The sequence below is a fragment of the Eucyclogobius newberryi genome, unplaced genomic scaffold (genome assembly GCF_026437365.1).
Source record: "Eucyclogobius newberryi isolate DKJ021-1_F unplaced genomic scaffold, fEucNew1.0.hap1 SCAF_1, whole genome shotgun sequence".
Taxonomy (NCBI): domain Eukaryota; kingdom Metazoa; phylum Chordata; class Actinopteri; order Gobiiformes; family Gobiidae; genus Eucyclogobius; species Eucyclogobius newberryi.
The window spans coordinates 15,691,177-15,832,866 of record NW_027315723.1 but is presented as its reverse complement, the minus strand read 5'-3'; the positions used below and the strand labels follow the sequence as shown (position 1 = coordinate 15,832,866).

General features: G+C 41.0%; 10 protein-coding genes across 26 annotated transcripts in view; 8 read left to right on the top strand and 2 right to left on the bottom strand.

Moving 5' to 3' along the window:
• Window positions 1-6,483, top strand: part of LOC140350107 (receptor-type tyrosine-protein phosphatase-like N) — a 32,376-nt gene extending 25,893 nt beyond the window's left edge. For all 5 annotated transcript variants that reach the window (XM_072436105.1, XM_072436096.1, XM_072436115.1 and 2 more), the window contains 4 exons: window positions 240-293; window positions 456-520; window positions 3,148-3,221; window positions 5,437-6,483. In XM_072436105.1, coding sequence (XP_072292206.1) covers window positions 240-293; window positions 456-520; window positions 3,148-3,221; window positions 5,437-5,508 — 265 coding nt within the window. In that variant the 3' untranslated portion in view covers window positions 5,509-6,483. The remainder of the gene's footprint in view (window positions 1-239; window positions 294-455; window positions 521-3,147; window positions 3,222-5,436) is intronic.
• Window positions 6,484-9,013: 2,530 nt separating this feature from the next.
• On the top strand, window positions 9,014-24,119 carry nhej1 (nonhomologous end-joining factor 1). 2 transcript variants are annotated; one of them, XM_072436076.1, is made up of 8 exons: window positions 9,014-9,032; window positions 10,810-11,013; window positions 12,328-12,555; window positions 12,908-13,046; window positions 14,745-14,803; window positions 22,750-22,933; window positions 23,026-23,111; window positions 23,582-24,119. In XM_072436076.1, the coding sequence occupies exons 2-8, from the start codon at window positions 10,831-10,833 to the stop codon at window positions 23,657-23,659; spliced, it is 957 nt and encodes a 318-aa protein (XP_072292177.1). In that variant the 5' UTR covers window positions 9,014-9,032; window positions 10,810-10,830; the 3' UTR covers window positions 23,660-24,119. The 2 variants fall into 2 exon arrangements, with proteins under 2 accessions (XP_072292177.1, XP_072292169.1); XM_072436068.1 differs by lacking the exon at window positions 9,014-9,032 and adding an exon at window positions 10,081-10,221 and having other exon boundaries at window positions 23,582-24,117.
• A 1,204-nt stretch (window positions 24,120-25,323) lies between these two features.
• Window positions 25,324-36,398, top strand: LOC140349689 (indian hedgehog B protein-like). The gene is made up of 4 exons (XM_072436056.1): window positions 25,324-25,714; window positions 25,967-26,343; window positions 33,487-33,748; window positions 35,378-36,398. The coding sequence occupies exons 2-4, from the start codon at window positions 26,035-26,037 to the stop codon at window positions 36,055-36,057; spliced, it is 1,251 nt and encodes a 416-aa protein (XP_072292157.1). The 5' UTR covers window positions 25,324-25,714; window positions 25,967-26,034; the 3' UTR covers window positions 36,058-36,398.
• Window positions 36,399-38,783: 2,385 nt separating this feature from the next.
• bin1b (bridging integrator 1b) lies at window positions 38,784-59,766 on the top strand. 10 transcript variants are annotated; one of them, XM_072436253.1, is made up of 20 exons: window positions 38,784-39,097; window positions 46,973-47,053; window positions 48,034-48,088; window positions 48,422-48,516; window positions 48,851-48,886; window positions 49,059-49,154; window positions 49,602-49,709; window positions 50,761-50,853; window positions 51,707-51,792; window positions 52,141-52,216; window positions 53,385-53,440; window positions 53,515-53,547; window positions 53,811-53,853; window positions 54,076-54,183; window positions 56,487-56,507; window positions 56,784-57,197; window positions 57,453-57,506; window positions 58,203-58,304; window positions 58,413-58,562; window positions 59,163-59,766. In XM_072436253.1, exons 1-19 carry the CDS (start codon window positions 39,017-39,019, stop codon window positions 58,512-58,514), a joined length of 1,740 nt encoding a protein of 579 aa, XP_072292354.1. In that variant the 5' UTR covers window positions 38,784-39,016; the 3' UTR covers window positions 58,515-58,562; window positions 59,163-59,766. The 10 variants fall into 10 exon arrangements, with proteins under 10 accessions (XP_072292354.1, XP_072292309.1, XP_072292436.1 ...); XM_072436208.1 differs by having other exon boundaries at window positions 58,413-59,766; XM_072436335.1 differs by lacking the exon at window positions 53,515-53,547 and having other exon boundaries at window positions 58,413-59,766.
• Window positions 59,767-63,660: 3,894 nt separating this feature from the next.
• On the top strand, window positions 63,661-69,042 carry LOC140349584 (tubulin alpha-1A chain-like). The gene is made up of 5 exons (XM_072436015.1): window positions 63,661-63,668; window positions 64,205-64,427; window positions 66,511-66,659; window positions 67,884-68,036; window positions 68,124-69,042. Exons 1-5 carry the CDS (start codon window positions 63,666-63,668, stop codon window positions 68,949-68,951), a joined length of 1,356 nt encoding a protein of 451 aa, XP_072292116.1. The 5' UTR covers window positions 63,661-63,665; the 3' UTR covers window positions 68,952-69,042.
• A 3,359-nt stretch (window positions 69,043-72,401) lies between these two features.
• On the top strand, window positions 72,402-76,790 carry LOC140349499 (tubulin alpha chain-like). Its single transcript, XM_072435899.1, has 5 exons — window positions 72,402-72,525; window positions 75,019-75,241; window positions 75,343-75,491; window positions 75,559-75,711; window positions 75,856-76,790. Exons 1-5 carry the CDS (start codon window positions 72,523-72,525, stop codon window positions 76,675-76,677), a joined length of 1,350 nt encoding a protein of 449 aa, XP_072292000.1. The 5' UTR covers window positions 72,402-72,522; the 3' UTR covers window positions 76,678-76,790.
• A 396-nt stretch (window positions 76,791-77,186) lies between these two features.
• On the top strand, window positions 77,187-91,502 carry rpgrb (retinitis pigmentosa GTPase regulator b). 2 transcript variants are annotated; one of them, XM_072435773.1, is made up of 19 exons: window positions 77,187-77,267; window positions 77,482-77,607; window positions 77,769-77,861; window positions 78,881-78,943; window positions 79,888-80,043; window positions 80,597-80,746; window positions 82,099-82,257; window positions 83,487-83,642; window positions 84,110-84,234; window positions 84,528-84,719; window positions 85,412-85,592; window positions 86,382-86,464; window positions 86,744-86,803; window positions 89,843-89,884; window positions 90,032-90,070; window positions 90,164-90,250; window positions 90,640-90,682; window positions 90,759-90,877; window positions 91,170-91,502. In XM_072435773.1, the coding sequence occupies exons 1-19, from the start codon at window positions 77,225-77,227 to the stop codon at window positions 91,401-91,403; spliced, it is 2,151 nt and encodes a 716-aa protein (XP_072291874.1). In that variant the 5' UTR covers window positions 77,187-77,224; the 3' UTR covers window positions 91,404-91,502. The 2 variants fall into 2 exon arrangements, with proteins under 2 accessions (XP_072291874.1, XP_072291801.1); XM_072435700.1 differs by lacking the exons at window positions 89,843-89,884; window positions 90,032-90,070; window positions 90,164-90,250; ... (1 more) ...; window positions 90,759-90,877; window positions 91,170-91,502 and adding an exon at window positions 87,439-89,063.
• A 1,677-nt stretch (window positions 91,503-93,179) lies between these two features.
• rgn (regucalcin) lies at window positions 93,180-98,510 on the top strand. 2 transcript variants are annotated; one of them, XM_072437439.1, is made up of 8 exons: window positions 93,180-93,253; window positions 93,841-94,012; window positions 94,210-94,389; window positions 94,562-94,662; window positions 95,673-95,787; window positions 95,857-95,988; window positions 97,655-97,809; window positions 98,357-98,509. In XM_072437439.1, exons 2-8 carry the CDS (start codon window positions 93,847-93,849, stop codon window positions 98,420-98,422), a joined length of 915 nt encoding a protein of 304 aa, XP_072293540.1. In that variant the 5' UTR covers window positions 93,180-93,253; window positions 93,841-93,846; the 3' UTR covers window positions 98,423-98,509. The 2 variants fall into 2 exon arrangements, with proteins under 2 accessions (XP_072293540.1, XP_072293622.1); XM_072437521.1 differs by lacking the exon at window positions 93,180-93,253 and having other exon boundaries at window positions 93,821-94,012; window positions 98,357-98,510.
• Window positions 98,511-100,401: 1,891 nt separating this feature from the next.
• Window positions 100,402-121,386, bottom strand: tmem198ab (transmembrane protein 198ab). Its single transcript, XM_072437330.1, has 6 exons — window positions 121,242-121,386; window positions 111,877-112,154; window positions 111,252-111,532; window positions 109,965-110,265; window positions 109,626-109,822; window positions 100,402-100,949 (listed from the first exon to the last, which is right to left on the bottom strand). The coding sequence occupies exons 2-6, from the start codon at window positions 112,034-112,036 to the stop codon at window positions 100,815-100,817; spliced, it is 1,074 nt and encodes a 357-aa protein (XP_072293431.1). The 5' UTR covers window positions 112,037-112,154; window positions 121,242-121,386; the 3' UTR covers window positions 100,402-100,814.
• A 3,477-nt stretch (window positions 121,387-124,863) lies between these two features.
• cyp27a2 (cytochrome P450 family 27 subfamily A member 2) overlaps window positions 124,864-141,690 on the bottom strand; it is a 16,991-nt gene continuing 164 nt past the window's right edge. The window contains exons 1-10 of the mRNA XM_072435583.1: window positions 141,597-141,690; window positions 135,166-135,258; window positions 134,984-135,081; window positions 134,201-134,400; window positions 133,510-133,707; window positions 129,976-130,133; window positions 126,567-126,733; window positions 126,128-126,209; window positions 125,551-125,790; window positions 124,864-125,030 (exon numbers count right to left, since the gene is read on the bottom strand). The exon at window positions 141,597-141,690 is cut by the window's right edge and continues 164 nt beyond it. Of these exons, the coding sequence (XP_072291684.1) occupies window positions 124,914-125,030; window positions 125,551-125,790; window positions 126,128-126,209; window positions 126,567-126,733; window positions 129,976-130,133; window positions 133,510-133,707; window positions 134,201-134,400; window positions 134,984-135,081; window positions 135,166-135,258; window positions 141,597-141,690 (1,447 nt within the window). The 3' untranslated portion in view covers window positions 124,864-124,913. The remainder of the gene's footprint in view (window positions 125,031-125,550; window positions 125,791-126,127; window positions 126,210-126,566; window positions 126,734-129,975; window positions 130,134-133,509; window positions 133,708-134,200; window positions 134,401-134,983; window positions 135,082-135,165; window positions 135,259-141,596) is intronic.

The following is a 141,690-nucleotide window of genomic DNA, read 5'->3' as shown; positions in this document are numbered from 1 at the left end:
TCACAAAAGTCACAGCAGCTCCCTGCGGTGAGGGAGAGAGGGAGAACGAAACCCCCCCAATGTTCAAAGAGAGATTTTCTGTTATCTGGCCGTGGAATGTCCATCTCCATTCCCCTACAAGAGTGACGTTTAGATGAGAGTCGAAACGTCTTGTGTTTCTAAAAGAGCGTCCAGAGGACTACAACTGAAACTTATTCTACACATTTTTATTATGTTTCTGTGTTAATTTTTTGTTTCAGAAAAGTAAATAAATGCTACAGAGGACGCTCCTGCCCCATCATTGTGCACTGCAGGTGAGGCCCAGTTAAAACGTATGATCATAATAATGTAATAAATTCTTGTTCTTCAGATGACCACTAGAGGCCAGATGCAGCAGGCATTACAAATGCCTCTCTGTGATTACTTCTTTCAATGTTTAGCAAAAAATCTAAATAATTTGTCAATGTATTCCTCAGTGATGGAACAGGCCGCACAGGGACTTACATCCTCATCGACATGGTTCTGAACCGCATGGCTAAAGGTGAGCACGAGAGATTTGTTAAGTTTATTTATGGTGTTTTAAGGGTCTAAAAATTCAAAAATTATTAACAATTTTCAGTTCATGTTGATGTGTATGAAAATCAGGTCAACGTTATTCATCCCTGTTGGAAGTACATACAGAGGGCACAGAGACTAGTATGAAACCATTCAAATTAGGTTATAATAATATCTGTTATCAAGCTATTGTCTCCGTATCTGTCTGGACTGAGCTCTCTGGCCCACATGGGAAGGACATCAACACCATCACAGAGTACATCAACTTCTGCTTTGAGAACATTGTTCCCTCCCGGACGGTGCAGTGTTTTCCAAACAACAAGCCATTGATTAACCGTGAACTGAAGGCTCTGCTGAAGGAGAAGAAGAGAGCCTTCAGGTCAGGGAACAAGGAGGAGCTGAGGACTGTGCAGAAGGAGCTGAGGAGGAAGATCAGGCAGGCCGAGGCCGGCTACAAGAGGAGGATGGAGGAGCAGCTGCAGCAGAAGAACATTCAGGGAGTGTGGAGGAGCCTGAAAACCATCTTGGGCTTCAAAATCCCCCCTGCCCAGACGGAGGGGGATCTACAGTGGGTGAATGATTTAAATGCTCACTTCTTGAGATTTGATCGGTCACCCGCCCCTCCCCCTGCACAGCTGCATGCTCCCTCTTCCACAGCTGGACAATGCCCTGCATCTGTTCCTCTTCACTTCTCTGTCCCGCACCATCAGCTCCCCACTTCGCCTGGACTCACCCATCCCCCCAGCACACGGTCCCCCTGCCAACCACTGACTGTCACAGCAGCACAGGTGAGGAGTGAGCTGAAGAGGATTAAAGTGAGGAAGGCAGCAGTACCTGACGGCATCAGCCCCAGGCTCCTTAAGTCCTGCGCAGATGAACTGTGTGGAGTTATGGAGCATGTCTTCAACATGAGCCTGAAGCTGAGGGTGGTACCACAGGTCTGGAAGACCTCCTGTCTGGTACCTGTGCCTAAGACACCGCGCCCCAAAGACCTCAACAGCTTCAGGCCAGTGGCTCTCACGTCCCACCTGATGAAGACACTGGAGCGGCTAGTCCTGGACCACCTCCGCTCCACCGTGAGCTCAGCCATGGATCCGCTGCAGTTTGCATATCGGCCTGGCATCAGAGTGGAGGACGCTGTCATCTCCCTGCTGCAACGCTCTCTCTCTCACCTGGAAAAACCTGGCAGCTCTGTGAGGATCCTGTTCTTCGATCTTTCCAGCGCCTTCAACGCCATCCAGCCGCTGCTCCTGAGGGACAAGCTGGAGACGGCTGGTGTGGAGTATGACCTGGCAGAGTGGATCCTGGACTACCTCACGGACCGACCCCAGTTTGTGAGAGCCCGGAACTGTGTGTCTGACACTCGGACCTGCAGTGTGGGGGCGCCCCAGGGCACTATCCTCGCGCCCTTTCTCTTCACCCTAGACTTCAGACACGACACGGACAGCTGTGTCCTGCAGAAGTTCTCTGATGACTCTGCCATTGTCGGACTCGTCACGGACGACGATGATGTGGAGTACAGAGGACTGGAGCAGGACTTTGTGGACTGGTGTCAGCGGAACCACCTCCTCATCAACGCGGGGAAGACCAAGGAGATGGTGGTGGACTTCCGCAGACGCCACCCCACTGCCCCCTCACCAGTGAACATCCAGGGGCGGGACATTGAGAGAGTGGACTCATACAAGTACCTGGGTGTTCATCTGAACCACAAACTGGACTGGACTCATAACACAGACGCACTGTACAGGAAGAGCCAGAGTCGGCTCTACCTCCTGAGGAGACTCAGATCTTTTGGAGTGACAGGGCCACTCCTGAAGACCTTCTACGACTCTGTGGTGGTATCAGCCCTCCTGTACGGTGTGGCCTGCTGGAGCAGCAGCATCACAGAGAGGGAGAGGAAGAAGCTGGACAAAGTCATTAAGAAGTCCAGCTCCGTCCTGGGCTGTGCTCTGGACTCGGTGCAGGAGGTGGGGGACAGAAGGGTCCTGACTAGATTCACATCTATGCTTGACCATGAGTCTCACCCCCTGCAGGACACTCTGTCCGCTCTGGAGAGCAGCTTCAGTGAGAGACTGATCCACCCTCGCTGTGTGAAGGAAAGGTTTCACAGGTCTTTCCTTCCTGCTGCTGTCAGACTTTATAACAAACACTGTTAGTCCTGAAAACTCCCAATACTGACCTAACCATGTGCAATTCAGTCATATGTGCAATTACTGTCGTGATTCATGTGCAATTACTGTGAAATTCATCTGCAATCCATGTGCCGTCGTGACACATATTCATGTGCAATTACTGTCGTGATCACATGCAATGGTATTTATGTATTTATTTATTTTTATCTTTATTTTTTCCCCTCCATCCCTTGTTGGGTTTTGTCTATGGGAGTTTTTGTTCATAAGAGATCTTCTACTGAAAGTGTTTTTCAAACTTCCTATAAGTGATCTGTTCTTTTCTTCTGTATCTACCTCTGTATCTACCTGCGTTGCACCAATGAAATTTCCCCATGTGGTCCAATAAAGGAATATCTTATCTTATTATTATTTTATTCTATTAGAAGAATACCGGTACAGGCCTTTTAAAGAAGAACCTTAATTCAATTATTCTATGTTCCAGGTGTAAAGGAGATTGACATTGCTGCGACACTGGAACATGTTCGAGACCAGAGACCCGGGATGGTCCGCACCAAGGTCAGAACCAGGAGCAAAACCAATGTTTTTTATATCAAACCTACATCTGTAAATTCCCTTGAAGTACAATATAAAAGAGCTGTCCTGTTGTCCCAGTTGTGGACAACATGTATAATTCTCAGTGTTACTTCTGGTGTACGTTTTGAAATGTTTTGGTGACAGGGAAGAAAGTATTCCAGGCACAAATGTACAAAAACATGTTATTTGAACGTCTATTGTTGGTGACTTTTATCTACTTCAAAGTTTATTCTGTGCCTGTCTCAATATAGTATAGATAAAAATTGTGTTTGCTTGCCATACTATTTCCATGTTATTGAGCAAGGGTTTATAAGACATATGAATGTAAGTCTAGACCTAGCAGAAAAAACTGGAACCTTGAGCCCCTTTATAGTTATAGACATGAGTGAAAACATATTGAGATCTGTTGAGGAGATAATAATTAACATTTTTTTTTTATCCAAGCCTATTGCATAAAGTTTGTCAAGAAGCAAATAATGGTCCGCGAGATAAAAAGCTTTGGATAAATCTGCCTGAAGAGTGGGTCCAGCTCGACTCCGACGGTCCCTCATCTGCCTGAAGAGTGGGCCCAGCTCGCCTCCGACTGTCCCTCATCTGCCTGAAGAGTGGGTCCAGTTCGCCTCAGTCGGTCCCTCATCTGAAGAGTGGGTCCAGCTCGACTCAGACGGTCCCTCTTCTGCCTGAAGAGTGGGTCCAGCTCGCCTCCGACGGTCCCTCATCTGCCTGAAGAGTGGGTCCAGTTCGCCTCAGTCGGTCCCTCATCTGAAGAGTGGGTCCAGCTCGACTCAGACGGTCCCTCTTCTGCCTGAAGAGTGGGTCCAGCTCGCCTCAGTCGGTCCCTCATCTGCCTGAAGAGTGGGTCCAGCTCCAGTCTCCTCGTGTCCGTCTGTCCGTCTGTGAGAGTCGGATCTCTCCTTCACTGGAACTCCTCCAGGTTTCTACGCTTTTTTCCCAAAGAGGTTTTTTTTGTAGTTTTCCCTGGCCGAGAAGGAGAGTCTAAGGACAGAGGACCCTGGGACATCGTCCCTCGCCACCACAGACATTGTCTGACTCCATCGCCACAACAGACATTGTTGATTCATTTCTCCCTGTGGCCCTCAGAGGCAACTGTTGTTGTGAATTTGGGCCTTACAAAAATAAATTGATTTGATTTGATTTGAAATCAAGAAATGGATCCAACATATTGATTTTGATCGACAGAAGTAAATAAAATATTGGTCAATTCAAGCAACGCTTAACTGACTTAAAAAGGAATAAAATATGAAAATAATGTATATAATTATATTTAAATTATTTTAGCTACAGTCCAAATAATAGAGATTGGCTAATAATCTTTGAAACCTATAGGATTTCCACCTTTTAAAATAGGAGTAATTCTGGCCATTTTCCAAACGGAAGGCACTACTGATGTTTATCAGCCAATGGAAACATGAGCTGTTTGACCTCTAGACCGTCTGGACCAGCACTGTAGGTTTTAAATCTGTTAATGCATAATAAATATCCATAGGTAGAATTTTTGGGAAGGAGAAAGAGGGACGGTTCATCTGATGGACAACCAGACACACACTATGTAATTAAAATCCACAGTGCTACTAATTGAGGAGAAATGTTGATGAGAACTATTGAAGGGATCTGAGATTGTTTAATTATTAACGACCACATGATCTGTTGCTTTACTTCTGGATCTGTTTCTTGATCAAGGTGATCCCAGAATCTTTTTGGGTTGTTTAAATTCTGAGTAAAGCCGTCTTTGAAACCAGAGTTGATCCAGGGCTGGAGCATGTTCATCAATTAATATTGAAAAGTAATACCATGCATCTGAAATCTGTCCCAATTGATATTAAGAATATCATTGATCATTTTCATATTCTTTGTTGTCGTACATATTTATGTATTTGGGAGGACCTCTTTGTAGTTTAATTTTCCAAACACAAAACACAATAGAAGAATCACTAAAACATCAGCCATAACTCCAGATGAAGATATTCTTTCTTTTAAATGTGTCCATTTATTGAAATAGACCTACCAGTTAATAAAAAATGGCATAAAAAGGCCTATTTGGTAAGTATGGTTAGTTATGTAGCCTAAATTGTGCTCTATAAATATATACCATAGAAACCTCTTTTTGAGCCGCACCTTGACAGCTACTTGCAAGATATGGGCCTAAGTTTTTATTTTGTATTTCTTGTTTTTCTAGGACCAGTTTGAATTCGCTCTGACCGCCGTTGCTGAGGAGGTGAACGCCATTTTGAAAGCTCTTCCTCAGTGACCTCTGACCCCTGTTTAAACCCAGTGTGTCCCCGCATCGGTGCTCCAGTGGAATGCTTAAAGATGGCCAACCCCAAAACAACAACAACAACAACAACAATGTAGCCTTCGATTAATGAAACCCAACAACTAATAACAACATTCATTACAATATATTTAGTGAAAGTCAAAGTTGGAGTCATAGGAATGCACTTAGGTGGACAGAACAAGGAATATATTTGAATACCAAATGGCATGCTACTACTACTACTACTTCTGATAGCCTTCTAATACTGCTAATACTAATGATACAATAGAACTATTGCTATTAAAACTACTACTGCTACTACCACAGATAAGTGCTACTGTGACTTAATAAATAGTCAATTCTACAACTGATTAGTGGCCTATTTTTATTACTGTTACCAAGGTATTACTAATGATGCTGCTACACAGCAACAGGGACTAAACTGGACAAAACCAGGTCTAACAAATACAATAAGAGAGAAAAACAAAAAAGCCCATAATTAAGACAAATCGAGATTTAAACTAGGATTAAATCAGAACTAACCTTGGGTTTAAAATTGAGCTATGGTTCAAGCTTTGACATGAGTCCTGTTTACAACTCTTATCTCTTTAACCCACTGCCTTTACACCCACAAAGTTTACTAAAATAAGCATGACTCTAAAATGCAATTCACTTTGACCAGAATAAGCTCCATTCCTCCTCCTTCCTCTGTGTCTATGTTACCTAACTTCTTTCCAACCTCTTGTCTCCTTCATTCCTTAAAAAGTGAATCTGAAGATGTTTTGTGCATTAAGATGGTTGTGTTCACTCCCTGATGTCTCTCTGTGTCCGTGTTGAATGTAATTGTTCTTGCAAATGAAAAAAGTAAGCTAAAAACAAATTTAAAGCTATTCTATTCCATAAAAGATGAGTCTATTTTGTAACTTGTGAAACTTAAAATAATAAACTGTTTGTGTTTAAGTGCTGCAATCATGCCCTGTCTTCTCTGGCTTCTATTATTTAGTGAGGTAAACAGCAACTATTGAAGGCATTCCCCCTTGCAAGAGGCCGCCTCTCATCCTTTTTTCCCACCTACAACACTCCTCTCCTCACAAACAATATCTACATATTATAACTCCATTCAATCCAATGGGACACTTTTTGACATTGTCATGTCCACACAATTGGAGATACAGTTATATCATCATTGGCTCTTTTGTTCAGTATGATGTGGGGAATGGGTTTGCCGAATGTTATTTGTTTCCTGCCTACATCACTGAGAAAACCATGTACATTATACTTCATTGTGTTCAGCAAATTGTCATGCGCAACTTAATGCATAGTTCTATGCAATATGACATTTCATGTGAAAGACACACCTGCTAGATATACATATACACAGATTACATAGATCCAGCACTAGAGTTCTGACCACATCCATACACTCATTCAGTTGTCATTATAAGGGTGAAACGGTTGCAGATAGGGGTTTGTCCTCAGGCTTTTATTTTCAGTATCTTTTTACCGTATAAAATATTTTTGGGGGGCGATATGGACTTCCTTTGTATCATAGTCCAATAGATTGTATACGCTCATCGTAAACAAATGTTCCATTGAGTCTGACACAATTCAACATATCATGTCCACTGGGCACGCTTTCATTTTTGGATGATTTGCTGTTTGGCTGTACTTGCACCTTCGATGTAGCTGTTGATGGTTGAGTTGTCATGTATATTTTGATTGGGAAATTTGGGAAATCCACCTGGCATTTTTTGTGTCTTTATCATTCCTGACAAATGCCAAATATAATTCGACCCTTTTACAAAATAGCTCCGTCAATAGAAAAGTCTGGTTTCTCTGAGTTCAAAGCCCCTGGGGTCTAGCTCCTTCAGAATTATTTTTTCACATGCAGTCCATTCTCTTTGCATTTAGTGAACATCCATCAATAGCTGTGGAGTTGTCCAGACCCTGCAATTGTTCCCAGATAAAATAAATCACCTGGTCCAAATGGATGTATCATTTGCGTTGATAGAGATGACAAGATTTCAAAATCTGTTTAAAATGTCTTTCATAGATGATATAACGGTGCCTTACAAATGCTTAATGTCCCTGTAATGAAGCCCAACGTTGAAATAAAACCCAATTTTCTCATCAATTGTCATGTTGTTGTAAATACAAGCTCACTCTTGAGGTACCACTGGACAGTAGCCTACGCAGCCACGCGTGTAGACCCCAAACTCATGAGCGCGACTTTAAAACTTCGGAGCGTGACTTTCTAACTCAGGAGCTTGAGAAATACCTCTTATTTTAAAATGTTGCTTTCACTTTGTGGGCTCCGTAGTATTTTATACAAAACATATTAATTCAATATCTAAGCTGTATTACTACAATCCTCGAATAAACTCTGGCCAATCCGAGCAGGTGATGCAGTCCGGTTATGTATTTGTTTGTGAATGATCCACCATCAAAGTAAGAGGCGTCTCTGTTCTGGTCATGGATGTATTAAATTATTATAATTCCATGGTTCTGGTTTATTACTTGGACTTGGACAGAAGGTGTTGGGACATTGAATGTGAAATTCGTTTTGCATAGTCAGATCTTATCAGTTTCAGAGAGGAGTAGTATAATTTGAATTCATTATTATTTAAAATGTCTAAAACAGGGGCTAGAGTCTCTTCATTTACAACAGTGAATATGGTGCTTGCCTAGAAGGAAAACAATATTCACAATATCAGTTGTTGCTACATCCACATCATACACAAAATAAAATATATGATTAACATTTACATTAGGAATGTTCAAACGTTTTAGAGACAACCATTCTCTAATATAACTCCACAGGGTTATTTAAAAAAAGATGCTCTAAAATTTCATCAGCGAAATCACAAAAGGCACATCCTGTCTTATCAAATTTATGTTTGTTTAAGTTTGTTAAGAAAATGGGACACTGGATAAATCCTATGACAAATTTTTAAATGTTTTTCTTTGGAATAAGCAATTTAAAATATTTGGAGAGGGCCTTTTCCAGCATATAAGGCTGAATTGACAACACAATAAGTTTATTATAATCATGGAGTATGGATTTGAATGTAGCCGTAATAAATGTGTTATTTCAGATTAACATGATACATTTTTAAACTTGGTAGGAAGGAGGATGTAACTTTGGAATGAACGAAGGGATTTTGGATAAAGTGAATCAAGGCTGTTGGAATAGCTTTGCAAATGCTATAATATTCTCTATGTGTACAAACCAAATTTAATTGGTCAACAAATCCCTTTGGGTTTTATTGTGTGATTTTGAGGGTAATTGAATGGATGTGGATGCTCGTTGATCCTAGAGGCAACATTTATTTTTAAAAAGGGGCATGGGTCTAATTTACTTTTATAATCCTTAATACACATATTAATACTGCAAAGGATATTTTTAAGTGTTATAACAAAGCGTGTCCTGTGTATTAAGCGGAACCCTTGTTACGAGTTTCTTGTTCCACCTCGGTCCCTGCTCTGAGCTGCACGGAAGGAACGCCTGACCTGTCCCCGTATGTAAACAAACCATTTTGTGCCGAAAACGTTCGTATATTTATTAAAAACAAGCGTGTGAATATTTAGAATTACACTCTAGACACGGTTTTATTCAATTGTCAGTTTGTTTCCATAAATCATTGCAAATGATTATGATTTTGATAGTTATACAAGCCAACCTATGGTAGAAAAAGCTTCAGTTGTAGTCATCTGGACTCAGTTTGAAAAAATAATTTATTCAAACTTTTTTTTCAAACTGAGTCCAGATGACTACAACTGAAGCTTTTTCTACTATGGAACACGCCTGGACGAATGAGGGATTACACCGACACAAGCCAACCTATGGTTTTAACGACGAAAAATGAACTTTATTCATCTGCTGTAGGTACAATATATTACAGTAGCGTAATGGTAGTAGTTTGGCTGTATTTGAATGTAATTAAATGTAAAGTAAACACTAAAATGGACTAAATTACAATTTCCTCACGTTTAGCAATGTATTTTTCTTATGAAATGTGTATACTTCCCTGTGATTTATGGCATTTAGAGACACATTTGTTTCAAAATATGGGATTGGTTTAATAATACTGTTCTGCCTAGTGCCTACAATGGACATATTTGTTGTTGTTCTATGTTGTTGTTGTTGTTGTGTTACTTTTAATGGCGGTTGGCAGCCAACTGAAAAGGTGCATTTACTGCCACCTACTGTAGTTGTGTCTTCAAAGTATGTGTTTTATGCTACGCCATGGAAAAAGAAGGAGAAAGAAAGGGAGAAAGAGATGTTGGTATGTTTTTCATACCAAAGAAAACATAGCTTCTGAGCCAAGCACTACACTTTACTTAACTTCTGTTTACCCAATTCAGGTATTTTTATTTTTTAAGTATGATTCAAGACAAAAGCAATCATTTGATGCATGCTTTTTAATATAGATATATTCTGATAATTCTTTCTAATGGAACTTTGACCATCTAGCTGTCTTGAGCAGTGCGTGCCAGACCTGAAACCCTCTGGCCACTGCAGTTGGTTCCTTTGAATTTAACTCCAAAAGTCTCATAAAGCTTCTGTATTTAGCTCGAGTTCTCCCTGAAACGCTGTTATCCTAAGTACCCTGATCCACTCCTCTGTTTACGTTTTATTAGACCCAAACACTGTCGTTATGTGGCTTTGACACTCGGAGACCAGGAGAGCTGCACATTCCTCTGAAGGTGATAGAGTTACAGCGCTGAAGAAGCAGAAAGTGAAATCAATTCACTAGAATTTATCTGGAAAAATATTGGACATTGGGGAAGAGAAGCTTGTAGATCAAGGCATGCACAGATGAATAATATAAATACAATTTGTGCTTAGTCAAATTTGCACATTAATTAAATACATCCAATAATTATTGTAGCCTATTTGTTCAACAAATAAATAATGCATGTATTTATTTGGCATTTTTAGGGTTTTAGCTTTTAGGCTTGGTTCATATAAATTTGATATTTAGAAAAGATTGAATTTACTGTATGCTCTACTGTACTGTATTAGTTTTTTTTTAAATAATCTGATCCAATGTAATAAAATTGCATCTACAGTAATATAAAAAAAATAAGAACAAAAGAAATGAATGTTTTTGTGTGTGTATGTAGTATATACAAGTCCCATTCACCAAAGTAGTGAATGTAACTTGCTTTGTCTAGTTTATCAATAGAATTATGGCATTCAATTTGTACAGATACAATACAGATTTAGACTCCATACTGTCATCCTTTGAGCTTACTGTCAATTAATTGTCTCTGTTTCATGTCCCTCCTCAGCTCCTGTAGCCCTGTCCTTAGATGGCGTCTATTGTGGTCCCTTCCTCCCTCCCCTCCTGTCCCTGGATTCCCGTAGACATTGGTGACTCAAGGTTCCTCTGTAAATGTTGGTTCGGTCAGACACAGTACCACGTCCTCCTGATGGACTCAGAGTGTCTGTGGGAGGAGCAGATGAAGGCGGAGGACATTCAGGCTCGAGCACAGGTGAGCGTTAGGTTCTTGGGTCCATTTCAGTGTTTATGGACCAAGTTTAGCTCTGGTTTTGTCCTAATTCAAGCCTGCTTTAGGGCAGGTTTAGACACAGCTAGATCATCAACTTGATTTTGTCCTAGTATAATGTTGCTAACAGTGTTTGATTCAATTATTTTAGTCTTAGGCCGCCGTGATTTTATTACTTGGTTTCCGAGATTTGAGATTATTGATTTACACAATATAAATAAAATAAATTATTATCATTTTTTTTTTTTATAAATTACCACTGACAACGCAAAATAGCATTAAATGAAATATAAAAAGCGGTATTTAGTCAAAAGATAAGAGCGCATGAAGCGTGACGGAGCAGTTCCGTCCCTGCGCGGTCCCGGCGAGAGTGCGCGCGCCCGTTTCCTTCGCCTTTATATCGCAAATACACATTTTAAACCCGTTTACCACATTTTCTCCAGCGCGTTTTGCCGTGACTAAGGCTGTACACCTAGAAGTGTGAGTTCTTAGTGTAAAACACGCTAAATCTACTGTTACATGCTCCAGCGCGCCGCGTCTCCCCCCCTCTCCTCCCGTCTTGGTCATACCCTGAAGAAAAAATCTTTTAAAATTGAAATTATATTTATATTTCGCCCGCCTGTTCAATATATTTCATTTAAAAATCCGTAAACCAAGTAATAGAATAACTACGGCCTTAATAAAAATAATCCAAAATGTCTAGTCTTGTCTAGTGATTAGACCTGGTTTTGAAAATTGTTCTTCCAAAGTGTGAATTCTACTCCAAACCAGATGCCTTTATTGACAAGAGGATTGGCTTCAGAAAAAGACCCAAACTGACAAAGGAGGTGTTTTTGCTTCACCAAGAATGTTTGCTGCCATACTTTGGAATAGACGGCTAGATAAGTTACAGAGTGCACCTTTAAAACAAATAATATATGTGCAGTTTAGTTTATCATACTCTAGATGAGGCATGTCCAGACTACGGCCCGGGGGCCAAATGCGGCCCTCAGACCAATTTTTGTTTAGTACTTTTTACTGTAAAATTGGAAATATTCAAGCATTTTGATATTTTGATGTTATCCCCACCTAATATTAATGTTCCAAGTCTTATTAACTGTGTGGAGGTTCATCGAAACAATGCCAAATGCAAAATTTTGAATGATTCACTGTGTCATATGACAAATTCAACATTGTCTGGTTGCTTGTTTTTGTTTGTGGCCCTCTGCTCCGTATAAGTTTCAAATTGCAGCCCTCAGTGAAAATGTTTGGACACCCCTGCTCTAGTTGGCCTTTATGACCCTGATCTTTTTCTTTCAGGAGTTGAACCGTCGTCTCCGCGCCTCCATCCAGTCCTTCTTCTCTCACCTGGTTGCTGTGGTGACACCGTGCCTGACAGGAATGGGGGGGGACCATGGTACAGCAAGAGGTCCGGATCTCGTGACCCTGCACCGGGCGGATTGTCACATGACACTGAAGCTGAAGAGTGAACTAGCTGGGTTGCCCTTTAACTGGGAGTTTCACTGCCGTCCTGCACCAGTCTCTACTGTAAATACTTAAGACCTGGTTTTCAACTGGTTTTGTCCTAGTTGTGAACTGCTGTACTTGAACAACAATACACAGGTTTAATCTGTGTATTGTAGTCCTAATTCAGTCCTGGATTAAACCTGGTTAAGATCTGATATGCATTTCTAGTCTAGACTTGACGGAAAGTATGGTACACCTGAATGAGTCCTCCTTTCACCCAGGATTAGTTCAAGTTTAGTCTGTGTAAAATGCCATTGTATCTAGTTCAGACCTAGTTTAGTTATAGACATACCTGATTTACTATTCATTTAGTCTGGGGTATAGTCTAAGTAGGAGTGCAGTACAACTATCTATTTTAGTCTGTGTTTTCCAGGCCTGTGTGCAGCTAGTGCGCCCCCTCTTGATGATGAGTGGAGCATTGCAGAGGCAGGTGGAGATCTTGTTCAAACAGCTCCAGAGGAAAGATGCAGAAATCCAGGACTACAGAGAGAATGGTGCCCAGCTTACCAGAGGTACAACACACCCACAAAGTACCGTGTCAGGGATCAAAATAATCTATATCCATAGTTTGCACCTTGTCATTGCAAAAGTTTGCTTTCTGAAAATATTAATCTTAACTTTCTCTGGCAGTCTTATTATTATTATTATTTGTCATTTTGCATCAATTTATTAACTTATAATTAGCGATGACGCTGTATACAATTTTAGAGTCACAATTATTGTGAGGAGAAATATCACGGTTTGCGATAAATCACGGTTATCAGCAAAAAGAAAGGAAACATTTATATTGTATTTTTTATGTTTAAAATGTAGTTTTTTTTAACAATTAAACTGACTACTATTTAATACAGCAGATCATTTTAAAAAGAAAATATAATGGCCACAAATAGATTAAATAATATAAATGTATGCTTATTGGCCCCTCATTGTAGCTCGTTCAAGCATTATATCAGTTATTAGTGAGATGATGAGCTCCATGGTAATGCTCAGGGGCGGGGCTTGGGACTTTGAGAAAGTCACTTTCCTTTTGCTCACATCAACAACAAACAGCTTTGTGAACAATAAAAACAGCATTTACAGGTAAGATTACATTCTGGCACTACCTGTCTCCTCTTCTCCTCCGCCCTTTCTCTCTTTCTCCTCCTTTTTCAAGCTTGTGCGTTCTGTGGCTCTACTTGTGGCTTGCGCTCCAGCGCCATCAGTGATGCGGTCCCTCGCTCTGCCCTGTGTAAACTCATGAAGCAGCAGCATAAAACAACTGTGCTGACTGTAGCCACCTTGACTTGCACTAGTGTGGACCTCTTTGTGTAACGCACATCGTTGCGCCTGGGGACATTTCTGTGGTATACACAGAAATAATCTACTGTAGCCATAAATAATTGCGGTGATTGAAAAGCTGGTTAATCTTGATATCTCTACTTGTAATCGATACAAATTGTCTTGATAGTGCTGCCCAGTGGTCGAGTGGTTATGGCACAGGACACATATGCCAGGCTCCAAGTGCAGCTGGCCACAGTGTTGAGTTTGAATCCTGACAATGTACTGCATTCCCATTTCACACTGTCCTTTCCTGTCTAAAGCTTTCAGGCCAAAGAAAAGTCTTAAAAAATAAAATAAAAAAAAGTATTGATTAGCATATACCATATACTGTAATTTTCGAGCTTTGAGATGCTACTTTCCCCCCACACTTTGAACCCTGCGGTCCATGCAATTGTGCATCTAATTTATAGATTTTCATTGGCTAACGGCCACCAAGGGGCACTCTAGCAGGAAGTGCAAGTGTTTGACACACTGTAAAAGAAAAATGTTAATGTATGTATGTTAAGCTTCAAAACGTGTGTTTTTTTACAATCAGACTCATATTCACTGAGAAATAGGTCTAAGGAGGAATTGAATATAGACGCGCGGACATATGATGCAGCGCCCCGCACTGAAATGAAAATTCACTACAATTGACCATCTTTATGTATAAATATCTCATGTTACAACATGGGCGGCTTATTTACAGGTATATGTACAATTTATTTTTTCTTTCTAAATTTTGTGCGTGGTGCGGCTTTTATTCAGGAGAGCTCTATAGTCCAAAAAAAACCTCTACAGTTACTGTAAATGTAACATGTTTATTATGTAAATTGATGTGTGTCTATATTTCATTCTAAAAAAAGGATTTGCATTTGCTAATGTTGATGTTGGTTTTGTGTTTTTCTCAGAAAGACTCCAGACCGAGCCGTTTGAAGAGGAGGCTTTCAGACAGGACTTCATGACAAAGGTACAATCTGTTGCTCTCTGATATATTGGTCTATTGTTACTACTACACCACATTTAAGATAAAACAACAAAATCTCGTTTTTTTTTTTTTTTTACTAATAAAAAAGATTAACTAAAGATTTAAGCTCACAATGAAATAATTTGGATCTGGTCACTGTTCTGTAGAAAGGACCATGAAGCGGTCACATATCATTACAATTGTAATACATTGTTTGCTTTACTGATTGTAACATTGCAACTTTCATCACGTTTTGATAAAAGACAAATATTGAATAAAATGCTCTTGTTTGTTTGGCATTTGATTGTAATCCAAATGCAGTTAGATGAAATAGACAGAAAGTTTTAGTCACCGCACAGAAATTCCTCACGTGGATCTGAAATGCCCCAGTCTCAGAAAACACTCCACACTCACTGGACTCACTCATGTTTTTACTCAAGCCTTCTGCTAAAATTGTATAAAGAAACACAAATCTCACAACATTTTCACATAATCTATGATATATCAATGATTTTCTTTCGGTTTCTTTTTTTATTGAGCATTTTTATAATTTTCTCAGGCTATGCCTGGTTGTGGTTTAGTCCTATTTTAGTTTTGCTATAGTCCCCGGTTTTGTCCCTGGTCCAATCCGTCTCTCTGAGCTGTAGATGATTCAGTTGAGGTGGCGTTTATCGTCTCGGTGCAGGTTTTTCTGACTGACAGTTATCAGTTTGTGTCCATTTCCATGACACTCGTCTCCATGACCCCCGCCTCACATGAGCAGTCCATATCTGGTCATCTTAAAGGCCCAACGTTATAGGCCTACTTTATCAACGCTTTTTCAATTTTTACTTTCGAACATCTTTTTTAATGCAGCAATTCTGGTGTATACTAAACACAATTATTGTCAGTACAAAGCAGTTAAATTGAGACTAAACTGTGACTAAAAGTGCTATGTGCTAACAGAATTCTGGTGGTGGACTGACCCCCTGCATGATTCATGGAGACCCATGGAGTTAAACCCAAACTCTGGAACATTCTCTTTATAAATGGATCAGTTTTATGCAATTCTGTGGAATTTTCCTCGCAAATTAAGAACATCTCTATGGTCTCTAAGTTACGAGCTTTGTGGAAAGACACTGTGGCCCTCAATGTAAGAATGCATGTTTTTCAAATTCTTTTGGTGCAATAAAAAACATCTATAAAGACATTAATGCTTTTACCTTAATTTAGTTTTAGGCCGAAATCTTACTTGGTGGGGCTTTACGTTGTAGTGAAGGCAATTGGAGACAGAAATTAGTCCAAAAACACTGTAGAGGACCTCCTGGACGCAGACCCCCACCTTGTGACATCACAAGTTGAAACAAAGTGTTCTGAGCTCTGCAGAGGGAGACATACAGAACTAACATGTGAATTAGACAAAACACATTTCCATTTCCATTTGAAGTTAATATCAATGTTACAAATTGGTTAAAAGTATGTGGGAAAAGTGAAGTTTAATATGGAAGTTTAATATTAATACAGAAGAAAATGAATGTCTCTAAGTTAATTTCAAGAGGGAAATCTTCAGTGTGTATTTAAGGACATAACCTTTACTCGTGAGGCTGCAGAGGTGGAAGCTGAGGACACACCAGCAGAAACCAAGATGGCCGTCAGTAAATATGAGGTTTATAGTTTAAAACAGGGATGAAGGGGAAGAGAAGTGAGGCATGAGACAGCACGGCTCCAGAACAACCACATGTAAAGACCCCTAAGGCTAAAACTGGACCTGGTTAAATACACATCACAACTCTATTCCAAGAGGAGGAGTCCAACCCACAACCTCCTCACTGAGAAGAGCAGACAGGACGATAACCAATCTGCACAGAAGCACAGGAGTACATGCACACTCCACTCAGAGAGATCAGGAGTCTAACCCACAACCTCCTCACTGAGAGGAGCAGACAAGATACTTCTCACTGCCCGCTCGCATTCCTCAGATCAGTGACAAAAAAACTCCTCTAATTGAAAGAGCTGTATTTTGTCTCTTTGAATTTCCCAAAACATTGGTGTTTAGAGCTCCTCTGCTCTTCTTGGATCTGACCATATAAATTCAAAATACTCAAAATAGAATTCTCTCACTGATGTACAAGCTTTTTCAGGTTTTAACTATGTTCTAAGTTTCCTTAACAAAATGCTGGGTTTCCCTTATGGTGATCTCTTTTTAAATGTCATATACAGTGAGTACGGAAAGTATTCTGACCCCTTTTAAATGATTCACTCTTTGTTTCATTGCAGCCCTTTGCTTTTATTTCCTATTAATGTACACTCAGCAAACCAACTTGACAGAAAAAAAAAAACTTCTGATCTCTGATATTTGGCGTTAATTCTAAGCAGCATGTGTGGAAAAAACCAGGCACTGCTCATCATCTGCTCAATACAATCCCAACAGTGAAACATGGTGGTGGCAGCATCATGCTATGGAGGTTTTTCAGCTGCAGGGACAAGACGACTTGCAATTGAAGGAAAGATGAACGCGGCCAAGTACAGAGATATCCTGAGAAGAAAACCTTCTTCTCCTCAGACTGGGCCAAAGGTTCACCTTCCAACAAGACAATGACCCTAAGCACACAGCTAAAATAACAAAGGAGTGGCTTCGGGAACAACTCTAACCATTCTTGACTGACCCAGTCAGAGCCCTGGCCTAAATCCAATTGAGACCCATAGGGTACATTGCATTAAACTGCTGAAGAAGACAATAATCATCAGATCAATCATCATCATCAGAATTATTTGGTGAGCAACTTTTTCTGAAAGTAAAATAAAAGTAAATATACAAACCAAAACAAAACATAAAATAACTTATTTATAAATTAAATCAGTTCTTGTTCTCATATAAATTAGTAGATTATAATTAGTTTGGTAGTATTCAGTTTGAGCGTACCCCATTTTGAGTAAAGTATTTGGTTCATCGTCCCACTGTGAGTAACAAATGCTTTTGAACATTCATTTTCTTATGCCCCTTTTTTATGTTTTATCTCCCAATTACATTAACTTCAAATTATAAATCAGATGTTTTGTCCTGAGAGTTGCTCCTACTTTAGCAGTAGTTTCCCAAAATACTTTTTCACTCTTGAATCATTTGTTCGAGCACTGAACTTCAACTACTTTTGAACAGTCTTCTCAACTTCCTCTGTATTAAAACGGTTTATATACTACTCTTGAGAGTAATTCTTCCTTGTTCCCGGTGTTTCTGGACTTTGCTCCGTGTTGAGCTGCTGAGGTTTCTCCTGTTAATACGACTGTGTTATTGTGATTGTTCTCAAGGTCATTCACCTGCTCCACACTGGTGTCTGCTCTCGGTCTGTTTGGAGATGATCCTGTAGAGTTACCTGTGCAATACATGACTCAACTAATATCATAAACTAAATCATCTGGGAATTGTCAGAAATGGTCTGTTTTTCATTGTTAGATTTAGTCCTGGTTTAGTTTTGAGTTTGTCCTGGTTCAGCCTTTACAATATACATTTTATTTTATTTATTTTATTTATTTTATTTATTTTATTTATTTTATTTATTTTATTTATTTTATTTATTTTATTTATTTTATTTATTTTATTTATTTTATTTATTTTATTTATTTTATTTATTTTATTTATACGAGTTCTTCTATTAAGAGTGTTTTTATAGTATCTGTCCTTTTCCTCTGTATCTACCTGCGTTGCAACTATGAAATTTCCCCATGTGTGGACAATAAAGGAATATCTTATTTATTTCTGACGATTTTTAAAAGTTTAAAACATAAAACGCATAACAAACAGAACAGGACCAGAAAGCAAAATGAGTAATAAGGAGTGGTTTGCCTCCTTGCTGCCACAGTTTCTCCAACATTCAGCATTTCCTTATGACATGGTGTGTTGAAAAAACAGGACACATTTTTCCAGCTAAATTCCCTCCAGACATGTGACTTTGAGGTTTTCCACTGGGATGTACAAACACTCTGTCAAATCAATATTACCTTCTCTTTCCTATTTGTTTTTAATATATTTAGTAGAGTAGTTATCTAGATTAGAAATGCATTGATATCATTTAGTCAGATATTATTCCCCTTAAACGTTCTGATTTATAAACCGTGGTAACAATTTCAATCAGAGTTGAAATTGTCATATTTTTGTTAAATTTCCTGATTATAATAACTCCTTTTTTGTAAGTACCTATAAAAGTGTTTCTCCAAGCCAAAGCTTTTCATGTGATTATCTTTTACAATCTGGTGAAAAAACGTTATACCTTGTATAGTCCAGCCCTTGAATCTCAGGTCAGTTCTATTTGATATAAAACCTTGGTCATACACCAATCAGTTTTTATCATCTGTGTTCAGTTTGTATGTTTTGATCAGCTCTTTCCCTGTTGTATTGAGATCAATATGGCCACTCCCCTCTTCTCTTATGTTTGCCCCTGTATGAGGGAATAGTTAAGTCTGTTATAACCAAATTGAATAAATTTTTTATGTTCTAAATCGTTTAAATGGTTTCTTGAAGGTATATAATATGATGTTTTTCTTTTTTCATCTTTGCCAATTTCTTTGACTGCCATGAAATTATTCCTGTAATTCTGCTTTTGTTACACAGCTCTCGGGTCGAACACAACACATAAACATAGGAACCACAACAACTGAACACAATAGAATAAACAAACTGCAAACAAAAAAGTGCAGAGAGCTCACAGACTGATCCAAAAAGAGATCAGAGGGAAAACCATTTTCTAGGTAAAAAAAAAAAAACATCTGTTCAGTTGAATAACTTTTTCACATTTGATTAACGTTTTCACATTTTCAAACCAAAGTTGTAACACACTGGCTCACATTAGGCAAATACTCACGTTACAGTACTGTCCAGATCCCTTTGAAATCTTACAATTTCTTTAATTCTCGTCTAACAAGTTACTGTTCCTCAAGCTCCAGTTTTACAGGATCAAACCTGAATGACAAAATAAAGTTGAAGGGACAAAACCGCCCAGATAAAAAAGAAAAAAAAAACTAGATGTATTTTTAGATTTAAAGGTGGAATGGACGATTTTTTTCAGCAAATTTTTTACCATATTTCCTCGTGGCGTGGATAAATCGTTTGTCCTGCCACGTATCAATCATAAAACGCACCTACCGCTCACCTGCAGCCGCGTCAGGCTCGTCCCCACGTTTCCGTGTGCCTAAGCGCATGGATCTATCATAATATAGTTCCCTCAGTGTACGGGGCAAAATGAAGACGGAGAAAGACAGTTCGAGCTGACGCAGAAGTGGATAGAAATCTAAGGGAGACGAGAGATGCAATGCGCTCCGTTGCGCTAATAAACAAACGCACGTGTGTGTTGTATCAGTCCGCACGGGGGAGTGCGCATGCGCACTTCCGCCTGAGTTCTCAAATCGCCGAAAAATCGTCCATACCGCCTTTAATTAAAAATTCTAAATTTTGCTTCCAAAATTTTAAAAATTATAATTTTTTTATATGTTTATTTGTTATATTTTAGTTTAGTTTTCTATTGTATCGTCAATATTCAGGATTATTGATTGACCGAATAATCTTGACATCTATAGTTCAGACTTTTGCGTCTGGTTTAGGCCGTTTAATCCTTGGTTCAGTCCTACATGACTCCAGCTTTAGTCCTGTTTCAGTCCGAGCCATGTTTTAACCCTAATTTAAACCTTAATTTAGTGCTGTTTTTTTTCCTATTTTAGTCTTAGTTTAGACCCTGGTTTAGTCCTGGTTCAGTCTTGGTTTAGTCCTGGTTTACTCCTATAATAGAGGTGTTCTTCTCCTATGGCATCTTGTATTCCTAAAGCAAACCCGTGGCTCAAACGTACATTTATTTTATGACATTTTAAACCAACAGAAAACAGAAATACAGCAAAGCCTCAGGAGACTTGACCGCAGCAGCAGGAAAATATTTGAGCTGCTAATTTAGACACGGGCCACGAAGATGAGAGGGGAGGAGGAGAGGGCAAGGGAAAGGAGGAAAGAGGAGGAGGAGGTGAAAAGAGAAAGAAAGATTGTGGAGAAAAGTAAAGGGAATAAATGGAGGAGTTGAAAAGAGAGAGAGGCAATGAAGAAGAGGAGGAGGAGGTGAGAAGAGATGAGGTTCCTATATCTGATAGAGCCATGTTCACATAACGCTTTAAGGGAAGACATCCTGATACTGATATAGAGGATGTATACTGGGCCTGTTCACTATAAACTATTCAAACGGAGAAGGGTTCTAAACCTGGTTAAATCAGGACTAAACTAAGATTGAACAGGGAGTAAATCCGGTCTAATTCTAGTCTAATCCAGGAATGGACCAGCATTATTTCAGATCTAAACCAGGTAGGACTAAACAAATAATTTGAACTGACCTGGGTTTAATCCAATACATTTTTTAAATTAAGAAAAAAAGCACACTCAGTTGGCTATTGTCCAAGGTGCTGAGGGTCTGAGCATCTTTGCTTGAAACCATTTTGTAAACTGTGGTCCAATGAAAGAAGCAACTTCCTTTTTGAAGTTGCTTTACCTTGCATTTGGACATACACAATTATATTGCTGTTTGTTACCGTTTTATCTGGTCAAAGGTTGAACGGACGATTTTTTTGGCCCAAATCTGAGTCTTATTTCCTCATGGCGTGGACTGCCGATTAGTCCTGCCACGTATCAATCATAAAACGCACCTACCGCTCACCTGCAGCCGCGTCTGGCTCGTCCCCATGAGCAGCACGTTTCCGCGTGTCTAAGCGCAATGATCTACCATAATATAGTTCCCTCAGTGTACGGGACAAAATGAAGACAGAGAAAGACAGTTCGAGCTGACTCAGAAGAAAACAGAAATCTACGGGAGACGAGAGATGTGATGCGATCCGTTGCGCTAATAAACAAACGCACGTGTGTGTTGTATCAGTCCGCACGGGGGAGTGCGGACTGATACAAAAATCGTCCATTGCGCCTTTAAATCAGTTATAAACCTTGACCAAACAAAGTCTAAACTAAGGATTAAACCTGGACAACCCCAGGATGAATCCATGGGTCTATATTGTTTTATACTCTTTTGTACAGTTGTTAACCTGTTCTTATCTCGCTCGTCATGCTGTAGTTGTGTGACTACAGCTATAAAACTATTTTACAACTATTTTGAACTTTAAGTATCACAACATGCATTGGGCAGACTAAACCTTTAGACATACAGGCCCAGCAGAGGATTTACTTCCTGGAGCAGCTGAGGAAAGCAAAGCTGCCAGCGTAGATGATGATGCAGGCAGTTCTACACGGCCATCATTGAGTCCATCCTCACCTCCTCCATCACCTTGTGGCACGCTGGAGCCACAGCCAGGGACAAACAGAGACTACAGTGCATTGTGCGCTCTGCTGGGAAAGTGATCGGCTGTGAACTTCCATCTCTGCAGTACGTTTCCAGGGCTCTGGGACGTGCAGGTCGGATCACAGCTGACCCTTCTCACCCTGGACACGGACTATTTGAGCCACTCACCTCAGGCAGGAGGCTACGGTCCATCAGGACCAGAACCTCAATAATTTTCTGACTCTAATTCTAAATAGTTTGGCTGTGGCTCAGTCAGTAAAGCTGAGCTGTATCACCTGAAGGTTTGAGGTTCAACTGTACTGTACTGACCAGTGCTGACTATGTCTTTGGAATAGTGTCACAGAACTAAAAATCGTTGTCGATACTAAGGAAAAAGCTTGATACTCTATACCAATTTCAGTACCGTAATATGTAAACCCCAAAAATAATAATTACTTTAATATTACCATGTGGTGTTATAGCTCTAGTCCAAAATGTTTACATCCTTCCACATTTCTCACAGACGCTGCAGGTGCTGAACTTTATTATTTCTTGCGGTTTTGAGCTCTGTACTTTGTCATGCTCTTAAAGGGCATTATAAATATAATTTGATTGGGTGTATAGACCTCAGACTCGAGTGTATTCCCACTACCTCTCTTCTTGTCTCCTTCTCAGACGCTACCGTTGCTCCTGGACCATCAGGAAGCTTCTCTGGACCTGGACTCAGATCTCCAGGGCCTCTTCTCCTGCATCATGTCCCGACTGAACTCATCCAAACGCAAACGGCAAAACTCAGTGGAGGAGGGGCCACTACCAGACGCAGAGGAAACGACTACACAGACACTGGAGCAGACGAGAGGTATGGACAATAAAAGATTACATGTGTTGGACTTTTAAACACATTATTTTCGTCAAACAAATATCAAATAAAATGGTGTATTGTTTCACGAGATGGAGCCGCAGATGTCGAGCTGAGTCAAAAGAAGGAGAAGAAACAAACTCCAGGGAAAAAGACTACTCAACCCATAATGCAACAGGTGTGTTCAAACCTTTAGTTTATTTAATTCATTTGTGAAATAAACGCTCAAATGGAGCTATTTGAAGGTCTTACTTCACATGTTATGGCTCAATATTGTAGTTATTGTATCTGAGTATAGGGCATGGCCTCTGCTGAGGGATAAAGACATTTAAAGCTGCTCTAGATGTAACTTTTCTGCTGGAGGGTCTGTCACGCGCTTGTCTCCAGGGAGATGTTGCTCCTTTTTTTGAAATGTTCAAAGCTTTTCTACCAGGATGGAAACAAGGGTAAGATATGATACCAAGTTATAGGTCGGATTAAGCTGTTAAATTACTACAGTTTACAGTGAATAACATGTTACATAATGATCTATGTATGTTATAGTTTAATACTAAATAAATATGAATTTGAGCCTTATAATATTGCTTGATGTCAGTTTGTAATTCTGACTTTTCTGTTCTAATACTTGTGTTTCTTCCTCCTGTCCAGTCGACGTCCTCTCCTCTTCTCACCACAGAACGACCTGCTCCCAAACCGAAGAAAAAGAAAGTGGGGCTCTTCAGGTGAAACGCTGCAGTGGGGCAAAGACTTGAACATTTTTAAAGTTTGGTTTTACTGCGGGGGAATGAGAGAGTGGGCCATAGCTAATTGTTTTAAATTTGAGTTGTTTTAGATGGCTTTTAGTCATAAAATGTTCCTTTTTATTGTGTTTTTAAATTATAAATCTGTTAAATACTGAAAACTCTCATAGATATGCCCCAGTGTAAAACTTGATCAAAGGATTTTCACTTTTTAGCTATTATTATTATTATTATTATTAGTGCTACTACTACTTATTAAAATGCTACTAGTACTTTTTATAATATTGTGTTACTACTAGAGCTGGGCAATTAGTCTGATTTTAATAGAGACATTAGACATTCAGTCATGTCTAATTATTTATAATATTCTCTGGTATAATGTCAGTAAAAGCATGGGGTCTGGGCCAGAGGTCAGGCCAGACTGTGGAGGAAGAAATTGAAAATGTTTTTGTATTAAATGACACTGATTAAAAGTCTTTCTTGATTATGATCATAAAAAACAACACTGAAAAGCATTTTCGTTTTTGAAAGGAAAAGTATGAAAAGAATCAAAAAATGTAGATTGCTCAATTATTGGAAAAGATTGCCATTCCTTTTTATGACATATTGACAAGCCCTAGTTACTACTCCTGCTACTTACATTACCACTGCTACTATAGTACATTAATCTACAACTACAAAACATATTTCCAGCCATTACTACTACTGATACTATTACTTACTACCACGACCACTTGTACTATCAGTAATTCTATTGCTACTTCACTGGTCCTAAACACAATATAAATAAATACAGCATTCTTTCCAAATGTCTTAAATATGTGAGTAAGTTCTGTTTAGTCTTGAGCCTCATTGCCGCCACAGTGTCCGTCCGTCTCTCTCTCAGTCCTGGATAATGCATAAGATTCAGCTCGGACTCGTCTCCTCTGTGTGATGTTGACCCAAGGCGTGACGAGGCGTGCGGAATGTATTTGAAGAAACAGTTCAAAAGTCTGTGACCCTGGAGACAGACAACACACACCAAACCTGGTCAGTACTTGGATGGGAGACTCCCAGACACTTCATCTACATTGCATAGTATGACTGTGGTAGGAGGGGCCAATGGCACAGATGGGCAGCCTTGCTCTTGTCAGCCCCAGGGCAACTGTGGCAACGAAAGCAGTTTACAACCAGTGAGTATTATTGTTATGACTATCGTGGCTCAGATCTGGAGAGGGGATTGGTTATAAGCTGTTTTTTATACTTCTATTGGTATTTTTTACCTATTAATATAGACATTTTTTTCACTTCTTTTTTGTGATTTGGTTTGATGTTTATGGTGCGTTCACACTTCACACTTCCCATTAAAACTAGAACTGAGCCTAGAACTAAACATGGACAAACCCATGTTCTGATCCAGGACTAAAAACGGGACCAAGCCACATCAGAAATTAAACTGTGTTGACACCGGGACCACACAACTATAAGTATGAACGCACCCTTAGTGTAATACGTTTTAGGCCCGGGTCTACAGGGATGCAAAAGGGTTCATTACACCCTCATTTAAAGATGTTTGCCCCACACTCCATCATAGTTAGCTGCCTTAAAGTTACATCTTCGCAACTTCCCTCCCAGAGTTATTCACAGACCGCTCATGTTAAATCCCAGTTGCACCTAGAGCTGCAACTCCTCTCCCTTACAGTCTCTTACGTCACGCATGCAGGTCCCCGTGCGCGCACCTGCTCCTCGTGCGTCCGAGGGTCCAAAGAGCGGCGCGCGCCCGTGTCCAGTGTCCATACGCCGTGGGCAGGTCCTCGAGGCGCGGTCTGTCCTCACCCGATCACTCCGGGCGCATCTGTCCTCACCTCCAGACGCACACGGACACGCGCAAGGACGCGCGAACGTCAGGGCGCGAGGGGCCGCTTTGAGCCACGTGCCAAAGTAAACGCGCCGCCGCTATTTATGCCGCGAGCGCGAGGATTAAACTCCGCTATGGTTCTCAAAGTCCAGAACACAGACTTGATCATCGATTTGTGAAGAAATGCGGCCCACACTCTACCAGGTGCGTACGATTGATCTCACATCATTTAGGCCAAACAGCGTCACACGTTAGTTTCTCATTTCAGAATCTGTGCCTGCAGGTTTAATTAGGCTAATTAGAAATAACGCCATGTCAAGTTATAGTTTTCACAAATCCAAATCGGTCTCAATAATAAGCCTTTGTCTCTGGTCTAGAGGGAAATTATTTCAGACTTTAGTTTAATAAATTATTCCATTTAATCCCTTGTTTAATCTCTCTCTTTTTGTATTTCAGGAGCATCTGTCTGGACACTAGCGCGCTCGGCCCCTCACCTTTCCCCGTTTCTTTCGCACTTCGCACCGATGCGTCCGCGCCGTGCGTCCCGGCTCGTGTGGTGCCTGGCGTGGTGCGCACTGCTGCTCTCCCCGCTGGCGCACGGCTGTGGACCGGGGCGGGGGTACGGCAAACGGAGGAGCGCGCGGAAACTGGCACCGCTGGCGTACAAGCAGTTCTCTCCAAACGTGGCAGAAAAGACGCTCGGGGCCAGCGGGAAGTACGAGGGCAAAATCAGCCGCAATTCAGAACGTTTTAAAGAACTGACGCCCAACTACAACCCGGACATTATCTTCAAGGATGAGGAGAACACCGGGGCAGACCGCATGATGACGCAGGTGAGAGGCGTGCTTACGTGGAACTGTATTTTAAACTTGTCTGGGTTTAGTTCAGTGGTAAAAGTTTCAGTCCTGTCTAAGTCTTGGTTTAGTCCTGGTTTGGTAAGAGTCGATCAGACCATGTTAAGTCGGTCAGGGCACAGAAAAGGGAGTGCCGCAGGGCCGAAGGAAATGGCGCAAGTCAAAGCTCCAGGTTCAAAAAGAGATTTACAAAGAGAAGCTGAACAATCTTATGTAGAACTAGGGAAATATATTTTTCTGAAATTATTGGAAGCAGCAGTAACAACTCGCGTGTCCTGTTTGCCACAGTAAACAGATTAACAAACCCTCCAGCTCAGCTGCCGTTAGAACTCATTTCCACATCCAAGTGTAATGAGTTTGCATTATTCTTTAATGACAAAGTTCAGGGCATTAAAAATGCTATAAATCCCACAATGCAAAAAAATACCCTAAAACCACCAAGACACTTAGAGCTAACTCACTTTGCACCAGTAACTGACAAAACTGTCCATGAGATCATCACCAGTCTGAGTTCATCTACATGCTGCCTTGATGTGTTACCCACCAGATTTCTAAAGTCTGTGCTGAACAGTTTGTTAGCACCATTCACTCACATAGTTAACATGTCGCTTCAATCTGGAACATTCCCAATGTCTTTGAAAACTGCGGTCATAAAGCCTCTCCTAAAGAAGAGCAGTCTTGATGCCGCAGTGCTGAGTCATTACCGGCCCATCTCTAATCTGCCATTTTGGGGCAAAGTCCTTGAAAAGGTTGTTTACCAACAGCTCACAGATTTCCTCTTAATAAACAACTCATTTGATGTTTTTCAGTCAGGTTTTAGACCTCATCACAGCACTGAGACTGCTCTTGTCAAGGTGACAAATGACATCCGCCTGAACACTGACACGGGCAAAGCCTCAGTCTTAATTCTGTTAGATCTGAGTGCTGCTTTTGACACTGTCGATCATGGGATCCTCTTACAGAGACTAGAGGACTGGGTGGGCATCACTGGCACTGCCCTAAACTGGTTAAGGTCCTATCTGGAAGACAGGAAGTACTTTGTTGAAATTGGTAGCTGTGTCTCAGACCACATGACTCTGACCTGTGGAGTGCCCCAAGGGTCAGTCCTGGGTCCCCTTCTGTTCAACCTCTACATGCTGCCATTGGGTCAGTTGATACGCAGTGAAAATGTGTCCTATCACAATTATGCAGACGACACTCAGATCTATGTTTCACTATCGATATGATGTCAAATGATGTCAAATCAATAACATCAGCAGCTTTTTACCATCTAAAAAACATTGCCAAAATCAAAAATATAGTGTCAAAACCAGATTTAGAGAGACTTATCCACGCGTTTGTCTCCAGTAGATTAGACTACTGTAACGGCCTGCTCACTGGTCTCTCCAAACGAGTTGTAAAACAGCTGCAGTACATCCAGAACGCTGCTGCTCGGGTCCTGACCAGAACCAGGAAGTATGATCACATTAGTCCTGTTCTCAGGTCTCTGCACTGGCTCCTGTGGCTCAGAGAATAGACTTTAAAGCAGCTCTGCTTGTGTACAAGTCTCTCCATGGCCTAGCACCAAAGTACATCTTGGATATGTTAGTGCCATATGAACCATCTCGGACTCTGAGGACCTCAGGGACCGGCCTCCTGCTGGTGCCAGAGTCAGGACAAAACATGGGGAATCTGCGTTTCAGTTTTATGCAGCTAAAATCTGGAACAGTCTTCCTGAAGATGTGAGACAGGCTTCAACTCTGACAATGTTCAAATCTAAGCTAAAAACAGTTTTGTTTAGCTGTGCATATGACTGAAAGGATTTTTTCTTTGCACTCTTCTCTTTTGTTTGTGATTTTGTTAGTTTAGAAAATCAGTTGGGGATTGATAATTTTTAATTTAGTTAATTTTATTGTATTTCTGTTTCTGTAATTTCTTTGTGATTTGAATGCATTTTTCCTGCTGTGTGAAGCACTTTGAATTGCCTTGTGTATGAAATGTGCTCTACAAATAAACTTGCCTTGCCTTGCCTTACCTTAAGTCCAGGTCCAGTCCCTCAGTGTTTCTGGGTTAAACACTAGAGCTGTGGCCAGGAGTACCTCGCTGGAGGATGATTTATTGTGCATTCTTAAATTGAGGGGTAAAACGGCAAGAAACCAAAGAGACCAAACTTATCAAAAAGGCCCCATAGGATTTGGGAATGATATCAAAGACCAGAGTGTCAACCACTCTGCCATCATGAAGTCTTTAGTCTCCCACTGTGCGAAATACACTTATTACTCTAACCTCCAGTGCTGGTTTGGTCTGGTTTAAATGTTTTATGGTAATTATGTCTGTTCTGTCTGAGTTTCGGTCTTTTTTCATGATGCAAACACATAATTGTCACATTTTACCGATAGTCGTCCTGTTTTGTCACATTCTACGTGTAAAGTTCTTGCCTGTTCATAAGTGTAGATGCGGGAAAACTCCTCAGACTTCCTTGAGAGATTTATTTTGCATCGACAAACCCTGAGTCAACAGAAGCAGATAACAGCTCCACACGTTTACTGGCAGCCAAAGGGCGCAGCACGGGAACATTATTCTAATGCCTCTATGGATCTAAACAAGGTCTAAAGCTGGATTGAACCAAGTCTAAACCAGGACTAAGCCACCGAAGAAAGAAGATACCAAGCAGGACTCTATCAGGGCTAAACCATGGACTAAAGAATGGAACAAATCAGGAGCAAACCATGGATTACAGCAGGACTAAATCAGATCTAAATCGGGTCTAAATCGGGTCTAAATCAGGACTAAATCAGGTCTAAATCAGGTCTAAATCAAGACTAAACCAAGACTAAACCACAGATAACTCGGACTAAACCAAGGCTGAACTCAAGCTGGACAAGGTACTTTCTTGGAGACCAGCACAGGATCAGAAACTGGGACTATTTCTATATTCAAATTATGAAATTAGAATTTAAAATACTAATCTTGATTTCAAATGTTATTGTTTATTTGCAGTAAATGTGTTTTTGGATACTCTCCAAAAGTGTCAACTCTCCACTAGCCAATATTATCATAGAAGGAGCCACAGTTCCTAAATATTCATTACTTGATTAGCTCTTCTCAGTTCAAATATTTTCCAACTTGTTCTCAGTTTACAGAAGTGGTATTTTCTTCAAGTTAAACATATTATATTGTTTAAACAGAGTTGTTTTCCTTGCAGTTTTTCTTGTTTGAGCACTTTTTGCAATTTATTTCTGTCCATTCACCAGCCGCCTCACTCTTTTAAACAGGTTATTTTTGGAGGAAATTGGAAGTCAAATAAATTCCTCCAGCTGCACCACATCAGTGACAGTGTGGTCGACTGAGGAAGATGACAAGGATGAAGAGGAGGAGGTGCAGAGGGGGAAGGAGGAGAGGAGGAGAGGGGGTAAGAGAGAAGGAGGAGAGGGAGAGAAAGCGGAGGAGAGGTGGCAGGAGATGAGGTGGGAAGGAAGAGGAGGAGAAGGGGCAGAAGAGAGAAAGAGAAGGAGGCGTATGGGGAGAGCAGGAGGAGACGGAGAAGAGTGGAAGGAGAGGTGGAGGAGGAGAAGGCAAGAGAAGGGGGAAGAGAAGGAGGAGGAGGGGTAGAAGAAGAGAGGAGGAGTAAGAGGAAAAGAAGCTGAAGAGGAGGAGGAGGAGAGGGGGAAGGAGGAGAGCACAAGGAAGAGGAGAGAAGAACGGGTAGGAGAGGTGAGAGGGGTGGAGGAAAAGGCGTAGGAGGAGAGGAGGAGAGGGGATAGAAGAGGAGAAAGTGGAGGAGGAGGAGAAGGAGAAAGGCAGGTGAGGCTAAAGGTTGTGACCGCAGTCACAGAATATTTCCTCTAACAGAAAAACACAACTCACAGAGCAAAACACTTTACATCAGAGAGGGGAGAGACCAGGACTAAACCAACGGCTAAACCTGGGATAAATTAGGGATTAAACGAGGCATAAAGTGCTACCCAGTGGTCAATTGGTTAAAGAACACGTATGCCAAGTTTTGGGCAACCAACCTCAGTGTCAAGACTTTGATTCCTGCTGAATGTCCTCCCTTATCTCACCCCATTTTACACTATACTGCCCAATGTAATAAAGCCTAAGGTGCAAAAAAATAATATAAAAATAAAATAAACAAGGGTTTAAACCAGGAACTAAACCAGGGCTAAACCAGAACTAAACCATAGTACCAGGAACTAAAAGGCTTCACCAGATTTAAAGCTGGGAACAAACTACGAGTAGGTCTAAGTAGATCTAATCCAGGATTTAACCGAAACTAAATTGAGGATGGCAGTGGATCAAGTGGTTTGAGCGCTTGTCCAGCAGCCCAGAAGCTGGCAGTTCGCTTGGCAGAATGGTGTTTGGGCAAGACACTTCACCACCCTGCCTTTGGATGAAATTCTACAGCAGCAAAACTAAACTAAAGATGCTTGAGGTATCGTATATTACATTTAAGAGGTTTTTGCCACAGACTTGGAAACTCTAGTGAGCTGAATCCTGGCTTTGTTCCATCGATAGAACGTTGGATTAGGGCTCATAAATTTCAATGATATTTATGTAGCTTATTGCTAAGAAGTTAAATGATACTTTAAAGCGATTAAAAATAGAATATTTAGGAAGTCTCTGAGGCGCCAGACTTAACCTGAATCCTGAGTTTGTTCTGTGGATAGAGTTGGATTAGCAGTGATCGTGTGATTTACAGCCCTGGGGTGGTCAGCAACACTCGCACCTTTTACTACGAGCTAATTAATGAATGACACACAACCTATGAACGGCTATTTCTGCTGCAAAAACAAACTTTAACTGTCTGTGAATAAATCTATAAATGTGACGCGTGTGGAAGGGTCGGGGGGTCAGGGGTCGCGTAGAGAACAGGGAAGACAAAGCAAATGATTATTTTATCACAAATTATTTTACAATGACTAGGATAAACATGTATCAAAATGGGATTTTATCTGACAAAAAGCTCTAATTTAGGGTTGGACATGGACTAGAACATAAGATCTAAACCAGAACTAAAGCAGGGCTAAGCTAGACTTAAACCATGATTAGTAACTAAGACAAAACAATGGACAAAACCAAGAGTAGAACATCAGATCAAACTCAGACTTTACCTGGGCTACATTAAGATTTAATAATGCAAAAGAAATCAGATTTTGACATAAAACTATTAACCTAACCAGTCCTAAATCACTAAAAAAGCAAGAAACCAGGAGTAAACCAAGACTAACGAGGACTAAACCAGGACTAGCAAAGTCTAAACTGAGACTAAACCAAGATTAAACAAAGATTAATCAAGGAGTAAACCAGAACTAGGCCAAGATTAAACCAGAACTAAACTAAATCTTAAATCCTTTTTCTTCCAACATAAATCTTGGCTTTATGATAAGAATAGCTCGTGTCCACAGCTCTCACTCTCGCCGATGTTTTTTCTTCGCGGTGGGACCGGGAGACGTCATAAATCAGACGATCGTTTGCTCTGGGGGAGAAGTTTAGCTCTCGACCACTGCTTGGACAAACAGGAGCCCGGATAGGTGACTGCTGTGTCCCGCGGGGCTAAAACTGTACAGCTATGGGTCCTTCATGTGGAGGGAGAGGGAGAGAGTGAGAGGAAGGGGAGAGAGAGATTTTTCTAAACCGCAGTTGGTTAAAGTGAGAATATTTGTGTAAAAACTTGTTTGGTGTCAAGCGTTTCCTAGTACAGGGTGAGGAAGATAAGTCTGATACAGGCGCATCGATCTGAAGGCGCAGTTTGAATCCCTCTGACCTGTGCTTACTCTCATTGGCTTCAAATCAGATTATTTTGGCCCACATGTGACCTGTATCCGATTTCTTCAGGGCAGTGTGAACAGCACAATTCAGATTCTTTCAAATCCCACTCAGGCCACTTTCGTATGTGGAAATAAATGCGATATTCACACTTTTAGAACGCGACTTCAGTCTGAACGCTCAGGTCCCCAGATCCGACCTGAACGTCATCAATAGGCAACATTTCCGGGATAAACATCACAAGGAGCCGATAACTGTCAGTGGAAGAAGGAAGAAGATTGTGAACTAATCAATATACGGGATGACAAACCAGGCAAAAATATCTGGTTTCTTACCAGAATTGAGCGGGAATCGAGGAGATTGCAAAGGAGTTGGCCGAGTGAAGGATTAAGCGCTCCTGGCTGCAAAAGAAACAAAGTGCTTCTGTAAACACAATGTGCTACATGTGACGTGGTGTTCTTTAGTGTGCATGCAGGACACATCTAAATCCATTCCCTTCACACCAGACACAAACGGTAGGTTTTTTTGTAATGTAAACAACCATATGAAAAAAAATCCAAATTGGGCCTCATACCCTGAAGTGTGAACGTAGCCATGTCCTTGGGCACATTCTTGGTTTGAGCCAGTAGCGCGCAGTGACTTTTATGGATAGGCAAGCAGACTTTGGGGGTTAAATATTTAGTGGATAACACAAAAGTAAAAAAATAATGATAATAATCTAAGATGCAAAGTGGGGCTTTGAACCCGAGCCTCCCACATGGAGGTCAAAGGCCTATCCTACTGAGCTAATCTTCCTTACTAGAGTAAATAGTCTCAGGTTTATTCAGCGTGGTTTGAGCTCAGATCCATGGGTTTGAGGCTGTGTGGTCCTCAGAGCATGTGCAGAGCTCTAAAAGAAGCTGCTGTCTGCTCTGGTTCTAAAAGCTCATGTTGGAGCATAAACAAGCCTCTGAACACGGCCACAGACTGAGCAGCCGCTGCAAAATAAGACTGCAGTAATGCCCAGCGGCCTCTTGAGGTCACTAAAATACACTTTACTTTAGCCAAGCCTCAGCAGCAGAAGGGGGATGAATGAGGGTGTTATTTGGATATTTTATTCAACAATTCATATATAGTTGCGACACAGTAATTTTCTATTTTATTGGCCAATCACTGATTGCCTTGATTGCCCTGCCCTCACGCCACTGGTTTGTGTTAGTCCTGCTTTAGTCCTGGACTATCAAGGTTCAGGTACGGGTTTAGTCCCAGTTTAATATTGACATGGTGTGTGCAAGAATAAAAGCACTCTCAGGATATATATATGTGGATATATGATATTGGTCTGTAAAGGATAAGTAAATGTTACTTGTTCACATTATATTGTCTCCTCTTCAGCGCTGTAAAGACAAGCTGAACTCCCTGGCCATCTCAGTGATGAACCTTTGGCCCGGGGTGCGTCTGCGGGTCACAGAGGGGTGGGACGAGGATGGACATCACTCTGAGGAGTCGCTTCACTATGAGGGCCGAGCCGTGGACATCACCACATCCGACCGCGACCGACACAAGTACGCCATGCTAGCACGATTAGCCGTGGAGGCGGGCTTCGACTGGGTCTACTACGAGTCCAAGGCCCACATCCACTGCAGTGTCAAGTCAGGTAATGGCAAATACTTCAAAAGGTGCATTGTGGAACATTTCGCTCATCTTTCTGGAGATGTTTCCTTGCTTTGAGTATACCATTGTATGGCATTAAGTTGTTATCTAGCATTTATTTCATTACAGATGCTTTTATTACAGATGTTTTATTGCTCACAAATACAGAGAAAAACTGTATTGTTCTTTTTTGCGGGCTCGCTTCTCCGCAGACCTGATTTGGTGGTGGCACCTACTTGTCTCCATGGAGATAGATAAGTTTAATTCTATACTGTGGAAAATTCAAGCCATAGTATGGAGACAAGCAGGTGGCAACCCTTCCACCTTCATGCAGAAGCAGTAGTAGTTTTAGGGGCATTTTTAGTTTATCTGCAAAGCTGGGTTTTATGTCTGTTATTCTACGTTCAGTGCTAAATAAAAGTAAATGTAGATTCCATAATATATAGAGATTATATAGAGAATATAGTCCGCCTCTCCTCATTTCAGACCATTTGGAGTTATTTGTTCACAGGTAGACTCCACATTTCTGCTCCGTTATCTCTCGGACAGACGCTAAAGGTTACAGGATGGTGCCATTTTAGATTCAGGCCTTTGACATGACAGTAATTCATTTTTCTCTGTTTTCTCTTGGGTTTCTCTGATTTCCTTCTCTGTTTGTTTCTTCTCTCCTTTACTCACTTTGTCTCTCCCTCTCCTCTTCTCTCCTTCTCCCATTTCTCCTCCCTCCTCCTCTCCTCCTCTCTCCCCCGATGGCCCTCTCTCCTCCTCCTCTCTTCCTCTCAGATCGGGTTGCCAGGGCCCAGTCCTTGACTTGATCAGCCATGTCCCAACCAATCAGTCAATCAGAAGTTGGTATCTTTTTATGTCTTCTTTTTGATTTTTTTCCTAACAATTTCAAAACATTCTTGAGAGGATTCAGAAGCATTGTACTGGATGTTTTCTTAGAGGCAGCTAAAGTAGGGGATGACCACTAGAGGGCAGCACAGCCTTGGAATCGGCAACTTCAGTTTTGCACAGTCCAGTTAGGAAGGTAACAAAGAACCTTTATTCATGTTTTTTTTTTCAATTGAGGATGTTTGAAATTGCAAATCTATATAACAAGTCTGATACAACAAACAGGGACTGAGTTTGCAATCTCACAATACCTAATGTCTCCATGATATTATGGACCACATGGAATTATAAGCTTTGTCTAAATGCATGGTTTTATAGTGGTGGCAGAAAGAGCTACAGACCAAATGTGGCAGTTATATGACCATAAATGATGGATCAGGGATGATCTTTTTAGATAAAAGTAGAATTTTCAAAAGTTGCCTTGAATGTTTGAGACTTCACATTAGCCTCTCTAGCTGCCCCAGAGTATAACATCTGCAACTGTGTGCATGCCTTATCTAACTCCAGCCTTTTCCCTGCTTATCCTATTTCTCTAATGGCATGTCCTCTGGGTTTCACTTTTCTAATGATCTTTTCACATAAAGTGATAAAGCAGTTGTAAAAAGGAAAGTATGTATTTATTTTTTTGCAAAGTGCTGACCACATCTGAATAACCTACATCAGGCCTTTTTAACATGACCATGTTTCAGGTTCGTTTCATTCCTCTAAAATGCATGATTCATTTCTGTGTATTTTGTAGATCACTCTGTAGCCGCCAAATCTGGAGGCTGTTTCCCCGGTGACTCCCAGGTCTCCATGGAGACGGGACTTCAAAAGCCACTGCGTGACCTTCGACCCGGCGACCGTGTGCTGGCTCTATCCAGCAATCAAGATGGACAACTGGAGTTCAGCAAAGTTCTGACATTTTTAGACATAGATCCCAACATTTTGAGTGTTTTTCATTCAATTGAGACCAAATCGGGAGCTAAACTTGTGCTGACTGCTGCCCATTTGGTGTTTGTCACTGCCGGAAATTGCACAGAAGCGGTGGAGGCCACAGTCAGCGACTTGAGGACAACGTTTGCTAGCGAAGTACGGATTGGACAGTGCGTTTTGGTCCGAGAAGAGCAAAAAACACGCCTATCTCGCATCAAAAACCTCAGTTTGGTGAAACGCAAGGGAGTCTACGCTCCACTAACTGAACACGGGACGCTAATTGTGGATGCCGTGGCTACTTCCTGTTACGCAGCAGTGAACAGGCACAGTTTGGCACATCAGGCTTTTGGTCCGTTACGATTTCTGCACCGGTTTATGGGAATTATCAGACAAAATGACCGGGGAGTCCACTGGTATGCACACATTTTATATTGGTTGGGAAATATGCTTATAGACCCGAGCAACTTTCATCTTATGGGAATGAGACAGGAAGAAACTAAGTGAGAAACTGGATAGTCTATTATCTACAGAACATTCCTCTCAAACTGGAGAAGAAGATTAATGAACTATGAATTTTAAATCCTTATTGTGGACAAAAAAAACAAATGGACGCATGTTTGAACACTGAATTTTGGCATCTGGACCAAATCCTGGCTTTCATTTTTATTTTTTTAACTTTTTATTGCTGCTTAAAAAATATTTAATTTATTAAACAATGTGGAGATTTTGAAACTGCTGCGGTGACCAAAGACCAATTTCAGCATTTCGCAAAAGACTAAACTGAATTTTAATGTATCCGTGAATTTCTATTTGTAAAGCAAAATGTAAATGTTTAATTATGTGAGTATTCTAAAGAGATTTATTTTTTAAATTAAAGAATATTTAACTTAAAACTGTCTGTAACTTAGTGTTGGTGTGTGCTATCTGGATATGTATACAGATTACATTTAGCTTGCTTTCCATACGTCATGGTTTAGCGCTAAATACAATTATTATTATTATTATTACACCTAGTTTTAGTTTTTAGAGTAGTGTGCCTGGTTTAGACAGTTAGAGTTCAAACTTGACGTTTAGCTACCAAGCTCCTGTGTTATGGAATCAGCTCCCGACCCATGTTAAATATGCTGACACAGTCTCTTCATTTAAGTCCAGGCTTAAAACGTTCCTCTTCGAAATCGCTTATGGTCAGAGTAGTTAGGAACAGAAACATAAACCCACAGCTTCAGCTACGCTGCCCTAGGAGTAACTGTGCTGGGGGAAGTATGACAGCTTGAGCACTATCCTCTTCTTCTTCTGACTACTTATGCTATCAAACAATATTTATTTTTTGATTCCACTTGCAAACTGTTCACCGCCTTCTTTTCTTTCTCTCACTCCTGAGGACCTGTGGACCCAGATGCCCCTCTCCTGGTGAAGTGGTCCCTGCCCTGTGTGGACGGTCCCTCATCTGCCTGAAGAGTGGCTCCAGTTCGCCTCAGTCGGTCCCTCATCTGCCTGAAGAGTGGGTCCAGCTCGCCTCCGACGGTCCCTCATCTGCCTGAAGAGTGGGTCCAGCTCGCCTCCGACGGTCCCTCTTCTGCCTGAAGAGTGGGTCCAGCTCGACTCAGACGGTCCCTCTTCTGCCTGAAGAGTGGGTCCAGCTCGACTCAGACGGTCCCTCATCTGCCTGAAGAGTGGGTCCAGCTCGACTCAGACGGTCCCTCTTCTGCCTGAAGAGTGGGTCCAGCTCGCCTCAGTCGGTCCCTCTTCTGCCTGAAGAGTGGGTCCAGCTCCAGTCTCCCTCGTGTCCGTCTGTCCGTCTGTGAGAGTCGGATCTCTCCTTCACTGGAACTCCTCCAGGTTTCTACGCTTTTTTCCCAAAGAGGTTTTTTTTGTAGTTTTTCCTGGCCGAGAAGGAGAGTCTAAGGACAGAGGACCCTGGGACATCGTCCCTCGCCACCACAGACATTGTCTGACTTCATCGCCACCACAGACATTGTCTGACTTCATCGCCACCACAGACATTGTTGATTCATCTCTCCCTGTGGCCCTCAGAGGCAACTGTTGTTGTGATTTTGGGCCTTACAAAAATAAATTGATTTGATTTGATTTGATTTGATGTAGTCCTGGTTTATTGACATGATTTAGTTCAGTCCAGACCCAGTTTGAGTTGATAACCCAAACTAGGTCTTGGTTTCGTCCTAATGTATAGAGCACATGTGGTTTGGTCCTGATTTAGTACTATTTTATTAACATTTTTAGTCTTGGCTGGATTTGATCCTGGTTTGGTTTTGATTGAGATCTGGTTGGTTTACACCTGGTCTGTACATCTTTTTCCTGATTTGTTTCTGGTTTAGTCCTGGGTTAGTTTGGGTTGGTCCTGTTTTAGTCCTGATTTAGACCTGGTTTAGTCCTGATTTAGTCCTGGGTTAGTTTGGGTTGGTCCTGGTTTAGTCCTGGTTTAGTCCTGGTTTAGTCCTGGTTTAGTCCTGGATAATTCCTGGGTAAATCCTGGTTTAGTCCTGGTTTAGTCCTGGTTTAGTCCTGGGTTAGTCCTGGTTTAGTCCTGGTTTAGTCCTGGATAATTCCTGGGTAAATCCTTGGTAAATCCTGGTTTAGTCCTGGTTTAGTCCTGGTTTAGTCCTGGTTTAGTCCTGGATAATTCCTGGGTAAATCCTGGTTTAGTCCTGGTTTAGTCCTGGTTTAGTCCTGGGTTAGTCCTGGGTTAGTCCTGGTTTAGTCCTGGATAATTCCTGGGTAAATCCTGGGTAAATCCTGGTTTAGTCCTGGTTTAGTCCTGGGTTAGTCCTGGTTTAGTCCTGGGTTAGTCCTGGGTTAGTCCTGGGTTAGTCCTGGGTTAGTCCTGGTTTAGTCCTGGATAATTCCTGGGTAAATCCTGGGTAAATCCTGGTTTAGTCCTGGTTTAGTCCTGGGTTAGTCCTGGGTTAGTCCTGGGTGAGTCCTGGGTTAGTCCTGGGTTAGACCTGGGTTAGTCCTGGGTTAGTCCTGGGTTAGTCCTGGGTTAGTCCTGGGTTAGTCCTGGCTTAGTCCTGGCTTAGTCCTGGCTTAGTCCTGGCTTAGTCCTGGTTTAGTCCTGGTTTAGTCCTTTTAGTATGGTTGTAGAGCCCCCTGTACTCCCGCGGTGGGGGCAGCGCCGCTTTTAGCCGCATGTCTGTCTGAAAATAAGCCGCGCACCAGTTGCTCCGGAGCGACAGTTGCGCGCTAAGAATAACGCGGAGTGGCCCTTTAAGATCGTGCCACGGGGAAACCCAACACTCCGGCGCGTCTCTTCCTCTCCTCATCAATTAGTGCTTCGGACTGTTACCTGGCCTGTGCACCGCGCCTGCGCACTGGGGCCTCCCTCGTCCCGGGAATAAAGCGGATTATCCCGTGCGCGGCTCCTCCAGGACTTCTGGATTAGCGCATTTCTCTGTCTGTCGAGCCGAAGTTTGTGTCCGTCCGAAGGGGGTCCGAGCAGTGCGCCATGGCCGAGATGGGCAAAGGGGTGACCGCTGGGAAACTGGCCATCAGCGTCCAGAAGAGGCTGACCCGCGCGCAGGAGAAGGTAAAGAGTTACGCGCGACACGAAACCAGATACTGTCACTTTTTACTGTCATCAATTATAACGCGGATACAGTGTGTCCGTGGGTCGGCTCTGTGGAGACAGAATAGTGAAATGTCATGACAAAAATATCAAATGTAGATCTGTTCTTGAGCCTTCATCTGTGGCGTCGCGTCTGTCAAACGCAACAGGTGTCGCTGAAATTGAAATGCCCAAACACAGTCACGGAAAACTGCGGCCTGAGCATTTGACAGTTGCCCCGAATTCTCATTATGGTCTAAACGACATAATAATAATTATAATAATAAAACTTGGTTATGGGTCATACTACGAGTGTAGATGGAAGCTGAGGAGAAGGGCGGGATGCATCCAGTCAGAACGTTAAACCTGACATTTTATAGTAGGCCTATTTTAAAGTAATACATACTCAAGTTAACACAACTTTTGACTTAACATTTAATTGTTTTATCAGTTGTTCTGCAACTTTAGTCATGTAATAATTGCTCCTCAGCGGTGGTGTCAGCAGTGCAGACAGTATAGTCACACATGGGGGACAGGGGACATAAAGCAGAGGGCATGTCATTGATATTTAAAGGAGCCACCACTAATGCTACTGGTATATACTACCAACAATCCAATACAAGTTTTATTTAGCAGTGTTTCTCAAACTGTGGTAAGTGTAGGTCAAGTGTTTTGTGTCAATTTTGATCATGTCATCATTCTCTAGAACTACTTAAATAATAGTAGTAGAAATCATAGTAGTTATTTTTAACACTAGTTTAGACCTGGAAAGTCCTGTTATAGACCTGGTTTGGACCTGGTGGTACTCAAAAGGCCAAATATGTTCTTGGTTGGTACTTGGTGTGAAAAGTTTGAAAACCACTGGCCTATAGAATTAAGTGGTGGTTTTTGGCTGCTTGGGGCTTGAGGAGGGCAATAGCAGTTGCTCGTTGACTAAGCATTATATAATGCGAGTGTCTACAGAGCCGCGAAACTGCCATGTTATTTTGTGCCGCGGCTCCTGAAACTGCAGGGCTATTTGGGTTAGGGTTAGGTCTTGGGGTAAGGGTTAAGGTTAGGGTTAGCGATGAGGCTATATGGCCGTGCCGCGGCTCCCGAAACTGCTGGGCTATGTAACCGCGCGGCCATATATAATAACATTCCTTAACACGTTTGCTCATGCATGTTTAATCAGACTGTCTGGTTGCTCTTTTGGCTTGAGTTCTGGTTCAGTCCTGGCACAGTCCTTGGTTTGAGTGAGTTTAGATTTTAATTCCTGGTTTAAAGAGTCTGGTTTCAACCTGATTTAGGTACATGTATTTTATTTATCAGCTTATTTTTAAAGTGTGGTGTTTTGTGGAGGTAGATTAGCCGAAGACGAGGCGGCTGAGGCTTACACCGATTAGCACCTACCATAATAAACTAAGTTTCACTTTACCTCATCTATCACTCCACAAGATCACTTCAAATGTCATGTGCCTATACCATGCATCTATAACATACATGCACCTTAACCCAACCTTTTACATGCTCATGTGAAGGGCGAACGTGTATTATCCTTTTGTCTCCTGGAACAGACTTTTATCTGGTGCAGAGAATATTAGCCTTTCGATTCTGGCTCAATCCTACTTTAGCCCTAATTTTTCCTGGCATTTTGTTGTTTTTTCCTTGGGTCAGTCTTGCTTTAGATTCTCATTTATACGACTACTACTACTACTCGCTAATTCATGTGGTTTTAATATTTCTGACGTAAATCCTGTGTATAACCCCATGTTGCACCGGCTGATGCACCTGCTCAGTTCTGTCACAATTTAATTTACATTTTAAATACTTGATTATCAAAGATGGCGTTTAAACTAAAATGAAAACATTATGAGAAGTGGCTAGTCAATCGATTAGCACCTATAGCAATTAACAATTTGGGGGGGAAAGTACATTTTTAAATGTTGAAAAGAACTCAAAATGGCACTTATAAACTGGAAACTAAAACTTGTTAACGGTGTTTAAGCATTAAAGATGGGCTGCAATGTTATTTGAAATTGTGTTGTTAAGTCCTCGTTGGCCGTTAGTATCCAAGTCTTAATCTTCAGATACTCTGCTTAAAAAAATCAACTTTTATTTCAAAGAATTACGCTCTTTTGTTGCGTCCGTGTTTTTGCCTTCACCTAACCCGAAGTGTGTTGTCACACCAACACTGAGGATATTTACACTGAAGTGGACAGGGAGAGCAACCAAAATACAACAAAATCCTCGTCAAGTGAGCGGATTTCAACAGATGATGAACAGTATATGTTGAAGAACATGTCCTGCAACTACTGCCTCATATATTTGAGCTTGAGCCTCGTCAGACAATGAAAATAGAGCGGATGAGAATGACGATGAGGAGACGAGGATGTGGCACCGTGGTAGTAGCACCGTGGCAGTAGCACCGTGGCAGTAGCCACGCGGCGCGGCACCATGTGGATTGCGGGGCTGTGACGGTGCCGGGGCCTGGGCAGTGCCGTGTGGATCCACAGCCACTTGTCTGGGAAGTGCGTGTCAGTGCGCGTCCTCCGGGGAGAGCCCGGCACTGACACGCACTTCTCAGACAAGTTATTCAGAAAACTATAGCAGATAACTATACCACACACTAGTCCATTCAACTTCCTGGTATATTTATTACAACCAGTGACATGCATAAAGTTAGCACTCTCCCCGTGAACAAAAACATCACGCACACGGCGTCAGTCAGACAGCGCATACGGCGATTTCGAAAAGCACAGGCAACTGAAAATATCTTGCATCTTATTTTTTCTATAGTCTATACTTCGCGAGGTTTTGGAAACTGTCTTCTGTGAAATGTCGGTAGCACTGGCCCAGACGTGCCACACATCACCGCTGGGATTCCAAAAACATTCTCTAGTCCAGGACAAATCGTGTCCAAAAACATCCTGTAATCTTCCGTTTTGGCGACTCAATGAGCCCGTTTACTTCTTGAGAGCAGTGCAGGGCTTTTCCGTGTCATTGCAAGATCCGTCGTGTAAAAAGTAAAATACCGCTCTGTTTAGCACATGGCTGAGTGGAACAATGTGGCTCTGGCTACAGCATATCACCGGTGTGACATCACTGATTTTGTGACCGTTCTTAAAGCATTCGGTTACCAAGGCGGTTGCTATGGCGCGTTCTCGGGTTTGGCAGAATGAACTCGAGAAATGTTTTGATCATTTGTTAAAACTAACCGTCCAGACTTTGTTGATAGCTGTATTCCACATATTAAAAAGGCCGTGGCTGCAGAGCCGCGGCGCGGTCAAATGGCCCAGCAGTTTCAGGAACCGCGGCACGGCCATATAGCCTCATGGCTAACCCTAACCCTGACCTTAACATTAACCTTAACCCGGCGCGGTCAAATAGCGCAGCAGTTTCAGGAGCCGCAGCACAAAATAACATGGCAGTTTCGGCCGCGCGCCGCGGCTCTGTAGACACTCCTTATTAAAAAAACGTTGCAGCCCATCTTTAACTGATTTCCTAACCCTAAACCAATTGCGTGAACAATACCTGAGTCAGTTCATAATTCTGAATCAAACTCGATACTTGATACTCCAGACCATCTGCATAGTGTCATTGGAACTTTCTCAAATGGTCCCAAACAGACCATGACCTGGATGAATGAGAACGCAGTTGAATGTCACGTGACTCCTCCCGAGTCCTGTGTCATGTGACCTCAGCGCAGTCATCATGGTGTTGTCATGTCAGCTGCGGAGCAAAGCATGATGGGAAATTATCCCTGGATACTTCAGGAATTTAAATGGACATAGTGAAAATGGATACCACCCCGGACTCAAAATTTAAGATTGTTCCAAAATTCAACTCAAATGTCATATTATGTTCATGTTCAAATGTAATATTATAAAATAATATATATATATATATATATATATATATATATATATATATATATATATATATATATATATATATTTATTTTTTATTTTATTTATTTATTTATTTATTTATTTTTACATGAAAATCTATAGTCAATTAGATATTTGTAATGAAGTAAATAAATATTCCCTGTTTTATCCCAGGTTTGCAGGAGAATCCAACTATGTGTCTATGGAATCTTATAGAAGTAACACAACTACTACGGCTGTAACTTCTACTGGTTACCGTAGTAGTGTAGTGTTTGCATGAGATCTGGTCTTACAGCTTGTAGAAATACTACTTAGTACAAGCAGCGTGTACTAGTCTTTTGCAGTGTCATTTTACTGCATGAGTACATATTCTCATATGAATGGAAAGCCCCATGTGTCAGCCCTGTTTCTGTGCACCTGTCTAGATTTCCCAGCATGCCTCAGTGAAGGGGGCTGTGCTAACTTTAACCTCGTGCTAATACCTCAGACCTCTGTGTAGTATTTATAGAGGAAACGTTACACCGCGACTGACTCATTCAAAACGCCCTACAAGAGGTTCACATCTGCTCTGTCTTTTAAGGCATTGTAAATACACATATTTAGTACTAATATCATATAAAATACCCCTTCTACTCTGGGCAGTGTCTCATTTTGTCCTTAATGTGTTTTATGAATGAGTTTATAAGAATACAACGTTCTGAATTTTACAGACTATAAAGGACTGGACCAACTTCTGTTTTAATTACTTGTTTACTTAATAGTAAACTGCAAAACTGAAAGTTGTTTCTCGTCGTTGCAGAGTTGGGCTAGCCTGTATGCTAATGGCAGGGGGAGATAAATCACACTTCAACTCGCCACACAATAATTAAATGCGCAAAACACAGACTCGGAAACATCTTATTTAAGGAGACAAAGAATATCAGTTCAAGTTTGTGTGATTGCAGTCTCTATCAGTGGTAAATGTGAGCCTAGCTTTCTTATAGAGGGATGATCAGGAAGAACGGCCTCACCAATCTGAACCTTAGCAGTGTTTAGCTATTGGACCTCTGTGCAAGCCACAGATTGCCCATAATGAACACCATGTTCAAGCACAAGAGTGTCTATCAGAGCAGTGCATTGACCTCCTAGGCTGGAGGTCAATGATTAACTTTGTTGTTGTGTCATGACCTTTGGCCACGTGTCTTGGACAGTCGGATGAAAAGAGGGGCAGAGCTGTCAACCGATCACCACCTGGTGGTGAGTTGGATCCGCTGGCGGAGGAGGAGACCAGACACACTTTGCAGGACCAAGAGATTTGTTAGGGTCTGTTGGGGAACTTCTGTTGGAGCCCTCTGTCAGTAGGGCCTTCAGCTCACACCTCGGACCAGGAACATTGAGTCCGAGTGGACCATGTTCTCGATCTCCATTGTCAATGCAGTTGGTGCCTTTAACGGCAGCAACCCGTGAACCCAGTATTGGACACTGGAAGTAAGGGATGCCGTCAGGCTGAAGAAGGAGGCCTATCAGTCATCTTTGGCTTGTAGGACTCCTGAGGCAGTTGATAGGTATCGGCAGGCTAAGCGCACCGCAGCTTGTACTGTCACAAAGGCAAAAAAAACCCCAAAAAAAACAAAACAGGGCAGCCAAACCAGCCCTATACTCTCCATCGAATGTTTGAGGGTTCATGGGAGTTTGCCCAACCAGTCCAAATGTGCTTTGCCGATCTGGAGAAGGCTTTCAATCATGGTGTCCTTTGGTGGGTTTCCAGGGAGTATGGGTTCCAGGACCATTTGCTCAGGGCTGTCCAGACCAAGAGCTGTGTTCGCATTGCCGACAGTAAGTCAGACCTGTTCCTAATGCATGTTGGACTCTGCCAGGTCTCCTCTTTGTCATCGGTTCTGTTCATTGTTTTGCAGTCCTGTGTCTCGTTTGGGGACTACAGGATCTCATAACTGCTGTTTGCGGATGATGTTGTCCTGGGCCGTGGCTACAGAGCCGCGGCACGGTCAAATAGCCTCATGGCTAACCCTAACCCTAACCCGGCGCGGTCAAATAGCCCAGCAGTTTCAGGAGCCGCGGCACGAAATAGCCTAGCAGTTTTGGCCGCGTGCTGCGGCTCTGTAGAGACTCCCGTTGTCCTGATGGCTCCATCGAACCTGGACCTGCAACATGTACTGGGACGGTTTGCAGCCGAGTGTGAAGCAGCTGATCCGAGGATGGTTCTCAACTGGAGAAAGGTGGCTTACCTTCTCGAGGTGGGTGGGGAGTCTTTGCCCCAAGTTCAGGAGTTCAAGTGTCTCGGAGTCGTGTTCATGAGTGAGGGAAGGATGGAACGGGAGATTGACAGGAGGATTGGTGCGTCAGAGAGTCGAAAGGCAAAGCTCTCAATTTACCGGTTAATCTACATTCCTACCTTCACCTATGGTCATGAGCAATAACCGAAAGGACAATATCTCAGATACAAGCAGTTGTTCTCTTGAAAAGAGTTTCCTCCGCCGGGTGGCTGGGCGCTCCCTTCGAGATAAGGTGAGGACCGCAGTCCCTGGCGAGGTGTTCCAGGCATGTCCTACTGGGAAGAGGCCCTGGGAAAGACGCAGGACACGCTGGAGGGACTATGTCTCTCGGCTGGCCTGGGAAAGCCTCTGGATCCCCCTGGAGGAGCTGGAGGAAGTGTCTGGGGTGGGGGAAGTCTGGGAGTTCCTGCTTAGACTGCTGCCAGGCACCGAATAAGCGGAGGAAGATGGTTGAATGGATGGACAAAGTTCTATTCCTTTATTTCTGGGACCATGGGGTCAAACACACTGTAGCAATAAAAAATTAAAATATGCATAATATTAAATTTAGTACGGAAACATTTTACAGTCACCACCAACAACAATGCTCCATGATTATATGGATGGATGTTCAATTTACATTAAAAAATCTAGTCATTTCTTGGAAACAATAAAAATCTATCTGCGTTCCATGGTGTGGTCCTGGTTTATGTGTCCGTTTATTTATGTATTTGTCCAAATCATTTAATCTGGAATATGCATTTTTATAATTCATTGTATTATTATTATTATTATTATTATTATTATTATTATTATTATTATTATTATTATTATTATTAGACTTGGTTCAGTCCTGGTTTAGTCCATTTTGGGTTTAATTCCAATTTTGATGTGTGTGCCAGTGGAAAATGAACATCTGTATAAGTATTTTGCTTTGGTATAGGTAAATATATTTCAAACAAATACAATGTGTTAGCGAGATGGCATTGATCGGAGGCATTGTATGAATGATTTGTTGGTCATCAGTGGTTCTCAAACTTTTAACACAAAGCACCATTTTAGATCATATTTGGCTTTCAGAGTTCCGCCAGATCTAAACTTCGAAAAACCGTGGATAAGTAGAAAAACAAATCATGAATATTATTACGTTAATTTGTCTCTAAATTAAACTGCAGAAGGCCCCCACAATTTGAGAAACACTGTGTTAAGTCTGTTTCCTGCTCCGGCTTCCTCAGTGTCAGTGTGTCTCTGCAGCAGCTGTGGATAAAGAGGGTGTCCCCAGAGCTGGTCTTGTGTAAGAAACAACTTTAGACCCCGTCCTCATCCCAAGCACACTTCTGTCCTCTCCATGAATAACCTTTACAGAAAACCTAGCCCAAGAGCAGGAGATGAGTCCTCAGCTTCCACTGCTCCGTACAGATTTACCTAGAGATGCTGAAGGATGTAGAAGAAGTGTTCCTTTACTAACCTTAACTCTTTTTTGGGGGGTGGTCAATATTGACAAATTTAATATAAATATCTTGGGGAAAAAAACATCCCTGTGGTGTCTTGCAAATATACTTGATTTTATAGTCTTCATAACTATTATGGTTAAAGGATATTTTCCAACTCTAATCAAACATTAAAATTTGACATAGCTTACAATTTGAGCCTCTTTTTCTTCAGGGAATACAACCGTGTAAGAAGTACCAATCATAAATATCTTTCTCTTAATAATCTTTATGTTCTGTGTGCAGGTTCTACAGAAGCTGGGCAAATCCGATGAAACACGAGATGTCGTTTTCGAGGAAATGGTGACCAACTTCAACAAACAGATGGTCAGAACATTTTGAACTCTGCTTTAACTCCATGAATATGTGCACCATAATAACTAATGATGACACAATATGTTGCCCTAAATCAAGCGCGCAGTAGAATTCCCAAGTTAATTTGAGGAAATCTTGCGTCAGCACAACTGCTGAGTGTGAAAAAAAAGAGGTGTGATTATAGCAAAACATGAGGTGGAGTGAAGCAAAGTGAGGGCATGGTCTGGTGCATTCTGTGAATGGCCAGAATTGTAACTAATAAACTTCAATATAAGATGGGTAACATACTCAATACATTTTCTGGAGTTGTATTACTATCTCTGTACGGATGTGTTATTTGTGGACACAAATAACACAAATTATACATTACAGAATAATGAATAAAGTCTAATAATACTTGAGTCTGCGCCTCAACTAACACAGAGTGGAGTAACTGTCTGCAAACATCGCCCATACAAGTGGCAGTTATCAGTCATCATTTCAAACACTATCACCATATATGTACGTGCACCATCCCACTCCAGCCTCCAGCGCCCAAGTCCAGCCTCTTCACTCCAGCGATAACATCGTGAAGGGAGCAGAAGCCCGACCTGGAACCGCCCCATGGCCAAGTCTTCCAATGCGCTGAGATTGAGGGGAAAATATGGCCCTATATTCATTATGACCACAAGCTGGACAAGTAACACTAAACAAGACATATCCCTGTTTGTATTTTAGTAAGACAATTTTGGTCAAGTTTACAATTTTGGAATTTAGAGTTTTGTGTCAATAACATCTAAAACATAGGGAGAAAAGACAAACTGAAATAAAACTTTGATAAATATGTTCATTACCACCAAACGGACTGATCATTAATCGTGAAAACATGTCATATGCACTTACAATACAGCAATACATTTTATGTAGCAATGCCTCAAGGACACTTTACAAAGGATTGAATGTTAATCTTTCATTATTTTTCTTCAGTATTGTTTGTGTTTCATTTGTTACAGAGTGAAGGCACAAAACTGCAGAAGGATTTAAAAGCCTATTTAGCAGCAGTTAAAGGTAAGGTCAAATCATTTGGCTTTATTAACTTGCCTGTTACAAAAACACATTTTGAAGTACAACATTGCAATACTATACCTCTTTATGACACAAAAACCTTTAAAAAAAAAGATAATTCCTGTAAATATTCTGTAAAGTAAATTTGAGCTGTGATGAAAAAACCCACAATGAAACACATAAAAGAGTTATAGTCAGTCTCAATATGAGATATGTTTGACACTGTAAAGCTCAAATGTGATCGTGCTACCTAAAAAAAGTAAAGTTCCCAAAGGAAAAGTTTCCATTTTTCTTTTGATAGGGCTAAATATATATTTATATATGCTGTTTCCGTAGCGATGCATGATGCATCACGGCGGCTACAAGACTGCCTCGCCGACATGTACGAGCCCGAGTGGTTTGGGAAAGAAGAGATGGACGCACTCGCAGAGGTCAGATTTAGAATATGTCATTGATCAATTTGTATTTTTGTTTATCAAAAAAAAAGGTATGTGCTAACTATTTATTTATTTATTGTACTTACAAAAATCCATGTAAATTAGTTGTAAAATATAATTCAAAATTTTAGTTTGATACTACCTTAGATTAACTTGTTAATTTTTTTAGCTATTCCTAACATTTGAAACATCTTCTAAGTTTCTATATTCATGTAATTTTAATATGTGTTGATTTCTGGTGTAGCGGTCTTAATTTCTTTGAATTTCTGGTCCTTTCCTGTGACTAACCCTGTCTTCAAACACATGCTTCTATTTTCCCACTCTGAAGGAGATGATAGAGAAAGAGTTGGACAATAATCTAGAGGTAAAACTAAAGGTTTGGTTCGACTATAGTCTTTGGTTTAGCCCATCATTAGCCCAGAATTATTTTAGAATGACATATTGTCCAGGGGAACCTGTAGTTGTGGAGTAGTTCTCGTGTAGTCCTGATTCCTCTGCCTCCTCTGCTCTATCTGACCCTCTTCTCTGTTTTGCAGGACACAGACACACTTTGGTTAGACTACCACCAAAATCTCACAGACAAATCCGTCGTCAACATGGACACGTACCTTACACAGTTTCCCGATATCAAGGTAAGTAAGAACATTTAAGTTTAAAAGCGCTGTCTGGAGGTAGAAGTATTTGCAGTTGTACTAACAGTGATAGTTGTAAAATCCTGGAAGTTTCACCTGTACATAATCCTCAATCCTATCGTGTTCTGATAGCCTCGTAGTAGTAGTAGTAGTAGTAGTAGTAGTAGTAGTAGTAGTAGTAGTAGTAGTAGTAGTAGTAGTAGTAGTAGTAGTAGTAGTAGTAGTAGTAGTAGTAGTAGTAGTAGTAGTAGTAGTAGTAGTAGTAGTAGTAGTAGTAGTAGTAGTAGTAGTAGTAGTAGCCAAGTAGTAGTAGTAGTAGCCAAGTACTAATAGTAGACACCAGTCTCTAAAACATTTGAAATGTTCCTGGTCTGTAATTACAAAAACATCTGATACAAATATTGCTCATCCAAACTTATATATGTCTGTGTTGCACGCCCCCTGCAGGCCCGTATAGCAAAGCGCGACCGTAAGATGGTGGATTTCGACAGTGCCCGACACCACTTTGCCAACTTGCAGAAGGGCAAGAAAAAGGACGAGGCCAAGATTGCCAAGGTGAGCCCTTGATGTTCCAACGACAAATATAACTACTACACTTTCTGTTATTACGTGCATAACCTCCAGAATCCATTGAAGAACGCTTTCAGATCACAGTTCAACTTTTAAAGTGTTAACCCTTGAGAGAAGACTGAAATCTGAACTGTGGAAATAATCCAAGAATCACATGCTATTCAGAACATTTGTAGAGGTTTAAACTACAGCATTAGCAGCTTTTACAGAAAATGATCTTTCATAAGACATTTAGTTCTCAAAGAGGATATTTTTTTCCAAATTTTGATGCAAATTCAAATGTGATTATTCTCAGCTCTATAACAAGAAGACTCAAGTCAAAATTAATATAAATTGTTATTACGGTTGCACTTTACTCTATGGCACATGCAATTACCATTCTATTATGCTCTCGGTATCATGTCATCACATAAAAATATTTTCAGTAAATCTAACGTTAAACCAATGGAGAGTTTAAGATGCAAAATGCAAAAGTATTTCTGACACTATAGTGGGGCTGGGTGATATGGGTAAAAAATATATTGCAATTTTCCCCCTTCATATTGATCAATCTTGGTTTTTTATTTTTGTTTTATCAAAATATTAACTACTTTCAATATTGATTTCGTCAACATAAACAGGATAGACTTTTAATCAATCCCATTAAATACAATAAATAGTCTTTTCCCCTCCAAAGACTCTTTCCGCGGCTCTTTTCTTTCTTGTTTCTTTTTAAATGCTGTTTTTAATAATGCATCTCTATGAAAAGCTCTATTATTGTGCAGTCAAAATAACTTTATTGTATAGTTTACCCACACTTTATAATGGAACTAATACTCTACTCATTTCCCTGCCTAACTCTAACTGTATGTGAGGCTGTGGTTGTTTTACTAACTTTACATTTTTTGGGTCTCATTTTTTCACTAATCTTAAAATATTTTTTGGACCTAATTGTTTTACTAATCTTATATTTCTGGTTTTCCGTGGCGTGGTTACCCTGGTTGCCGTGGTGCCCTGTTGCCCTGGTTACCTTCTGCTGCATGGTGTGCGGTGTTAGCCCACGGCCCTCCTGGAAATGGCGGCTCCTAGCTGGGCTCAGGGTTTGATTTCTGCTCATCAGGTCGCTCAGACTAACCTCTCCTACAACCAGGTGACCCTCCTCTGGTGCTTCTCCTACAAAAGTACAGTTTAATACAGAAATGTCACCTTTCTGAACAGTTGAGACGGTCAGTACCTTTATATGCCTGAGGTAGCCTATGACAAGCATCGATCGGCTGTAGTAGAATTGAGGGCAGGGGCCTGTATAACTCTGTGGGAGATTCACTGTTTGAATTACATTTCAAAACCTATGATCCACAAATGTTTAACCTTATCATGATTTGTTTTGCTCCAAAAAGCGTCATATTAATCTTACAGCTGATTGTCTTTTCTTTATATATTATGTTTTTTTTTAATACAACATAAAAGAAGACACAGAGAGTTGGTACTAAGAAAAAGTAGTCCTAAATTTGCAGTCTTTCATAACTGTCTACAAATTTGTCCATTTGGCTCATTGTCTTTTCAGTTGACAACAATCACGTCTTTTGGGGTTGAATAATAGCACAAGTTTCTGAAGCTATTGTGGAAAAAAATCAATTCACTTTTGTTTATTTATGTTGATAGAGAAGACGTTGAACTTTGTGCCAGTTTTTGTGTCATGTGGATTGGCCCAGTGATTACACACAGATATCACTGGTGACCATTACTATTAAACAGTGAATTAAACCACAGAATTCTGACCGGTCCTGTTCAGCAGTAGTAGAAGTATTAGACTAACGCAACAAGTCTAAACCAGGACAGACTTGTGATGTTATAAATGTGCTGACCTTGTCTTCACTGTCCATTATTTCTTATTAAACCCTGATTTTGAGTTTGTTTGCCGTGGTTTACTAATCCAATTCTCGTGCAAACTTTTTTATTTACCATCCTCCGTCTCTCCACCCTTCTTGTCTCTCTCTGTCCAGGCGGAGGAGGAGTTGGGGAGGGCTCAGAAAATCTTTGAGGAGCTGAATGTGGAGCTGCAGGATGAGCTTCCAGTGCTGTGGGACAGGTCAGCAAGGATGAGCACTGCCTCTGTGTGTGTCAGAAACCTGAGGATTAAACCTGGACTGAACAAGGACTAAAGCAGATCTGAACTTCTAAACCACAAATAAACCAGGACTAAACTTGGTCTGAACCAGGAGTAATTTCAAATCAAACATGGTTAAAATCAGGGTAAAACATGAATCTCAGACTAAACTAGGCCTAACCAGGACCAGACCAGATCTAAACTATAACAGGATAAACACAATTGAGTCTATTATATTTATAGAATTATTTATACAAAAAGCCTTTGTTTAAACTAAATTTATGCACAGATTATTACATGTATGGAGTAAAAACCTCGTCTGTTTTGTAGGCGTGTTGGCGTGTATGTGGAGACATTCCAGACCATGGCCAAAAACCAGGAGAAGTTCCACCGAGACATGAGCAAGGTAAGACTTAGTGGAATGAGTGGAATTGCGAGGTCACTTTGGGGATACCCTTGGTTTGGCGGTGCCCAGGGCCAAGTTATGTTCTCCAATTAGATAAGAATACGATTCTTTGTCCAATCAGAGACCAGAGACCAGTTGCTGTGCGAATTCTTTTATTTCAATGCGCACAGCAAAAAAGATTCAGTTGTATCATCTGGACTCTGTTTTTAGAAAAACAAAAGGTTTCGAGAGTCGAAACCTTTTGTTTTTCGTTTTGTTTTTCTAAAAACATATCCAGATGATACAACTGGATCTTTTTCTTCGATGGAACACTCCTGGACGAATGAGGGAGTACACCGAGATGCTTCTAAACACAGATTTATAGAGAGGAGGAATGCTATTTAAATTCACTTAGCTTATGCAGGTGATTTCTTATCTTTAATCATACTATATTGTATTAAATACATGCTATTAAAATACATTTTAATTCTGTACAGGTTACACTAATATGTACACCAACATGTGATTGTGCACATTTGGCTGTGTATCTTTGATTTGTTGCTTGGAACAGACATGCCGTCCATAATGCCGAGTCATATGTCATTAATGACTTTGGCACATTTGCGCTTTAGTCTGTTTTAGTCATGAATAATATTCAAATGAACTTTCCCTGAGTTGTAACTTGTAACTTGTAGGTGTGATTCATCGCTAAGTGCTGTCTCCACATGAATGTAGTGCCTGAGTTTCCTTTGGCCTTGATTTTTCTTATATTTTATTGTATTTTAGATTATTAGGATTTCTCACACGTTTCATGATCATGATTGACAGTACCTAATGTTTAAAGTACGCAGCGTTTCCTTTCTCTGTTGTTCTGATTCGTTGTGTCGACGTGCACAAATTCATTCACAAAATCTAGACTTTGTAGTAGGACTTATCCAGACAGAGATGCTCTGCATCTAAGTGAAACATCCAGCTGTAGTGCAGACCTCTGGTTTAAGTCCAAGTCAGGCTCAGATATGGTTCCGGTTTAAACCTAAAATAGTCTCAGTCCTGTGGGGAAGTCTGTTTTTCCTGATTAAGACCTGGTTTTGTTCTAGCCAGTGGTCTAATCCTGGTTCAGACCTGTGGTAGTTCTGGTGTAGATTGATAGTTAGCATCATAATAATCAATATTATTTTCTGCTCTCCAGTTGAGTGAAAACCTGAACGACATTATGACCAAACTGGAGGAGCAGCGAGAGTTCAAGTACGTCAACATTTACTTATTTTAGTCAAACGTAATAATCGCTGTAGTAGTAACAACACAACTGTCCACTGTAGAAACACAGGGGAGAAACTCGAGGCTGCAAAGAGGTAACAGGAGAGTGCCTTTATATGTGTGCTCTGATTAAGACATGGTCTTTAGTTTTTATCAGAATATTGCATGGGTTTTGGTTTGAACAGAAACTAAAATTGATTTTAATGGAACAAAGGCTTGAAATTAGGTTCCTTGAAATGTCTGGTCATTTGACTTGCTTTATTGCAGCGTGTATTTGCCTGCTCTGGTTGTTGCCGTGCTTTCGCCCTCCTGTGGACGCACTGGAAATATCACTCATTTGATGTGTTTTCTTTTACAGTGAGGAGGCCAACCACAGTGACTCAGCCAGTTCAGCACCAAAGGTAAAACTCTTTCATACAAGAATTCCATGTCTTTCAGAACATGTTTGAAGAGGTCTTAACCACATGGAGGCACATTTAGGCCTTGAGGAGGAAGATCTTTTCTATTTTTAGTTGCAGTTTTTGTGATTTTTTTATTTGTTCGTTTGAATTGAAATTCCGATTGTAACGTTTGCTAATCCGGTGTTCCCATGTCTTGCTGCACGTTGCATATTACTAACCCAGCGGCCTGGAGCCCCTCCCACTCGGCCCCCTCCCGCACTAAGCCCCGCCTTGGACCCGAGAGGTGACAGCCCATTGGACGACGAGGCGTCCATCAACCCCAGCACACAGGTTAGCGCTGACAGCACAGTATAACAAGCATCATAAGGAAGTATAGCTGTAGTATTAGTAGTAAGTTAACAGTAGTACAATAGTACATTTTACATGGCTACTTTACATTAGTAGTGGTAACAGAAGTAGAAGTAGCCTACTAGAATAAATACTATAATTTTAATATTAGTAATTATCAAAAGCAGTACATTTTGCAGTTGCCATGAAATACAATGCTCATATTAATACAGGAGGGCTTGTTTTAATCATCTTTACAAATCACTAGTATAAAGTGTAGCCAGATGAATCAAGGTGAGCTTGTTTTCTATAAAGTGTTATCACTTATGTTGTGTCATGGCTGCTCAAGTATCAGAAATAAACACCATTATTTGGGTTAAATCTTGAATATTTGAAAGTATAATTGATGTCCTGTCCACAGTAGAACTAATCTGTAAACATCATGTTTTAGTCCACATGTTTTGCTGCATGTTTTAGGGGCAGCACTTCCCACATTAACAGAAGAATTTCAAAGTTTTTCTTTTTTCATTTTACACATTTTTGAACAACAATGGAAATCACAAATCAAATCAAATCAAATCAATTTATTTTATTTTAATAAAACGTGATGTAGGATTTAGTGGACTGAATTTATGAATTTATTTGTTTTATTCACCCTCACAAATCCCTAGTGTAAAGTCAGATTTACTGTCACTGATGTGTAGTCGAGCGAACCCTGGGTGGATTTGCTGAACTGGGACGCGCAGGTGTGGCAGCCTGTCACACCTGCGCCTCAGGTGGGTCCTAACAACAGTCATCATGCTGATTCTGTGGGTGTTTTTGGCATGTTTTGGCGTGTTTTCTACTATTTTTAACCTGTATGTTGTGAGCTTCCTCATGTTCTTATTGAGGATGAGTCTGGTTGTTTGAAGGATTGTTGGAAGGGCTGTCGGATTTACCTGGGATCCAGAATAAACACTTATATATACTATATATACTATAGTTTGTGATGAGTGTGTCTGGTCACCTCCAAACTCAGACAGAACAGACAGTGATGTGGATAATCTATCATTTAGAACAAAATCAAACGTCTCTCACCTCAGATCAACAGACTTTAGAGCTTCTTCAGGGATCCAGTTCTGTGAGATGTTTTCCCTTCTTTTTTCCAGTCATATTTGTTTTGATATGGAGAGACCATGCATGTCCCTGATTGGCTAATCCACCTGTCAATCACATCCATCTGAACTCAAGGAGGTGAAACTGGTGACCAGAGTGATAGTCTTCTGTATATAAGTACTGAGAGGCTCTGTGAGGGCTCAGAGTTGTTACAGACGATGGACTTTCTAACAGTTTTCTTTCATGTGGATTACAGTTACAGACACATTTAAGGGGCGATATGTAACGAAGTTACCATTTGCCTGGAATGTTCCACAAAACTGCATAAAGCTTGGCTATCTCCATGGCAACAATCATGTGACTAATACATTATTGTGGAACATTACAGGCAAAGCAATAACAATTATAGTCACATAGTCGCAAACCAGCCAGTCAAAACCTGCTCTCCAGCTCAATTCTAACGTGTTCATGGGCTTCAGGCATTTCTTTCTTTTTAGTTTTATGCTGTGTTGGTTTTCTGGGTGATTTGAATCTATTGTTAAAGCATTTTGTTTTCAACTGTAAACCTCTCTTTGTCTTGTCTGTCTCCACATAGTAATTACACTGGTCTTTAGTCTGATTTTTCCTGTTTAACTGAAATTGCAGGTTTCTTTTCTTTTTCTTTTTGTTGGTGCTCAGTAGTAAAATGCACATTTCTGACAATTAGGTCAAAAATGCAGCCACAGCTTTAACACACTTATTCCGGAATGAAAATACACTTATCAGTTCACCTTGTACTGCATCTGGTTATGGAGGATACCAGGATGCAAGTCGTGACTTGGACTCGCAAGTCGTGACTAGAGTCATTATCTCGTTGACTTGTGACATGACTTGGCGTGGGATCGAATTAGACTTGAAGGCCAGTGACTCTGGACTTATAGATAAATAATACTTCCAGCATTAAATTTAATAGAAACAAACTGGAACATGTGGACATGTGGCAAACTGATGGAAGTGAGGCGGCCACGCACACACACACACACACACACACACACTACATCTACTATTACATCTACAATTACCATAGTAGATATATTTCCATTAATAATACATTGCTTCTATTATTTCGCTAATACTATTACTTCTACTATCTTATTATTTGGGTTCATTATCTAAATGGCTCCCTTCTGATGTTTGCGGGTCTTTCTTGTTTTTTTGCTGCCAAATGAAAGGCTCCGTCATGGGACGCTTGGGTAAGAAAATTGTCCATAAACAACATGGAAACAACATGAAACATTTCATTCTCTCATTTAATTCTTGAATTCCAGACACAGGGACATAGTTCTCCTAAAATACATTATATTATGTAAATAATTGCATTTATTCAAATTAGTGCTCATGTGATATTAACTGTAATTCTATGTTTTATCCCATATATCAAACCCCATTGTGGCGTAAACCATCCAATCCCCAAATTATCCTCCCAAAAAAATCCCAATTTTTTCCTACTCTTATCCCAAATCCTGTAGCATGAGTCTGCCAATCAGGAGGATGAAAATCCAAAATTCCCACAGACCGCCAAAGATCCTCAAAATCCGGACTACAGCCAAAATCCGGACTACAGCGAAAACCCAGACTACAGTGAACCAGACTACACAAACCCAGACTACAGTGAAAAACCAGACTACAGTGAACCAGACTACACAAACCCAGACTACACAAACCCAGACTACACAAACCCAGACTACACAAACCCAGACTACACAAACCCAGACTACACAAACCCAGACTACACAAACCCAGACTACACAAACCCAGACTACACAAACCCAGACTACACAAACCCAGACTACACAAACCCAGACTACACAAACCCAGACTACACAAATACCGACTGGGGTCAAAGTTTCTCGGAGTCCACCTGGAACGAAGGCCAGGAGCAGGTACTTTCAAAACAGACTAGTGTAGAGGTAGTGAACTAGTTTCAATTTTGTGGTAGAATTTTGACAAAATATTGGTAACTTTTGTGCTCAACAGTTGTATAATAGTTTGGTGGTAAATAGTTGTCGTGTCTCTGGGCCTATTAAAGTCACAGTATGTTGGCTGGTGGATGTAGAGGGGCAGCCGGAGCAACAACTATTTTGTTTAATCTTGTGTCTTGGGTTACATAAATGTCAGCTGCATTTTTTCCCTCCCAGGGCGCGGTGACAAATGATTCAGACGCTGAAATGCCCCCTGGATTTATCTATAAGGTGAGACCCACAATATTTAAGAGCCAGAGGAGCAGAGACAGAGAAGCAGAGACAGAGACAGAGACAGAGACAGAGACAGAGACAGAGGGGCAGAGACAGAGGAGCAGAGACAGAGACAGAGGAGCAGAGACAGAGGAGCAGAGACAGAGGAGCAGAGACAGAGGAGCAGAGACAGAGGAGCAGAGACAGAGGGGCAGAGACAGAGGGGCAGAGACAGAGGGGCAGAGACAGAGGGGCAGAGACAGAGGAGCAGAGACAGAGGAGCAGAGACAGAAGAGCAGAGACAGAGGTGCAGAGACAGAGGTGCAGAGACAGAGGTGCAGAGACAGAGGTGCAGAGACAGAGGAGCAGAGACAGAGGGGCAGAGACAGAGGGGCAGAGACAGAGGGGCAGAGACAGAGGGGCAGAGACAGAGGGGCAGAGACAGAGCGGCAGAGACAGAGGAGCAGAGACAGAGGAGCAGAGACAGAGGAGCAGAGACAGAGGAGCAGAGACAGAGGAACAGAGACAGAGGAGCAGAGACAGAGGATGGATAGGATGGGGGTATTATTTTGGACCACTCATGATCAATAATTGATGAATATAAGGTACAGAGGAGGGAGAGTGAATTTGTGGGTTGGAGGATAATGAGGTCAGAGCTGCCGGGAATCGAGTGCCAGGATTTGACTTGGACTTAATTCACATCTATGTTTCCAGGTAAAAGCGGTTCATGACTATGCAGCGACCGACGGGGACGAGCTGGAGCTCAAAGTGGACGACATGGTTTTGGTCTTGGCCTTTGACAACCCTGACGAACAGGTCTGAGATCCAGTTTAGCCCAGTTTTAATTCTTGATTCTCTGTATTAATTATAACTTTACTATGTTTACTACTAGTTTAATTGACGGTCTCTTGGTCTTGGTGTTAGGACGATGGCTGGCTCTTAGGTCTGAAGGAGTCCCACTGGGTCCAGAAAAAGGACTTGTCAGGAAAAGGAGTCTTCCCCGAGAACTTCACCACTAAAATCTGAGTCCTGGTCAAAGCCCTGGCCTAAGTCCTGGTCGAAGCCCTGGCCTAAGTCCTGGTCGAAGCCCTGGCCTAAGTCCTGGTCGAAGCCCTGGCCTAAGTCCTGGTCAAAGCCCTGGCCTAAGTCCTGGTCAAAGCCCTGGCCTAAGTCCTTGTCGAAGCCCTGGCCTAAGTCCTGGTCGAAGCCCTGGCCTAAGTCCTGGTCAAAGCCCTGGCCTAAGTCCTGGTCAAAGCCCTGGCCTAAGTCCTTGTCGAAGCCCTGGCCTAAGTCCTGGTCGAAGCCCTGGCCTAAGTCCGGGTCGAAGCCCTGGCCTAAGTCCTGGTCGAAGCCCTGGCCTAAGTCCTGGTCGAAGCCCTGGCCTAAGTCCTGGTCGAAGCCCTGGCCTAAGTCCTGGTCGAAGTCCTGGCCTAAGTCCTGGTCAAAGCCCTGGCCTAAGTCCTGGTCGAAGCCCTGGCCTAAGTCCTGGTCGAAGTCCTGGCCTAAGTCCTGGTCAAAGCCCTGGCCTAAGTCCTGGTCGAAGCCCTGGCCTAAGTCCTGGTCGAAGTCCTGGCCTAAGTCCTGGTCGAAGTCCTGGCCTAAGTCCTGGTCGAAGCCCTGGCCTAAGTCCTGGTCGAAGTCCTGGTCGAAGTCCTGGTCGAAGTCCTGGCCTAGATCTAGACTGTTTCTCTGCTGCAAAACTCTGTATCAATTAAACAAGTACTCACTATTGGTTAAAAATAGGTTTTGTTTCCATAGGTTCTAATTCAAATTCTTATTTTATCTGAAATATTTGAATGTGATTCAGACCGACTAGCTTTTCAGACCGGTTTTAAATCCCGTTTAACGATGACATTTTGGTTTAAACTTGTTTTAGTCCATCAAAGGAAAGTTTTGGGGTTTCATTTTTATAATTTATTGTCATCAAAATGTAAAAATAAAATAATCCTGTAGAAAATGGGAGGTTAGGTGTTCCTTTTGTATTAGTTTTTGTCTGGCCGCTCTGTTGCTCCCATTTGCAAACTAAAGCATAGAAATAGTTATTGTAATTGCAAACAGACTGTTATGTTATTATTATTCAGTATTTTTGTCTATGTCCTCAGTGATGGTAGGAGTTCTTCTAATGGCCTTCTTCCAGCAGCAAAGCCAAAATTGCTGTTGAGCCGTGACGTGAAGTTATTTGTCTTTAAAAGAATGATTTTTACACTGTGTCTGTGATGATCAAGACAATGTTGGTTTCAAACAAAGTTAATAAAAAATGATGATAAAACACCAGCAATTCGAATGTGTTTTGAAGTATGTTTTGGAAAGGTTCAGAGATTAGACCTTCAATAGGCCTACTACTCAAATATAAGACAGATTATTATGTGGAACAGTGAAAAATAGAATCATCAGTTAACCAGATCTCATTTTTTGTTTACAGCACAAAAAACATGAAAGTAAATGTTTAGAGTAAGAACTATTTATTTCAAAATTACTCTTTCAATTTTTAAAAATTCATTCATTCATTTTCTACCGCTTGTTCCCGTTCGAGTGACTGGAGCCTGTCCCAGTGACCTTGGGCCTCTAAAAAATAAAAAAAATTTAAAAATAAAACATTATTGCTTTCATTTTTGTCTTTGCCACATTAATTTGCCCTTTCTGCATAATTTCTCTTGTCAAAACCTGCTCAGGTGTGAAGTCAGAAAGAAATCAGATTACTCGCTTCAAATGCAACTGTTCATAATCCCAATATTCTTATGACTCCAGAAATCAGATCATGATCAGATTTTTTCTCTGCATTCTATGTTAGAAATTCTACACACATAGAAAACAGTTTTTCTGTGCGCATTGTCCCTGATATACAAACAAATGAACTAAACGACCTACTGCATCTCCTGACGATGCGACATTTATTTTTGGAACGATAATAGAGAGAGACAATTGTTTGTTTGATTGCTTTTTATTGTTTTCATCTTTAAAGGTGCATTATGCAGACAAGAGGCTATTAAAATGTATATTAGCAGTAAAATGCAGCAGCTGCAGCAACATGGATTGTCCAAATAAAGCACTTTAGAAGTGATGAATTATTATCTTATTGTTATTAAAACTATAAGATGAAAAGGTGTTAAAAAATAGCTCTTGAACCATAAAACTTAAACTAATGTTTTTTTTACTCAACCAAATGTAATTGCTTTGTCCATATTAAATAAATTAATAAAACAACCTGGCATCATTTGAAGGCACACTCACTTTCCATAGAAGCAGCTAAAAGAGAACCTGCTTGTCTCAGTGGAGATTTGTCCGGAATGTTCCACAGTGGGACGTTTAGTTTGTCCGTCTTGGATTCTTTCAATTAGAGGTGTTTATATTGCACAAAAATACCCCGGAAAACATGAATTCCTGACTTAACAAGACTACAATGACATAACGTAATAACAGAAAACATTCAAAAATGACATTCAGACCTCATTTGAAGATTAATGTTTTTGATGGACTTTGGACCAAATGGTCATGATTTTATTGTCATACTTTTTTGTGGGGTTTTTATTTTCTCTTTTCTTTTTGTTGTCTCTCTGTGTAGTGTTCTATGTTATATGTGTTTCAAAGATTTTGTTATTTTATATTTTTCATCAACCTTTATTTAACTACGTAAGAACCCATTGAGATTGAGACCTCTTTTTTTTAAAAACCTAAGCAAAATTTTACTTTTAAAATTAAACTCCGTAAGATCTTGTTTATTCAAAAACTAAATAAGATGTCTAAAATCCATTTTGTAAATTATTTTTGTAACTAATATGTCAAACAAAATAAAGCAATAAATTTAAACCTGGCTCTGTCTTTTTTCAGATTTAAATGTACCAAATGTTGGCCGATTGCAATTTTGGCCGTTTTAACTCATAAAATTCCTTTAATGGCATGATGGTGATTAAAAAAATTAACGTTTACTTTTTTTTTCTATTCACAGAGAGTCTCGCCTTAAATTGTTCATTGGTATGGCAACAATCCTAATTTCTTAGGAAATCAGGATAATCACTCACAGCAATTAATTTACAATTCCAAAAACGGGCGCTGCGCACAGCAGCAGTTGGCTAAAATGTTAAATAAAATGAACAAACAATACACTTGATAGTAAAGGCTGTTAAGACTGTTATCATGTAAAGATTATTTCAGTTTATTGTTTAAAAACACACACACTGTTCCCTGTTCACTGCTTGATCTTAAAGTAATTTATTTATTTCTACACTGACTTAGCAAAAATAACATATATATAATATAATCAGCAAGTACTGACGCCAACACTGAGCTGGCCAGGTGCTGTTGTGCACAGACTCCAATCAAGCCATGCTTTCTACTGTTTGTTGTTGTCCTCTTTGTTGACAAGGAAAGCAAAGTTAGTTAGAATCTATTCAAATCTACAAAGATATCATGTTCATAGAACAAGTACTCAGTTGATGGATTCTACATGAATCTGTCTTTGGCACAATCTAAAAGTACAATACAGGTGGCAAAGCCAGGCTGCAAGGGGCATCTATTCTAGAGCGACAACTGACACAAACGGGCCCAAGTGTGTTTAGAGAAGTGGATTTATTGTATTACTGGTCTGTCCATTGTTCTGTTGTCTGCGCGCTCCATGGCAATGGACAACAATAATTAACCCACAGGTCCACGGAGATGATTGTCAGGGTTACCATCAACAAAAATAGATTGAGTTTTGTTCCTCATTTTTCCAACTGAGTGTCGCTCTCAAGTCTGTTAGCCCTGATCATGTCCTTGTACCAATATTTAATGTTGCTAGGATTAAACCTCAAAGGAGTAAGGGAGCAGATCTGAGCCTATTGACCAGGAGAACCTTTTGGACCTTTCTCCAGATCTGAGCCAGGATCCTTGTCAGGAAAAGTTTTACTTTTCTTCTCTAAATCTGATCTCACCCACAGCAAGACACAGGAAGAACACACACACGCACACAGGCACATGAACTCGCCCTTGGCTGTCCTATAGTTTAAAGTTGAGATGCATTTTAGTGTCTAAAAATAATCCGAATAAGTCTGTGTGAATGAAACAAAACACAACTCAGGTATATTTCAAATAGAAATAATAAAAAGCAAATAGAAATAAGATCAAAAGCCCAGAATACATTTTTCAAAATCAAATAAATCAAGTAAATCAATATGTTTGGTTTTGAAATTCTCTTGATCTATGAGCTTGATATCAATAAACACATTAATCCTGATATCTCCTCAACCCTCCACACGCTTGTATTGATCCCATATGGCACATATATACAGGTGTGGCTGCTCGTCTCAAGTGTGCGTGTGGTACTCTGTAACACAAGCCTTACCCACGGCACAGCTAGGGTTTCTTGGCTTTTAAGCCTTAGTTTTTTTCCACTGGTAATTAAAAGTGGTAGCAACTGTCCAAGTAGGCAGTACTGTGTTAACATTTACCACTATGCTGTTGATATATAAATGTATTTAAAGCCCCACAGTAAGTTTTTAATATGGCTGTTAATTATGTCATAGCAAGTACTGAAGATTTTCATGGGTTTCAGGCGTAGGTCCTCACAAATTCTTCAAATCAGGAAGAAATAATTTGCCCATGAATGGTAGAATAACATAACAATGTGGTAGGCCTCGAAGAGTTTGCCGTATCAAGATGTATGAGTAAAGTTGTACTCGTAGCAGCAGAAGTAAAAACAAATGCAGAGGCATATGATTATTAACTCAATCGCACCCTTTTGATTTAAAAAGAAAAGTGCCAAATTTAACCTTCTGAGAGCTGAATGTGTCCAACTGTTTGTGGCAGTTAACTTCATGCATAATTTAGTATGCAACCCTGAACAAAAAATACATTGTGTTTTAGTAGATCTCTGAGTATCAACAGAAGAGTGGCGCTGTTGTAGCTGTTTTGTAATGTATTATACTATATACTGTATACTGTGTAATGAAAACTGATTTGACTTCATATTACAGAATTACGTTGCATTAAGTGTTATGGCCTATTGTGATCTCTCCCTAGTCTCTTGGTTGACGAGTGAACTGTTGTTTGCAGGGATCCAGTTACTAGAGACGCCGTTGCTATAGCAATGTCCTTGCTTATAAAGCACAAGACTCCAAGAGACCTTTACTCCCTCCACTCCCACCACTCTGCCAGCGACGAACGAGCAAATACTACCAGTACTACCACAACTACTTCAACATGGTAAGTCTTATTCTAACTTAAAAGTAGCTTGGGATTGAACGTTAAAAACGTAACATTTACTGGCCGTTTTGAGAAAAAAAAACACCATAATGATGCATTAGCGAAAAATATTTAAGTAACCAAAAGAGCTGTTGAACAACTCGATAAGTTACAGAGTAACTTATCCATTTATGATTAAACCCTCAGACTGTTAAGTGAGAAAGTCACACAGAGTGCCGTTATTTCTATCTTTTGAGTCCATTTTGCATTTTGTCAGTCAATTATGATTGCTACACTGGCAAACCCTTAAGGATGCCAGTGTACACAAACCGTCAAGTGTAGATAAACTACTGTTTTGCCAATAATTTTTTACCTTACTATTGACAAAACAGCTTTTTGGTTTAATCCCTAAAAAATTATCTGTCTCTGTTTGGATAAAAAAAATCTTCATCCGTCAAACTGGCTAATCAATATTAAAACAATATAAACAATAAACAATGCAGGAATTGGCCTTTTGAATAGGCTTGTCCTTTAACTTTTGACTTTTTTCCCCACAGCGTGAATGTATCTCTGTACATGTTGGCCAGGCTGGCGCTCAGATTGGCAATGCCTGTTGGGAATTGTACTGCCTGGAGCACGGCATTCAGCCTGACGGTCAGATGCCCAGTGACAAGACAATTGGAGGAGGAGACGACTCATTCAACACATTTTTCAGTGAGACAGGAGCTGGAAAACATGTGCCCAGAGCGGTGTTTGTGGACCTGGAACCAACTGTTATAGGTAAAAACAAAACTCACAGGAACAGACAGGAGCAGTAGTTTACATGCAAGTAGGCCTACTCCGACTAAGTTTTGTTGTTGGTTTACTAGTCTCTAAAGGAACAAAAGTATAAACTGCAAGATTATCTATTTTCCAAACCTTTACTCAGATGTGTTGGTTGGAATTTCTACAATAACCCTGTTTAATATCCCACATTTATCAAATGTGAAACTGCTCAGTGTGACATAAATCATAAACCGAATTGCAGTTGCAACTGAGTGCGGAAGCTAAAGACATGTAAATCTTTAGCATTAGCACTAAAGATTTGTAACAGTCAACCCTCTTTATTGTTGTTATTGCCCAATTGGCACAGTTTTTTAACCTGTGCATGTTCAGACTTTGGTATTTCTCTAGTTTCTCATGTTCATTTTTCCGGATGTTTCCATCCCATGTACTGCAATGTCCACCACCACGGCTTTCCTCTGACCCTTGTTGACCACCACTATGTCCGGTTGATTCACCATTACCATTCGGTCTGTCTGTATCTGGGAGTCCCAGAGGACCTTGGCTCGGTCGTTCTCCACCACCTTTGGAGGTGTTTTCCACTTTGTCCTTGGGGTCTCCAGCCCGTCCTCTGCACAGATGTTTCTGTACACTATGCCAGCACCTGGTTATGGCGCTCCATGTATGCTGTCCCTGCCAGCATCTTACACCCTGCAGTTATGTGCGGGGACCTGATGGTCTCAGGGCCCCCTTTGCACAGCCTACACCTTGGGTCTTGTCTGGTGTGGTAGATCTGGGCCTCTATTGATCTGGTGTTCAGGGCCGGCTCCTGTGCTGCCATGATCAGGGCCTCTGTCCTTCAGACCGGCTCTTTCTAACCATTGGTAGGATTTTGTGATATCAGTCACTTCAGTTATGTTCCGGTGGTACATCCCATGTAGGGGCTTGTCCTCCCATGATGCTCCCTCCAGCACCTCATCCTCTGTTCCCCATTGTCTGAGACATTCACTGAGCACGTCATCTGTAGGAGCCTTGTCCTTGATGTACTTGTGGATCTTGGGCGTTTCGTCCTGGATAGTGGCTCTCACACTCAGTAGTCCCCGGCCTCCTTCCTTACAGCTAGTGTACAGTCTCAGGGTGCTGGATTTGGGATGGAACCCTCCATGCATGGTCATGGTCAGGAGCTTTCGTGTCTCAACATCTGTGGTCTGTAACTCCTCCGTTGGCCCTCTGATTATTCCTGCAAGGTATCGGATCACTGGCAGGGCGTAGCTGTTTATTGCCGGGACCTGTTCTTGCCATTGAGCTGCTTCTGAGGACTTGCCTCACTTGTTGTAGGTATTTGGCCGTAGCCGTTTTCCTTGTGACCTCTTCGAGGTTGCCATTTGCCTGTGGGATTTCCAGGTACTTGTAACTGTCCTCAATGTCTGTTATTGCTCCTTCTGGGAGTGAGACCCCCTCTGTGTGGACCACCTTCCCTCTCTTAGTCACCATCCGCCCACACTTCTCTAGTCCGAATGACATTCCGATGTCTGAGCTGTAGATCCTGTGGTGTGAATCAGGGAGTCAATGTCCCACTCGCTCTTAGCATACAGCTGGATGTCATCCATGTAGAGGAGGTGACTGATGGTAGCCCCATTCCTGAGTCCGTATCCATAGCCAGCCTTGTTGAGTATTTGGCTGAGGGGGTTCAGGCCTATGCAGAACAGCAGTGGGGACAGCGCATCACCTTGGTATATGCCACAATTGACAGCATGAATTGACTATTTATGCATTAGTATGTTAGCTGTACATACTTCCATAGCCTACTTCTTTGTTTTTAAAACATTGGCCACTCATAGGTTTCAAATAAAATTAAGCTATGTTTAGATGCACAATCCTGTTGGATTGTGCATCTAAACATAGCATACTGAATGGCAGCTTCCCCCAAATGCCTAACATTTTTCTACACCACAATTATAGTAGTATTATCAGTAACATACTAGTATTAGTACAACTGTAACTCTCTGCATTATTGTTTTCAAGGTAGTGGTGATCGTCCTGAAACTTTTATAGTAATTGAATCTATTGTTGATCCGTTTATGTAACGCTTCCCTGACAGATGAGGTGCGCACTGGGACATACCGGCAGCTGTTCCACCCTGAGCAGCTCATTACGGGGAAGGAGGATGCAGCAAATAACTACGCCCGTGGGCACTACACCATAGGCAAAGAGATTATTGACCTGGTTCTGGACCGCATACGGAAACTGGTCAGTCATTTTCACTGTTGTGGGAGGAAAGAGTAAACCGGACAATTGTTGGCCGATTACCTGCAGCTTTATAAATAACTTAGAGCCTCAATATCAAATGTAGTATAGCTTCAATATCAAATATAGTTATAATGTCCACCAAGTGGAATTGTTTTTGTAAATGCACAACTAACTTTTTTATGTTAACTTTGTTAATGTTTTCTTTTTAATTCCAATATTTAATTTAACCAAACAAAATATGAAACAATAAAACAGATTGTTTCATGAGAGGTAAAGTATAGCCATGTCCTTGACAAAAAAGACACAGGCAGAAAAATGTGTAAGATCTACAAGAAAACCAAAACACCTGGAAGTAAAACGGGCCATAAAAGGGAATCCTTTCAAGTGATACAGGAAATTAAGAAGAGAAGAGAAGAAATGAATCATATGACCTCACAGAATTTTTTTAAAGAATATGCTCTTTGCCAAAGAATGTTCAACCAAAAATTTGGAGCTGCCATAACAGTGTTGGAAATATCGGCGGGTGCAATCAAGAGATTAAAGAACAGTAAATTCTCCAGGGAATGATGGGTTCGCCTCAGAGTGTTATGAATCTTTAAAAGAAACACTTCTCTCTTTTTAACAACTTTTAACTTGGCACTTAAAAAAAACGTCCGATTTCCCTAAGTTGGAAAGAATCCACCATATCTCTTATACCCAAAGAATGCAAGGACCGACTTACTTGACTGTACTAAAACACAAATAAAACATTCAATAAAATTGATTAATATAATTTACAAATACATAAAAAACACATTTACAAATACAATATGAGATAAATTATATAAAACTAGTGCATCGGCACTGTGGGTAGTCCTTGACCAGTTCTTTAATATCATTAAAAGGCATAAAATGATTTAATTTACAAAGTCTCTTTACAAAGTTTTGTTCCACAGGGAGGGAGCTAATTCGTTCAAAGCCCTTTTTCCTGTCTCTGTGTTGATATGGATGAAAATGTCCTGAGACCTCAAACTGTGAATACCTGAACTGATATGCAATAAACTTAATAAATAATCAGAGCCTTATACACAGACAATAGAAGTATACATTCACTAAAAAATGGAACAAATACTCCCAAATGTTCACAATGATCAAACAGGATTTATTAACAAATTATAAATTAGACCCAGAACCCAGAGGGCAATTCTTCACCAGGAACTTATTTTATCTTATTTATGTCAACAGGCCGACCAGTGCACAGGTCTGCAGGGATTCCTGATCTTTCATTCATTTGGAGGAGGCACCGGCTCTGGCTTCACCTCTCTGTTGATGGAGCGCCTCTCAGTCGACTACGGCAAGAAGTCTAAACTGGAGTTTGCAATTTACCCAGCACCACAAGTACAACAGATAATAAAGCCTCAAAAACAACCACCACAGTAGTGTTGCAAATGTTTTAGTAACTATTATAATTTTATCTTTCCCCAGGTGTCCACTGCTGTTGTGGAGCCCTACAACTCCATCCTGACCACGCACACTACTCTGGAGCACTCCGACTGTGCTTTCATGGTAGACAACGAGGCCATCTACGACATCTGCCGCAGGAACCTGGATATTGAGCGTCCGACTTACACCAACCTCAACAGGCTGATCGGGCAAATTGTGTCCTCCATTACTGCCTCTCTGCGCTTTGATGGTGCTTTGAACGTGGACTTGACAGAGTTTCAGACCAACCTGGTGCCCTACCCTCGTATCCACTTCCCTCTGGCCACCTATGCTCCAGTTATCTCTGCAGAGAAGGCCTATCATGAGCAGCTGTCTGTAGCTGAAATAACCAATGCCTGCTTTGAACCAGCCAATCAAATGGTCAAGTGTGACCCCCGTCATGGTAAATACATGGCCTGTTGCTTGTTATTTCGTGGAGATGTTGTTCCCAAAGATGTCAACTCTGCCATTGCTACTATAAAAACCAAGCGCACCATACAGTTCGTGGACTGGTGTCCCACAGGCTTCAAGGTGGGCATCAACTACCAGCCACCCACAGTGGTGCCAGGAGGAGACCTGGCCAAAGTGCAGCGCGCAGTCTGCATGTTGAGCAACACCACAGCCATTGCTGAGGCCTGGGCTCGGCTGGACCACAAGTTTGACCTGATGTATGCCAAAAGAGCATTTGTGCACTGGTATGTGGGAGAGGGCATGGAGGAAGGAGAGTTCTCCGAGGCTAGAGAAGACATGGCCGCCCTGGAGAAGGATTATGAAGAGGTTGGCATGGACAGCATTGAGGGAGAAGGAGAGGAGGAGGGAGAGGAGTATTAGTGTGTTTGTTCTCACTATCACTTTGTCTAGGACAAGCTTTTGAAGATATAAATGTACAACACCAATTCAATTAAAATAATTATTGTATGTATCTGTTTCTTTCATTGTGCTTTTTTAAGATTTGCTAGTGTAGGCACAAAGGAGTTTTGGCCTGTAAGCTTTATTAGGTTGTATAGTATAGCTAGAAATAGGGATGAGTGAGGGAAGGACATTGCAGCAAACTGTCGAGAGCCAGATTCAACCCTGCATGTGTGCTATCCACTCGACTACCAAGCTGCACTAATTGGGTAACTTTTAAAAGAAATTGTACCTCTCTGAGTAATTTTAGGACTAAAAACGTTTACTCCTATTCGCCTTTATTCACCCCGCCCACTTTTGCTTCTTTTTGCCTCAGATTGGCACTTCCGTTTGTCACGAACGGCAGAACAGAGCCAATTACAGAGCTGGAAAAAGGTGATGATTGTAACAGGTTTTAATAGAACAGAACTGAGAAATGTACAAAGGCACTGGTAGGGTCTGACAGACAACAGGAAATTTGCACTGAAACTATCGGAGTTTTGTGGATTATTTTTGTGTATGTACAAATGATCATGCACAGAAAGCAGAAGAAAGAGCCTTTTACTAGATAATAATTTAGGATTTCATTTGGGGAATGATTTAACCATTGTCTCATAACAATTCAAAATGTTTATTAAATTATTATTTGTGTATTGGTGATTTTATTCATTATAAATCAAATAAGAGAGCGAGAGGGGGGGAGAGAGAAAGAGAGAGCGAGAGAAAGGGAGAGAGAGAGAGATTTAGAGGGATAGAGAAGCCCCCAGGAAGCCAAATTGCTGCCATTTCAATCAATAAAAAAATGTAGAGCACAGTTCATACAAATGAAACTCAAATGTGCTTTTACAATCATAAAAACACAATAAAATCACAATACAATGTAAATCACAAGACAAAAATAGAAGCATAAATAGTTACAATAAGGCCCCTCATGCTTAGGGCGACGTTGGAATTTTTCTTTATTTATTCCATTTCGTCCACCATCTTATAAAAGGGAACTCTCAAGCTGCTTGATATGCTACAAAATAAAGATTCAGGGTCATTTTGTACTCCAAACCCACAATAAAAAATTACCCTAAAATAAAATGAAAAATTAATAGGATATTTTATGATTTATATGGATTCCGCCTGGACATGTTTGCTTTATTACAAGTCCCTGTAATGTAGGCTGGCCTTTAGTGGTTGGAGTTAAATGAGACAAGACAGCGACGTGGTCCACATCTTTTTCATTTTGAATCAAAATAAAGTGCAAAGTGCTTTGTGCAAAAAAAAATGGACACAAGGAGCTGTGTTTTCTCCAGCAGCAGAACAAGGAATTCTTCTTCTTCTTCTAATGGGAGTTTGTGGCAGTTAGCAAACATTTAAAACGTGCATTACCGCCACCATGTGGAACTTTAAAATGTAATGTAACGTGCACCCTACAGATCCTACTCTACCCTAATTTCCCCTTCATCCACTGTTCTAAACAAATCCTCTCTAATTCCTCCCCGGTCACATCCCCTACACCTAAAAATCTATTTGCAGCATCCAATATCACCTTGACCCGTTCAGATGTATCTTGCAGCTCCACAGAAATGTTCACAATCACAACCGCTATAAAAGCTAGGAAACTTTGCTTCTCAATCATTAGAAATTGTGAATCAGGCTGTACTTCAGTTGGCTTTGTCTCCGTTTGTTTTGTCTCTGTTTGCTTTTTTACAGTTTTAACAGTCTCTGAGCACCACACGCCCCAGGAAAAAACAGAAAATCCTCCTCATCAATATCTACAGGCACACCACTAATTACAAAACTCAACAGATGCTCATTTTGGTGTCACTCAGGCGATCCCAACCAGCTGTACTCATTAATACAAGCAAATCTATGCAGGATTTAAAATCTGAATTCCTTTGTGCAGAGCTTGTTTCTACTTATAATTACAGTAAAACAGACATCAGAGCACAAAACTAGAGTCTCAGCTAAACAAAGGCTCCAGCCAATTGTTTGTACTCCAGAGGGTTCAGGAACAGCTTAAGCCTTAAATGGGGGAAATTCTTTCACGCGTTTAAAAAAATTATAATAATAGGCCCCTGAGCAAAAGGGGTTTTCAGCCTGGACTTAAACACTACCAGCGTAGGGGCCTGTCTTACAACCTCAGGGAGACTGTCCCAGAAGTTAGATCCATACAACTGGCATGCCCTATTTTTTTTCTATACATCTTGTTTTTATTATTGTTCATCGGTGTATGTTGCACTGAATGATCAAAGCAAGTTCTTATGTTAAGTTTTGATATGTTGAAAGATTCCTTTGACTTGGAGAAATATGACTTTTATAGGTATTTACAAATAAAGTGTTTCTATAAAAAAAAATGATCAAAGCAATAACCACCCCCCATGAGCCCATGAACAGAATTTTTTTATTGAAGCTTATAAATCAGAGCTTGGTCCCAACCATGGGACTATAATACTCATCGTCCCAACCAAGCCCTGGGCACATGCCGGCAAAAAAATATTTTTCTTCCGCATTACTTCCTGGTTATGGAGCGAGCTCTGGGCCTTTCCTCGTGATGCTTTGCGCGACGGAAGTGAGCATGCTGACAGCAGATCACCGTTCACTATTCACCCTGAGGTCAAAACATTTTATTTTGAGGATTTTAGAAATTGTAAAGAATGAAATTCCTTCCAGTTTGCAGCTGTAACAACCTGGAGTTCAACGCCCAGAAGACAGTGGAGATGATTGTGGACTTCAGGAAAGTGACAGCCCTCCAGCCACCGTTCACTTTCTACTACATATGTAAATTAAACAGTAGATTTGTGTACATAGTAAGCCTTATTTTTATCCTGTTCTTTTATCTTATAACTTATTGTTGTTTTTATCCCATTGCAGATTTAAATAGTTTATCTTTTTGACTTATTAATTGTTCTATGTTGCAACAAATCACCAAGACAAGTTCCTATGTTTGTGAATTCTGTTCATTGACAATGGCAATAAACCCTTTCTGATTCTGATTTTATTTTTAGACTAAAAAGAATTTGGAACTGTCGGTAATTTTACAAGCTGAACACTTTGAATGGTCTGGGCTGTGAGGCCACTAGTGGAGCGGCCACCACTCAATCCGGATCGCGGGGCAGATAGTATAGGTCCATGGTCCCTAACATAGATCCATGGTCCCAACTCACTGTAGCACACACTTCCAAACAGTACACAGAACCAAAATACTGTTCTAGTCAAGACAAAAAATAAAAATGTATGCAATTATGAGGCATACTTAAGTTAATGAGTTGAACACGCGCACGCACGCACACGCGCATATTTTTTTTAAAAGAGGAAGATGGCGTCAACATTTGCTCCATGTTTTCCCGCTCCCGCCTTTCCTCCCTCCATGAGCCGCGCTCCCGCCGCGGCGCGTACATTTGACGCAGTAGCCACGCCCACTATCACAATAGTATAAATAAACCCACCCGCCCGGACCCCGCCAGTGTGAGCTGCCTTTACAAGAGACTCTTTGACGTCGGTGTAGAGGAAAACAGTCATAAAAATGGTGAGTAATAATATGTAAGTCTAAGTAGTGTATTGTTCGAAACTACCCGCATAACAAAAAACGTTTTATGTAACCTAAATATTTGGCTCAACTGTTGCGCAAGTTGGGACTGACGCAGTTCAGAAAGTACGACGGTTATAACGTACTACCGTCGAGTGTGTTTTATATGTCCTGCATCTAGTCAAGCCTCGTCTTCTGCAGAATTGAATGCTCAAGTAATTTGAGGAATTGTGTTGCGAAGCAAAATGATGGACTTCAAATGCACGTTGTGTAACATGCGGATCTATGGTCTCCATGGATTGTAAAATTGACTAGACCAGTCGTCGAACAGCGTCCATTAGAATTCACAATTTTAAAACGTTATTGAATTGTTGACCTACGCTTCAAGGTGGCCTTTCTGGCCTTGTTCACTGCTGTTCTTGAATCCTAAAATCCCAAATCCCTTTGCGTATTTGGGATCAACGTTTTTAAGCCTAAACCAGAGGCGCCATCAGATAACGAGGACGTGGTGTTTGCTACTATATGGGGGAGGAGGCCCCTTTTCCGGCCTGTGTGGACTCATTCTCCCCTCCCTGGTGGTGTGTTGCGGATTTGCTGGCTGCGGCTGATCTAAGACTCGGTTTGGGGAGGGGAGTACTACAGGCTGAAACCGGTCTGCTAAACCAAGTGACGCACCTAATGGAGCACACAGACCTGCCTTTACAAATTATACAAAGAAACTTCCCGCCAAATTTGTCATACTTAAAGGTCCTACAGATTTTAATGTTTTGACTAGGGCGTCAACGATTACTCTAGTAAATCGAGTAATGCGATTACTAAAAAGCTTTGATTATTTTGTTGCCTTGATTCTTTTAATTTACATATTTTCCTAAAAACGCGTGAATCCGTGGCGCTTATGCTTCACACGGAGCTTCGTCCAGGGCCTGTTGTGTTAAAGAGCGCGGTGTTTTGAGCATGGATCTATTATAATATCTGGATATGGTATGGCTAGACGCAGCATGTCGCAAACAACCCCCAGTGGCCACTCCATTGGTACTGCAGCAAGCTTTTTTTCCTAGAGCGCAATGTAACGAAAAACTGCTCGTGTTCCGCTGAAAGAGCACTTTGAGCTTTAAGAAATGTCGTATATAGCGGCAATTCTTACCTATTTATGGGTCATTGACTTTTTCTAATTTTAAGATTCTTCAGTTGTCTTTAAAACGCATTTTAAGCTGTTAGCTTCAGCTACGCTCTAACGCGGCTCGTGACCGTCTAGACCAATCAGCGCGTGTAGGTGACGTGAACGGGGCGAGACCAAATGCCACGAACGAGCTGCAGACTTAAAACTATGGATCTATGAGTTTAATAACGGAACAAATCAAACTAATGACCACCATGGGTCTGAGGGTCGTGGATCTACTACTCAGAAGCAATGTCTTGACATTTTTATGCCTGGAAAAACTAAATGATGTAATAAATGCTATGGAAATTGGATGTTTTTTACCAGGTATAAACTGATTGCTGTTATGTTCGTGTCCATCAGTGTTATCGGTATTGCACTTAAAAGCAGTCTAAATACTGACTTAATCATGACTTTTTGCATGTAGATAAACATGTCATCTGAATACATTTGACATGTTGCAGAATAATAGGCATTTGACAAATAAAAAAATCCGTAATTTAAATCAATTTTAGATCAAACATTCCATGTACTAAAGAATCAGAATTCTTTCCATTGTCAGTGAAAAAGTTCACAAGCGCAACATTTTTGTTTTATTTGCGATAAAACACTGAATAATGACACTAAAATATTGAGCCATGACAATAGATTTTGGTAAACATAATGTACAGCTTAGCACTATGTATATTATATAATTTAAATTGACTTATAAAAACAAAATTGCATTAATGAGCAAATGTTCTGATGTATTGTAAAGGTAAAGAAGCAGCACAACGGCATTAGATCATGAGCTGAGCTCATTTTTAATAGATCCATGAGTGAAAACCGTTAAAGATGACGACGCAGTGGCAGCTGCTCTCTGCTGGGGGCTTGGTATTGAGCCTTTCACTTTAAGCTTGGATTAAACTTCCCGCATGTAAATTCCACGCGAAAATAAGACTTATAAGGGCTGCGGTGTCAACAGTAGGAATCTGAGCCAGCTGCTATGAAATCCCGTTCATTTCCCCGCGGAACCCCACGACCGTGCGTGGGGGGACGTGTCGCCAAGAAATATGAAATTTAGCCGCGCCGCCTTGTGGACCCCACAAACCGTCAAGCACCTACGTCCTGTCGCCTGGGACACTGAGATGAAGGTGCAGCACACGTAATGCTGCATACAAATAAATGATGGCTGCAGCCCTAGTTTTGACCTCATTATCTTACATTTTGAGTTGCATGAAAAGTTCCTTAAATGGCTTGTACTTTGGTTCAGTGGTAGAGCAGTGCGTTTATACAGTATTGGATACAATAAAGTTTGTTTAATATAACTAACCTTTGCTTTCCTGTCTTGCCAGCGTGAGTGTATTTCAATGCATGTGGGCCAGGCCGGAGTTCAGATGGGCAATGCCTGCTGGGAGTTGTACTGCCTGGAGCATGGCATTCAGCCTGATGGTCAGGTGCCCAGCGACAAGACGCTCAGAGGAGGAGACGACTCATTCAACACGTTTTTTAGTGAGACAGGAGCTGGAAAACATGTGCCCAGAGCGGTGTTTGTGGACCTGGAACCAACTGTTATAGGTAAACTATACAAACATTAAAAAAGTGGTACACAAACTAAGCATGTTGCTATAAGGGACAAGATGTCAACTGATAATCTATGGATTCATGTTTGCCTTCAGATGAGGTGCGCACTGGGACTTACAGACAGCTATTCCATCCAGAACAGCTGATATCTGGGAAGGAGGATGCTGCCAATAACTACGCCCGTGGTCACTACACCGTTGGCAAAGAGATAATTGACGTTGTTCTAGACAGAACTCGTAAACTTGTGAGTGTGACTGAAACTTTTGTTCTCCAAACGTGCACGCTTTCAATAACTTAAACCTTTTCTCCAGGCCGACCAGTGCACAGGTCTGCAGGGATTCCTGATCTTTCATTCATTTGGAGGAGGCACCGGCTCTGGCTTCACCTCTCTGTTGATGGAGCGCCTCTCAGTCGACTACGGCAAGAAGTCTAAACTGGAGTTTGCAGTTTATCCAGCTCCACAGGTGGGGAAACTTAATGGCTAAACTAAATGTTTTTTTTTATTTGCAGGATCAGTCTTAGATTCTAAAGTACAGGTTTTGATGCCAGTGTCCTCTTTGGACCACAATAGTTTTTATTACTACTACAGAATCTATTTTTCCCCCCAGGTGTCCACTGCTGTTGTGGAGCCCTACAACGCTATCCTGACCACGCACACTACTCTGGAGCACTCCGACTGTGCTTTCATGGTAGACAACGAGGCCATCTACGACATCTGCCGCAGGAACCTGGATATTGAGCGTCCGACTTACACCAACCTCAACAGGCTGATCGGGCAAATTGTGTCCTCCATTACTGCCTCTCTGCGCTTTGATGGTGCTTTGAACGTGGACTTGACAGAGTTTCAGACCAACCTGGTGCCCTACCCTCGTATCCACTTCCCTCTGGCCACCTATGCGCCAATCATCTCTGCAGAGAAGGCCTATCACGAGCAGCTAACTGTTGCTGACATCACAAATGCCTGCTTTGAACCAGCCAATCAGATGGTCAAGTGTGACCCCCGTCATGGTAAATACATGGCCTGCTGTCTTTTGTACCGTGGAGATGTTGTTCCCAAAGATGTCAACTCTGCCATTGCTACTATCAAAACCAAGCGCTCCATACAGTTCGTGGACTGGTGTCCCACAGGCTTCAAGGTGGGCATCAACTACCAGCCACCCACAGTGGTGCCAGGAGGAGACCTGGCCAAAGTGCAGCGCGCAGTCTGCATGTTGAGCAACACCACAGCCATTGCTGAGGCCTGGGCTCGGCTGGACCACAAGTTTGACCTGATGTATGCCAAAAGAGCATTTGTGCACTGGTATGTGGGAGAGGGCATGGAGGAAGGAGAGTTCTCCGAGGCTAGAGAAGACATGGCCGCCCTGGAGAAGGATTATGAAGAGGTGGGCTTGGACAGTGTCGAGGGAGAAGAGGAAGGCGAAGAGTATTAAGTTTTGTATGCAAGTAAAGGCTAATTCAAAACAGTTTTTGTGCACATTCCTTAAGTTCTGACCAGTTTTGTTTAACTGAATAAACCATTTAAATAAAGGTCATGTGTCGGTCTAATGCTTTTTGATTCTCGACTGGTAATTGATCAATGATGTGAAATGCCATGGCCCATGTCAGATGCTTAGATTATGAAATTCAATTTGAAATTATATTTAGTTTCCAAAAAGCCTTTGGACAGTTTAGTCTCTTTGGAAGTATAGCTATATAAAATGGTGAAACTCTTAGTTTTCCTTTTTTTAATTTGTTTAATCGGTGGTTCCAGTGAAGTTTGAAGTGAACTTTTGAAACCTGTAAGCCATTGTGTAAATACCGTAGAACTATAACTACACTTGCTTCTGTACCACCACGGATCATGTACCACACGTACCAATTGACGCCGTAGCGTAATACGTCATTACGCAGCCTTGGGTAGCCTTGGCGACTGAGTGTGTTCTTCCGGGTAGGCATCGAGCAACGCTCCGAACCGAGGTAAAGCGGATTAAACTATCAATGAGACGCGCGATGGCGGAGGAGGTGGAAGAGGACATTCCTGGTAAACTCATTATTTACCTCATGTTAAACAACCTCGTTTGTTGTAGAGTGAACGCGATTAAGCATTAACTTTACCGTTAGCTTTAGCGATAACGCTAGCTGGCTGATGTGAAACAGTTAATTTTGTTTATATATTCATTTCTAACGGAAAATGATTAACACTACGTTCTAACATTTTGCTTTTGGGTTCGACAAATTGTTCTGATTCGTTCCAGAATCTGGAGCAGTTTTCACCTTTGGCAAAAGCAAATTTGCAGATAATTTACCCAGTAAGTTTTGGTTAAAAAATGACCTCCCGCTCAAGATCGCCTGTGGAGATGAGCACACGGCCTTCATAACAGGTAAATTATGACTATAATTTTAATAACTTGTATCTAACAACCAAGATATCTAACTTAGATTAGTTTGTAGTTTTCAGAAAGAGTTGGCTATGTATGAAATATCTGTTTGGATCACATGTTTTAAAGAGCAATATACATTATTGCTGCTCCTGTGTCCACAGAAAATGGGAAGCTGTTTGTGTTTGGCAGCAATAACTGGGGCCAGCTGGGTCTGGGCTCCAAAGTTACTTTGAACAAACCCACTTGTGTTAAAGGTCAGTACTAAAATAAAGTTCAATTTTTATTTGGACCTCAAATCTAAGATGTTATTCGCAGCTGGTTTTAGACCTCTCTGATGAAAATTAGTTCACTACAAATGAAAAATGGGAGCAATGTATGCGTATAATCGCACTAGCTGGGGTAAAAAAGTGTCTATATTGTGTGGTGACTAGCACTCCCGCCTCATGGGAATAAAATTCAGTTTGATTCTCCATTTCTGGGTGGGATTCTTCCGGTTTCCTCCAGCAATCCTATCATGCACCACTGGTAAAGTACTTCTGATCAAGACAAGTTTAAGATCATGAGATGCGTCCAGGCTCTGCATTGTGACACCCACTGCTCCTGACAGGTTGCTCCATTGGCCTTGAAGGATGGGTCAAATTTAGAAGACACATTTCAAGAGGGCAGTAAAGTATATCATTTAATCATATATATAGTGATGCAATATTGACCCCCAGGTGGAGGTCATGGCACATAACATTTGACATTTTCTCAGCCCTGATTATAAAACATCAGTGATATTAGACTGTTATGGTAGACTTATTTTTAGGAAGATGCTTAACAGGATGTTAAATTGTCCTTATGTTTATACATTCTCAGAGAATAGAATGTATTTTATACTACAACTAACTAATAAACTTTGTTTTCATAATGGAAACATAAAAATTACTAATGCATAAATGATTACAGGTTTTCAATCCAAAGTCAACACACCATGTTAGGTTGGAATATGTCAGTTTCATAAACTTCAGCATCAGCTGCTGTACAAAGTGTATGTTTGGTGGTATTGGCTACAAAGTGGAGCTCCACTTCCTCCCATCCAGGACCAAAACACAAAATCATTTGGAAAAGATTTGGCCCAATTTATGAGTTTTAAGCGCTATGGTTAAGGTTAGGGTTTGGGGGAGGCGGAGTATTAAACTTCATCGGAAGGAGAGCTAGGACACTCTCCGCATCAGGTGTCCTTCTCAATGAAATTGGTAACGCTCTCTCATTTTGATCTATTTCTTTCCAGCACTGAAATCAGAAAGAGTTCACCTAGTGGCCTGTGGGAGGAACCACACACTTGTCTGCACAGGTCAGTCTTTTATCAGCGGTACTGGCCGTAGCACTTTTGGTGCTCTTGGCAAAAGTTCTTATGGTGCTGCCCTACCCCCAACACATTGTTCAATATAGGGTACTTTTGCCTTTGTATGCATTAATCCAATAATGAATAATCCCCAGGAAATCTTTAACAAAATTAAAAGATACAAATTTTGAACAAAGTTTCAAGATTCACATGGGGCAATTGTTTGTCATTAGAACACAGTTGGGGTTAACCTGCATTGTACACGTGCTGCTGATCAATCCTGTCAGTGGTTCTCAGTGCTGGCCCTGCCCTCTACTCCCCTGCTGTTCAGTTCTCTGAGCACAGCCTCTCTGAGCTTCACTGGACATTGGACTGTGAGGACAGAAAAACTAAAGACTGTTGAGACTAAAATAATGAATTATGGATTCCAAACTGTTTCCAGACTCTTTGATATTACTGATATATTATACTGTTTTAATTATCAGGCACATGTTTCATTGAGCGTGGCACACTGAGCAGCAGATCCCCTTCCATCCCCGTGTTTGCTTAGCATTTGCCTATACCACTGGCTGGGTTTGATTTGAATATTTTCTTGATGAATCTGCACCTTTCTATTTTATATATTTATATATTACTGTATAACAACATGGCCTCTCCCAGCAACTATTATCAAGTCTATTATATAGTGTTTAATTGGAATGAGGATGACTCAATTTATTTGTATGCTGATTTAATGGTATTAGAGCAAGATAACTGACCTCTCGGACAAGGTTCAGCTTGTTGAATAATGATAATAATAATAAACTTGTAATGTGCTTTACAGGCCTGGTGGTTAACTACGGTACTCCAACCACTGAGCCACTGTCTTTTTGGATTGTTCATGTTATTTTTTGAATCATATTTAAACATTTATTGAAATTCCTTGAATGTAAATATTTAGTATTTTCCTGTAGCCGATGGGAAACTTTTTGCGAGCGGTGGGAACAGTGAGGGGCAGCTCGGGACTGGAGACTGTGATGAACGCACCACTTTCCACAGAATCAACTTTGCCTCAGAGGAGCCAATCAGAATGCTCGCTGCCGGCTCCAACACCTCCGCTGCACTCACAGGTAAACTTTATCCTGTTATACAATCTATGTGAAATTACCATGCAAGTATTTTCATATTTCATGGTAAATTTAAATAATTATCCAAATGTATCTAGGGGTACTACTGATCTAGCGCTAAACATTTTTAATCTTGATTCAACAAGGTGAACAAATTCTACTTTTATAGAAAATTTTATTTAGATTCTGTTAACTGGACAAAAGTTTCCAAGTAGCTGCAGGAGGTCCACTAAAGTCCTCAGAGTTGCGGGTCGAAAATTGTGTTGGCACTTATTCCTTATCAACAACGACAAAATCAATCTCCCTAGAAGTTGAAGATGCGGCTCGTTTTTATTTCGACTGTTTTTATAGCAGATTTACATGGATAAATGGCATATTTTTGGTCGGAAAATGTAACTGATGTAATTATAATCTTAATTACTCAGTTTTGAATTCTAATGCATTAGATTACTACTAAGAAAATAATCTGATTACAGTAACGCTGCCCGACAATGGCCAGGAATAAACAAAAGTCATATTTCAAATCTGACGTGTTTTTTATGTCCCTAAATGACAGACAGTGGGAAGTTGTACATGTGGGGAGATAACTCCGAGGGACAGATTGGGCTGGGCAAACAGAGCCACGCCTTCACGCCTCAGGAGGTGTCTGTGGGGCGGCTTGTCCACTTCGTGTCCTGCGGCTACTATCACTCCGCCCTCATCACAGGTGAGGCCGCCACTCCAAACACATCATCTGAAGCCACCAAGCCTCAATCATAACTAGAGATGTCACAATATCTAACGTTAGAGTTACAATTATTGTAAGAAGATACATAATGATTTTACCATTATTCATGATTACTGACTACTCCACTCTAAACTTACAAATGTAACTTGAACAGAACAAAATAAAACTGCCTCTAATTAAAACCAGCGAATCGTTGGTGCCCCAGTAGTCTATTATATCTATATGATGGAAACAAACAGTTGTTTCATTGACTTATTTGAGAAAAAATATTTTGTCCACGAATTAAAGATATGTACTTGAAATAGAGCATTTAAAATGCATTTCTATACATAGTGCTCTGAAATTGGAACACAGTTGTTGTTGTTGTTGTTAACCAGTTGTCAACCTGTGGTTGATTTCAAGTGGATACTATGATGTATATTTTTAGCTGGCTGTGCTCCACTCACACATTTCTATGTTAAAAGAAAGTGTTGTTGTTTTTTTTAAATCAACTCTTTAAAACGGTATCTTAGTCTTACACAAGCCTTTTTAAAAAAAAAAATGTGGATAGATTTCAAGAAAATAATGCTATGTCAGGATGGAAAAACAACTTAAATATGATTGGAACAAAAACCTGAAGAAAAAATGGCTGTAATCAATCCGAGTCTTCCTGGTCCTGTTTAGGTCATTTAAAAAAAAAAAAAATTCTGTGTAACTAACTGATAAACTTAGCTAGCTAATGGTAGCTAGCTTTCGACTGCTGTTTGAAAAGGACTTGTTTAAGAGCACAAATTGGCTCACCTGCTGAGACCATAGGCTTAGACAGGACAGTGCAATGTGAAATGGAGAGAGGGAAGGACATGCAGCAAATTGTCAGCCGGATTCTAACTCACAATGCTGTTCACATGAAGTTTAGATGTGCTATCCACACCGAACCATCCAGGTTTTTATACTCAGATTGTCTTAAAACAAAGTACAGGTTAACTACCGTAGTCTAACTTGAGTAACAGAGCTCAGCTACTTCACACCCCAGGGAGTCGGATCTCTCCTTCACTGTGGAACTCCTTGAGGTTTCTTTTTTCCCCCAAAGAGGTTTGGTCGTTTTTTCTGGTCGAGAATGAGGGTCTAAGGATGTTGGGACATTTGTCTAAGGACACGGGCTGCTGGGACATTGTACCTATGAACATTGTTTAATTTTTTTTCACTGTCGCCCCTCGAGGCAACTGCTGTTGTGATTTGGGGTGTTACAAAAATAAATTGAATTGAAAGCTAATGGCCTCAATGTATTCAGAAGTATAACATTTGACATCCACTGACTAAAATGTGTAGATTACCTGTCTTGTGTTCTCCAGAGGACGGGGGCCTGTACACGTTTGGGGAGAAAGACTGTGGTAAACTGGGTCTAAGCACGGACCAACTGACTGGACACAGAGTCCCCCAGAGAGTCAAAGCCATCACAGACCCAGTGAGACGGGTGTGCTGTGGAGGTGGCCATACTGTAGCCCTCACAGGTAACAATGACATTGAATATATTGAGGGAGAGTGAACGTGTAGCACAGAAGAGCGAACGTGTAGCACAGAGGAGGGAGAGTGAATATGTAGCACAGAGGAGGGAGAGCGAACGTGTAGCACAGAGGAGGGAGAGTGAATATGTAGCACAGAGGAGGGAGAGCGAACGTGTAGCACAGAGGAGGGAGAGTGAATGTGTAGCACAGAGGAGGGAGAGCGAACGTGTAGCACAGAGGAGGGAGAGTGAATATGTAGCACAGAGGAGGGAGAGCGAACGTGTAGCACAGAGGAGGGAGAGTGAATGTGTAGCACAGAGGAGGGAGAGCGAACGTGTAGCACAGAGGAGGGAGAGTGAATGTGTAGCACAGAGGAGGGAGAGCGAACGTGTAGCACAGAGGAGGGAGAGCGAACGTGTAGCACAGAGGAGGGAGAGCGAACGTGTAGCACAGAGGAGGGAGAGCGAACGTGTAGCACAGAGGAGGGAGAGCGAACGTGTAGCACAGAGGAGGGAGAGCGAACGTGTAGCACAGAGGAGGGAGAGCGAACGTGTAGCACAGAGGAGGGAGAGCGAACGTGTAGCACAGAGGAGGGAGAGCGAACGTGTAGCACAGAGGAGGGAGAGCGAACGTGTAGCACAGAGGAGGGAGAGCGAACGTGTAGCACAGAGGAGGGAGAGCGAACGTGTAGCACAGAGGAGGGAGAGCGAACGTGTAGCACAGAGTGTAGCACAGAGGAGGGAGAGCGAACGTGTAGCACAGAGGAGGGAGAGCGAACGTGTAGCACAGAGGAGGGAGAGCGAACGTGTAGCACAGAGGAGGGAGAGCGAACGTGTAGCACAGAGGAGGGAGAGCGAACGTGTAGCACAGAGTGTAGCACAGAGGAGGGAGAGCGAACGTGTAGCACAGAGGAGGGAGAGCGAACGTGTAGCACAGAGGAGGGAGAGCGAACGTGTAGCACAGAGGAGGGAGAGCGAACGTGTAGCACAGAGGAGGGAGAGCGAACTTGTAGCACAGAGGAGGGAGAGCGAACTTGTAGCACAGAGGAGGGAGAGCGAACTTGTAGCACAGAGGAGGGAGAGCGAACTTGTAGCACAGAGGAGGGAGAGCGAACTTGTAGCACAGAGGAGGGAGAGCGAACTTGTAGCACAGAGGAGGGAGCTAACTTTAAATCAGTATTAAACAAAAACATAACACAGCTTTCCTAACTTGGCCCATATCCGTGTGTTTCTCAGATGAGGACGTGTACACCTTTGGCCTGGGTCAGTACGGGCAGCTGGGACTTGGCACATTTATTTTTGAGTCTCGTCTTCCGCGTCACGTGGAACACTTTAAAAAGGGCAGAGTTTGTGACTTGAGCTGTGGAGAAAACCACACTGCTGTCATCACAGGTCAGTTTGCATGTACTTTTAATACATTTTACCGCAAATACTTATTCTATTACAAATACTTTTTGTTAATTTACTTCGAATTAACTTGTTGTTGGTTGTCTGGTTGGAGATTTATTTGTAGACCTGCCTCATAATTACTTTTAATCCCCAGTATGATTTAGCTCTTCAGTCCTAGTTTAGTCTTTGTTTATTCCTAATTTTTACCTGATTTAGCTCTACAAGTCTTGCTTTAGTCCCAGATCAGGCTTGGTTTTGTCCCTGCTGTAATCTTGGTTTTGTTCTGATTCTGTCTTTTATTTTATACCTAGTTTAGTCTGGATTTATAGCACATTCTGAACCAGGAGCTTTTGTACCCATGCTTGAGTTCCACTATTTTTTGTTTCTAAATGTTTGGACTGGTAGTATTATTCAGTCTTATCTCTTTACAAATACTGGTTTGCTCTACACTTTATTGTGTCTACCTACAGACAATGGTTTGCTGTACACTTTTGGAGATGGCCGGCATGGGAAGCTGGCTCTGGGGGAGGAGAACTTCACCAACCAGTTCAAACCCACGCTGTGTCCACGCTTCCTCAAATTCCACATCCAAGCAGTGAGTTTCAAAGTGTCTTTATCAATCCAACTTTTTTACAGGTGAAAACAAAATAGTACTTCTAAACTAAAAACGCAAACAAAATGTAATTGACTAGAAGGGATGAGTGGAGACAAGATTCAAGCTCCCAATAAAACTGTCTGAATTCAATGTATGATTTAGATCACCATAGCAGACCATAAACAATATCAACAACTGATAAACAATTTGGTTGGCTAAATGTATTATAGATTTAAGCAATGACATTTGCAGGGTATTTAATTGACTAAATTAACTGTGTTTTACTCCCAAAGGTGTCATGTGGTGGGTGTCACATGGTGGTTCTGGCGCGGCCCAGGCAGGACTCTGAGATGGAGCTGAGTTTGGAGGAAGACGACAGCACCGAGGACTTCCTGGAGAGGCCTTACGTGGAGCTGTTGGGCCACACCACAGACTCCTCCAGCCTAAACAGAAGCCTCTCTGCCCGGGTGCGCCGCCGTGAGAGGGTTGGTCTGCTCTGGATCTTGTGTTCTGACAAATCAGCGAGTCCTCGTTTAGTCCCTGGTCCTGGTTCTTTCATTGGTTTAGTCCTTAGTAAAACAGTTCACAGTACACCAGGACTAAACCAGGACTAAACCAGGACCAAACCAGGACCAAACCAGGACCAAACCAGGACCAAACCAGGACCAAATCCAGAGTACATCAGGACTAAACTGTGCTCAAACTGGGACCAACGGAGAACAAGTGAACGCACCCTTTACATCATAGTCTAGACCAGGGCTATTCAGCCTAAGGCCCGGTGGCCAAATCAGGCCCTCCAAGCGCCTTGGTGTAGTCCTTGTTTAATTCTGCTTTAGACCTGTTTGGATTCTGAGCTAGTCCTGGCTCAGACCTGGTTGGTCCTATTCTAGTCCTAGTTTAAATCTGTTTAAGTTCTGGATGGGCAATTTTGCAAAGTTTGTTGGCAATGTTATTGATACAGTGTTGGGGATATCTTGTGTGACCCAGAATGCTTTTACAGTAGTAGCTTGCACACGGCCCAGAGGGAAAAATCTGGCCCTCTGGAAAATTAAGTTGAATAGCCCTGGTCTAGACTCTAGGTCATGTCAAAACGTGCTGGCAAGACTTTATCATACTATGGTAATTGAAGTGCCTTGGTTCTGTTTCTTCTATTGTTCATATTTGTTTTTTGTTGCAGGAGAGATCCCCAGAGCAATTTGGATCCATTTTCCGAAGTCTTCCAATGTCTGTGACCACGACTGGGTTCCTACCGCCTCTTTCAACCGCTCGGACGCATCTCCACCCCCCACCAGCCAATCAGAGGCCCCGACCGCTGCCAGAGGAAAAGAGCAAGGTGCAGAGCGGCACACGGCAGCAGGGTACAAGCCTCACCACACTCCACAAAACAACCATCAGATACATTTAAAGAAACTTTGATTATAATAAAGGTACAATCTCAAATACACAGAAAACACACTTGAGACAAACCATGGTTAATTGTAAGTAAATCTGAAATACACTTAAATCTGTTCAAGTATTGGTCCAAAGAAGGAATAAACATGGACTAAAACTAGGGGCCTATGTAACTTATTTGAAAATTGAGAAATGTTTAAACTTATCATTAATTGTTAGAAATTGGGTCCACAAACTCGCGTTATTACAGTCAGTTTTTGTTTCATGTGCCCACCAATAACTACAGAGATATTAACCAAGACAAAATATCTGAAATTTGATCGTTTAGCAAGTTTGTCGCCCAGCTCATAAGTTAAACTATGGACAGATTTTATTTTTCTCAGGATCCAGATGAAAATAAAACTATATTATGTCCAAATTGGATCAGGGACCAAACTAGGAGTAAACTTGGTCAAAACAAAGTCTGAACCAGAACTATTATTGATTGATTGGATTGATTGATTGATTGATTGATTTCGTAACATATACCGTAAATGACATCATTCGTAAATGAATGAAAAGGGGCAGAATCAGCCCCCCTTTTCAACTTGTACTTAACACTAATATTTTTAAGAGACTTTACACTATACATTTGCATTTAATAACATTAAAAAATACATTACAAATGGATATTCGCCCTTTTAACCGCAACAACCTACCGGTGTTTTTATTTATTTTCATACGGGACTAAGCCTGGACTGAATACTTTGTTTCAGAGGAGACTGCCAGCATTGCCGAGAGCATGACGGACACAGCGAGCGTGGCTGGTTTGGGAGACACCACAGACTTCCTCAACATGGTGAGAGAACAAAGATTTTGTTTTGTTTTGGTATCATTCAAAAATGTGGTCGTAAATGTCTCGGTTTAGGTTAAGAGAGGATATTCTTGAGGAACATTGTATTGTATGTTTCTCTGCATTTAAAAGAAAAAACCTCTTTTGTTAGTAAAATTCTTTTATTTTCTTAATTACAACAATCTTTATATCTTCTCAAAATATTCCCCTTGGAGGTATTTTCAATCATATTGTTACAAATTTCTGATATTGAATAATGCTTAATAAAAAGTCCTTTCATTTCAGACTCATGTGATGGAGATGGACAGCAGTGATAAAACACTCACCCTGTCTCCAGTTCAGAAGGTAAACACACTTTCACTTTTTCATATTTCCACTAAAATGCACAGCCTTTTGCTTGTTTAACAAACGAAATGTTTTGCTGTAATCCACACTGGCAAACTTAAAGTTGCACCATGTAACTTTTCAAACAAATGGCAGATGGTAACATTCTTGACTCCGTGGAGTTATCGCTTTGCCTAAAATGTTCCACAGTATAGCATTAAAGTTGTTTATCCTCATGGAGACAAGCAGGTCATATCGGGGAGAGGTGAGCACGCTTATAGGTAGAATGTATATTTTTCAACATATTTTTGAGCTCTAAACAAACTCGTAATGAAATAAAGCCTAGGTTGTTTTGTTTAATGGCATACTGTGGAACATTCCAGGCAACGCAATACCACCTCCACATAGACAAGATGCTCAGTACACCTTTACATTTTAAGTAGGGAACATCAGTGCTTTGAACCGCCCTCTGGTGGTCAGGATGGATGAAATATATACCTAGGGTACTCAACTGTAGGTCAATATTTTGAAGTATTTGATTTTTTTTCAGTCTATGTGTGCGTCAAATCATTTTCTGTTTGTGTGCTATTCCTGTTGCTTTTCGCTCTCTCTAATGCATGCATCTCTTTTTATTCCTGCTCTCTGTCGTTGGATAGAGGAAAGTTAAAAGTGGTAAGGACGCAAAATGTGAGAAAGGCCGACATCGAAATGAGAAAAAATCTACTTCTATAGCTTCCAGTGTTACCAAAAATCCCCAGAAACTCAAACGGTCCATTGAGAGCTCCCCCGGGCCAAAAACAGACAATCAAAAACAAGATCAAGAGAACAGGCTGATCTTGGGGAGAACGCAGTCCTCCAAAGTGAAAAGAAAAGGTGAAAACCTTTTGAATGTGCGTTCTGAATCTAAAAAAGAGTTACAGCCTGTGGAAGTAAAAAGCCGGTTAAGTTCAGAAAGTAATTTAGGCCATCAAAAATTGACAACAAAAGTTAAAAAAATAACTGCTGAGGACAGTAGCATGGGGTCTAGTTTCACTGAATCTAAATCTAAAGAGGTGTCAAAAACTCCTCAAAAAGTCTCCAAAAAAGTAGCCGCAAAAGATGATAAAAAGGTGAATGTGTCAAAAAAATCTGAAAAAGTAAAAAATAAGAAAAATGATTTGAACGAAGCACAGACTAGCCAATCAGAGAGCACGGCTGGGTTGGGTCTGTTAGCTGGAGCAGCCACGCTAGCAGCAGGAGTTACTTTAGTGCACACAATCCTGTCGAGAAGCGAAGAGCCAACGCAATCAGAGACCCCGAAACACACCGCGACCAGTTCACAGTCTGAGGGAGATGCAGGCTTGAGTCAGAAGTCCGCTGTAAGTATTAACGTTATACCGGAGAGTCCAGATGTTAGAAAGAGAAGTGGAAAAAAGCAAAATAGTGGGGAGAGTGAAGACCAGCGGACGAGTGCAGATGTTAGTGAAGTAGAGGAAGAGGAGGAAGAGGAGAGTGAAAGTACGATTAAGAAATCAGATAAAGAGGAGGAAAGCGACGAGGAGGAAGAAGAGAGTGCATCTACTGTTAAGAAATCAGAAAAAGAAGAGGAAAGTGAAGAGGAGGAAGAAGAGAGTGCATCTACTGTTAAGAAATCAGAAAAAGAAGAGGAAAGTGAAGAGGAGGAAGAGGCGAGTGAAAGTACTGTTAAAAAATCTGATAAAGAAGATAGTGAGGAGGAAAGCCAGGAGGAGGAAGAAGAAGAACAGAGTAGTAATAACAACAGTGCAGAGGAAGAAAGTGAAAGCGCTACAAGTAAAAGTGTAGAGGAGAGTGAGGAGGAGGAGAGTGAGGAGGAGGAGGAGGAAGAAGAAGAAGAAGAAGAAGAAGAAGGGAGTGACAGCACCAATAACAAAAGTGGAGAGGAAGAGAGCAGTGAAGAGAGCCAATCTGAAGAGAAAGATGGAAGTAGTGATACAGAAGAGGGAGAAGAGGAGGAAGAGGAGGGGGAGAGTCAAGAAGAGGAGGAGGACGAATCTGAAGAGGAGAGTGAGGAGGAGAGTGAGGAGAGCAGCGAGGAGAAAAGTTCAGAAGAGGAGGCGACGAGTGGAGAGGAGGAGGAGGAGGAAGGAGAGAGTGATGAGGAGGAAGAGGAGGAGAGCAGCGAGGAAGAGCAGAGGAAGAAGAGGTCGCGGAGGTCAGGGGTCCGAGGTCAGGCTGCAGATCAGGCAGAGGAATTTTGGGGCGATGTGCTACCGCAGTATCTCACCCTGAAATAAACTAAATCTGCATTTAAAGTGAAAGAACTCTTGAAACATGCATGTAAAAGCTCAATTTAAATTACGCTTCAAACAATAGCAGCTAGTTTCATGAGTTTTATGAGATGGGTTAAAGGGTTAACGGAATTATAATCCGGTTTATGATTTAAATTCAGCAGAACACTGGCCCCGTCGCTAAAATATCAATCAATTTCTATTTCAGCCTTTACTTTGCTGTCAACCACAATGTACTTTTTATTTTTTTTACTTTTTGTTTCCAGTAGTTTGTGTTTATATTTGTACTCTTTTGGATTTTCTTTTTTTCTATTGTTTTCCATCTGATTTCTTTTGCATTTGGCAATAAACACCTTTATACACTTTTTACTGTCTAATATATTGTCTGTACATTTGAAAGACCTTGAACTTAACCAAACTAAGTGAGTAAATGTAAAATAATAACCCGTAACCTTTGCTGTTCCTTTTCACTGTATTTTATATATTTGATGATTTAATGATTAAGAAAATGCCAGTTTTGCTTTGAAATGGTCTGAGCCGTGATTGAAGCCTCTTGGATTTAAAAAGGTGGGTTATGTTTTTTTTTTTTACTGAATAGTTTTTGTGAAACCCTGGAATCCAAATAGAAACCTGACATCCGCATCATTTTTAGTATTCTCCTTCCTCACATCTTCATCGAGTAGACATTTCCTATGCAAAGAGATACTTTCTAACCCCGTAAAACTCTCAAAGTAGTTGTTTAGCGACACTTCAGCTGTGAGGGCATCTGACACACTGGACTCATGTTGTTGTTGATCCATGTGCTTGACAGAGGTGGCGCCAGAGAGACTCAGGAGACCAGGAAGAGGAAGAGGTTTGTTAATGACACTTTCATAAGACATTGAATAGTTTTCATGCATTCGTTTCCATGTATGTTTGCTTGTTATGTTTTTCATGTGTGTAGTGTGCTCAGTTTTGAATAACTTTAATCATAACTTTGCGTTTATGTTTCTATTAAAAGGATGAAAAGAATGAAGAGTATGAGACGGAGAGAGATGAGGTTTGTTAACAATTTAAGAAATCCTTTTGCTTGCAATGTTTTCTGTCTTTTGCTCAGTGTTTCAAATAACGGTATAATTCTATTAAATTAAAGGATGAAGAGAAGGAGGAGAGAGATGGAGATGAGTCCAGAACAGATGAGAGTTTGGACGAATTAGAGGAAACTCCAGTCCAGGAATCAGTGGGTTTGATTTTTTTTACACAGCTGCATTTACAGTTTAGAGTACTAATTTTACTAAAACATAGTTATATTTAAGATTTTGCACACAAAAAAGCCTAGTCTTCCCTAATCAATAATTTTAGTGGAATGGTAGGTGCTTCCATTACTGTTACCTAGCAACCATATCGCAAACAACGGCCAAAGCTAGTCTAATTTACACAATAATTACGATTTGATAATAAAAATATATGAAAACACTTTTATTTAGTTAAATGACGTTGAATGGAGTATTAATGACAGAGGTAGTTAGAATCATTTTAGAACTCAACGTAACATCCTGCAATTTTTATAGCTATTGTGTTTGTAGCATTTCAGTTGACTTTTAAATAAATACTTTGTGGTTTCAGCAGAAAGTTGAAAAGGAAAACTCAACTCCAGAGGCAGAAGCTAAAGGTAAAGTTGCTTCTGTTGTTAGAATCTGTGGAAAAATGTATAATTTTAAAGACTAAAAACATTATGTTGTATTTAGAAATTAATGCTTCTGAAGAAGTAAAGTCCCAAGAGGAAGAGCAGAATAGTGAGATTGTCCAATCGACCAATGGTACGACAGAGAGCTCTGCTAACAGCCAATCAGGACTTTCTAAAAAGGTGGGGTTGTTTTTTACATTTGTCGAAATGTTGCTGTTTAAATTTGATAGACCAGCACTAGACTTTTCTAATAAGCATACAATTTACTTTGTTCTATACTTTTTATTTGTACTTTGTTTTTACATTTTATTTTTTCTACCTTTTATTTAAATGCTTCAAGGGTGACCTGGGTCAAAATGAACTGCAGCACACACCATAAAAAAAAAATTTGCACTCAAATAAAAAAACATTGCAGAAAATTAAAACATCTATATTTAAACGAGTGTTAAAAGATGGACATTTTCTCTTTCAGCTCTCTCTGTTCAGAAAGCTTTCCTTCTCTCGTTCGAGGCAGTCCAACGATAAGGACCAACCTGCTCCTCCGGACCCCACTCCTGCTCCCGCTTCTGCCCCAACGGAGAGCTCAGTCAGCGGGGACAGACAGCCAGCACAGGCCCCCCCCAGTGGAGGTGGAGAAAGCAGGGGGCCGACAAAAAGAACCCTCCCAAGAAGGAACACCACGTCTGGGGCTTGTGTGCTGCTCTGAGCCCCTGCACCAGCGCTGGTCGTCTCTGGAGAGGGACACAAGAGAAAAGGTTCCACTGGGATTGAACTGTTTTTGAAATGACTGTTGTCTTCAAACTGAAAGACTCTGGGAGATTGGTCCTGGTGTTACAATACTCAATTGAATGCTTGAGAAAATGCTCTATACTCAATTCTGATTTTGATACCAAAATGAATACAAACAAAAATGAGTGCAGTTTTCAACACAAAATAAGAGTAAGTTGATGTGGTATAATTCTGCTAAAAATCAAGACCATTTTAAAATTCTTCAGGAAAGGTGAAAGTTTGTCCTATTCATTTATATTTGATCAAATTATTATCTAATTTTGATATTGGTGTTAATATCAGTTTTCCTGGTATGGATTTTATACAACCAGCCTATTTGAGCTGAATTATCTTGAAAACCCCAGTTGCAATATAATTTACACATTTTCTTTCAGTTGTTATGGCAATTTTAAAAACACTTCCACGATCATAAATATCGAGACAGAAAATGTCATGCATTTCAGAATATGTATGTAGAGATCTGCACAACAGGATTATTAGCTTTCAGACAGAATAAGACCCTATGGGCATTATACTGTCACATGTTTTATTTAACACTGATACTCATATTCATCTGTATGTTTGATGACAGAATTACAAGCTGGTTTTTTCTTCGTTTTAGAAGAATCACATCGTTGTTCTGACCTCCTCCAGGGGCTCTGAGGGTCTCAAGAGGAGTAACAACAACTCCATGTCCAAAATGTACAAGAATTCTGAAGTACAATTTTCAAGAGAATATTTCTAAAAACTACCTTTTTAATTGTTTCTTATTATTATTAATAATAATAATAATGTATTATTATGAATAATAATAATACTAATACTATATTAAATAATACTATATATATACTAATACTATATTATTATCATTAGGAATAATAATAATAATGTATTTATAATAATTATATCATTTATTAACGATAATGATGACAATAATAATAATAACAATAGTGCCTTTCAGGACACACAAAGATGCTTTTTAAATTAATACATTATTGAATACATTTATTTGGAAATGATAACAAACATATGTAACTGATGATACTTAAAAGACATTTGTAACGTCTCTAATTTGATACTATTATGGGTTTATCTGCATAGATTAGTGGTTCTTTAGCTGTGGTACAGTAGACCTGGGTCATTTGCGACCAAAGTAATAACTAATTGCTTAGTAACTAATCACTAAGTTACTAGTTGCGGTGACTTTGTTCTTTGAACTGTGAATGTCTGACTACTGAAGCTCAAATCCACAATGAGAACAGCCTAATATTTCTGTTTTGTCCTTTTTTGGTCAACTTAAGACTGCTTTATAGATACAAAAAGGTTTGATGTTTGTGATTTATTACCTTTTTTTTACATTAAATATTTTATAGATTTTTACCTCACTTTTCTGTCATGTTTTTTTTTCATGTAATAGGCTCCATTATGTGAGCTCTTATACCGTCATTTACGTGCTTGTACCGTAAATGACCGCGATGTGGCGCTCACGCGCGCAGACAGCATGGACCTGAGGCGGAGTGGTTTAGTTCAGAGGGAGACTGGGAACGACAACTCTAAAACTTGAAGAAAATAGTAAGCCAAATGCAGATGAACCTGTTTAAATGGTGGTCTTTATCCACATGTGAATAGATCAATAGATCCATGATTCTCTGACAGTAAAAACAAGCCTCAGAGGGGATGAGTGCATTTGTGTCCTGGGCAGTCCGGAGGGGCGGTGTGTGTGTGTGTGTGTGTAGGCCTCTAATCACGTGACGAACAAGCTGTAGTTCCTCTGGAGTCGAGCTGCAGGTGAGTCCACTCATAACCGGGTAGATACCGGTGCTATGGTAGATCTATGGTTATAGTCCGCACTTTGTCGGAGCCATTTTACCCAGTTAAACTCCTAACTTCAGTCCTCACTGCGCATGCGCGGTCCAAAGTGCAGCGCTCCGCAAGTTCTGGCTTTAAAGTGGGACTTCACACTAGATCAAGTTATTTTTTGTACTGAGTTGTGTACATGGTGTTTTAATACCTTTGTCTCAAGCCCAAGTGCTGTGACCTCACCCTGAACTGCCCCAGAACTGTTTGAAGGACTGTTTCTTCTCATCATTTATTTGAAAAGGTGGGCAGATTAAATATAGAGTTTAAATTGACAACGGATTGCTTGTGTGGTCTTTTTTTCTACACTGAAAAAAATCGACAAGAAGGGCTGTTTCATCCAGTTAAAACTGGGCAGCGCTAAAAAGAAAACTAGTAACAGTAAACAAGGCTAAAGTTCAGGCTCATCAGTGAAAAGTCAAACAATAATTATAAAATGAATCCAGGAGTGGTCCATGGTTCACTTTTGAAACTTATTACCAACAGGTTTGAATACTGAAACTAAACAAAACCTATAGGTGTGCATGATGTCATCAGTGAGGGTGGAGCCTGTGGTGGACCTCTGCGCTCTGGTTGGAGAAGGGCCATTGTGGGAGGAGTCGGAACAGACGCTGTTATTCGTCGACATTATGGGGAAAAACATCCACCGCTGGAACTCCACAACCAATCAGATCGCTTCCATCTGCACAGGTGACCAATTAGAAATAGGTGACATAGTGGCACAATGGCTAAGCACAATCACCTCACAACGAGAAGGTCTGTGGTTCTGTGTTTACTCACTTATACTCGAGTATGAACGTGGTGGTTGGAGAGATGCAACTGTGCAACAACTGAGGCTTTTCAGCACAAAATGTGTCACACTACGTCACTATTGTCCTGTGATTCAGATGCCCCGGTGGGCTTTGCGGTCCCAGCACACGGGGGCGGGTATGTGGCAGGAGTGGGCCGCAGTTTCTCGGCTGTTGATTGGTTGACGGGAGCTGTGACGTCGATGGTGACTGTGGACGATGACAAACTCACCCGCTTGAACGACGGAAAAGTGGATCCATCAGGACGACTGTTTGCAGGTGAGACTTGAGATCAAGATCAGACCAGACCAAACTAAACCCGGATATTCTGTATGGTTCAGTCAGTTGTCCAGTGGATTGTGAGTTTTAGTTTGTATTGTGGACTTGTGTTAGAAGTATGTTGTTATATAGTAGAAGTAGCCTTAAATTATGTTGTATCCTTGTGGTTTAGGGACCATGGGCCTGGAGAAGAGTCCGGGGGAGGTCCAGAGGAAACTGGGATCTCTGTTCTCTTTAGACTCAGATCTGACTCTGATCCAACACTTAGACCAGGTACAAACCCTCTGTGTTCTAAGGATAAAGAGTAGGTAAAAAACCCTTTTTCTGAGCACTTAAGCCTCAAATGGAGCACAATGCAGTATTACTCAGACATCTTTACATATGTGCACTTTGATGAACATACTCACTATGAATCATCATGCATTTTACAAGAAAATATGCCAGTGGCGTGCGGTTACTTTTATGGATGGGCAATCAGACCTGGGGTGTTCATTAATATTTAGTGGATAATTGAAAAGTAAAAAACAAATAAAATAAAATACTAAGGTGGCCTCTGAACCCGGGGCTCCCGTGCGAAGGGCAAACACCTACTGAGCTGAACTCACATACTAATCAACCATCGACCATCTTATCACACAAATTAGCATTCTATGTTGTTAAATTACTGCCTGTATTTCTAACTAACATCTAATCATTGGAAATATGAACAGAGCCTGAGCTACAGACACAGACTTGTCTCTAAAAGATAGTTTTTAAGTCCGTTTGTTGAAACTTGGCGCTGCAGTTGCTTCACTTCTCCTCTGCACATGCTCAGTTCGGGCAAAACCTGCAAACATCCTTGATTCTCACACAGGTTTGTTCAGCGTGGTTTGAGATCAGATCCATGGGTTTGAGGCTGTGTGGTCCTCAGAGCATGTGCAGAGCTCTAAAAGAAGCTGTTGTTTGCTCTGGTTCTGAAAGCTCATGTTGGAGAGCGGAGCATGAACAAGCCTCTGAACACGGCCACAGACTAAGACTCATGCTTCCCGCGCAGTAATGCTCAGCGGCCTCTAGAGGCCACTAAAATACACCGTGACTTCAACCAAGCTTCAGCAGCAGAAGTGAGGGTAAAACAGATATATTTCTTTATAGTTGTGACACACTGTAATTTTAGATTTTATTGGCCAATCACTGATTGCCCTGACCACACGCCACTGGAAGATACAGTTGTTCATGCAAATTACCAAAGAGCAGCCTGTTCATTAGAAAGTAATCAGGTCTCAGGTGTGTTTGTGTCTCTGCAGGTCGACATCTCAAACGGACTGGACTGGTCGTCTGATGGAAAACTCTTCTTTTACGTCGACAGTTTGAAGAAAACACTTGATGTTTTTGACTATGACATCACAACGGGTCGCATGGGTCTGTTTCCATTGCAACTACCTGTCCAATCGCAGCTGCCAGAATTTTAATGTTTCTGTTTGTGCCCAGAGTCTCGGCGTGTGGTTTACGAGCTGAACAGCGACGAAGGGCTTCCAGACGGGCTCACTGTGGACTCAGAGGGAAGAGTCTGGGTCGCCTGCTACAACGGAGGGAGGGTCCTACGTATAGACCCACAGACAGGTACTACTACTTCTACTACTACTACTGCTACTACTACTGCAATATACTGTAATAAGCCTTGTGGAAACAAATACAAATATAATTTCCAAAAACTACTACAATGACAGAGGGATGGTCATTTTATACGCTTATTGTGGTTGAATGAATTATTTAGTATTTTTCCCAGTATTCTTTGCTGATAATAAACCCTTATTGGTGATATAACTGATGCTAGACAGAATACTACCACCATTGCTTAGGTTTTTTTTTTTTTTTTTAGGTATCAGTTTGCTGTGTTTACAAAAGTCTGACATTGTCTGATTTCTGGGGTTACCACATTATTTAAATGTCATGTTACTTCTGATGTGAGTAATCAGATTTTTTTCTGATTGTTCAGACCTGTGCAGGTTTTGAGGCAAATGATACAAAAAAAGTAGCAAAGAAAACAATAAAATGAATTGTACTTTGCTTCCCAAATATAATAGTTGCTCTACAAAATCTACTTATAATGACAAATGTCACCAGGTGTTTTAGATGGTCAGAGATCTTGTGCATGTGAACAGATCCATCATCAGATCAGGCCTGGTACATAGTTAAAGGAGGATTTGAACCCACGACAGAAGGCTTCTGGTTGTGAGTGTTAGACATGTGTCTATGTCATCGTGCTAAAGATGAGCACACCAGGTGTCGGCTGGAGCTGATCCAACGACCAGGTCTGAACACACATCTTTGAATCATTGTGTTTTATCCACTGAACCACACTGCTGCACACTTTAAAGCTCTTATAACGATGTAAAGACCTGTAGTTGGGCTGGTAGCGAGTGGCACTTGGTTGGAGGAGTGTTCGGCCTCTCATCACAAGGTTTCTGGTTTGATGAACACTCGCTGAGACGCAATAGTTGTACCCGAGTGTGTAGGTTAAATGTCTGCATTCTCATATTCTTCTGTGTTTTAGATGTATTATTAATATGGTTTGATTGGATTATTGGCATTATCTTGGTGGAATGGGCAGGAGACATGAGCACATTAGAGACTGGATTGAAACCTACAACCTCAGGAATGGAGAGTCATGTGTATCGCTGCGGCTTAACCACTGACCCACATCTTCTGCTCAAAGGTTGATTATTAAACCCAGACAAGGTGCGGTTCAGTGTCACTGCACATTAGACCCTGAACCACAAGACGGCACATTTAAATGAGGAATATTTTTTACTTTTATAATGACTATTTCCACTGTGATGTGTATTTATGTTGACATTAAATTATTTGCTTGTGTAAAAAAGTTGTGTTTTGAGGGAATGAGGCCCATGAACACCACAGAGTAAGGTATGAAATAACAATGCCTTAAACTGTGAAGCAACTTTGGGCCCCTTGAAAAGACTCATGCTTTTTATTATTATTTGTACAAGTTTTATTTAAACCTCTGCTCAGAGGTTTCGTTTTTCTAATTTATGTTGTCTACACATTGAAAACATCAGATTTTGGGTATAAATATCAGTTTTTGGCCCTAACATTATTTCAATTTCAAATTATAAATCAGATGTTATGTCTGATTTATAATACTTCTCGGACCACTACTTTCTGTAGTATTAAAATAATATTGTTTTGAAGTATTACAGTACTTTAGTTGTGTACAATTGAGTGCCCCCTGTGTGTCAGAGGTGACTGTTTCCCTCCTGCGTTTCAGGTGTGCGGCTCCAAACCGTGTCACTTCCTGTCTCAAAGACCACTTCCTGTTGTTTCGGAGGGCCTCAGTACAGTGACCTCTATGTGACCTCTGCTTCTCTTGGCCTCAGTCAGTCAGACCTCAGCTCTCAGCCCCTTGCTGGTGCCACCTTCAGGGTGAGTTTATGCTGTATATAACCCTGTTAAAATCAACCCTGTGGCCCCCGAGGCAGATGAAGTGTCTTGCCCGAGGACACAAGGCCAGTGGATGGAGCCGCAGACCATCGGGTTGGAGTTCCAAGTAGCTCAGTTTAAATATAAGGGCTAGGACTATTTCACAGAGAAGATTCTTAGACAGTTCATCAAAGGTCTCAACATAATAAAAGAACTTTATAAAAATAGGACAGAAGGGAAATGGACTTAAGGACGAACGGTCAGTTTGAAAAAAGGAGAGGATTAGACCACATGACATTCCTGTGTACTGTAATAAGAATCAGAGAGGGGTTTATTGCCAATGTGAGTGAACAGAATTAATAATACAGAAGACTTTGAAAATTTGGGCTTAAAATTGACCGTCCACCTTCAGCTTTGAACAGAAATAGACTGATGTACAGTCTACCATCTGTTTACAACAGTCTTATCAAACCTTAGTAAAGTTAAAAATTAAGCCAGTCAAATGCCAACTATTTAAAATTGTGCTGCCACATTACATCCTATTTTTCAGGTCTCTGGGCTCGGGGTGAAAGGGCGCCCCCCGGTGGAGTTTTCCGGAAATGTTCTGAAGAACTGAGACCAGTCTTCTGGGCCAGGAATCAGAACAGAACAGACCAGAGTCTAGACCAGGAATCAGACCTGAGACCAGATGAATCTGTATTAAAAACCCCTACTCAAATCAATGTCTCATTATCAAAGTTTTTTTTTTTTTTAATAAAATAAAGTCTTCATAGATGGCAGTATTATAAGCATTGACATTTAATTACATTGATTTCCTTATAATAGCCAATTTAGATTTAGCCTAACACACATTAGATAAGATAATCATGTTAGGCATATTGAACATTATAATTAATAATAACAAGTTGTATTAGTACTTCACCTTCTATGTTCATAACAAACCCCTAAAGGGCATTGCTTATTTGTGAATTTTCTTCACTGTCAATGATATTAAATGTTTTCTGACTGAACTGTCTGTTTACTCCGAAGAGTGTAAAAGGACACGTTTGTTTTCACAGATTTTTATGTCCTACATTAAAAAAAAAACAGATTATCTTATTCCCACATAATTAAAATGCCATTATTATTTAATTTCATATGATATATTGTCCAAATAATTATTAGCACACACAGACACACACACACACCATGTAACACGTCCTCTGGTGGATACAGGTAGGAATTACAAGCATTTTTGCAGTTCATGTCCACCTGAGGGCGCCAAATACCACTAAATCCTGCGCTAAACACGAATTCAAGACAAAAAACATCTATATTTTTTTTAGACCGTCCAATCTTGAATACCAATATAATTACACTTTGCTCACATTTTTAGCCATTTTGCTCACATTTTTCCTTAAACTGTACATAAAGAGGCACGGCGGCGCACATGATGGCCATATATATGTTCAATTTTATATTGTTTATATTTAAGAAAAAGTCACATCACAAGTTATTCAGTTAATTTAATGGAAAGAAACTATTTCAATTTTCTAAATAAAATAAAATTGTGTGAAATTAGAATAACTCTGAACAACAATACTTGGTAGAGACACATGCTTTAATTTATTTAATGTTTAAAAGCACGGCCAACAGTGAAGACGTTGCACCAAAAATAAAATTAAAATAAATACAGACGCTGGAGGAAGGTTGCACAAATAACAATTCAAAGAAAAATAATTAAATTATTAAATACAAATGAACAGGTCAAAAATACAAAAGTTAGTGTTTTAATGTACAGATTTCACATTAATGGTTTCACACAAAGGGAAATGCCACAAGTTTTAAGAGAGACCTAAATTGAATCAGTTAAATAGTTCTTTACATTTGGAAACGCAATGGTAGTTTTGAGACTATTGTGGCTTTTTGCAGCACTTTGAACTTGTAATTATTGACCATGATTAAAAAAAAAAATTTTGGACTGGAAATATTTGGACAGTTTCAGAGCTTTTGTTGTTGTTTTATCTCTGTGTTAGAACCTCTTCGAGCTATAGCGATTGGTTTAGTTTAACACTGGACATGTTCAAACTGTGCAACTTAATCTTGGATAGTTCAAATATTTCTGGGCCACAGAGGAGGATCTGCATATCTATTTGCTGCAGTACCTTGCATGTCCACAGCAAGGCGCCTGTGAGTGATGGCGTTGCGGTGGTTCATGCAGTTTCTGTTAAAAAAAGACACAATATTCACATTTCATTGGTGGTTTATCTGCGTTTCTGGTTTAAAAAGTGACACATTGACCTGATTGTAGCGCATTGGTGGTCTAGAAAAGTTTGGCCACAATTTGTGATTTGAAATGTATTCATGTTGACAACTCACTCTTGTGAAGTAAATTAAAAATAACATTTTAGTAAGATATTGGTATTCTGATCATCAGTCCTTGTCATCTGATCATATGATTCATATTTGTTGACCCACATATTCTGTACTCATCACATCAAAATTGGGACTAAATTAGAACCTGAAATAGACCAGGACCAACCAGGACCAAACCGGGGCAAGTGTGATTACAATTACAGGTCAAACAGTTCTTGCAAATCACTAAAAATATTTCTAGTTTTAGAGTGAGGTGTCAACATAAATATCCACTTTCTATACATCCACAAATGTATTCAAACTGTTACCCTGTGAGTCTTGTCGTATTCACATTGTTTGAAAAATCAAGCCACTTCAGCCGGTCCTGATGAGGGCAAGGCACCCAAAATGAAAACAAAACTCCAGCACCGAGACCGCCCCTTTAAGAGACGAGTTATCATGGCACACAAGATAAAGGCTTACATTACGGAATTTAGTCCAAAATGTTCGCTTTCCTGTTCAAAATCGTGAGTACTTCTGTGTTTTAAGTGCGTCATGCATCTGTGCGCCTCCATCAATGTGTCCAGGAGTGTTGCATTGTGGTTAATCCAGTCTCATTTAATCTGGTTATCTAATACTATAGTCTTTGAGTGTTTTTAGTTGGTCCGTAGTGGTTAGACTCGTAGCTGGGGTCCGGAGGCTCCGGTGAGGGGCGTGTTTGAGCTGCAGTCGTAGCCCAGATCCACCACCAGGTGACTGGGGAAGGGCTGGGCCTGCACCTGCCTGTCCCGGAAACTCTGGATGTAACTCTGGAAAACGAAAATAGAAAAAATAGAGGTAGTTACAAGTAATAATAAAGTAATATCAGTAGCAATAGTAACATAGTAGTTGAGTTAATTGTATAAAATATTGCCTTTTAGGCAACTTTGTAAAACGATCTAATTTAAATTTTCTGAAAAATTCAAAAGTGTTTACATTTGCCTTAAATATTTTATATTCAAGTTTAAGTTACTGGTGCTCAATTTAACAGGCAAATATTATGCATTATTTGTATTGTTATTAGCTTTTAGATATGCTCTTGATTACCTTTAGTTTGGCAGCTCATATTTTAGAACTAAAACTATTTTTCTAAATAACAAACATAGTTATATTTGGAGCTCTGCTGTTTAACTCAGGACTACCTATATTTTAGTGCCATCTACTGCCTACAGAGGAAATTACAAACAGTTTAATACAAACATTTCAGCGCAAGTCAGACTGGCCTGTTAAAGGAATTATGGAGGATTTTTTGGCGCCAAATCTGAGTCTCTTTCCTCGTGGCGTGGACAGCCGAGTAGTTCATTCACATGTCAATCATAGAACGCACCTACCACTCACCTGCAGCCTCATCGGTTCGTCCCCATGAGAGCAGCACGTTTCCCTGTGTCTAAGCGCATGGATCTATCATAATATAGTTCCCTCAGTGTATGGGACAAAATTAAGACAGAGGAAGACAGTTCGAGCTGGCTCAGAAGAGATGGAAATCTACAGAGACGAGAGATGCGATCCGTCGCGCTGATAAACAAAGGCACGTGTAGCAGCGAGGCTTTTATGTGCGTCCACACGGGGGGAGTGCACATGTGCACTTCCGCTTCAGTTCTCAAATCAGCGAAAAATCCTCCATTATTCCTTTAACTCCCTGGTCTCGCAACATAGTTGTACTGATCGTGATTAAATGGGAGAAATTCACAGAATGAGTCTAGCAATGATTTATGGACTCAAAAACAGCACAGAAGATTCTCAGAGTCACGTAGAGTGATTTTGATCATCAAAGAGGGGAGAGGATGGTTAAAAAAGATTTTTTTGGCCCGTAGGCTTTACCAGACAGGAGAGGAAAACGCAAAATGAGAGAGAAGGGAGGAAATGTAGCAAATTATCGGAGAAGAGAATCGAACTCACAACACTGTTGTCAGCTGTGCCCTAACCAATGGACCACCGGGCAGCACAGGGAAAGCATTTTCTAACAGGGATTCATCAAACTAGTGTATGAAACTAAATGCTACTCTGGGTGTTTGATGAGGGAACAAAGTTAGAACATGTTTAAAAGCTTAAAAAAGTAAATTTTGTCCTTCAAATAACACATTATGCCTTCATTGTAACATTGTTGGTCTTTAAACATGCTCTTGAGTGCCTTTGCTTTGGGATCTCAGGAATACGTCATAAGGCGCTGGTACAGCTGGCAGCCCGGTGTAAACGCTCTCTCTTCTTTCTCACGCTTATTGTGCTTTATCTCCTATATTTTGTAAATATAGTTAGTATATTTTTTCTATTTTACTGTACGATAGGGACACGCGCTGGAATAGTTTTTTAATTCAACTGTTTTTGACTTTTTTTCGGCTGGATTTGTGCGTTTTTCGTTGCGTTCGTTGTGTTGTTGTGACGTGAGCTAGCTCCGAGCGAGCCCACCAGCCCCCCCCCCCCCCCCCCCCCGCGCCCTCCGGCCGCGCTAAAGTACGGCGTGTCGTCGGTACACGTTTATGTACATGTTTATATGAAAGAGGAACTTCACGAACGATCGGGACACGCACTGGAATCGCTTTAAATTAACTTGTTTTGACTTTATTCGGCTGGATTGAGTGTTTTCGTCGTGTCGTTGCGATGTGTTTTGGCTCTGAGTCCCCCGGCTCCGGCCCTGCCCTCCGGCCGGCGCCGTACCGCGTTTACACAAAGGAGGAACTCATGAAACTGCGGAGAACAGTCGTCTTACCCGGAGATCGCCACGTTATCCCGGCGGACATCCTAAGGAAAACGCAACGAGGCAGACGGCTGGACGTAAACTCCGAGAGAAGAGAGGGACAAACAGGAAGTCGGTTCCCGCCGTAGTCATGGGTAATGTGAGGTCCCTTCAAAATAAAATGACGGAAATAGCGAGCCTCATGCGGTCCCAGAGGATTTATAGGGACAGCAGCGTCTTGATTTTCACAGAGACCTGGTTAACAGCAGAAATGCCAGACTCTATTGTAGGTTTGGACAATTTTCATCTGCTGCGGGCGGAGAGAACGAGAGAATCCGGGAAGAAAAGAGGTGGAGGTCTGGCGGTGAATGTGAACACGAGCTGGTCCAAACCCGAACACTGCACAGTGAAGGAGCAGCTATGTAACAAGGATATTGAACTATTGGCTATTGGCATGAGGCCATATTATCTGCCCCGGGAGTTCTCACATGTGATTTTGATCGCAGTCTATGTGGCCCCGTCTGCCAATGCTGAAGATGCTTGTGAAGCACTGCTCTCCTGCACTTGTAGGCTGCAAACACAGCACCCACAGGCTCTCTTCCTCATCTCTGGTGACTTTAACCACGCTTCTCCCTCTTCTGTTCTACCAACATACACCCAGTATGTTACCTGCCCCACCAGAGAGAATAGAACATTGGACTTGTTTTTTGCCAACACCAAGGAGGCTTATTCTTCTTACCCCCTCCCTCCCCTGGGCAGCTCGGACCACAACCTTGTACATCTGAGGCCTGTGTCAGCCTGTGGTGTCCCGTGAGGTGAGGATGTGGTCTGCTGAGAGCGAGGAGGCTCTGAGGGACTGCTTCAGCACCACTGTCTGGACTGAGCTTTATGACCCACATGGGGAGGACATCAACACCATCACAGAGTGCATCACGGACTACATCAACTTCTGTTTTGAGAACATTGTTCCCTCCCGGACGGTGCGGTGTTTTCCAAACAACAAGCCATGGATTAACCGTGAACTGAAGGCTCTGTTGAAGGAGAAGAAGAGAGCCTTCAGGTCAGGGAACAAGGAGGAGCTGAGGACTGTGCAGAAGGAGCTGAGGAGGAAGATCAGGCAGGCTGAGGCCGGCTACAAGAGGAGGATGGAGGAGCAGCTGCAGCAAAAGAACATTCAGGGAGTGTGGAGGAGCCTGAAAACCATCTCGGGCTTCAAAATCCCCCCTGCCCAGACAGAGGGGGATCTACAGTGGGTGAATGATTTAAATGCTCACTTCTTGAGGTTTGATCAGTCACCCACCCCTCCCCCTGCACAGCTGCATGCTCCCTCTTCCACAGCTGGACAATGCCCTGCATCTGTTCCTCTTCGCTTATCTGCCCCGGACCATCAGCTCCCCACTTCGCCTGGACTCACCCATCCCCCCAGCACACGGTCCCCCTGCCAACCACTGACTGTCACAGCAGCACAGGTGAGGAGTGAGCTGAAGAGGATTAAAGTGAGGAAGGCAGCAGGACCTGATGGCATCAGCCCCAGGCTCCTTAAGTCCTGCGCAGATGAACTGTGTGGAGTTATGGAGCATGTCTTCAACATGAGCCTGAAGCTGAGGGTGGTACCACAGGTCTGGAAGACCTCCTGTCTGGTACCTGTGCCTAAGACACCGCGCCCCAAAGACCTCAACAGCTTCAGGCCAGTGGCTCTCACGTCCCACCTGATGAAGACACTGGAGCGGCTAGTCCTGGACCACCTCCGCTCCACCGTGAGCTCAGCCATGGACCCGCTGCAGTTTGCATATCGGTCTGGCATCGGAGTGGAGGACGCCGTCATCTCCCTGCTGCACCGCTCTCTCTCTCACCTGGAAAAGCCTGGCAGCTCTGTGAGGATTCTGTTCTTCGATCTTTCCAGCGCCTTCAACACCATCCAGCCGCTGCTCCTGAGGGACAAGCTGGAGATGGCTGGTGTGGAGTATGACCTGGCAGAGTGGATCCTGGACTACCTCACAGACCGACCCCAGTTTGTGAGAGCCCGGAACTGTGTGTCTGACACTTGGACCTGCAGTGTGGGGGCGCCCCAGGGCACTGTCCTCGCGCCCTTTCTCTTCACCCTTTACACTGCAGACTTCAGACATGACACGGACAGCTGTGTCCTGCAGAAGTTCTCTGACGACTCTGCCATCGTCGGACTCATCACGGACGACGATGACGCGGAGTACAGAGGACTGGCGCAGGACTTGTGGAAGATTGAATCTTAGCCCTCCATTTCTGTTTAGAGAAGGTATTTCTTTTTTAACAAAAATAGCTTCCTTGACTCCTCTTTCAAACCATCTTTTCTCCCTGCTTAAAACCTTCACCTCACCGTCTTCAAACGAGTGATTAGAGGCTTCAAGATGGAGATGCACGGCGCTCTGTGGTCCTGAACTTGTATTTCTTCTGTGCTGATAGAGCCTCTTGTGTAGAGGCTGTTTCGTCTCACCTATGTAACGTTCTTCACAGCTTTCTTCACTGCATTGGATCGAATAAACTACATTGCTCTGTTTTTGAGTCGGCAACTTGGAAGATTCAATCTTCCTGTTATTTATAATGGGTTACTGAACCCCTGGAAAGGTAGAAGACCAGGACCAGGACATTTAGATGCTAATCAGGTACTCAGGGTGGTTGAGCCAGGGTCTCACAAAGACAAAGAGGATTCTAATAGCCCATTAAAATTCTGAATAGGCTAGCTCGGTAGATACAAGGGGGGAGTTTCTGTTGAAACAAACAACTCTTTCTACTTCAGGAAGGCTCCGCCCAATGGGTGGGTCTTACCACAGAACAGTATTAATATCGGAGTTCTCGATCTAAATTCTTTTATTGACAATGACTCTTGGATGAGAGTCGAAACGTCTATTTTTTCTAACTGAGTCCAGATGACTACAACTGAAGCTTTTTTCTACTATGGAACACGCCTGGACGAATGAGGGATTACACCGACAATTCTGTCATATGTGCAATTGCTGTTGGAATTCATGTGCAATTCATGTGCAATTACTGTGAAATTCATGTGCAATCTATGTGCTGTCGTGACACATATTCATGTGCAATTACTGTCGGGATCACATGCAATGGTATTTATTTATGTATTTATTTGTCTATGTGAGTTTTTATTTATTTATAGGAGATCTTCTACTGAAAGTGTTTTTCAGACTTCCTATAAGTGATCTGTTCTTCTGTATCTACCTCTGTATCTACCTGCGTTGCACCAATGAAATTTCCCCATGTGGGACAATAAAGGAATATCTTATCTTATCTTATCTTATCTTATCTCATCTTAGAACACAAAAGAATGCACATGTATAGAAAATACATTTGCATACATACACATCAGCTGGACTCCTTATACTCTACTGGCAGAAGTGGGCTGCCAAGTAGGCCAAAAAAGGCTAGCCATTAAGCAAGCTATTCAGGGCACTCCAATGTAAGCACGCCATTGTAACAAAGGCAATTTGACCAGGGAAATGCTCAGACCGAGTCTGGCGATTATTCTTAAAAGTCTTAGTCTTAAACTGCAGAATTTCGACCTCTGACATCACAGTCCAGGGAACATTGAGACGGAGAATTACTGAGGCTCAGAGCAAGCCTTTTGCATAATATATGTGACTCGCCACGGCAATTGTCGGACCATGTCGGCCTCGGTGAAACTGAGAAAAACAGCATTTTACTTTTTTTTCCCCAAATTTGTGATTTTCATTTTTTTGCAGAATGTGTTAGTTGAAGTTATGAATAAGCCCCTGTGTGCTTCAGATAACACTATTGGTTGTCTTAAACGTATACATTAAGCTGTTAAAAATGTGGAGTTTTCGGGTCTTTTTCCTGCTCTCCTGGGGGGCGTCACCTTTTTCTAGCCAACGTGTTGTTTACATTTTCCACCAATCAGCTGTGATCCGCATGGCCAGCTGAGTGCTCCGTGTTTTCATCTCATTACTCCAGACCGTCTGCAGAGCACAGTCTTCAGAGCTTACATTTCCTGGACTACATTGCAACGGAACTGTTTACTCAGGTACACTTTTACTTTACTACTAAATTATTGCTTTAACGCTGTGTTTTAAGGCAGTCTCGTGATCACTTTAGAATCTTACTTGTCTGCTCCGGTGGAGCTAATGCTAAGCTAACATGTTGCTTCAGTGCACTCTGCAATACGGGGTGGGTTGGCCCGTGGGCTGTGTGGGTCGTGCTTTGTGTCTGTTTTATGGTGCTAAACCGGCTGTTACCCCCACAGCCCGGAGCTAAACGCAGCTATTCGGAGCTAAGTTGTAAGCTAAACTTTGCTATGTTATCGGGTTATTTTTCGGCGTTTTGTCTGTACAAATTATATACTTATGTAGTATTTCTTGACCCGTGGGTCGTGCTTTGTGTCTGTTTTATGGTGCTAAACCGGCTGTTAGCCCCACAGCCCGGAGCTAAACGCAGCTATTCGGAGCTAAGTTGTAAGCTAAACTTTGCTGTGTTATCGGGTTATTTTTCGGCGTGGGTTGGCCCGTGGGTTGTGTGGGTCGTGCTTTGTGTGTGTTTTATGGTGCTAAACCGGCTGTTAGCGCCACAGCCTGGAGCTAAACGCAGCTATTCGGAGCTAAGTTGTAATCTAAACTTTGCTATGTTATCGGGTTATTTTTCGGCGTGGGAAGAGAAAAAAACTACAACTCCCGATACCACTTCTGGTCACGTGGCTTACGTACGTCGCACGTCACGCACGCGCTGCGTCACTCGAACCAATCACGCGCTTGCCTGGCAAGCGCGAGAGACAACAGGATGGCTGAACCAGGTAAGCTTTGCGACTAAAACACCCGCTTTTAATCACTTTAATGTGCGCCGGTTTTAAACTCGAGTGTATGTTTATGTTTTGGTGTGCTGTTCTGCAAGTGTTTTGCTTTTACGTGCAGTGTTATCTCAAGTGAGCTAGCTAGCATCGCTAGCCGAGGGCAGATGTCCCAATATCTCCGCGTTTTGCATCTTAAATACACCGTTAACGTCACAATGTGAGCTGTTATCTGTGAAGCGTGTTATTCCCATATTACTGTTAACCCTAATCCTTTTATCCCCCTTTTCAGAATTGGCAAAGACACCCTGACTGACATGACCTGTCTCTACATGAAGTCTGCTAAGGAGCGTGGTAAGTGTAAAACATTATTTTGGTGATTTTCATGTTTTAATGATTAGAGTATAATTAACCATAAGCAACATCTGTTTTTCAGGTGAGCCTGCAGTTTGTACATCAAGCTTCAGATCACTGTGGAAACAGCTTCTCCCACACATCAGAAGCTGCAGGCCACGCACAGATCATCAGATTATCAAGCGAGCATACATGAAGACCAGGGTTGACACTTTGGAAGACATCGCTGAGGTTAGTTTATATTATTTGACTACTGTAATGTGTAAACATTAGCCTGGCAAAACTTCAGTGCTGCTCTCTGTTCTGCTTAAGATATGTTTCTTCTGTTCTCATTTTTTTACATTGTCGCCCTTGTCATCAGGGAGTGGAAAACAGCTCTCCTGAGTCTCACCTCAGTATCCCACAGCTTGTTGGAACGGCGGATGGCGTGTTTGTCAAGAACTTGGACTGGTAGAAGCATCTGAGTCCCTTCTTCAGACGGCTTCCAAAGATCAAGAGTTATCAGCACTTCAGGTATTTATATTGAAACTCTCACATTGTGTTTTATGTGAAATAGTTAGCCATTTCTTAAATGTCCTGTTATTTGTTTACAGCTTTGATGCCAAGAGCCGAGAGTCACAGCACAGAAGAGTGCACAGACGAAGAAGAGGATGAGGATGTGATCTCTGATGTAATTGGACTCTGGTGGTGTACATATCATATCTATTATCTCATATCTCATATATTCAAAGCCATGGACCCGTTGCAGTTCGTATACCTGGCCCTGGTATCTGTTTATAAGAGTTCTTCTATTAAGAGTGTTTTTTAAACTTCCTATAAGTCACTGTCCTTTCCCGGACAGTCCTTGCGTTGTAACATTAAAGGCTCTTATCTTATCTTATGTTGTTTGTGTTGAATCATTCAGTGCACCATTGTTGGTGCACTGAATCACCTGTGAATTATGTTTATCGACAAATGCAATGAACCCTATTCTCATTCTGATTCTTTGATTCTATTCAGGGCCTTTTGTAATCCAAGTATTTCCATTTTAATATAGTAACTTCTAATTCTGATTCAAGTCCAGTTACCATCAATAACAACACTCCTCTTGAGTCTTCAGTGACAGCTGTAGGGGGAGGTGGTGTCAGTGTGACAGGGGGGAGGGCTTATCTCAATGAGATGCAAATGAGCTCCGCCCCCTGTGACTCTGGGCTCACTCCGGTGAGAAACTTTGGAAGCCGTTTTCTCAGTGAATGGGTTTGAGAGTTGTATACATTCAAATGACCACAACTTACTCAAATATTATCAGATCTACAAGAGTGAGACATCATTGGAAAGCTTTGAATTCACACTTTCAGAATCTGAATAACTCAAAATGTCTCCGGGTAGACATGTAACTGGATTGGCCACGGTCAGTCACATATGTCCTTAACCAATCCAGGACCAGGAACATTAGCAGTTCAGATGTTAAATGAATCCCATACATTTCAGAACAGTCTTAACTACAGGGTTAAGGAGCTTTTACACAGACTAAGACACCAAGGAGAGAGGGACATCTCTGAAAGACATTATATGACTTAAATAAGTGCAGACATAGTGATTTGCATCTGTGACTATTCAAATTTAGTTTCATATGCAGTTAGGTCTTACAGGTGAAAGCACGTCGGTGTCGTAGCGGCGGATGGGGTTGGGTTTCCTCCTGTACACTGGCTCGGCAACTGCAGCCATTTTCCCCTGGCTCGTTGCCCCGGCCGCCGTCGTCTTCTTCTTCTTCTTGTGACGATTGCGGTCGTCTCTCTGCCTGATCCGCATCACCTGCATCCTCCGCTGCTGCCGACTGATGATCACTGAAGAAGAACACGAAAGGGTATTAATCCAGAACTACAACAGGACTAAACCAGGACTAAACCAAGATTAACCGACGGCTAAACCAGGACTACACCAGGTCTAACCCTATCTGGTAGTAGTAATCAAACATCCCACACTCACCTTTAGTGTGCGAGTACCCCTCTGCGGTGACCTTCCACTGCACCAGGACCCCGAGCACGGTCAGAGCGGGCCACACCCCCAGAATCACCCACGTGACCCAGCACACAGGCTGGCCCGGCGCCGCCTTCAGCCTTTCAAACACGTACAGGACCAAAGCGAACAGCTCCACAAAGTAATCTGCCGCCACCGTGATCACAGCCGCACCGAACGCTGCCGTGGACAGAGTGGTGAAGAGACGCTGCCACTGGAGAGTAAGGACCGCGAACAGCATGCCCAGGCCCAGGAGGATGCCCAGTGGGATCTGGAGATGACAGGAACGTTTCACAACAAATCACAAAATCTGAAATGCCGCTGGAGCGAGTGTTACTAAGGCTGGGATGAGACACAATATTAGGGATGTGCGGTATGTGTGTGTGAATGGGTCCTCCATGTACAGCGCTTTGTTGAGGCAGAAGTGGATACATCCTCGTGGATCATTTTAAAGCAAACTTTGAGTATGAACAGCACCACATGGTCTGTGGGTGAGTTAGACGTGTGTATATTTGATTGCATTTTTCTCTCTTTTTTTAGACAAAGTTTGCCACTGGTTATTTATTCGCATCAATATTGGTCTAATCACTACAAAATAAACCTGGGACAATTTTTGAAGTGTGTTCTGTCAGCAGCACGCAATTACATAACTCTTTCACACCATTAGCATTGAATAGATTCAGAAAATAAGCTATTATGCATATCTTGGCATATTAAAAAAATCTTTGTATTTTTTTACTTTTATGAACCAATCTTCATCTTAAAGTCACAAACTAGTCCTCTGAAGACAGTGAGGGGAAGATTCTAAGCCGGAGAAGATGATTTAAGTAAAGGAGGCTATTTTTGTTAAAAAAAAGAGAAAGAATCCCTTTTAAATTTACCGGTAATATACATCAGGCCTGGTCATTCTGATGCTAATCAGAATGCTCATCAGTGATGAGGGAGCTGCAGCCAGCTAACAATAGTATTTCTATGGCCCTTTACAGGGCTGTTAGGGGAACAAAGAAGATTAGTTTCAGGTTAAACTTAAAACAATGCAAACTAATAGATAAACAGGACAGGCTATAATCAGGAGGTTCTGCCCGGTGGGCAGGGCTTACTCAGCTAGAGTAGGATAAACATCCTCAGAGTTTCACAGAGTAGCTCCACAGACTGAGAATGACTCCTGGATGAGAGTTGAAACAGTGACTACCACTGAATATTTTTCCACTATGAACTACTTACTATATTCAATAAAATGTAAAGAATAACATTTACCCAAACAGATCTGGGCGGGGCGTTGGACAGCTCCTCCATGCCCACAAGCGTTGCTACAGCAACAAGCAACCCGAGCAGCAGCCCGACCATGAAGAGGCCGACAGAGCGCACAAGCATAGTAACCAGGCCGCAGAGGGTCCCTATGCCCAGCCCGATGCCCACGGACGCCTCCACGCTCAGCTGAGTGTCCAGGACGCGCTCCTTATAACACAGCATGAAGATGACGACGGAGCCAAACATAAGGCCAGTCAGGAACATCACCGCTTTGAAGCACCGGTATCCTGTAGAACATAAACTACATCATTGTACTGTATAACTACAGCACAAAAACAACATCAACCAACATTATGGTTAACATAAGACTGTATTTGTCCTTTTTTGGCTTTTGGCTCTTCTGAGCAGTGTGGACCAGATCTGAGCCAGGATCCTGGGCAGCTGGGGCCTGGCTCTTGGGCCCCTGGTGCAGATTTGGCCACTCTTCTAATCTATATAGACTATATAGTGTCACAAAACATTACTTATATAAGGTCAACACTTTCCATACTGCCCTATAATCTGTGTAATCATGAAGTCAAAGTCATTAAAGCAGGTTCATACTAAGTCAGGATTAAAGTCCAGAACTGACCAAAGAAGCAGTAGATGATCCCAAAGAGGCAGCACATGGAGCAGACCACGGACGGGACCACCTTGTACCGGCCTGGAGAGTCCAGACATGGATCCAGAGAGTCCGGCCTCACCACGGGGTTCACCAGCGCCGGGTCTAGGGGCTCCAGGGTAGTCTCCATGGCTATGACCGGTCAGAGTCACAGGGTCAAAGGGCAGGAGAGGAGGAGATTCAGGAAGTGCAGATCAGGACGGAGGCGATGGACAGGGGGCGCCATTGAGCTCCAGCCACGAACACACCTGAGAAGAAATAAAAAATGTTTATTAGGTTTCTTAGATGCAAAGTATTAGACTATAACTATATATATATATATATATATATATATATATATATATATATGTATGTTCATTGTAAACTGCAATATTGAAAGTGACATTCAACCATAACAAGCAGATCTTAATGTTTTTATTGTTGAATATTTTATTTTTTTAACCCCACCTTTATGACTCTGAGTCGGCATTTTTAAAATAATTGATTTGTGTATGTTTGAGTAATCTAGTACTACTTCAAACAAAATACAAGTTTATAATAATGTAATGAATAGCTCATGAAAGTAAATTTTACATAATTTCCCCTTCCAATAATGTCCCCTTTAAAGGCATAAACACCTCAAAGGTTGAACATAAAATAAGTCACATCACTGTCCCACAGAGACATTACTCAAAACATTACCAGTCACAAGTCCCAGGTTTGTTTCCCAGACTTCAGTAAATGAAGGGGACAAGCCAGGTTTAACTTAACTCAGGTTAGCTCCTTTTCCATTTCAGAACTATTTGGTTTTACTTGCACCAGAAGTTAAACAATGACTTCACTCTTCTCCATATGTCATTAAATCAAGAAAATTGAATGAGCACAAATTAAAGTTAAGAGTTAAATGTACTGTATGTGGTGCAATCCAGGCTGCATTGTTCTGCATTACAAACGTATAATGAGAAAAGACAAAATATCATAGGGGAAAAACAGCAGCAGCAGCTTAAAGAACAATACTCTCCATAAAAAATACATTTATATTAATCACTTATCATGACTTGCTTTATTCCTGCTCAACATTTGGGAATATCATTCATGAAGTGTCCTTAAGTGAGAGCAGATCGCCTGGTCTCCACTTTAGGTCGCGGTTCATCTGTTCATGATGGAACTCACGTCGACTGAACCTTTCTCTTATTCATGGTCGTCGGTCTCTGGGTTTCCTCCTGTCCTGCCTTGACCTTCTGCTCCAGAGTCAGCCCAAAGATGAGCGCCATGACAAACATCCCAAATATACAAGATGGACGGACAATACTTTATCTAAGGGTTGCCACAAGTTTGGGGAATTATTTGAAGTAGTAATTATTGCAATTTATGAAGTGCTTTTCAACACTGAAAGCCGGTGAAGTGTCTTGCCTAAGGACACAAGGTAACTTAAAGGTTAAAACAATCTCTGACCTGAGTAGCAGTGGGTCTAGTGGTGGCAGGACAGTCGTGTAGTGTTAGAATGCAGTAGTAGTAACAGTGAGGGCAACACAATATTGGAAATGACTGTAATATTTCATATATTTTTGATAGAATACAATCATTTGACTTACAACAAAGCCAAGATTGGATTAAGACTAATTTAAATCTGAAATCTCCCCTTTTCATTTAAAATCACACATTTTTATTAAGAAAAAACAAAACAAAAAACAGTGTCAGACCAGGACATGGGGCTCCTCAGGACAATATTCAATGAATCCAATTGGTTGAATCCAATTTGTCTTTGTTCAGTCTCCAATAGAAACGTCCTCATCCCTCTATTGCTGACGGCAAAGAGTTCACCAGAGGACAAACAACTTCTTCTCAGATCTCACTCCACAGACAAAGCAGCCGACAGGAGAGAAAAGGTCTGTCTGGGCTTGTTCTAGGACAGACATTCTAAAAGCTCCATCTACAAACCAACAAGACCGAGACTCACCAAATGAATGGGTCAGAAAAAGTTAAAATAAAATAAAATTAATTAAAATAAAATAAATAGCTAAACGGATAACTCATTGCCAGAATGTATATCAGGACTAAAACTGTTTCACAACATAATCTAATTAAAAATTAAATCACATTGCTCCACTTCTGTGTTTTTACTCTTCTGATACTCAAGCCTCAACTAAGGCACATTCTATCAGACCATTACCAGGATAAAAGTTCATAGTGTAATATAAAGGTGATATCGCTGCTCCTTTGAGGTTATTTACTGTCCATTCACTTTTTGTGCAATCCTTGAACCTCAACTAAGACATTTACACGTTTTAGCACATTTCTGGTGATGGAGAGTAAAAATACATTTTTGTTTCTTTCGTCTCAAATACTCATAAACACAAAAACATGTCTGCTCCTCAGTCTTGTCCGCACTTCCCGTCTGCTGGATACAGACACACTTGAGGACACAGAGAGAGCCAATCAGAAGGCAGCGCACAGCCCCATAGCAACAGTCTCTCCACTCCGGCCGAAGAGCCAATCAGAGAGCAGCATTCGGGCCATGTGACGGGAAAAAGACGATATCAACAAGTGAGAGATGAAGAGAGACATGAGGATTCAAAGGTTGTTTAAAAGATCTCAAAAAGTAATTTTGTTTTCAAGTAATAGCAGTATTTGTAATAATAAAGGTGGAGAATGAATTACTTTGTGCAAATATGGTTTTGAAGATAAGCAAAGCATAGAACATATATTTTTTTTTAAAACAATAAATGTGGATATAAAGTGATAATCCTGCACTTTTCTGTTAATTTCACAATCCATTCACGTTTTGTGCAATACATTTACAGGCACATTAAGCACAATACTAATCAATATTGCCCACCCTGAATACTATAGGAGGAACACAGACTAGCTGTAGTAATAATTGTACTTGGCAGCAACAGAAAGGTCTCATACTATCAATAGAAGATAGTGACATTTTTAGCATTTCTCTGTCTTTGTGGATACATTTTACTAGTTTTAGTAAGTGCAGTGAATCATGATCATTTTTATATTTAGGCGTCATTCAATCTTAATGTTCCACCTTAATGTTATGTAAATGCCATGTGGCCTGGAGCCTTGGCTCGGCTTTTCGGCAGTGAAAAACAACATTCCCAAAGCGACAGCAGCAGAGAAAGAGGAGCGAAAGAGAGGAAAAAGGGGGGTAGAGGGAGAGGAGAGAGAGTGGGGGACAGATTAAGACAGAAGCGGAGGAGAAAGGGAGAGAATGATAACAGAGGGGTGAGAGAAGAGAAAGGAGGAGGGAGTGCAGAGAGAGAAAGGATAAAAAAAAGAGAGGAGAGGGGGGATGGGTGAGGACAGAGAAGGACATTTCACTGAAAATCAACAGGGAAAGAAGTGAAGGGGGGAAGAGATGGGGCAGACAGAGGGGAGAGAAGAGAAAAGGAAAGACATACAGAAAGGAGAGAGGGTGCAACAAGTTCAATAAAGAGGGAGTGGAGAAAGGGATGTGAGGACAGGAAGAGGGCAATAGGAGATGAGAGGAGGTGAAGTGGGGTGAGTGTGCTTGGAGCGACCTAAATGAGCAGTGATTGTGTCCTGACCTGGTCCAGTCTGAGCTGAACCAGACACAAAGAGTTCTGCCTCAAAGGTCAGTGTCATTTAGCACGTTTTGCACAGTTAGTCCATGACACAAGTTAGATTTGTGTAAATCTGAGTGGCGTTCTGGACATTGTAGCTCGATCAGCACTTGTTTTCTTAGCCTTTGTCATCAGAGGTACATAGCACAGACCGGAATACACACAATCGCAATGTCTTAGGGTTCATGTCTCACCTCATGACTCTTCTTTCAACTCTCGAGCTTCTTCTTTAGTCAACAACACTGTCTTTTGATATTTATTACTGCTCTGGGTTTGTGCAGCATTTTGTAAACTGTTTCGTTTATTTAAAGTGCTATATAAATGAAGTGGATTTGGATTTGACAATAGAGCAGAATTAAACAGAAAAAACGACTTCTTAAACTGTGTATTTGTGTAATGTGTGTTTAGATATAGAATACCAGCAGCATTCGTTTTGTTTTCATTGAGGCTGGTTCTTCTGATCGTGATGTTGTGAATGAGTTTGTTTGGAGCCAGATCTCCTGCTGCCGTCCTCCTGTTCCTAGTGTTTCATAAGCCTGACTCATTTAGGTTTGTTTATGTGTGATTATATATAGTCTACGCCTCTGCAGTCTGAGAGGGAGAGAAAGAGAGGATGGATATGGAAAAGGAGCCGACAGGTTTTACCTCCGGGCACACGGCGTCGCCTGTTGTCCTGGCAATGGGGCTGAGAATAGATTAAGCTTTTTGATTTTCTTAAAAAAACAAACACATTGCGTTTGATATGAGTTTAATTTAGTCGGCGAAGCTTGTGTGACTCTCTGGGAGATTTACTGTTTTTGAAAGAAATATTAAAACAATAAATCCACAAATGTTTCTCCTTCTCAGAATCAGAATCAGAAAAGGTTTATTGCCATTGTCAATGAACAGAATTCAAAAACATAGGAACTTGTCTTGGTGATTTGGTCCAACGCAACTAAAACAATGAACAATGATAAAACAACCTATATCAGTCAAAAAGTAAAACAATTTAAATCTGCAATAGGATAAGAATAAAAATAGGCTTACTATGTACACAAATTCACAGTTGAATTTACAGATGTCGTGCAGAAAGTGATTAAATGATGGTTAAAGTGTTCTCAGTGTCACTTTGAAACTAGCTCCACAAACTCGTCATATTACTCTTAAAGCCAAACATCGTTCCAACTGACAACAATCACCCCTTTGAAGTTGAATGATGGCACCACTTTCCGAAGCCATTGCAGAAAAATCATTTTACTTTTCCTTATTTATACTGAGGTCAACAAAAGGTCATGGATGTGGACAGACTCAAGCTGATCATCGGAACAATTAGATATCAATTAAAAATTAATTTGCACTGGGGCCACAGCCTTCTTGGAACTGTGATTAATTTAGCAAACATTACATTCTCTTTGCACCTGAACCAAACCAAACCAAACCAAGAGTGAAACAGGCGCAATGAACTTCTCTTGGTGGAACAATGACCAAACCAGGTTCTACATCTACACTACAGGGACAACTTGACAGCAGCAGTAGTATATTTGTGGTACATCTCCAGAACTCGATAATGTATGTGTGTAAATCAGAATATTTCACAGAATTCTCCTGAGCCTCTGAGTCAGAACCACGACTGACGACAACGTGACGACGAGAATCACACAACGAGGGGCAACGTGCACAGCGGCTCAATGAGGTAAGAACAAATATGACTGAATTCACGGAAATTCTAGGACGAAAATGGTTTGAGCTTCTTTTTAATACAAGGCGAGTGGAGCAATTTAACGTCTACATCAGGGGTCCCAAACCACTGGGCCGGGGCCCAAAACCGGGCCGCGGGCCATCTGCTACCGGGCCCCAGAGGCAAATGTATTTGTTTATTTTTTTAAAGTCTGTTGCTAAGTCTCAATATTATATGTGTTTTAATCATGAAAATATAGAGCCAATTAATCTAATAAACAGCAAACATAAGTAATATGGTATTTTAAAAGTTATAGAAGGGTTTGTACGCATGTCACACTGTTGTTACTGGCTCTGCCCCTTTCAACTGGTCCTCTTGAGGAAAAAGGTTGAGGACTGGTCTACTTTACATATACACTGTCTTTTGGCAAGGCACTTTGAATTATTTTGTGATTTTGAGTGTTTCAAAAAAACAAATAAAATAAATAAATGAATAAACATGGCACTAAACCTGGACTACAACAGGACCAAACAAATCTACTACTGGAGTAAACCGAGCTCAAACCACAAGTTAAGATACTTGAAGCAAATACAAACAGTAACAGATATTTGATTATCGTTCTAATAAAATTGCACTTAGAGTAGTTTAATTAAGTTCTACTTGAGTAATATATTGTGGAGTGTAACATGCTCTTATTTGAGTAAATCTATGAATGACAAATGCTTTTCCCTTTAAATATGAATTGATTTGAACATTGAACTCACAATTACTCTTTCTTGTACAGTAGCTCTCCCAAATACTTTTTTACTCAGTTTTGACCACTGGTTTGTCCTTCTATTTGAGTAATATCCTTTGGAAGTAACTGTACTTTGACTTGGCTCACAAAGTACAAGAGCATGAATTGTGTCATTGTGTGAAAATGCCAAACGGACACAAACTCGTGACAAGACTTTTTCTGGTGTAACACTTAAAATCGAACGTGGCCAAACAAACGAGGAGTCAAAGATAAAACGTGTTGAAGAGGTGGAGACAGCTGCTCCTCTGACTTACATAAGAACAACACTGGTCTGACTCATGGTTCAAGATGAGCAACATCCAGCTACAAGCTGCTCTTTAATAAAAATGTGTATTTATTTCACAGGCATCGAATACTTGCTCAAGCATTTGGAAACAGAACCAGTCCAGACCCAGCAGGTGAAATAAGAGGGGGGACAACACATTGATTACCATAAAAAAAAAAATTAAAAGAAAGTTTATTAAATTAAGCAATGTATGTGTTAAAAAGTGTAACGTTGAATAATTAATTCCCTTAATATCTGCCATATTTTCTCATTTCTAAAAATTGTTTTTACTAGCTTTACCTGCAAATAACACCCAAACACATAAGATTATTTAACATTTTATTTTAAGAGGAACACATCATGTTTAAATGTAATTTGGACTAATATATGGAACAAATTATAATAAAACTGAACCAATCATTTATCAAGTCACCTAGCAAAATATAATTATATTTTACTCAATGAGATTTTATTTGTTACATGACGGTTTGGTAATCCATTAGTGGGAATGAAAATTAATTGAATAAACATTTCAAAAGAAACATTGTTAGGGCTATGCCATTAATTATATTTAAATCAAATAAATATCTAATTGTTATCATATGTTGTCATATTCATAAAAATGGGTTTTTACTAAGAAAGTAAAATATATTTATTTTTTGCCATGTTGACCTCCATACCTAAAAATAAACAAAATGTTTGAGGACCAATAGACTTATTGGTAAACAAAAATGTAATTTTTAAAATAATTGAAAAAGAAAGGGAGAGATTGTCCTCAGCACATGTTTGATCAATAGAGACACTGGTGCTGTACAAACGTGTCGGCTCCATGTGATGGCACATGTGCGCACCATCACACGTGTGCGCCATCACGTGGGCACAAAAATCAAAGATATATATTGACAAAAGTCTAATCAATTTCAGGTTTAAATGGGAGAAGCCAGAGGTTGTATCATGAGACACAATTAAAGCCTGAAGAGGGGTTATTACAGCAGACACTAAAGCACATACTGTATGTACTGACGCTATTAGTAGTTAGTAATTAGTAGTTAGTGGTTAGTAGACATACTCACTTTCTACTTCAACTTGAGCAATATCATTTTAAATTCTGAGTATAGGGATGGGCTATTTTGACAAAAAATATATTTTGATATTTTGGGAGATTTCCTTAAAAACAATGTATTTACTACATTTATTACAATCCATAAAAATCTGCTCATGGATATATTTAATAGTATTGTATTTTAGAAAATAGTTCATACTAAAGAAATAGCCTTTACACTGCAAGTTTTGTATTCTTTGCTGTTTCTGTAGCGCTGGGCATTTTAACACAGGTTCATTTGGAGCAGAATTTAAACGATTCTGTTTAAATCTGTTTAAAGTTGTTTATGTTGAGGAAATTAATATTGAAAGCCATTTTTATTTGTTTTTATTAAGACTGAAAACTAAAAATCAATCGTGATGTTTTCATTTGTTCATTATTTCTTCTTATCACCCGTTTCTAAATGTTTCTTACTTATAGCCAAAAACGACTATGTTGATGATATCATTGATGACTGACCGATTGTTCCTCTCAGGACAATATATGGACCTCTATAAGCTCATTCACTGTGGGACGGTCGAGCGCGCAGTTCACCTGTGCAGTTACTGTGCTGACACAGTATTCCTCTGATACATGCAGTAGAAATCCTGCATGAGGTCGAAAAGGCGGTTAATCCGGAGCGTGGCAGGCTTCAGTTCAATCTCATTATTTTTGTGTGTCGTTTCACAGACGAGATTGGGATTAACAGATGCTCACAGACGGACCACCACCATTCAAATGTCACCAGAACACCACGACTACCGTATATAAACTTCAGACTGGAGAACGTAGAGTGAGCAGGAGCCTGTATTATCCAACACAACATCTGCAGATTAACTAGAGACACTCGACCTGCTCCAGCTCAGTCAGACTCAGGACATGAGAGGGCATCTGATAACCCAAAACAGATATGATGCCTTATTGCCAAACTGAATAGCTTTTGTCATGTGAAATGCTATTTTTATTGATTTTTAAAGGCTTCTTCTTCTTCTGCTTCTTCTTCTTCTAATAGAGTCTCAGTGTCTGCAGTTCTTAGGGGAGGGACGCTCAGACGAATATCAATGAACCACCATTAGTGAGCCAACACTCAAACACTCACCGCAGTGAACTTAATCCTGGTTTACCCCTGGTCAGTTACAGTAGTTCAGTCTTAGTTTTGTCTTGTTAGGTTTCTACATTACTTCAGACACTGTGGCTGGTTTGGTCAAGTCCTCATCCTGGTCTAGTCCTGGTCTAGTCCTGGTCCATCTGTTCTTAGTATACTGGTTTTGTTTTAAGCATTTCTACACAGACAATGATTACACTTGCTGCTAGTTGAATCATTTCCCATCTACTTTGAGCTTGAGGCAGTTGCTACCAAGAACAGAGGAACAAACAAACATCTTAACAACACAATTGGCTGTTATGGAAATAGTGAGGCAATTTGTAAAATAGGCTTTATAAATTATTCAAGTTAGGTTGCCCTACAAGTGCTACAGTTACATCAAGGTTTTCATTCTCTGCCCCTGTTAACAGTAAAAGTACTTCAATGTAGCACTCAATCAAAAGATTGGACATTTCTCAGCAGCAGATATGTTGAATTATTGCTAAGCTACTTATATTATGATTTATTGATTGGCAGGCAATGGTGAGGCCATTTTGTTAGCCTGCATAACTACTACTTCATAACATGCTCCAATTTACCCATAATAGGTTTTTCCATTGGATCACAGCCTCAAAACCCTTAGGCCTGACTCGTTTTGGACCAGACCGTTCACAAAGCCACGGTCCCAGCCTCCATTAAGCGCACATGACCCCGATTCATCCTTTACGCGCACCGCTTTCAACCCAAAATAGGCCTGCTTTGATCTATTTCATTTATTAGATGTTTGATAGGATAAACCCGGGGCCGGTGTCCGCGCGCGCGTCACAGCAGGTGCCCGGAGACAAAAGGACAGAGCGGATAAAGCGCGTGCACTCACCTCCATCTTCAGCATTTGCGCTTCACATGATGATGCCGGCGGTGGAACATCCAGAGCCCGGCGCGTGATGCCAGCGGAGGCTCGGCTGGCTCTGTCCGCTCTACGGCGCGCTCATGTCGGCCAACAGCTGCTGCGAGGAGCCTGTGTGTGCGGTGCTCGGAGCTGGATGAGGAGCGATTGGGCGGTGGATCCGAGTGCAGTAAATGCCGTTTCCGTGGAGGAGGAATAACCGGCGAAGCGGTTACATGGCGCGGTTTTAAAGGGCCGGGCGGACGCGGGGACGCGCGGAGGAGTTGCGCGGTGCGTGGGGACACATCACATCACGCCGCTGGAAGAATGACACTTGTCTGAGAACAGCGGCCTGTGGATCTGATGGAATGAAAAACACCAGCTGGAAACGCGCACAGCGCCCACTAGTGGACGGACATGAGAACTCGGCTGCTCTGTTGAAACAAATGAGCTTATTCTTTACTTCCCTATGAGCTTAAATTAATACAATTGATTATATGATGAGGACTTAACATTCTGGTCAGAATACAATTAGCAAACAATAAAATGTTAAACAATAATAACATTAACGGCCCAATCCACAAACAACAGAGAATTATGTAACTTGCTTACAGTTTTTTTTGGATTGCTTACACACTAAAATTAAAAGTAGTACAATATTAGCAAGACCTTACAATCAAGAAGCAAAACAGCAGCCCATGTTTGCAAAACTACAAGCACATTGTCAACCTCACTCTTGTTGCAAAACTCTACACACAGTGATTTGCAAAACACTAAACACACTTAACATACATTACACACAAAAATCTATCATGAAGTCACTTCCTTGTGATACCAAAGCACTGTCAAATGACCACACAGGTTCAAAACAGTCATCATGGGTGCAAACACTCCTTTGCTTCATTGTAGACACAACAATCAGGTGTATAAGCACTATAAAAAGCAACACTCTGCTCTGGTCCAGACCTGGTTTCAGCAACATCAAATTTTCACTCTCTTTTTTCTTCCACCATACTCTCCATTCCTCAACCCTATAGAAGAGTTTTTCTCGGCATGGCGGTGGAAAGTATATGATCTCCGTCTCCAGGCTGAGGTCTCCCTCATCCAATCCATGCAGGAGGCATGTGACCAGATGGAGGGAGCAGCAATCCAAGGATGGATTAGTCATTCAAGACGTTTCTTTCCGAGATGTCTTGCGAATGACAACATTGCCTGCAATGTGGATGAAATTCTCTGTCCTGATCCAGCTAGGCCAAGAGACAATGTCTAGTATTTGTTTTTGTTTTTTACTTACAATACCTAAAGTGACGTTTTGTTCTAAATAAATGAGTTTCTTCAGTCTGCAACTTTGGTCTTGTGTAGTGTTTGGTGAATTTACATTTTACAGTAATTGTACTTTGTTGATACTCTAATCATAGGGAAATAGAACTGCTAAAAGTGTTTTAGGTTTATCACAGCAGAGTGTAACTCGTGCAGAGTGTAGTAATGTGAAACGTGTGTTTCATATGGTAACAAAGTGTGTTTTTTAAAAAGAAGTGTATAGTTTTTACAAGAGTGTTTAATTTTGCAAAGGATCCGTAGTGTTTTGCTAATTGGGTGTGTGGTTGTGCTAATTGTGTGTAGTGTTTTGAAAACCGTGCTGAAGCAATCCTAAAAAAAACTGAATATTTGGGTTGAGAATGCATTACTTTTATTAGAAAGTTACAAACTTGTTTGAAGAATTTTACATGCTTAATCTACAAACATTAAGCTCGTAAAAAACAAAGATGTTCTGAACCAGAATGTGCAAATGTAGTTTTACCAGTGGTGGCTGGTGCCCCGCCTAAGGCCCAAAGTCACTGGGATAGGCTCCAGTCACCCGCGACCGAAAGGAAACAAGCGCTAGAAAAAGGATGGATGGATGGTGGGGCAAAATATAGGGGGGCTACATGTTTTTGTTTTTTTAAATGTCCAAAATGTGATATTTTACATTGACTGTATAAATGCATATTCTAAATACACATTTATAACAAAAATAATTAAGTAAACACACTTTATTCCACTTTTGGTAATGATAATACCATTTGTGAGAAAATACATACATTAATCATCACAGACATTATTGCTATATGGGAAGTAGTTCTTAAAGATTCCATATCATACTATTTTTCCTGTTTCGTAGTCTACCATAAGGGTATATTTGATAATAATAAGTGTTGTGCAACACCCATAACATAATAGTTATGAATATGAAATATCACCCATAGGGGGGAATGGTGGGGGAATGGTGGCGCAAGTCCGTGATTATGACGCGCCCTTGTGAGTAGCCCCCGTCCATTAGCAGATCCGAGGAAAGGATAGAGACTGTTCTCTAGCTAAAAACTGCGGGAATCAATCAAAAAACACTTTGGGCACATATATGAGGCACAAATAGCACTGTAAGAAGGTTAAAAGCTCTGAAAAGTCGATTTTGCATGATATGGGACCTTTAAAGACATGTCATTTATAGCATTCTTTCATGGATTTTCTAATAACCAAAGCATATTTTTATGAATAAAAGTTAAGTGATACTTAATGCTTAGCGTTAGCCTTATCCAGGTAATAAACTAAAAAAAAAAACACTCATGATATCTCATCCGCTCAGATTGATAAGAAATCCGCTGCTCAAACAATCAAGGAGCTCATTCTGAATTGTTTTGGACATACCTTTGTACACAGACCTCTGTAGATGCAGTTTAAAAAAGTAAACACGGAAAACAAGGCGTGTGGAACATGTCTGTGTCTCCAGCGTAAACAGCGTAGCGTAGTGGCGTAAATACTCCACTGAAATGGGCAATGAAGAAATCGCCCGTTTCAGACAGTTTGAATATGGCTTTCCCCATCGACGTAGTCCATTTTTCTCTGAATGTGATTGGCTAAAGATTCCCATTGCTTTTTTACCAGGCTCATGGGCGATTTTCAAACAGCCCCACGCCGTACGCTGAAAAGAGGATAAGAAATTAGGCCCGTTACAATAGCAATAAACCATTTAAAACAAATGAATGGGAAGTCCTCAAAATGTTGCATAACACAGGAAGCTGAAATCCCCGAATAGTCCATTCATGCCCAGTGTTAAATACTATTTAAAAACAGGACTCAAATGTCTTGTGTATAACGGTCAATGGCATATCATTTGGGGAACACTAACCTGCTTTATGAACAATCTCAGTAAACATTCTACTACATGTGGGGATACAAATACCTATAGCAACTTTATATTGTCCCTTAAACTCTCAGAAGGTGGACAACTACAAAAATAGTTGACATTAGTTATTTCAGCCTGACTGATTACAGGAATATTTCAAAATGGTTTTGTTAGTGTGTTTTAAGCTGAGGCTGTATAAAGGTCCCATATCATGCAAAATCAACTTTTCAGAGCTTTTAACCTTCTTACAGTGCTATTGGTACCTCACATATGTGCCCAAAGTGTTTTTTTTTTAATTGATTCCAGCAGTCTTTAGCTTGAGAACAGTCTCTATCCTTCCAGAATGGGGAGCACTCTGTACCTGTGATATTTCATAACTATTATGTTATGGGTGTTGCACAACACTTATTATTATCAAATATGCCCTTAGAGTAGACTACGAAACAAAAAAAAGCATGATATGGGATCTTTAAGGGCCTCTCTGGTGTGCAACGCCCTCTTTAGGCTCGATGCAGGAAGCGCAGGTTGACAGGGGACCCAGGGATCATCAGGGTCCTGGTTTTGGGCTTTATCACAGGAGCTCTATCTTCAGGACGCACCTCGTACTGCTGCATCAACTGAAATACAGTACAATTTATCAATCAAAAATAATGTCCTTTTATATCTCTTTTATAGGAATAAAATAATATGCAAACATAGTCTAGATTATCTCAAAACTCTCAACTATATTGCAGACATTAGTATAACATTTTTTGAAAAATCTTTAAAAGTTAATGCAGCTCGGTGGCTCTCGACAGTTTGCTACAATGTCCTTCCCCTGTCTCATCCCATTTCATGCTGTACTGTTCTGTACCGGCCAAAACAATATTTTAAAAAGAAATACATTTGTCAAATTTAAAGCACATGAAAAAAACAACAACTGTGATCAATAAATAAAATAATAATAAATAAATAAAATCCTGTTTAATTTCTGGCTTAGTTCTAGTCAGTGAGAGTCAGTCTAGTTTAGTTCTGGTTGAGTCTTGGCTTCGTTCTTATGGGCCTGGTATAGGTCTAGTTAGGTGCTTCTCAGACCAGTTTAAGACCAGGATTATCTTTGTAAATCATTGAGTTTTGTACAATATTTCTACAACTGACCCTTGCCAGAGCGAAGTACATCTCCATCTCTGCGACGCGTTTGCCCACACATGCTCGCACTCCGACTCCAAACGGGATGTAGCTGTACGGATGGTGCCTCTGGACCATGGGCAGGGCTTCTCTGCACGCTCCATTCACGTTTTTCCCCGGGCGGAGCCACCTGTCTGGGATAAAACTCTCCGGATTCGGGAACTCCTCCGCATTGTGGCAAACCGAGTAGTGACACAGGTGGAACACAGTCTAGATAACAGAAATTGGAATTATAGGGTCGTCATTAGAAATTGAACATATATTAAAACTGACAAAAGCACTGTAATCTTTCAAATACGGGTATGGATGAATATTTATTTTATTTTTGTTATCAATATTTACAATCCATTCAGTTTTGGAATTTACAATAGCAATGTGCAAATACCAATACAATGACCCTACCTGCAGATGTTTGTGTATGTTAAGGACAAAGCTAAATTTAAAATTGAATTCATTAATAATAAAACTGGGACTGTGTGTGCAGTGCCTTTGTTCAATCATAAATTAGCACTTGTTATTAAAAAGCAGAGCAGAGTAAAGGAGTTACCTCTTTAGGAAACCAGTATCCGCCCACAATCAGGTCATTCTCTGTCACAAATCTGGCATTTCCCGGGACGACTGGATACATCCTGGAAGTTTATGCGTAATTAAAACGACTCCATAAGGACAACATGTAAAGAAACATATATTTCTAAATATAGTATAATGTAACCTATATCATATTATTTCTAATAATTATGACAATATTGCAAGCTAAATGTTTTTAAAAGTAATGCCGTTCGCACGCCGGTGTCCACACTCTGCCCTGAGGCTGATTGACAAAGGTGTGGCAACTAATCCGTGTCCCTGACCACAGCTTTGGGTATTTTCAACAAATACTTGAAAAACAAATCCATTCTATCCATCTTTTCCATCTTCACTTCTGTGAAAGATGGAAAAGATGGGACCATAATAAACAACATTCTGAACTGAATAGCAGGGCGTACCTCAGTGTCTCCTTGATAATGGCCTTCAGGTAGGGCATCTGACTTAAATCGTCCATGGAGGGCTCTCTCAGATTGGGACACACCTCCTGCACCTCCCTGGACAGTAGGTCCTGAGCCCTCTTGTCCCGGGAGAGATGATACAACGCCCATGAAAGAGTGTTGGAAGTCTGCAGCGAGAGGACACTTGATCAGGTTTAGTCCTGGTTAAGTTCAGCTTTCGTCCTGATTTAGTCCTATGTTAGACCTGAATCTGGATTAGTTCAAGGATTGTCTACAGAAGTGCTGGTTTAGTACTGATTTTGTCCTCCTGTTAGTTCTTAAATTCATTCTAAATTAATCTGGTCCTGTTTCAGTCAGGTTTTAGCTCAGATTTGGTTCAGATTAAAACCTGTCAAATGACCACACCCATGTGCCAAATGACCACACCCATGTGCCAAATGACCACACCCATGTGCCAAATGACCACACCCATGTGCCAAATGACCACACCCATGTGCCAAATGACCACACCCATGGGCCAGCTCATTGAACACTGTCATCAGGCGCGCAAACACAAGATCGCTTAATTGTAGACACACCAATCAGGTTTAAACACTATAAAAATGCAGCAAGTGAGTTCACCAAACTGAACCAAAGGGGAAGAAGAGGAGAAAGAGGAGAAGGAGAAGAAGGAGGCAGAGGCCGTGCCAGAGGTCGAGGTAGGGGTAAAGGTAGAGGAAGAGGAAAAGGAAGAGAAAGTGTGTGTAGTGTTCACTGTGTGTGTTGTCTACAAAAAGTGTGAGCAGACATTGTGTTTCCAGTTGTGCAAATCCGAGCCATGTTTTGCAAATTCACGGTGTACTTCACCCATTCGACTCTGTGAACTTAGAAGCAGGATTAGCCGAAAGTGTTTGAGGTTTTCCACAGCTGTGTGTAACTGGTGCAAACATAGTGAAGTCATATGCATGTGTGTGTTTCATATGGTAAGAAAATATGGTTTTGATCAATTAGTGTAGAGTTTTTTACAAGAGTGTTTCATTTTGCAAAGGCGCTAAGGTGTTTTGATAATTGGGTTTGTGGTTGTGCTAATTGTGTGTAGGGTTTTGCTAGAAAAAACAAAACCATCAAAATTGTGTTTATTCAATCGTAAAAAACTATAAACGTGTTAAACATTAGCGCCCGATGGTCAGCCTAACCCAGCACCGCACAGAAAGCTAGGCTCATATAAAGTAGAGCAATGAGACAGTGTTGTTCCTTTTTCAGCTTCAAGCAAAAACCAAATAAAGAGAACAGTTTGTGAATGACACTAAAAATAAATGCCATTTAGCCCTAATTATTACTGCTATTTCAGGCTAATATGTGATTATAATGTTGCATTTTGTGTTGTTTTATTTTATACTTTATGATTTCTGAAGGCTGGGGGGGTTGTCAGTGGTTTTAGTTCATCTTAAATCCTGGTTTAGTTGTATAGTCTGTATTTAGTTTGCAGTTAGGTTTTGAAAACTGTTATTCCAGCTTTGCAGGGTTAGACTTGATTCAATCCAGTTTTAACTAAGTTTAGTTGTGGTTTGATCCTGGCCTTGTTTTAATCCCTTGAGATATCATTTAAAACCCATACAGAAACTTGATATTCTAGACAAGTCCTGACAAACTAAGAATGCCAAGAAACCGGAAGAGTGAGCCCTGTGGCTGTGAATCAAACCACTGAATTATTACTGCCTTAGAAATCTTACAGAGAGGAGACGGGACAACCACATTTGGAAGTGAAATTAACCTGACATTTTAACAATTGGATATAGAAAAACAAAACAAAAATGCTTTTTACCATAGCTTTAGTTATTAATTACGGAAGCTCATTGTATTCATAAAAAAAAAAAAAGACAGTTATCTTGTTATTATGGTTATTATGAGATTTTTTTTTCTTTTCGTAATTCTGAGATTTCTTTTGGGCCGTCATCTCCCTGCTGCACCGCTCTCTCTCTCACCTGGAAAAGCCTGGCAGCTCTGTGAGGATCCTGTTCTTTGATCTCTCCAGCGCCTTCAACACCATCCAGCCGCTGCTCCTGAGGGACAAGCTGGAGACGGCTGGTGTGGAGTATGACCTGGAAGAGTGGATCCTGGACTACCTCACAGACCGACCCCAGTTTGTGAGAGCCCGGGACTGTGTGTCTGACACTCGGACCTGCAGTGTGGGGGACCTGCAGTGTGGGGGACCTGCAGTGTGGGGGACCTGCATTGTGGGGGACCTGCAGTGTGGGGGACCTGCATTGTGGGGGACCTGCAGTGTGGGGGACCTGCAGTGTGGGGGACCTGCATTGTGGGGGACCTACAGTGTGGGGGACCTGCAGTGTGTCTGCACTTCCTCTTCACCCTCTCCACTGCAGACTTCAGACACGACACGGACAGCTGTGTCCTGCAGAAGTTCTCTGACGACTCTGCCATCATCGGACTCATCACAGACGACGATGACGCGGAATACAGAGGACTGGCGCAGGACTTTGTGGACTGGTGTCAGCGGAACCACCTCCTCATCAACGCGGGGAAGACCAAGGAGATGGTGGTGGACTTCCGCAGACGCCACCCCACTGCCCCCTCACCAGTGAACATCCAGGGACGGGACATTGAGAGAGTGGACTCATACAAGTACCTGGGCTGAACCACAAACTGGACTGGACTGTGGTGGCAAAAGAACGTGGGACTTCCTAGTCACTCCAGGAGGCCCGGACATGTAAATTTCCAGGCCAAGAGGAGTTGTGTCAGGCTGTTGACTGTGTGTTAGAACTAAATCCAATTGAAAATAGGATTGAAAGTTAAAAAGCAAAGGGCCAGATTATATTTTTCCACAACAAGGTACAACAAGAACAGGAAGAGCCAGAGTCGGCTCTACCTCCTGAGGAGACTCAGGTCTTTTGGAGTGACAGGGCCACTCCTGAAGACCTTCTACTTCTGTAGCGGCATCAGCTCCTGTATGGTTACCAGGCTTCTCCAGGTGAGAGAGAAAAAAATAATAATAATCTCAAATTACGAAAAAAAAAAAATATATATATATATCACAATACGGAAAAAATAAATTACGAGATATATATATATATTTTTATGAATACAATGAGCTTCTGTAATTCATTATGTACTTGTAAATTTTTACTTGCAACATAACAGGTAATCCTCAACAAAAACACTGATATTGCAAGACAGCAGACTAAATATTGGTGACTTTGTGTGAAAATATGTATTGTTCTGGTAAAGTTTGGTTCTAATATATATACCTTCAACTCTAGGTTAGTCTATTGCCTTGACAGACAATGTTTAGTTGCATAATAATTTAACCAGGTTTATTAAAAAAATGAATAAATAAAATACTACAGTTAAAAAAATTAGATATTGAGATAAACATAACATTTTGGTTCTGTCCTGGTTCAGTCTGGTTTACCGTATCCACTCCTCCCAGCAGTAGCTCAGTGATGCTGGTATAGATTTCAGATATGCTCAGCTTGTCGTTGCTCAGCAGGTGGCTCAGGTACAGTCCTTCACTGTGGGCGTCGCTCTGCAGCTCCATGTCTCTGATCTTCTGCTCAATCAGACTCTGACCTAAAAACACAAACATACAAATGTAAAGAACACACTCTCCTTTCCTCCTTTGTAATCAAAGTATGTGTTAAACCTTTAAAGTATGTCCACCTTGGCCAAAACTGGTAATCATTGCAAGATTCTGATTGAAGGCTTATACAGGTACTATGGAAATCCTCCTGCATAGAGCTGGTGCCCAAGAAGTCTATCTCATCTAGACATTGATTGCAAGTGTTCTCACGCAAGCTTTCTCCTCTTGAACGTGGACAAGACCAAAGTTCATCCCAGTGGAGCCCATCACCATCCAGGGCCAAGATGTGGAAGTAGTGGACTGCAACATCAGCCTTGGAGTCAACAACAACAACAACAGGCTGGACTGGAGGGACAATCCTAAAAGTGCATGTGTAGACTCTGGTTCCTGAGAAAGCTTAGTTACTGGAGATCTTTTACCAGTCTGTGGTTGCCAGCGCCCTGTATTTTGCTGTGATCTGCTGGGGGAGCAACACCAGCAAAAGGGACACTGGTTGTATCGACAAACTGATCCATAAAGTCGGTCACATGAACTGGAGACAGTAGTCACAATAAGGGACAGGAGGACACAGTGAGGGACAGGACACTGGACAAACTATTCTCCATTACGGACACTCCTACTCACCCACTCCACTGGAAAAATAATTGGTTATTCTCCACCAGGCTGCTACAGTTCCACTCCCACTGTGAACTGACACAACTGACACACTCCGAACTGTACAACAACTCACCCTTTTTTGAGGAATAATGTTATGTCAAAGCACCATTTTTATCTTTGCACTAACCTTACTCCTCCTATATGACCTTGGTATATTTAGATATACATTTTATTTATAATTCTACTTGTGTACAGTGAGGGAAATAAATATTTTAAAACCCTGTGAAGTTCTCCCACATAGAAATGATGGAGGAGTCTGACATTTTCTTTGTAGGTGCATTTCCATTTTGAGAAGAAAAAGATCCGGAAATCACATTGTATGCATGTATTTTAAATAATTTATTTGTATGTTATTGGTGCAAATAAGTATTTGAACACCGGCCAATCAGCAAGAATTCTGGCTCTCAAAGACCTGTTAAGTTCGCCTTTAAAAAGTCCACGTCTACTCCAGTTATGAATCTAAATGATTAGCACCTGTTTAGGCTTGTTAGCTGTCTAAAGACACCTGTCCATCAGTCAGAGTCCAACTATTGCCATGGGCAGGACCAAAGAGCTGTCAAAAGACACCAGAGACAAAATTGTAGACCTCCACAAGGCTTGAGAGGGCCATGGGCAATTAGCAAGCAGCAGTGAAAAAATATTTTCAAGATGACTGTCAATCTCCTTCAGATTGGGGCTCCATGCAAGGTCTTACCTCATGCGGTATCAATGATGATTAGAAAGGTGAGGAATCAACCAAGAACTAAGGAAGGAACTGGCCAATGACTATCGGTAATACACTACTACGCCGTCCCAGGCCTGTACGAAGCGCTTCCAGTACGGCAGGAAGGAGCGAGTCCAGCGAGGAAACAGCGGCACCAAGTTGGACAGGAAGAGCATGTCATTCACTCCACGGATAAAGCGCAAAGTGTCTGTGGGCACTTCCTCCTGGAGACAGCCCAACCGAGTCTCAAACAGGATGGAGGAAATACCTGCAAGAGAGTCCTGGTTAAGCCCTGGTTTAGAACTAGTTTGGTTCAGTCTGATATTAGTCCAGCTTCAAAATAATAGTACAAAACACTTGTACAGCACTTTTCATGACACTCACGGTTTAAAATAATGCATCACAAGGAAGGTTCCCCTGCTTAAGTTAGCTCATGCCCAGGCCCATCTGAAGTTTGCCAATGACCAACTGGATGGTCCAAAAGAGTCATGGGAGAAAGTCATGTAGTCAGATGAGACCAAAATAGAACTTTTGGGTATAAACTCCACTCGCCGTGTTTGGAAGAAGAAGCATGGGGGTGAAAACATGTTTTGGGGTGCTTTTCTGCACAGGAGACAGGACGACTGCACTGTATTAAGGAAAGTATAAATGTATTGTGAGATTTTAGGTAACAACCTCCTTCCCTCAGTCAGAGAATTGAAGATGGGTCGTGGCTGGGTCTTTCAACATGGTAAGCACACAACCAGTATAACCAAGGAATGGCTCCATAACAAGAATATCAAGGTTCTGGAGTGGCCTAGCCAGTCTCCAGACCTAAAGCCAATAGAACATTTTTTGGAGGGAGCTGAAACTCTGTGTTGCTCAGCGACAGCCCGAAACCTGACCGATCTAGAGAAGATCTGTGTCAAAATCTCTGCTGCAGTGTGTGCAAACCTGTGTTTGACCTTTGTAATTGTAAACAAAGTCTTCTGTGCCAAATATTAACATACATTTTCTCAGGTGTTCAAATACTTATTTGCGGCAATAACATAAATTATTTCAAAATCATACAATGTGAGTTCTGTATTTTTTTAGATTCTGTCCCTCACTGTGGAAATGCACCTGAAATGAACATTTCAGACCCCTCATTGATTTGTAAGTGGGGGAACTTGCAAAATTGCAGGGTGTTCAAATACATATTGTCCTCACTGAATATTTGACCCACCTTGCTATTTTTGCAACTTAACATTTTAATTTTGTCGGTGTAATTCCCAAGTTGTCCGGTAGGTTCCATAGCAAAAGATTTATTTATTCATTTATTGATTAACCTTTATCTAAACCCATTGAGGTTGATACCTTTTTCAAGGGTGACCTGGGGCTAAGGGGAAGACACAACTGCACACAAATCACAAGTTAACAATTAAAAGCACAGACAATTTTTAAACCCCCTAACTGAGACCATTTTTCCCAATCTCAAATCTACGTAGTTCCAAGGTGCAGGGCCTGCGTAGGACAGTGCTCTCTTCCCCCAGTCAGTCCTTACACAGGATGCCAACAAGCTGTACCACAAGGCATGATGACCCCTGCTCTCTGCACCACATTTAATTCTGTTCATGGGACATAATTTAAAAAAAAAAAGTTTTATCTGGCTGTTGTGTTTTAAGCAATTTTCCTTGTGTAAAGTCTAAACTTCAGTCATTTATAATGGTAAATTGATAGCTTGGGTTTTTAATATAGAGCTCTATCTTCTGCCAGTAAACGCATGTGGTTCAATGTTCAGAATTTATGTGACTATGTTTGTGTTAAACGACAATGATTCAAAGTCTGCAGTGTTTCATTCATGGATTGAATAAAACCTTTACTTTCAACCTGACCACTTCTTGGGCCTACAACGTACAAAACATCTCGGTGTAATCCCTCATTTGTCCAGGGGTGTTCCATTGTCGAATAAAAGATTCAGTTGTAGTCATCTGGACGTCAAATCAGGGGCCAAATCAGGCAATGACAATTCACCATGATTTTCTCACCCACGTCAGAGATGTCGTCCCAGGCCTGTACGAAGCGCTTCCAGTACGGCAGGAAGGAGCGAGTCCAGCGAGGAAACAGCGGCACCAAGTTGGACAGGAAGAGCATGTCATTCACTCCACGGATAAAGCGCAAAGTGTCTGCGGGCACTTCCTCCTGGAGACAGCCCAACCGAGTCTCAAACAGGATGGAGGAAATACCTGCAAGAGAGTCCTGGTTAAGCCCTGGTTTGGTTCAGTCTGATATTAGTCCAGCTTCAAAATAAAAGTACAAAACACTTGTATAGCACTTTTCATGACACTCACAGTTCAAGACAAACAAAGCAAAAACAAATCAGTAGGTAGGTAAAAAGAAGATGCAGTTGTTTGAAGGCAATTTTGAACAGGGGAATTTGAGTTTTTGAAGATGGTGAGAGTGGGTGAGTCTTTGTTGTTTGGTGCTTTAGAATTGGTTGTTTCCTGGATTAGACCTGGTTTAGACCCACTTTATCTCCTGTTTTAGATTTGTGTCCAAATGAATACCTGGTTTATCTTTAGTTAATACAATCTTTTATAATATTATTTGATCTGGTTCAGTCCTGGTTTTTAGGTCCCTCAGGTTTAACCTTTTTAGCCTTACATTTCTGTGAATAATGCAGTTTCTCTTCATAGCTGTTAATCTACAAATATTTCTGTACAAATGATGAAATCTGACCTTCGAACCCAAACTTGTAGAGCTCCGTAGCGATGTCGGGCACGGTGGTTCCGTCTGGGCTCCTCTCTCGCAGGAGCTCAATTCGCTGCAGCAGATCGCCCACAACCTGGTGGATGACAGGCGCGTACGACTTCACCTCATGAAGCTTCAGCATCTTTGGGTTCAGAGCGCTGCGGATCCGGTGCCAATTTGAGCCTGTTCTGAATGAGAGGCATTGCCAAAAGGCAAAAAAAATGATTTTGGATAGTTTTGTACTGGTTTAGACCTAGTTGAGTCCTGGTTTAGTTTTGTAAATTACATTGTTCAGGCTTGTCTTGGTTAGTCGTGATTCTTGAGTTTAACTTGAGGTAACAGATGACAATATTTTCCTACAGTTCACTTATTTCACCACTAGGCCCTGATATATTTGGAATGCATGTACAAAAGTGTATTTGACTTGTTTCGTTTTTCTACCTTTCAATATTTTCATTGACAAGACTATATGTGCAATAAATTTTATTCTGAGCTTTAAGTAAAGTTTAGGGTCACGACAGCTACTTGGTTCAAGAAGTACGCGATGGTTGAAGTCGGACCCGACACAGTGCAATTTAAGTAGTAAATTAAGTATACATTCCAAGTTTTCAGTTCAGCATAAAGAACTTTCGTGTCTCGCATGTTTGTGGACAAGCAGACATAACTGGTTTAGCCTTGTGTTTGTTCTGGTTTAGCCTGCAACTACTGATTATTTAAAATAATTCCAGTAAGTAAAAATAAGTTCTAGTTTAGTCTTGGTTCAGTACTCACTCCACATGCAGTCCATAAGCTTGCCCCCTCATGTCCCTGTACTCTTTCCAGTGGGGCAGGAGGATTCGGATGGGATACCGCCCCTCCTGTCGGATCACCTGAGAGTACGGGTGTCTTTAAAGTAACATTTTAGAGAAAACTCTTAACATTTACTGCAGTCCCATTCATTTATTAACATATACCTGTGAAATGAGCTCTGCCGATGCCACATTTACAAGCTCATAATGCCCAAACCGCGAAAGCCAAATTGGACCGTACAAGCTCTTCTGCACATCCTGGAACCAGAAAAGAATTCATATAAAAAATAATATTTGGCAATATTTAAAGGTGCACTATGTATGTACAGCAGCTTTTCTGATTGAGCATCGGTTGTCACCATGGATATGTTGCTATTGCTTTGAACTGTCCCGCACTATCGCATGAAACTTGTCTATCTTGCATGCTTTCATGGTCAGTGAGAATTCCAATGCTAGCTGCACAAGTAGTATGGTACCTGCTCTGTGGCCATTGCAAAAACGGGAGGGACTAGCCATAAAACACCTATAACAACGTACGTGTGTCCGTTTACGGGCATTCAACACTTTTTCGTATTTAAGTCATAACTCATAACACAGCAAATCTAAGTTTGATCACAAATACAATTAGTACAAATTAAAGCTTATTTTGTTAGGTTTCAAACAATATCTTGCTTAACTGGTCTTATAAACTAAAATTTTCAGTAGGGCTTGTAAAATCCAACTATTTTCGGGTTTTTAACTTGTTAACGGACACTTTCATTGTACTATCGGACACCCTCACCTTTCAGACTTTTCTGGTCTTATTTGTTGGAGTTTTCTGTTGGAGTTTGACTTCATCATAATGTTGAGGTTTTTCATGAGATTATTATTACATTTTATTTTTACAGGCAAACTGACCTTTACTCATTGTCCTGGCTGATGTCTCCATGTCGAAATGGAAAATGAGTAAGTGACTATTGTCGCTATATATATATATATTTTTATATTTATATATATAATGTGTATGTAATATAAATTATGTATTTGTAGAAAAGGTTGGAAAAAGTAACATGTGTATTGCAAGGTGTGAAATTCTACTTGTGGGGGAGTGTCATTTTTACATAGAGCCACCTTCATCACCAGAACCGAAAAATACCTTGATTGGAGACTTTAGGAAGAGGCAAAGGCAGAGGAAGAGACAGAGGAAGAGACAGAGGAAGAGACAGAGGAAGAGACAGAGGAAGAGACAGAGGAAGAGGTGCCAGGCAGACTGACCCATGACCTGCCGAGGGGAGGTGGAATGACACCGATGAGCCGGATATCACACCTGCACTTCCTGCCTTGTCCTGCACGCACTACCGGTGCAAACTTGATTAGCACATGTGACTGTGCTAATCAAGTGTGACTACACAATCTTACAACTGTTCCAGCAGTTCTCCACAGCCACAATTCTACTACAACTAGTGAGCAACACCAATGTGCACGGGAGAGCCACATACCACTTAGAAAGACATTTCATTTGAGGACATGTTTTCTTTTCTTATCATCATTGAGGCCCCCCCAAAAAAGTGTGTTTCCGATAACCCGACCGACCTGAATTTCAAAATAAAAATACCAAACCTTAAAGGTCCCACATCTCAGAGCTTTTAACCTTCTTACATTGCTAATGGTGCTTCATATATGTACCCAGTGTTTTTTTGATTGATTCCCGCAGTGTTTAGCTATATTACAGACTATCTCCTTTCCTCGAATCTCCAAACTGACGGGGGGTGGCTACAAGGCCGCGTCATACCCACAGGCACGCGTCATCATCCCCCCTCCCCCTCTCCACCCCCCTCCCCCTCCCGCCTGCCGCCTCCCGCCCCTTCCCCCCGGAGTTTTTCTGCTTCGATTTACGAGGAAACACGGCTCAAAGAGGCCCAAAACGTCATTAATGATATCGCACTCTTTACTATTATCACAATGGTGAAGGTTTATGAGGCAGTTGATGCAGCAACCGGGAAAATAAACGGAGAGAAGTTCTATCCGATACCGAAAAACCAGGAAATAAGAGCGCGATGGACATAAGACTTTTACATTTATATATATATATTTATAGATCTATAGATATATCTGTTCTGCGCACGCTGTAGAATAAACACTAGATTTATTTAGGCTCAAAGTAGTATTGATCTGAAGTTCTATCGTTTCTCACTCAGTCGCGCGGCAGGAGCGGCGCAGCGCGGAGCAGACAGCTGTGGGGCTACGTCACGGGTGGGCGGGGCACACACACGCTCTCTGAGACTACGTCACGGGTTGGGCGGGGGAGCCAGATCGCTCTTCGCAAGGGTGGGGGCGAATATCAAACTAAGCCGTTTGCATTTCCGGGTTGGTGAGGGGGTCCAAGGTCTGGGTGATATTTCTTAACTATTATGTTAAGGGTGTTGCACAACCCTTATTATTATCAATTATACACTTAGGATAGCATGTTATGGCACCTTTAAACATTTTATCACATATTTACTGGCTGTACGTTTCAAGAATGTCAAATTGTGAGAGAGAATCCAAAAGCTGCGGGGAAAAAACATCTTTGGGGATTGTAAGATTTGAAAATCGCTGCACTTTTGATTTGGTTTTGGTTTTATTTTACCTATGGGCGTATCTATGTTTTCAGATGCAACCTGTGCAGATGCTCATATTTGGTCAGCGTGCAGACTGGCACTTACAAGCAATGGTGCTTTGGAAAACTTTTTGGGACGAGTGGATCTACAGCTCATCAAACACGCGCGCAGGGCGACAGCGCGGATCACTGCGCGGGGGCACCGCAACAGAGCGGTAATTACTCAACTTTTTAAAAAAGTTGTCTGTTAATGGCTCTTTTCCTGTGGTTGGACTAGTATAGATGTAGAGAACTATTTTATTCAATATCTGCATACCAATAAGGCCTGAGAAAATAAAACTGTCTGCAAAACCTGTGCGAGGATTTTAAAATATATTTTTAAAATAAATCCTATCTACCTACCTGAAAATGTTTTTCAATGTTACCGGAAACACACTATTTATTGGCTCAAGCTTCTTTGTTCTTGCCTGGTTTCTTCTTCTTCTTCTTCTTTCATGGTCATTTTGCCACAACTCGGGCATTTTTGACCCCCTGAACATAGACATAGACGAGAGCGGCTCGGCCCGAAAAAACATAAAACTCTTAATCTTTGGCCTAGGCACATGATACTTGGGACAGTGATAGAGCTACCTTTGCCCTCTGACCTTTGAGGAGTAAAACACATCTGGCAGCATCGCTCTATGATAAACAGGAAGTCAGCCATGTTGAATCAAAGTGGCGCCGCCACACTTGACTTTTTTTTCTTCAAAATCGTACTTGTCCAAGGTTTTTTGTCCGATCGAGCTCAAAACAACACCTTTTGCATCTAGAGACATTGAAATTTAATAATTGTTCAAAAAAAATGTGTATTCCTTACGGCCTCTGCGTAATACACCCTCAAAAAAGGCTTAATTTCCATTTTTTTCAAGGAAAAGTCACACCTATTGGAATTGATCTGCGGAGCTCATATTTCACTCACTAATGCGTTTTTATGGTCTGATTGGAAATAATAAATACCATGTAACAAATTTACTCTATAGCGCCCCCTACCCATTGTGTGAAAAACTCAACTGTCTGATTTGTTTGAAACTCATGGTTTATATTCTCCTTAAGACGCCATGAAAAAAAGTGCATTGCAGATATTGTGTATTTTCACAATTGGCCAGCAGAGGCGCAATGAATGCCTTAACTTCCTGTTCCTCTTTTATTTTGATGGAACATTTCCTCTCGTGCCGTGGTTTTAGCATTAGCATTAGCATCAGCATTAGCGGCGGGTCTCTGTTGCTAGGTGACGGAGGTACAGGGAGCAGGGGGTACAGTGTAAAGTCTAGAATAAAGAGAATGCAGTGTCGGGGCAATCACGATCAAAAGGCGGTCGCGCGGGTGGCGAGAGTCATCATCGTCATGAGTACATCTTTGCTAGGCACGGAATACAAGTTGTATGTTGACAACTTCTACACCAGTTCAATTCAAAGCTCTATGACAGACAAATGTCAAAGCGTGTGGCACCATCAGGACAAATAGACAAGGGTACCCTAAAACAACCAACCACACCCTGGACTCAAATATTTATAGGGTGATAAGTGTTTGTGCACTGTTTGGTTTGGTTTGGAAATTCTAAATACATATATTCACACAACCCTTGTTTTATCTATTTTGACAGTGAAAACATGTTTTTATTTATGGAATATGAATTTCAATAACATAATATAGTGTATCTGTGTAAAGAAATTGATTCCCTTAGTTGTAAGCTTTCAATTGACATCAGTGATGTCAAAAGTTTTCTAAATATTTCCAATTTGGATTGGTTTGGATAGATTTGGATAAGACAATGGTCCTTTTATAAAACGCCTGGATAAAGTGTTACCAAAAGAGGGGGAAAGTACTTGTTTCTACAGATATTGATTTCAAACTTGAGTGGCTAACTAGTTTTTGTAATGATCAATAGTGTAAACAGCAGCTATAAACAGTTATTAAGAAAAAAAAATCAAAAATAAATTTTTGTATGTTCCAAGATTTATATCTTTTGTTCAGTCAGACTTAGAGTAGTTCTGACTGTTGAGGGTAAAAATAGAGAATGTTACCTTTACACAGAGACAGAGATTCGTGTTTTCCTATTTTATATAACGTGTCATTTAACCCCGTATGGCCAAATCAAAGACTGGAAATGATATCTATTTTCCGGTGTTTATGTCCACATCTTATTTCTCAACTTTTTTAAAAATCTTCTTGCACCACTTTCCTTTCTACATCCTAGACCTTCTGCCATTTTTGCTTTATTAGCTTTAGCTTCCATTTGACTTAACTTCACTTCTATATTTATGTCTGAGCTTTTAATTGATTCCACGTTCATCTGCCGCCTCATCACCTTGACATGTCCTCGGACCAGAATGTTACAGCCCCATTCTCATCTCCCTGAACAAGACTTGCTTTAACTCCACAAGAAGATACAGTCTACTGTCTGAATTGTTAATCTGTAAACACTCAAAACTTTTAGTTGTTGTTGTTTTTTTAACGCTCTCTAGTGGATGCTTTCTTTTTTAATAATAATAATTTTAATGTAATTTTGTGGATGTTTTTTCCTGACAATTAACCATCAAAAATAGCTATGTTTAATAAAGACAATATAGTAAGCCTGCCCCAAATAAATTGTCTGTTTGCTGTAACCCGACCCACCATTTTTCAAGTGGGTAGCTAGGTAGGTAAGTTCTTTTTTTTTTTTTTTTTTTTTTTAACTTTGACGGCAAAAAAAATATCCAAAATTAATTGTATGTTTGGTGTAACCCTACCAACATTTTTCAAGTGGGTAGGTAGGAAGGTAAAGGTAAGGTAAGCTTTAAAGCATAAAAAATTCCAAATTTGCATATAGAATTTAATGATAATTTGCCTATGAAATTAAGTTAATATTATCATTTATCAAAAGAGATGCTACCGTAAATGTACAAAACAAAAAAATCCCACAAAAAGTCCACCCAATAAACTATTTTTGTACAGGACAAATTATTTTATTTTTTGGCCATTTTCATGTCGTAGAATCGTCGATGTCTTGGTCATCATGACAAATTCTGCATATTTCAGCCACTGTCAAATCCCGTTTTTTCTACTCTGCCAGTGACATGCAGTGACCGCCAGGGGTCAGGCTTCAACAGACAATGACTTGAACGTTCTCCGCTCGTGTTAAGTTTCCTTTCCATTTGTTTTTCGGCTTCGTAATATTTTTAGCGAGTTCCAGTGATACAAAATTATCCAACACAGCGCTTTTTTGAAAAAATGGTCGGTGAGTCGGCGAAATATAAGAAAAATAAAAGAATTTGGTATAATTTTGGCAAAATGCTGATATTTTTTTTTCAGTCGGCTATAATTTTAACAGCTCGGTCGGGTTACGGCAAACAGACATAATATTTTGCTCTGCCTAATACAAGTAATTTTATATTTAAAACATAGATTGTTTCATAATGTAGGACCAAAATACCAGCATCATAAAGTGAGGAAAATGATAGGAAGCATCATCATATAAAATAGTTGTGAATAATAAGTAAAATAAAACAGTGTGATAATATATAATTTATAAAACCACAAATAATAATAACAATAAAATGTTATTGTTTTGATTAAGAATAAAAGATGAATTGTTTACATGGATTTTTTTTAGAAGGCATGAGTGCATAAGAGACTATAAAGTTGGCATTTGGAGCTCTTCAGTGCAGGGATTAGCCTTGATAAAATAGAAATAGAAGCTGAGGCACTCAAAAAGGTCTAAAAGTTCTTTAAAGGGTTAGGGTTAGGCCATGTGATAATAAAGCCTTTAAACGAACGTATTTACATATTTACACAATGCACAAAGTCTTCCACCTCCAAATTCTCACCTTCCCCACTCCTTCTGTGTCTGCCTCTCACGGACTCTCCGTCTCCAATTTTGTGAATTGTTCAATGAAAATAGCAATAATTCTTATTCTGATATCCTTAGGCTAGATTTTTTTTTTGTCAGACAACTTGACACTTAATGTTCTTAGTAGATTACAAAAAAAGAACATCCCACCTGCAGTAAGTGGCTTTTGTCAGCATATCCCTTAAATAAAACCCAGTAGAGAGTTTTAGTAAAACTTGGTCCAGGAAGATCCTCGATGGTCCTC

Bases quoted from the DNA above. Each gene is read 5' to 3' on its own strand.
- rpgrb (XM_072435700.1), top strand. From the start codon at position 77,225: ATGAGACGCGCGATGGCGGAGGAGGTGGAAGAGGACATTCCTG. The intron at 77,268-77,481 runs GTAAACTCATTA...GATTCGTTCCAG, and splicing joins GGTGGAAGAGGACATTCCTG to AATCTGGAGCAGTTTTCACC. The intron at 82,258-83,486 runs GTAACAATGACA...TGTGTTTCTCAG, and splicing joins CCATACTGTAGCCCTCACAG to ATGAGGACGTGTACACCTTT.
- LOC140349584 (XM_072436015.1), top strand. The intron at 64,428-66,510 runs GTAAAAACAAAA...CTTCCCTGACAG, and splicing joins CCTGGAACCAACTGTTATAG to ATGAGGTGCGCACTGGGACA. The intron at 68,037-68,123 runs GTACAACAGATA...ATCTTTCCCCAG, and splicing joins CAATTTACCCAGCACCACAA to GTGTCCACTGCTGTTGTGGA.
- LOC140349499 (XM_072435899.1), top strand. The intron at 75,492-75,558 runs GTGAGTGTGACT...CCTTTTCTCCAG, and splicing joins TAGACAGAACTCGTAAACTT to GCCGACCAGTGCACAGGTCT. The intron at 75,712-75,855 runs GTGGGGAAACTT...TTTTCCCCCCAG, and splicing joins CAGTTTATCCAGCTCCACAG to GTGTCCACTGCTGTTGTGGA.
- bin1b (XM_072436253.1), top strand. From the start codon at position 39,017: ATGGCCGAGATGGGCAAAGGGGTGACCGCTGGGAAACTGGCCATCAGC. The intron at 47,054-48,033 runs GTCAGAACATTT...CATTTGTTACAG, and splicing joins CCAACTTCAACAAACAGATG to AGTGAAGGCACAAAACTGCA. The intron at 54,184-56,486 runs GTTAGCGCTGAC...GCCAAATGAAAG, and splicing joins CCATCAACCCCAGCACACAG to GCTCCGTCATGGGACGCTTG.
- LOC140349689 (XM_072436056.1), top strand. From the start codon at position 26,035: ATGCGTCCGCGCCGTGCGTCCCGGCTCGTGTGGTGCCTGGCGTGGTGC. The intron at 26,344-33,486 runs GTGAGAGGCGTG...TCTCCTCTTCAG, and splicing joins CAGACCGCATGATGACGCAG to CGCTGTAAAGACAAGCTGAA. The intron at 33,749-35,377 runs GTAATGGCAAAT...TGTATTTTGTAG, and splicing joins CCACTGCAGTGTCAAGTCAG to ATCACTCTGTAGCCGCCAAA.
- nhej1 (XM_072436076.1), top strand. From the start codon at position 10,831: ATGGCGTCTATTGTGGTCCCTTCCTCCCTCCCCTCCTGTCCCTGGATT. The intron at 14,804-22,749 runs GTACAATCTGTT...TCTCCTTCTCAG, and splicing joins GACAGGACTTCATGACAAAG to ACGCTACCGTTGCTCCTGGA. The intron at 22,934-23,025 runs GTATGGACAATA...TTGTTTCACGAG, and splicing joins GACACTGGAGCAGACGAGAG to ATGGAGCCGCAGATGTCGAG.
- tmem198ab (XM_072437330.1), bottom strand. From the start codon at position 112,036: ATGGAGACTACCCTGGAGCCCCTAGACCCGGCGCTGGTGAACCCCGTG. The intron at 110,266-111,251 runs GTAAATGTTATT...TGTCATCTCCAG, and splicing joins CCCCGCCCAGATCTGTTTGG to ATCCCACTGGGCATCCTCCT. The intron at 100,950-109,625 runs GTAAGACCTAAC...TTCGTTTTCCAG, and splicing joins ACACCGACGTGCTTTCACCT to AGTTACATCCAGAGTTTCCG.
- rgn (XM_072437521.1), top strand. From the start codon at position 93,847: ATGATGTCATCAGTGAGGGTGGAGCCTGTGGTGGACCTCTGCGCTCTG. The intron at 94,013-94,209 runs GTGACCAATTAG...CCTGTGATTCAG, and splicing joins GATCGCTTCCATCTGCACAG to ATGCCCCGGTGGGCTTTGCG. The intron at 94,663-95,672 runs GTACAAACCCTC...GTGTCTCTGCAG, and splicing joins TGATCCAACACTTAGACCAG to GTCGACATCTCAAACGGACT.